Raw genomic sequence first — 144,179 nt, 5'->3', positions numbered from 1 at the left:
CGTAGAAGACTACCTGTTGTTGTAACGTGTAAATAGTGATGGGTAGGAATTACTAACATCTGTCTGTAGTTAGAAAACTTATGATACATGGAACATGAAACTGACTGTTGATTATCAGAAAGTATGATATAGACAGATACTTTAAAAGCCTGAAAATGAAATTCAAAAGTAGAATGATCAAAGTAGACGTACATTCCAATTGTCCTATGTTTGGCTATTCCTCAAAAACTGACAAGAGTTACTAGCGAGAAATATTCCGGAAAAGAAGTAAATAGGCTACTGTTAGGCAGGCCATACTCGTATGTTACTCAGGTTAGGCCATCGTTATTAAAAAAAAATGAGTTACATACACATGAAAGCATAATATCCATTTTACGGGGTGTAAGTGTTTGAAACCATTCCATTATCACGTTAGTACTGTTGCACAGAGCTGAAACATGTTTAGAAATTATATCTTTTTTTTTTTGCCCTGTAAACTGCTGTTATTACTAATACATGATAAGTAAGATTTCAAAGTGATAAGATGTGTAAACTACAGCGAAACTAATGCTCTGACAACCTATTCTCCATGGAGGTATATCTCTATGTAGTTCTGCTTATTTGGTATTTCAATACATGTTCATTTTGCTGACATGCAAAAGATACTATATCATGCCTTGTTTTCTTATTGCACATGTTTACGATGAAGCAAACAACACGTAGCTAAGTTTTTTTTTTTTTTTTTTTTTTTTTTTTTTTTTTTTTTTTTTTTTTTTTTTTGCAAACGTGAACATTAGAAATGTTGTGCATACGAGATGAAAACTGAAAATGTAACGAACAACAAGTAATACCAATAAGCAAAGAAGCATTGCTTTCGGAGTTTCATATGCTGTCGGTACAAATTTAGTGACAATGGATTTAAACGGAATACGAAAGCATGCTTTTCACATCACTTCCTTCTCTTCTTGGTTATTCTAAATATATCAGTAAAAACCAAAACACATTTTCGAGGCCAAATATGTCGAATTACTTGAACAAATGCGCATTCAAGAACAGATAAATGTACGAAATTGCATTCCTGACGCTATACTATTCACGTAAGCACTATAATTTTTAGTATTTAAAACAATTGTTGCTTACGCAAGACAGAAATAATTAACAAGAAGAAATTATAAACAGTAGGATGCTAATGTTTTGGGCTATTGAAGATGTTGACAGGCCCAGCGTAATCTGGCTTGAAAGCAATGTACAGCGTAAGTCTATATTCCCATCTCCCTTGTTTTTTGACCTCCATGGAACTGTCATGACGACAGAAAGTTGAAGTCGATGTCCAGCATCTTAGCTGCCCCACAGCATTACTTTCAGGTGGTTTTATTCAGTCCAGAACAGGAATCACAGAATACATTCACTTTACGCATAGAGTCAAGTAAAATTTCCGAACAGAAGTAGGACAGCTTTGAACGCACTAACAAGATTCTCTGTTCGAAAGTGTTTCTCCATATGCATACAGATATCCTAGAAGAAAATAAATGAATACTGAAGGAATAAAATATAGCTGCTTGCTGTAATATGCTTCATTCGTTGAAACATTAATCATAGGTTTTCTGGATTTCAAATTTTTCGGAACGTTTACTCTTGTACAGCTTTTCTGGTTTCCTCTTATGAGGTTCATTTTAAATCGTTAAATGTTGTTTCTGCTTATTCGGAGATGCATCTTTCCCGTTATTTATCTGTAAATCAAGTTTGGAACAATCGGCTCTAAATTTGTTAAACACGCAAAATGGGTCGGTTCCGAGTTACACAAAACTTACGTCGTAGTTACACACAAAAATAAGTCGGAACTGTCCGCATAACACAGAGTTTAGAGGAGTTCTCTCTGAATATAATAGGTTGTTGTTGTTGTAGTCTTCAGTACTGAGAGGGGTTTGATGCAGCTCTCCATGCTACTCTATCCTGTACAAGCTTCTTCACCTCCCAGTACTTACTACAACCTTCCTTCTGAATCTGCTTAGTTTATTCATCTCTTGGTCTCCCTCTAAAGTTTTACCCTCCACGCTGCCCCCCAATGCTAAATTTGTGATCCCTTAATGCCTCAGAACAATCCTACAAATCGGTCCCTCCTTCTTGTCACGTTGTGCCACAAACTTCTCTTCTCTCCAATTCTATTCAATACCTCCCCATTAGTTATGTGATCTACCAATCCAATCTTCAGCATAATTCTGTAGCATCACATTTCAAAAGCTTCTATTCTCTTCTTGTCCAAACTTTTTATCGTCCACGTTTCACTTCCATACATGGTTACACTCCAAACAAATACTTTCAGAAACGACTTCCTGATACTTAAATCTATACTCGATGTTAACAAATTTCTCTTCTTCTGAAACGCTTTTCTTGCAATTGCCAGTCTACATATCCTCTCTACTTCGACCGTCGTGAGTTATTTTGCTGCCCAAATAGCAAAACTCATTTACTACTTTGAGCGTCTCATTTCCTAATCTAATTTCAGCGGCATCACCCGATTTAATTCGACTACATTCCATTTTCCTCGTTTTGCTTTTGTTGATGTTCATCTTTATATCCTCCTTTTAAGACACTATCCATTCCGTTCAGCTGCTCTTCCTGGTCCTTTGCTGTCTCTGACAGAATTACAATGTCGTCGGCGAACCTGAAAGTTTTTATTTCTTCTCCATGCTCAATATACAGATTGAATAACATCGGGGAGAGGCTACAACCCCGTATCACTCCCTTCCCAACTACTGCTTCCCTTTCATGCCCCTCGACTCTTATAACTGCCATCTGGATTCTGTACAAATTGTAAATAGCCTTTAGCTCCCTGTATTTCACCCCTGCCACCTTTAGAATTTGAAAGAGAGTATTCTAGTCAACTTTGCCAAAGCATTCTCTTAGTCTACAAATGCTAGAAACGTAGGTTTGCCTTTCCTTAATCTTTCTTCTAAAATAAGTCGTAAGGTCAGCATTGTCTCACATGTTCCGACATTTCTATTGAAAACAAACTGATCTTCCCCGAGGTTTTTCCATTGGTCTGTAAAGAATTCGCGTTAGTATTTTGCAGGTGTGACTTATTAAACTGATAGTTCGGTAATTTTCACATCTCTCAACACCTGCTTTCTTTGGGATTGAAATTATTATATTCTTCTAGAAGTCTGAGGGAATTCCACCTGTCTCGTACATCTTGCTCACCAGATGGTAGAGTTTTGTCAGGACTGGCTCTCTCAAGGCCGTCAGTAGTTCTAATGGAATGTTGTCTACTCCCGGGGCCTTGTTTCGACTCAGGTATTTCAGTGATCTGTCAAACTCTTAACGCAGTATCGTATCTCCCATTTCATCTTCATCTACATCCCCTTCCATTTCCATTATATTGTCCTCAAGTACATCGCCCTTGTATAGACCCTCTAAATACTCTTTCCACCTTTCTTCTTTCCCTTCTTTGCTTAGAACTGGGTTTCCGTCTGAGCTCTTGATATTCATACAAGTGGTTCTCTTTTCTCCAAAGGTCTCTTTAATTTTCCTGTAGACAGTATCTATCTTACCCCTAGTGAGATAGGCCTCTACATCCTTACATTTGTCCCCTAGCCATCTCTGCTAAGCCATTTTGCACTTCCTGTCTATGTCATTTTTGAGACATTTACTGCATTTTTATATTTTCTCCTTTCATCAATTAAATTCAATATTTCTTCTGTTACCCTAGGATTTCTGCTAGCCCTCGTCTTTTTACCTACTTGACCCTCTGCTGCCTTTACTTTCGAATATTAAGTTTATTCTGGTAAAAATAGCCGTTTGCTATCATGAATGCAATAATGTGATTTTCGGCCTCCCAGAGATCGTATATGTTGATGCACTCGGCTAAGTTTGTTTAGCGTAGTGTTATATTTTCCTCTGGTGTCCACATATGCTTTCCCCGTAGCAGACAGTGCCTTTTTGAGAGTAATAACACATATGTTGGGAGTACCATTGAATACCAGTGATTCGGGTTGGTGTACCTGAACATCCTGTATTTGTCTGTCTACTAATATGCATCTTATAGCCATAGGAAAAGTCATGACATGAGTTCCATCTGAACTTTTCTTAGGTCTTTTTTGTATCACAGGATTTACACTGTTAATTCTGGTCAAGTGAGTTTTGTGTATCGTTGGAAGCCATTTGAAGAAATTCCGTCATTAGTTTATTCCGTTCTGTAAATGGGACATTCTGGAAACATTACAATCTTCTCCTGTTACGTGACATATTTCTGAAGAATCAGAAACACGCCTCAACACTTTTCTTTTCCTTGTACCTGTGTTCTGCATAGGACTGGAATCTTCCTGTTCGTTCTCCGGCATTTCTGATGCCTTTAGTGGTGAATGTAACGCAATGGTATATTTGTAATTCATATGTACATTATAGGATGGTATAATAAAACGCCTCCTGCTTTGCCCCGGATTCCAAGATATTGAAAAATGTTTCAGAGCTTTTCCAACTAAACATCGCCAACGACATTCATAAACAAATCACTGATTAGTTACATATTAGTGTACTGCAGAGTATGTAACTCAATGCTACACCTTTCATAACACTTCATCAGGATAGACGGACATTCAAAGCTGAATGAGATGTGAGGTGAGAAGATTCCGTAGCACCAAACCTGTTCTCAGCAGCTGTGCACGAAGATCGCAGATTCTTAAGTTGAGAAAACGAAGAATGGCTATATATTAAAGTAAGTTATCAGAACCATCTTCATTTTGCATCTGACGTTATAACCTTAATTTAGAGCAGATAAGAACAAACAATGAATGCCAGAATTTAACAGAGAAAGTTTGAAAGCAAACCTGAAAAACCATTATAACAAAACTATAACGACATACAATTAAAACGACGTAAAAGAAACCATCCAACCATCAATATACAGAATCAGTTGATGACTTTTTGTACTTAGGCAATATGTGGGGAACGACCAGGCGCACAACAAGAAAAATAAACTGGATTGCAAACATGGTTTGGAATACTTTTTGTCATCTAAATACGGGTTTTTTGAGATTATGCTTCCAGTGAGTCTTAATTTTTTTTTTACACTCAGTGTGCATTACCAGTTTAGACTTTTGCTACGGAGACGAGTACTTAAAATGTGAAAACATTTGAAATCCTGAGGGTTCTAGAATGCGCAATTAAGGCGTTCAAGTTGGCAGTTGCTCGGAGAGGTAAGAAAGCAAACAAAATAACTGAGCAAGAGGCAGAAGGGGGCATCAGACGTATGAATGTAATCAAAGTGGGCCGGCCGTTGTGGCCGAGCGGGTTTAGGCGCTAAAGTCTGGAACCGTGCGACCGCTGCGGTCGCAGGTTCGAATCCTGCCTCGGGCATGGATGTGTGTGATGTCCGTAGGTTAGTTAGGTTTAAGTAGTTCTAAGTTATAGGGGACTGATGACCTCAGACGTTAAGTCCCATAGTGCTCAGAGCCATTTTTTTTTAATCAAAGTGAATTGGCGGTGGCTGAGACATGTTCGTAAGAGAATCGGTGGTAGATGGGAGAAGGAATGTCTTCACTGGATCGTAATAGACAAAAAGAGAACGTGACGATGACGTAAAGGAATGTAGGTGGATCCCAGAGAAATTCCAGGAGCTACATGTATGCGTATACTCTAAGATTATAATTCAAGGAAATATTTAAAGGAAGAATTGAACCACGGCGTCACCTCTTTCGGCTTAGTGATTGACCTGCAGCTGTCTTCGACGACAATGGCATTGCAAGTGTTATTTCTAATTCCTGAGAACAGTTACAAGAATCCCGATTAATCGATTATGTTAGTAGGGAACAGAGTGTGTTGTACCGTGGTAAACTTCGTAGACTGTTGTCTCTTGCTAGGCCCTTAATAGAAGTTCAGTGTATTTTCTTAGTCCATTTGTATACGACGGCATTAAATTTTTGTATACTGCAGTTTCTTTCCGAAAATACAAAAATTACTCTCGAAAACGTGAAAACATGTTCTGATGTACAACATGGTCGTGTACCTACGAACAAATGTTGTTGTTGTTGTTGTTGTTGTCTTCAGTCCGAGGATTGATTTGATGCAGTTCTCCATACTACTCTATCCTGTGCAGGCCCCTTCGTCTTCGAATAACTACTGCAAGCTACATCCTTCTGAATCTACTTTCTCTATTTATCTCCTCGTCTCCCTCTACAATATTTACCCCCCACGATTCCCTCTAATACTAAACTGGTATGTCAAAATATGTCCTATCAATCGGTCCTTTCTTCTACTCAGCCTGTGCCACAAATTTCGTTTCTCACCAATTCCAGTCATTGCGTCTTCAATAGTTCCGTGATCTACCCATCTAATTTTCTCCATTCTTCAGTAGCATCACATTTCAAAAGCCTCCAACTTTTTCTTGTATAAACTGTTTATCGTCCATGTTTCACTGCATACAAAAACGTTCAGAAAACACTTCCTAACAATTTAACACTTAAATCTATATTCGATGTCAATAAATTTCTTTTAAATCCATATTCGATGTCAACTTTCTTTTGAATCTATATTCGATGGCAATAAATTTCTCTTTCTCAGAAGCCGGCCGGAGTGGCCGAGCGGTTCCAGGCGCTACAGACGGGAACCACGCGACTGCTACGGTTACAGTTTCGAATCCTACCTCGGGCATGTGTGTGAGTGATGTCCGTAGGCTAGTTAGATTTAAGTAGTTCTAAGTTCTAGAGGACTGATGACCTCAGCAGTAAAGTCCCATAGTGCTCAGAGCTATTTGTACCATTTTAATTTTCCTCAGAAACGAGTTTTTTCCATCGTCAATCTACATTTAATATCCTCTGTTCTTTAGCCATCATCAGTTATTTTGCTGCTCAAATTGCAAAGCTCATCTACTGCTTTCAAAGTCCCGTTTCCTAATCTAATTTCCTCAGCATCACCTGATTTAATTAGACTACATAACATTACTCTTGTTTTGTCGTCGTTGACGTTCACCTTATATCCTCCTATCATGACGCTGTCCATTCTTTCAACTCTTCCCCCAAATCCTCTGACGACTCTGACTGAATTACGTCATCGGCAAACAGCATTCTTTCCCTCGCTGAGCTTTAATCCCTACTCCATATATTTCTATGCTTTCCGTTACTGTTTGCTCAAAGTACACGTTGAATAACATCAGCGATAGGTTACAACCCTGTCTCACTCCCTTCTCAACCAATGCTTCTCTTTAATGCCCCTCGACTCTTATAATAGCCGTCTGGTTTCCTGCAGTCTGGTTTCTGTACAAGTTTTAAATAGTGTGTTGTTTCCTGTGTTTTCCATATTCAGCTGAAATTGCAGTTTAGAAAATCTTACTAGTATTGTAAAAATGTTCAAATATGTGTAAAATCTTACGGCACTTAACTGCTAGGGTCATCAGTCCCTAAGCTTACAGACTACTTAACCTAAATTATCCTAAGGACAAACACACACACCCATGCCCGAGGGAGGACTCGAACCTCCGCCGAGACCAGCCGCACAGTCCATGACTGCAGCGCCACAGACCGCTCGGCTAATCCCGCGCTGCTTCTAGTATTGTATTTCGTAATCTATCTGTTACATTGTTACACTATTACAGACCAATGAGTATCTTTACGCTATGTGACGCACAGTTGTACAACATGTAGGCGGGTCCGGAATTCCACGTCTCAATCAATAAAGCGGAAGCGTAATCAAATTAAGCGGAAGTATTATCAAAAGGCAGTTAGAACTTAAACACATTCGGAATCTGAAGAAACTGGAAAGCAACACAAATTTGCATTTTAAAAACACATTAAATTTTTGAGACATTAAGGAATTTCATTTCATTTGTATCACGTGTTCCACGGTAAGACCTTCATCTGTTCCAACGCACAAGACAGAGCATGACCGAAGAAATATGGCTCTGCTCTCCGTATGTTATACAAACTGTTCTAAAAACTTATAGCAAACTGCTCGCCAGAGAATTCTATATCCGAATAATTTACAAAACATTCCAAGTAGATTTAATATATTATATATTCAATGTGTAAAACACGAAGTATTTACAAAGGCTGCGGAAAACACGTCATGTCCAGCAACAATAAAACCTCTATAAAAATGGCGGCCTCTTGTGCGCATTCCTTCGCTGGATACCAAAACCAAACTGAAGTATCGATCAAAAAACATCGTGTTTTCCTTTATGCACTATGCTCTCGATACAACACTGCCAACTGCTGTGAATGCCTTACTCTCTGACCGAAATCACATTGACAACTGTAACCTCTTACAAAATTGAAACGAACTTATATTAAAGGCGGAAGGTATACTGAAATCACATGTGACTGCTACTTCACTGTGTACCTATGGGTAGGGTGAGAACAGAGTTTATGCATGGCAGCCTGTATCTCGTGTAGAGTGTTCTGGTTGATAGGCAGTTCTATCTATTTGAAAATGGTTTAATCAGTGAATTTCGTGAAGATGCAAAGCTGAAAAAAGCATACAGTGAAAATCAAATAGTCAAAAATGTTTTGATACAAAAATGGTTCAAATGGCTCTGAGCACTATGGGACTTAACATCTGAGGTCAACAGTCCCCTAGAACTTAGAACTACTTAAACCTAACTAACCTAAGGACAGCACACAACACCCAGTCATCACGAGGCAGAGAAAATCCCTGACCCCGCCGGGAATCGAACCCGGGAACCCGGGCGTGGAAAGCGAGAACGCTACCGCACGACCACGAGATGCGGACTGTTTTGATGAAAATAACAATCTTATCACCAGTGAAAATTTGTATCTAAGTACAGTGGAGACCAGTTCTCGTTGGCGTGTTCGTCGTAAATAAATGAAATTGTAAACATTAGTTTCGAAATGAACCTTATCAGAAGTTCTGTACTACTACGTTTAATCGCTTTCAACACACAGTCTTTGACTTATCGTTATTTTAGTGCTTTTTCTGTAATTAATAGAAACGAGTGTACTTGGAACGGGGAATTCCGGACCTTCCTATATGTTGTACAACTGTGCGTCACATAGAGTGAAGATAAACCGAATGTGAAACATGTCCGACGAGCCAAATTACCAAAGCGAACAGTCCATTACAACGCTGACGTGAAGTCGTTAGTAACGTACAAGCCTCTTTTCTTTAAAACCGAAGGCCATCCGTCGTCATCCACGCTATCCATGTTTCCGCCTTCTCGCCCTGTTGTACGCTTGTTACAAATGATTAGCTTAATTGACAATTCTGACTGTGCCCAGAACTCTTAAAAGGAATGGGAGAAAAGGTTTCAGAGAGCAAATAAGTTTCCTGTAACCACGACGTCGTGCTTGCATTCCCATTATTTTGAGAAGGCGATGATTTACAGCTTGCAAAAACTGTTGTAGAATTACAGTTGCACACAGCTGCATTAATCAGCCGGCCGCTGTGGCCGAGCGGTTCTGGAACCGCGCTGCTGCTACGGTCGCAGGTGCGAATCGTGCCTCGGGCATGGATGTGTGTGATGTCCTTAGGTTAGTTAGGTATAGGGGACTGATGACGTCAGATGTTAAGTCCCATGGTGCTTACAGCCATTTGAACCACCTGAGCTGCATTAATCAATTGATTACACGGTCAGCTCTCTTTAAAAGACCATATTCAGGTGTATTGTGGAATCGTCATCGGACGTGGGTCAACTCGTAATCACCATCAACTATCGTGGGACGGACCAACATCTGTAACTGACTATAAGGAGTGTTCAAATGAAAGAGTACGAAACGTCGCGAGTACCAAAACGGTTGAAACATGCCAATTTCGCTCCGGGATAATGTACTCAGACATCTAGGGACGCCAATGTAGAGTCCGGCGTGGTTGTGCGTTTCCCCCTAAAAAATTCATAGCTGCGTCCTCAGCAAGCTTGATGCTCCCCGTCTTTTTCGACGTTCCAGGACCGACCCTCAGCGAATTCCGCGAGGACAAAAACCATTAACACTGACTTATACCGTGAGGCACTCCGTAGCTCGCCAAAGTGTTGCAACGCTCAATATCTGACCGGTTATGGCTCACCACTGCTAACGGGACATCGAGACGCTCGTGTCCGAACCCTCGGGGCTCGGCTCGGTCAGGTACTCGGACGACGCCTGTTGTCCAGACTCCGGTTACGTGGATAATCGAGCATGACCGCTCTTCGCTGACACGTCGCCTTGTCTCCCTGCACTGCACAAGCCAGTTGCCACCTTCCCTACTTCTCACTCGTTCTCTCACTGCCTTTTTTAACACAAAAGTCATGTTTCCAAGAACGCTTACGTGACGCTGTTAACTTCATACAATACTTGGAAAATAATTTGGCATTCAGTACAGGCACAGGAAAAGTGGCTCATTCCAAACAGGAGATTTATTTTGCTTGTCAGTAATAGGAAACTACATACACTTTAAATAAATACTGTCCCTGAAATTTAGGAGAAGACTACTTGTATAAAGAAAACTTAAGAAGAACATTATACAGGGTGTATCAAAAAGAATCATCCTATTTGGCATGACTATATTTCTGAAACTAATGAACATATGCAATGAATTTTGGTTTTTGATGAAAGGGAAACTCAAAATTTTTTTTCAGACCTTTCCATAGGTGTTCAATATGCACAGCATATGTCAATGCGGTATTCAAACCGTTCCCACACTACAATGAGCATGTCTTAAGTTACAGCTTCCACAGCTGCTGTTATGCAATGTCTCAGTTCACCCACTGTTGTTGGTAACGGAGGCACATAAACAGAGTCTTTTATAAACCCCCAACAGGAAATAATCACTCACAGTCAGGTCCAGTAACTTTGGAAGCCAGTAATGTAAGGGTGAAGCATTTGGTCCAGATGTCAGTCACCCATCCTGTTGGTAAATGACGTCGTTCAAATCAATCTCCAACTGTGGGAAAAGAAAGTTCTCAAGCATATCGAAATATGTGCTTCCTTTAAAAATGTTATCGGCAACGTGAAACTGCACAAAACACATTATATTCTGGGGAGTCCCTCTCATGTTGTACAACTTCAGTGGTTGTTCCGTACCCCATATTCGCTCATTATAACGGTTCACCTTCCCATTTAAATGGAATGTTGCCTAAACACTAAGCGTGGAAGAAAACTGTCATCATCTTGCCAAGAACGAAATTACAGAACTCCACACGCTGTTTGTCGCCTTCACGAAGAGCTCGCAGAAGCTGAATTTTGTATGGTTTCATGTGTAAACTTTGACGCAACACGCTCCACACGGACTTCGGGGGCATATTGAGCTGTCGAACTGCACGTCGAATGGATTTCTGCGGACAGCTTGTGAATCTGTGGGGGATGCGTTCGGCGTCTGTGTCAGATATTCGGGAACGGCCTGGCGATTTGACTTTACACAAACAACATGTTTCTCGCAATTGTTCATGCCATAATCTAATGCTGTGTGCTGTAGGAGGATCCACACCATACCTAGTACGAAAGTCACGCTCAACAGTTATTACTGACACGCACTGCGCCAAACGTAGAACACAAAACGCTTTCTGTTGTGCCGACACCACTTTTACTAGAACTGAAGTGGGCGCATACAGCTGCAACCTAACGGGTACCATATAGAACTCGATAGTTTTTTTTTCCACCAGTACGTCGTTCACGGACATATCCCAAATAACACTTTTTTTAAATTGGATGATTCTTTTTGATACACCCTGTATATTCACTGCGGTAACTTCTGTCACTTGTACCTTCAAGAAAATTTGTGCTTACTGTTAACGAGTAGTAGATCACTGACGCAGCCTGGCTTTAATTATTTGTACCTCAAAGTCGTTTTAATTGACCCCGCAAATTTGTTGTCAAAAGAAGGAAAAGTTAACAATTGCTGGTTCTTTTTCGCCTTGTAATTCAGCTCTGGCCTCTTTAAAAGGATTCAGGTAATCCATAATTCTTCCTTGAAGTTCATTATCATAGGTGTGTGAAGCGCAAATAGAATTACACTCCTGGAAATGGAAAAAAGAACACATTGACACCGGTGTGTCAGACCCACCATACTTGCTCCGGACACTGCGAGAGGGCTGTACAAGCAATGATCACACGCACGGCACAGCGGACACACCAGGAACCGCGGTGTTGGCCGTCGAATGGCGCTAGCTGCGCAGCATTTGTGCACCGCCGCCGTCAGTGTCAGCCAGTTTGCCGTCGCATACGGAGCTCCATCGCAATCTTTAACACTGGTAGCATGCCGCGACAGCGTGGACGTGAACCGTATGTGCAGTTGACGGACTTTGAGCGAGGGCGTATAGTGGGCATGCGGGAGGCCGGGTGGACGTACCGCCGAATTGCTCAACACGTGGGGCGTGAGGTCTCCACAGTACATCGATGTTGTCGCCAGTGGTCGGCGGAAGGTGCACGTGCCCGTCGACCTGGGACCGGACCGCAGCGACGCACGGATGCACGCCAAGACCGTAGGATCCTACGCAGTGCCACTTCCCAGCAAATTAGGGACACTGTTGCTCCTGGGGTATCGGCGAGGACCATTCGCAACCGTCTCCATGAAGCTGGGCTACGGTCCCGCACACCGTTAGGCCGTCTTCCGCTCACGCCCCAACATCGTGCAGCCCGCCTCCAGTGGTGTCGCGACAGGCGTGAATGGAGGGACGAATGGAGACGTGTCGTCTTCAGCGATGAGAGTCGCTTCTGCCTTGGTGCCAATGATGGTCGTATGCGTGTTTGGCGCCGTGCAGGTGAGCGCCACAATCAGGACTGCATACGACCGAGGCACACAGGGCCAACACCCGGCATCATGGTGTGGGGAGCGATCTCCTACACTAGCCGTACACCACTGGTGATCGTCGAGTGGACACTGAATAGTGCACGGTACATCCAAACCGTCATCGAACCCATCGTTCTACCATTCCTTGACCTGCAAGGGAACTTGCTGTTCCAACAGGACAATGCACGTCCGCATGTATCCCGTGCCACCCAACGTGCTCTAGAACGTGTAAGTCAACTACCCTGGCCAGCAAGATCTCCGAATCTGTCCCCCATTGAGCATGTTTGGGACTGGATGAAGCGTCGTCTCACGCGGTCTGCACGTCCAGCACGAACGCTGGTCCAACTGAGGCGCCAGGTGGAAATGGCATGGCAAGCCGTTCCACAGGACTACATCCAGCATCTCTACGATCGTCTCCATGGGAGAATAGCAGCCTGCATTACTGCGAAAGGTGGATATACACTGTACTAGTGCCGACATTGTGCATGCTCTGTTGCCTGTGTCTATGTGCCTGTGGTTCTGTCAGTGTGATCATGTGATGTATCTGACCCCAGGAATGTGTCAATAAAGTTTCCCCTTCCTGGGACAATGAATTCACGGTGTTCTTATTTCAATTTCCAGGAGTGTATTTACCGTCACTAAAGCAACATCTTCGTTATCCTTAGTGTGTAAGGACTACAGCACAGAGTAAGAGCTGTTACAGCAGGTACTGATCTATTGTGTGAAAGATAGTTTCAAAGTTAAATAGACATCGTATTTCTTCAGTGATTTTTTGAGTATTTTTTCGGTTACATAATGAATCACACAAATCTATAGGTCATAAATTCAACTAAATACTTAGCGATTACAATCACGAATAACTTAAATGGGAACGATCCATAGATACTGTTGGGAGAAAGTAAACTAAAGACTGAGATTTATTGGCAGAACACTTAAAAAATGTTACAGGTCTACTAAAGAAATTGCTTACACTACGCTAGTCCGTCCTCTTATGGAGTTCTGCTGTGCGCTTTGGGACCCGTATTTTACGACTGGCGGGAGACCTAGAAACTGCCCAGAGAAAGGCAGCTCCTTTTGTACTATCGCAAAATTAGGGGGAGAGTGCTACGGATATGATACGCGAAGAGGGGTGGCAATCATTGAAACACAGGGGTTTTTCGCTGCGGCAGGATCTTCTCATGTTATGTTGGTCAGCAATTTTTCCTCAGAGTGTGAAATTATTTTGCTGGCGCCCACCTACATAGGGAATATAAGAGGAATGAAGCTATCACGGAAAGATTTTTGTATTCGTTTTTGCCGCGCACTGTTCGACACTAGAATGGAAGAGAACTTGCTTGAAGGTGGTCCGATGAACCTCTGCCAAGCACTTAATTGTGAATTGCAGAGTATTCACGTAGATGCAGTCGTAGATTTATTGTTGTCACGATGTGCGGCGCATCATTTAATAAGAATCTGTCTTCATGGAAAGAATGGCTAAGGGCTGTGTTTATACAACTAGCAGTACAAAGAAGCCTTTCGCTATTTTCCATTGCTTTTGTTATATTGTCACCCCAGTCGGAGACAAAAACAAAATTATGGAACACTTCCGACGCAATGTTCCAGTCGACCATACCATCTCCTGCTTCATTCTTAATATTTGCTTTCATCTTTTTAATGTCGAGGAAATTAGTTGTAAACGAAACATTATTCACAAGAGAACAATCTGTGTTTATGTAATGTGCTGTAAGTGTCAAATATTGCATCCGGTTACGCAAATCAGCCGACATAGGAGATATTGCAGCACATGTTGTATCAATAATAGCAGTAATGACGGAAGGCATTTGCTATGTCAAATGGCATCAACCTGTTCTTTGAGATGTCCCCTTAGAGTAAAGTTACCTAGAATCGAAAGATCACGCGGAATCCGCAGCTGTGATACATATTATGTAACTGATGGTGGAAGGGGGAGAACGAAAGGGAAAGAACTGATGGTATCAGCTGCATCGGAACTTTCTGTGGAAAAAGTGGCGATGACAGAAAATGTGACCCGGGTGAAGACTCGAACCTGGGATCTCCAGGTTACTGAGCAGTTGCGTTTACCACTACGCCACCCGGGAACAGTGTCTACAGCAAGTGCACGGACTTCCTCGGCATGCTGCCCAGCCGACTCATATTCACACCTTGCACCACCGACCAGCAGTCCCCGTCTATGATCTCAGTGCTCGCGAATTTTAGATTCCCGCTGGAGGTCTAGTGAAATCTGCATCCGCACTGAAGGTTGATTCTTCATTGCCCATTGAGACGAATGATTATATGAATGTGTGATGTCTGTTCTTTTGGAAATGTCAGCCAAGGAGTATGGTTAGTTAGTCTGAGCACTGGAGATAAACACCGTGTCCGCAGGGTGCAGTGGTTGACGCAACTGCCAAGTAACCTGAAGATCCCTCGTTCTGTTCCCTGTCTCTCATTCTGCATTAAGTATGGATGCAGCTTATATTATCAGTTCTTTTCCTTTCCTTTCTCTCTCTCCACCTGTTCTGAAGTACTACATAGTGCTAATAAACGAAACCCCATCTGAACAGGTCCTGATGGCTCAATGGTACCGACCGGCCGCAGTGTCCTTCTCAGCCTACAGGCATCACTGCATGCGGATATGGAGGGGCATGTGGTCAGCACACCGCTATCCCGGCCGTATGTCAGTTAACGAGAAGGGAGCCGCTACCTCTCAATCAGGTAGCTCCTCAGTTTGCCTCTCAAGGGCTGAGTGCACCCCGCTTGCCAACAGTGCTCGGCAGACAGGATGGTCATCCATCCAAATGCTAGCTAGCCCAGCCCAACGGCGCTTAACTTCGGTGATCTGACAGGAACCGATGTTACTACTGCGGCCAGGCAGTTGTCACATAATGCTTACAGTTGAGGGACATAATACAACGTCTGAAACGCTGAATTCTCCATACTCTGCACCTATAGTACCTTGATATATTTTTGGTACCTTCACGTGAATCAGCGTTAAAAAGTCTTCTATCTTTTGCATGCATTGAAACAGATTTTGCTGTCATGCTATTTTTTATTACTGCTGGTATCCCTGAAGGAGCTGTCTCAGTGTACAACACTACATCCAGTGGACTTCCTGTTTTTGTCTACAACCAACAGAAACTCCTTCCACACTTCGCTTTTTAGACCCTCCCATTTCTTTAACGTCTACGCATTGGTTTCAGTCTTACTACACTGGCCTCTTCACGCTGCATCATTACAGACAGACCCACAACGAACGAGAACCTTCTTTTTTTGTCAAACATTACCTAGGATTCGGTCATGGTTTGTGTGTTCGGCCCCATGAACTGATGCGGGTAGCCTATCCAGTTGGGCTGTGCTCACCCATCTCGCATTGTGTGCTCGCTTCCTCGGTCATGCAGCAGCACTCAATAGCCTAGCCAAGTCCACCAAGAGCAAAGGGCTTCGGCTGGTCACGGAGGGAGTGATTGTGCTCCACGATAACGTATCTGGGTTTATGTATGTTTAAGTGGGAGGAGCTTGAGCGTCCGTCCTGCATCCCAGACATGTCACCCTACAGCTTCCATGTGTTTAGTGGGCTCAAAAACATCTCAGAGGGAAGCGCTTCAACTCGGACGACGAATGGAAGAACGCAGTGGAGAACTGGATTTTGTCACAGCCGTAGGAATTCTGGGAATAAGGAACCCTTCGGCTCGTGAAACAGTGGGATAGTTGTTATCGGGCCTCTGGTAATTACTTTTGAATAAAAAGTTCACCTATTCCCATAGTGCTGTTTCATACCTTTCTTTTGAACACACCTCGTGCAAATGTGGAGCATATATAGCGTCCAGTAATACTGTGGTGAGTTATCGTCGCAGAAAGTAATGCACAGCGTGTGGTGTTAACTGCTTTACTGTTCCAGTATTTCTTCGAATCGTCACCACTTGAAGTCTGACTAAAGACCACGAGGAAAATAGAACCGCTGTCTCAGGATTGTAATTGGCCAATATAGACGCTACGAAATTATAACACAAAAGTTCAAGCAAAAAAATAGGTGTCATCGGAAGAAAGGCTAATTCCTTCCTTTGAAACTTATAGACAAGTAGTATTCGAAGTACCCTGGGTAACAGTTTTACTGTCTGCATCTTATAAACCACTCACAGAGTGAGGATAGAATGAGAAACACGATGCCGCACAGCAAGATAAAATATCTAGATCTTTTCATGCTATCTGACTTCGCATTCAACATGGCGGAAGTGGTTATTGTTTAGTCAGATCGCGACCTCATACCACAGCATTATGCCAAGCGCTGCAGGTAACAAGGAGCGCCCCGTCACCGCTCTAATATCTGCACTCTACAGTAAAGAATGGCAATTACCATTATAAAGCTGTTCGTATCCATCCTTATGAAAGAATAAATGACTCCTTGCAACGCTGCGTGTCATCCAGCAACATTGATCGGAGGATAGAAGCACCCAGACTAGGTAATTACCGACCCACGTGTAGGCTCCTATTTACACCAAAACAGGAATGGTTGCTTCACTTGATAAACCAATGCTTCCGCTCATGAGGCAGGTGACCATTCAGAATCGGCACACAGTGACATCTGAAAGATCTTGATCGAAAATTAATTTTTTCAAGCACTTTGATCATCATCAGATACAGCTGAGCTGTGGTAAAAATAGAGAAATATAATACAAAAATATGCCTCAGGAAAGAATACGTACTGTGAGCAGCAGTTTCCATCAACAGTTACAACAAAGCAAAAAATTGACAGACTTTGAACGTGAATGATAGTTGGAGCTAGAGGAACGAAACATTCCATTTCGAAAATTGTTAGAGCACTCAGTATAGCAAAATACACAGTGCCAAAGGTATGCCGAGAATACCAAATTTCAGGAATTACTTCTCACGACGGACAGATCAGCCACTTAAGAGCGATAGCAGCGGCGTTTGAGTAGAGCTGTCATTGCTAGCAGACAAGGAACACTGTATGAAATAACCGCAGAAATCAATGTGAGACATAGACGAACGTATCCTTTAGGACAGTGCGGTGAAATGTGGCGTTAATGGGCTATGGCAGCAGACGACCGACACGATTGCCTTTGCTAATAACACGACGTCGCCTGCGGTGCTTCTTCTGCGTTCTTGACCATTTACTTGAATCCTTGACAACTGGAAAACAGTAAGCTGGTCAGATGAGTCTCAGTTTCAGCTTGTAATAGCTGATGGGGCAGATCGAGCGTGGCGCAAACTACTCGAGGCCATGGGTCCCGATTGTCAATAAGGCACTGTGCAAGCTGGTAGAGGCTCCATAATAGTGTAGGCTGTGTTTTCATGGAATGGACTGGGTCTTCTGGTTCAACTGAACCGGTCTTTGCTTGTAAATGGTTATGTTCGGTTACCTGGAGACCATTTGCAGCCGTTCAGGGATTTCATGTTCCCAAAGAACGATATCATGTCACTGGGCCACAATTGTTTGCGACTGATTTAAAGAACCTTCTGGACAGTTTGAGTGAATGGTTTGGCCACCCAGATCGCCCGACATGAATCCCATAGACCATCTATGGGATATAATCAAGGGTTCTGTTCGTGCACAAAATCATGCACCAGCAACACTTTCGCAATTGTGGTATGGGTGGCTATAGAGACAGCACGGCTACAGGAGTCTTCCTACGACTTGCTGAGCCCATATCATGTCGAGCTCCTGTAAACTGGGCAAAAGGAGATTCAACATGACATTAGGAGGTATCCCATGACTTTTGTTACGTAAGTGTATATCGATTATACACTCCTGGAAATTGAAATAAGAACACCGTGAATTCATTGTCCCAGGAAGGGGAAACTTTATTGACACATTCCTGGGGTCAGATACATCACATGATCACACTGACAGAACCACAGGCACATAGACACAGGCAACAGAGCATGCACAATGTCGGCACTAGTACAGTGTATATCCACCTTTCGCAGCAATGCAGGCTGCTATTCTCCCATGGAGACGATCGTAGAGATGCTGGATGTAGTCCTGTGGAACGGCTTGCCATGCCATTTCCACCTGGCGCCTCAGTTGGACCAGCGTTCGTGCTGGACGTGCAGACCGCGTGAGACGACGCTTCATCCAGTCCCAAACATGCTCAATGGGGGACAGATCCGGAGATCTTGCTGGCCAGGGTAGTTGACTTACACCTTCTAAAGCACGTTGGGTGGCACGGGATACATGCGGACGTGCATTGTCCTGTTGGAACAGCAAGTTCCCTTGCCGGTCTAGGAATGGTAGAACGATGGGTTCGATGACGGTTTGGATGTACCGTGCACTATTCAGTGTCCCCTCAACGATCACCAGTGGTGTACGGCCAGTGTAGGAGATCGCTCCCCACACCATGATGCCGGGTGTTGGCCCTGTGTGCCTCGGTCGTATGCAGTCCTGATTGTGGCGCTCACCTGCACGGCGCCAAACACGCATACGACCATCATTGGCACCAAGGCAGAAGCGACTCTCATCGCTGAAGACGACACGTCTCCATTCGTCCCTCCATTCACGCCTGTCGCGACACCACTGGAGGCGGGCTGCACGATGTTGGGGCGTGAGCGGAAGACGGCCTAACGGTGTGCGGGACCGTAGCCCAGATTCATGGAGACGGTTGCGAATGGTCCTCGCCGATACCCCAGGAGCAACAGTGTCCCTAATTTGCTGGGAAGTGGCGGTGCGGTCCCCTACGGCACTGCGTAGGATCCTACGGTCTTGGCGTGCATCCGTGCGTCGCTGCGGTCCGGTCCCAGGTCGACGGGCACGTGCACCTTCCGCCGACCACTGGCGACAACATCGATGTCCTGTGGAGACCTCACGCCCCACGTGTTGAGCAATTCGGCGGTACGTCCACCCGGCCTCCCGCATGCCCACTATACGCCCTCGCTCAAAGTCCGTCAACTGCACATACGGTTCACGTCCACGCTGTCGCGGCATGCTACCAGTGTTAAAGACTGCGATGGAGCTCCGTATGCCACGGCAAACTGGCTGACACTGACGGCGGCGGTGCACAAATGCTGCGCAGCTAGCGCCATTCGACGGCCAACACCGCGGTTCCTGGTGTGTCCGCTGTGCCGTGCGTGTGATCATTGCTTGTACGGCCCTCTCGCAGTGTCCGGAGCAAGTATGGTGGGTCTGACACACCGGTGTCAATGTGTTCTTTTTTCCATTTCCAGGAGTGTATAATACAGCCATTGAAAATCCAAAAAGGCGTAAAACTATAAAAATGTGAATTAGTAAATGTGCATACTTGAAGTAAATAAATGTAATATAATAAACAGTTTTCATGCAGGATGTTGACTGTTAAAAGTTACAAACTGAGAGTAATTATAAAATGAAATGTACGTTAAAACAAACAGCAAGATACAAATGCAGAAACATTATAACATAGTTTCATAAATGATTACAATATAAGTAACCTGTTTATTAGCCCAGTGCACATATTTGACTACTAAATCAATTGAAATCTCTAACACTGCATGAAAAATGAAAGCAAAAATAACAAGTCTTGTAATTACGGCAACTTCGGGGTTCTTATCCGACTGGCGAAAGGGAATATTCTCTTGGGAGAACAGCACTAGTCATAAAGGTGTTTTCTACTGAAATCCAACTTTGGACAACAGCTTACCACTCGGGCCCAGCAGGAGTGAGGAGTGAGGTTGGCTTTTGTGCCGTAAAACTTTATTGTGCACCAAGTGAAAGAAACCGTTTTTAGCAGAGATAAAAATCTGGATGACAAGAGAGAACAAAAGGCTGGTGAAGCACAAGGTAGTCGTTAGGTTCGGGCAAAGTAATTGGAAACTTTCTTCAAAAGTTAGTAAGGCTTTCTGTGATTGGCTCAAAGTAATCATCCTGACAGCAGGAGAGAGTTCCCGTACGTGTATATGTGGACGATACCACTGGCTGTAACCTGTAACCTATTACATAGTGGAGGACGTTTTCTGAAAAATTTTGCCTTTACACCAGGTATCGCATCTATTTTCCAGCAGGCATAGCTGATTTCCACATTACACACTATTTCCTCGCAGAAGGAGTTTAAAAAATTGTATTCTGGGGCTTTAAGTCTGAAAATAAAGATACCATGTACTCTACACTTGCACTGAACATATGCAGTTCTTATCAGAAAGAAAATATTCTTTGATCGCAAGCAATACAATCTGGAGAAACCGATAACAATTTCTTTATTAAAAATTGAGAACATTGCCAAATAGGACTTTTGCAACCTTTCCTTGATTCCATTCTTCCAGACAGTGACACAGTCATTAATTCCTAGGCATGTGTATACCATACCTAGCTAGAGTTAGAAATCGCCCACTTTTTGGATCGGAACAATGCACTACCGTTCCTGGTGGTGGAAAACCAGCACGCTCTACCAAGCATGTTAAGACCAACATTTTCTTCAACGTCTTTTGCGTCCGACTTAACACTTGTGCAGTCCTAGAAAGAGAGAAAATATTGTAACTGATAATATGGCAGATGCTCCATACGTTGTTTTCAATAAAGCTTCATCCTCTATAGCTTTGAGGTTGCATACTAGACAACGCCTAGAAAACAAAGACAAAATGTAACAAAAATAACAACAATAAAAGTGAATCAGTATGACCAATGCATAAATACACAGACATATGCGAGTATGGGTAGCATAAAAAATGCAGTTGTTACATATGGGACACATTTTAGTACCTAAAACAACCTGTAATAAAAGTATGGTGAAAATCATAAAAAGTTATGGGAGTGATATAACAAATAACTTACAAAATAAATAAAAGATATGAAATTATTGAAGCATATGCACAAGGGGCAAACAATATGCTATTTTCTATCACGTGTTAGACAAAGAAACTAACTACTTATGCCTAATTACCCCTTATAATTATAAACATCACTGTACTGAATACTGAAAATATATTTTCAAGTACTTACACTATAGAAAATATGCAGCCCAGATTTCTAAAGATCCCTGCTGTATCTTCGCAAAACCTCCGTAACTGATCAGTTTTTGAATGATTCAGAAGAATCTAAAGGTTAACCAGCTAGATTCAGTGTTACCAACTCATAACTGCCATTTTTACCAAAATTTTGTTCAATGCGTTCAATTTAAAGCGTAAAAATATAATATTAGTCGTTTTGTTATAACATGTGAACAATTTCTTTTCAAGTAAAATGTCTGATTTTCTATGGAACGCTCCTGTTGCTTAATTATTTTATTCATTGCTTGTACATTAATGACAAAACTATACGCCATCAGTCTTTCCTGACATTGCATGTACGAGGTGCATTCAAGTTCTAAGGCCTCCGATTTTTTTTCTAATTAACTACTCACCCGAAATCGATGAAACTGGCGTTACTTCTCGACGTAATCGCCCTGAAGACGTACACATTTTTCACAACGCTGACGCCATGATTCAGTGGCAGCGGCGAAGGCTTCTTTAGGAGTCTGTTTTGACCACTGGAAAATCGCTGAGGCAACAGCAGCACGGCTGGTGAATGTGCGGCCACGGAGAGTGTCTTTCATTGTTGGAAAAAGCCAAAAGTCACTAGGAGCTAGGTCAGGTGAGTAGGGAGCATGAGGAATCACTTCAAAGTTGTTATCACGAAGAAACTGTTGCGTAAAGTTAGCTCGATGTGCGGGTGCATTGTCTTGGTGAAACAGCACACGCACAGCCCTTCCTGGACTTTTTTGTTGCAGTGCAGGAAGGAATTTGTTCTTCAAAACATTTTCGTAGGATGCACCTGTTAACGTAGTGCCCTTTGGAACGCAATGGATAAGGATTACGCCCTCGCTGTCCCAGAACATGGACACCATCATTTTTTCAGCACTGCGGTTACCCGAAATTTTTTTGGTGGCGGTGAATCTGTGTGCTCCCATTGAGCTGACTGGCGCTTTGTTTCTGGATTGAAAAATGGCATCCACGTCTCATCTATTGTCACAACCGACGAAATGAAAGTCCCATTCATGCTGTCATTGCGCGTCAACATTGCTTGGCAACATGCCACATGGGCAGCCATGTGGTCATCCGTCAGCATTCGTGGCACCCACCTGGATGACACTTTTCGCATTTTCAGGTCATCATGCAGTATTGTGTCCACAGAACCCACAGAAATGCCAACTCTGGAGGCGATCTGTTCAAAAGTCATTCGGCGATCACCCAAAACAATTCTCTCCACTTTCTCGATCATGTCGTCAGACCGGCTTGTCCGAGCCCGAGGTTGTTTCGGTTTGTTGTCACGCATTGTTCTGCCTTCATTAAACTGTCGCACCGATGAACGCACTTTCGACACATCCATAACTCCATCACCACATGTCTCCTTCAACTGTCGATGAATTTCAATTGGTTTCACACCACGCAAATTCAGAAAACGAATGATTGCATGCTGTCCAAGTAAGGAAAACGTCACCATTTTAAGTATTTAAAACAGTTCTCATTCTCGCCGCTGGCGGTAAAATTCCATCTGCCGTATGGTGCTGCCATCTCTGGGACGTATTGACAATGAATGCGGCCTCATTTTAAAACAATGTGCATGTTTCTATCTCTTTCCAGTCCGGAGAAAAAAAATCGGAGGCCTTAGAACTTGAATGCACCTCGTATTATGTAGAAGCTTGCACTAAGTGCTCTCTAGATTACATCTTCTATCAGCATTTTTTGAATTCCTGCTTCTGTCTCTGCTCTCTTCGCTGACTGTATTGGGTATGATTTCGAATGAAACTATTCACGTTCTCCCTCTGACTTTCGATTTGTGTACACATCCTCGAATTTTATCGACTTTCTTCCAGAATAAGGGCTTACTGTTTTTCAAAATGTACACCAGTTCTCATCGCTGTGTATCAGGCAATCCAGCAAGCTTTGCCACCTTCCGCTCAATTTGATCAAGTGTACAATTCCACTAGATGCGTCAGGATCATCACAGTTATCTTCTTTCCTTCCCATATTATCTCTCCTCCAGTACACTGATTTCTTATCTGTAGAAGCAACAATATCTTCATGTTTATCTAGAAAAGCCCTTGAGACTACAGTTTCATTCTTCTTCGCCAGCCTTGATGAATAGTGTGACTGTAATTTTTGAAAATTATACAATGGGTGAAGTTCAGAACTCAAATATCAATATCGTATATCAGTTTGCAGTAAGTCTCAAGAATTGTCGATAAAATCGACTTCGAAGAGTACCGAGTAAGTAATTTTCTACAAGTTCTGGACATTTTTATAATAGACAGTGTGGCTCAGTTGGAAAAAAAGAAGCGTTGGTGAATGGTAATGAGGAAATCAATAGATTGCTGGTTCAAATCTCACTATGTTCCTTTTTTTTTAGAGTTCGAATATTCACACCATTTAATACAAAATCCATCTAATATATGCTAATTAAAACATATCTAGCCACTATTTTTATGAAAAATACACTTCTTATTTCTGTGTTGAGTGTTTAAATGTGTCAGTTTTTCCAGCCTATTGTTTCTTCGTTTCTAATTACCATTACGGTCTATTGCCTGACGAATTTGTAGCAGTTCTGAAGCGAAAACCATGAAGTGTTTCCTTCAGTTTAGAAATTACCAAAAGTAAGTTTTTATTATAGGTATAACATCTTAATTATCGACGATTTATGAAATTTTGTAAACAAACTTATGGTATACTTTTAGTTTAAACAATCTTTATTAGCAATTCACTGTAAAATAACAATAACTTACAATTTAAATTTGCAATAAAATGGTATTTTGCATGTGGCATGCAATTAGAAACAAGAAAACGTTTATTTTTCATAAAAGTTAGATGCTTGCTAATTAACAAATATATGACGAATTTTATACAAGGGTTGGAACTTTAACAGTGGCTTGTACTTTAACAGTGGCTTGTACAAAATAGACAAGTGTTTCGAAGTTTTACTGACTTTCAAAGTAGTCAACAGTATTGTATATAACCCGTCGCCAGCGATGTGGAAGTCGTAGGATACTCTAAGCAGTGCCACTTGTGTTGACAGTTCGAGCGGCGCGGTCTATTGCCCGACGAATTTGTAGCAGTTCTGAAGCGAATGCCGTGATGTGTTTCCTTCAGTTTAGAAATCGAGTTGAGCTCACGACTCAGGGGAGTGTAGTAGGTGGTATAGCACTTAGCAGCCCCATCAGTCAAACAAATCAGTAACAGCTTGCACTGTACGTGCTCGAGCGTTGTCCTGCAAAATAATGGCCTGGTCCTGCAGAAAGTGTTATCACTTCTGTCCCTATACTGTTCATTTTTGGAACACAACATACGATCAGCTTAGAGACAGACCGGTTGACACTTTCTGCGGGGCCTGACTATCAATTTGAAGGACAATTTCCAAGTAGGTACAGTGCAAATTGTTACTGATTTGTTTGAAGGATGGGGATGCTAAGTGCTATACCACCTACTACACTCCCCTGACTCGTGATTCAACTCAATTTCTGAACTGAAGGAAACACTTCACGGCATTCGCTTCAGAATTGTTACAAATTCGTCGGGCAATAGACCGCGCCCTCCAACTGTATCCTATGACTGCCACATCGCTGGCAACTGGTTATACACAATGCTGGTGACTACTTTAAAGGTCGGTAAAACTTTGAAACACGTATCTATTTTGAACGAGCTGTAAATAAATGGTTGCCACTATTAAAGTTCCAACCCTCATATTAAATTATGTAGGTATTCGAAATGAACGAAAAAATAAAATGAAAAAGATATTACAGGGAGAATCGAACCAGCACTTCATTTTCCAATGCAATCAACTGAGCCATCCTGCCTATCATTCTTTTAGTGAATTAAAGTTTCTGAGAAAACTAGGAAATCTATTTTGTCGAGAAGTTTTGCGAGTTGTATCGAATTGCTTCGGAATACCAATATTTGACTTCTGAACTTCATCTACAATAAATAAAAAATTACAAAAGTTCTATTGTTGGGTAGTCTCCTTCTTAGCGTTCATTCTTCCTGCTGGATGTTCTTCACAGAGATAACTACCTTACATTACAAAAAGCAATGTTAGTGACATTTCCCCAACACTCGTACTTCTGTTACGCTTACAGATAATTTGAACTTTATCTATATTTGTAGTTAGTGGTGAAAAGAAGTTATCAAAACACTAGTTGCTACAGATTTATCTCTGGGCTACTCTTCCTTAATATGAGTTGGGTATTGTTAAATTCAGTATCTGAAATGGAATCACATATTTTACTCACACGATCTCTATAATAATTTGAATACTATATTTTTGCCAAGGGCAAAAATGTCAGTAAACATAAGTGTACCAAACAAATATGCATGACCTTCATATCAAATTATTTCACTTCTGTACTGAACACTAATCTGTGTTTCCTTTACAGTTTCATACAAAATAAAATTTGACTATGTTTACCAATTTTCTAAAATTTAACTGTGAGTTTCCTTCACATGTAAATACAACTTACACAGTTAATCAGAGTCTTATGTTTAAAATGTCATCACAAAATTAGATGACATTTTTGTGCATTTCTTTTCTAATCTTTTCCCATGGAAACTTGATTAACTGTAAACTATAGAATTAGACAGTTCCGTTTATTAAACTAAAAAAACACAAATTCTATATAGAAATTCTTTCCACTCACTTTAATAGATTATTATTGGTTTTGGAACCGAACAGTAGGGCCAGTTCTTTCCACTTGTAAGAAAGGCTATGAACAATCTAAGGAATTACCTTAAGTGAACATTAATTGTTTCTTCCTTTAACATGAAGCACTGGAATACGACTCTGAAATTTATTTCTGTTGCAGACGAATGTCTATGTGGTTCTTATTTTAAGAGAAGAAGCAGGCCATTTCCAAGATCACTAAATTTAGGCTTAGTTCTGAAGATCACACCAAAAACCAGAGCTACAGACAGCTAATATTTGAGAGAAAAGAGGGGTAGGAAGGAAAAATAACTAATCGTTTCTGGGAAAAAAATGGCCCTGCTTATATATCACGAACAGCTGCTCATGAACTACTGTGAAAGCTTGCACCTTTGACCAACACTGTGTACGTATTTCGCAGAACGTGGTAAAACATAACAAACAAAAGAAAGAAAAAAGAAAAATTAACTGATCGCAAGTTTAACACAAAGAAAATTTTTCTTCACGTTGAATTTCATTCAGACTTACTTCTTGAGGTAGGCTTCATGTTTTCAACATGATAATTTTCTTCATTTTTACTCAGTATCACAACCTTTAAGTCAACGGCATTAGGGCATTCCACACTTTTAACAGTAAATGACCATTTTTATTCCATGTTAAACTAAATAATCTCATCGTCCTTCTTGATGAATTTTGTATGTTTTTTGATCAACACTTTTATATTAAGTAAGGCAATACGATCATAACATTCCCTTCCTTGATTTGGCTTTTCTCAAAAATAAATTTCATGGCCAACTGTATCTTCTCTTCTCAAGTCTTGTTCGTGTTTTAAAGATCACTAATGAGTTCACTGAATACACGATGTGACATTGGTTCAACAAAATCCTATTACCTGTAAGTTCTGTTGATGCATGTTGCATTACTGTTTCTCACACCCTTAAAATCCTCTGCCTATTCTTCTAATGACGATTGGTGACGACAGATTTATGGTTTGCTATCAGAATTTATGCTCCCTGAACATATCCTCTTGTTCTTTCAATAGAAATTGAGGACTTTTGGCTTTCAATAGTGTATTTGTCGTGTGTATATTTACTATGTGAAGCATTTACAATATTTTGCAAATTATTTCGATATTCACCTTCCATGGCAGTACACCTTAACCAGTGTGGAGCCCAGATCAGTCACTACCATGTAAAAGAAAGCTCCACCGTTGCGGCAAAAGACAGTGCAGTGGGGCCTGGCCAACTCCTATTTCATCCTTAACCAATGGCTTCATCGGAATGAGGTGTGGAATGGTGGGTCAGCACACCGTTCACCCGACCGTTGTCGGGTTAGCAGACCTTGAGACTGGCAGTATTCGGCAAAGTAGCTCCTCAGTTGGCATCACAAGGCTAAGTTCGTCCTGTTCAAATCCCGCCACCAATTCGTGTCTCCCGCATACACACTTTTGCACACTAATTTGCTGTTCATTCCCTATGGGGCTATAACTTAACCAAATTCGAGTCCAGTTCCACCGCTACCAACCAGAAGAAAGCACCGTCGTTGTGGCTACAGACATTCCAGTGAGGTTTGACGAACTGCCATGTCATCCTTAACCATCGACGTCATCGAGATGAGGTATGGAGGGATGCGGTGTCAGCAAGCCACTCCTCTGGTCGTCGTCAGATCAGCAGACTGGTGTAGCACTATCCGGTCAGGCACCTCCTCAACTGGCATCACGATTCAGAGTGCATCCCTTTCCAGTCTTTCCACCATGGAAAAATCCCTCTCTATCGGTCTCAGATCCCCTGCACTGCAGTCAGCAACACTGGCCACACACCTGTGGAGGCGAACAACTACCATAATCCGCATTAAATGATCTCGTATGTTTTGAAGAGATCTCATTAAATAAAATGGATGTCATTAAAACCTCTTGGGAGGATATCATCTATTGAACTCTAGTGACTGGCCATAGATGTTGTTTCCAGCAAACATTGCATGTCAGCAGAATTTTCCAGATCTTCCTGCTCATGTTGCAAAATATGTAGATGCTTTTCAGTTTTCCGATCTATTCCTCCTATCAATGAGCCAGCGTGGTGTACCTGATTAGTAAGTAATCTTGCATGATAACATAGTAATGACGAGAAATGAAACTGCCTTAAAGGCTGTTACAACCTTTGTTACACTGCTTGTTAGATGGTATCTGAATTTAGTGAGTGCCAATAGTACTACAATCGCTTTTCTCTCAGTACTGGTGCATTTCCAAACCCAGTTTGTGATGCTGTGCTTGCAACTACGCCAGGCCTTACCTGTGGTTCCCTACATCAACTGTTTGATACATCTGCATACCTGAATCATAATCCGAGCCACGAACTGCCATATGGAATTCTCCGTTAAGTCAAGATGGGAGAAAATATAGGATTATGCAACTGTCCTTTAATATTCCTGAAGCCTATCTGATATTCGTTAGTTTATTATCAAGTCATTTATTTTTGAGTGCATTCGACAAATGAGGGTTATTTAATGGCTTGACCTATGATGAATCTTCTGTAGAAGCCACATAAATCAAGAAACCCTGTGAAACCTCTGGTAACTTATTTGTCCATTTCATGCAGTTCAAGCTGTCGCTCGATCAATAATTACATTTCCTCATATCTGATTTTATCTTTTTGTCAGACTTCTCTGTGTTTACTACCATGCTAGCTTTATCGAATCTATTCATTGCTTCTTCCAGCATTTTCTCATATTCCTATCATACTTATATGGCTGTTAGGATGTCATTAAAGGTTGCAGATGAATTTCGTTAGTAATGGTTGACCTAGCAAAGACTCAAATGTTTATGTTAAGTTCAAACAGCAATAAAAATTCTGGATATTTTAAAATCCTAATAACATTATTGTCTAAAATTCTCATGCAGTGGTATGTTGTAACAGTATATATATATGTGTGTGTGTGTGTGTGTGTGTGTGTGTAAGTATACTGTTATATCTATATATACAGTATGTATATATACATATAACATATATAACATATATATACACACACTACTAAATTCATGACTCCGCCAAAACTTTTGCAGTAGTTCCTCCAGACATCCTGGTCTTTCTCAGTAAGTATGTATTAATTACTGGCTGCACATCTACAATGACGCTGTGTTACCATTTCCTCTAACCGCTGAAATAAATGTGTAATTATACTGGTTAGTCGATCACTCAGCAAATTCCATTTCAAATATGCTTCTTGTTTATTTCTTCACTGTCTGACGTTTTGCTTGTGGGATTCGTTAAGGGCATATGAAAATTGTTCATGTTCCCTTTTTTGGTCTTTGCATCATTTCTGGGTCATTTTAACAATTTCATTACATTTCCTTAAAATGATGATGAGGCCTTTAAGTTTATACTGATTTGATTGATCTAAGATGGTTTATTTTCTACAGCTTATATGAAATCATCTACCTTCACTTTATTCTCCCATCAATACTTCTTTTTTTTAAATCTGCCACTACTGACTTGTTCAGCGCCAGTGTTACTATCATAGTTCCGATACTCAATTCTGCTCCCATTCCTACTCTTTCGTTAAATTTAATCCTTCCTCCTTATGCATCTTTTCTCACTTCGAAGCATCCTTTCTGAAAGTCTAAACGAACACGAGCGAGCTGGTGCAGAGGTTAGTAAACTGGATTTGTATTTGGGAGGACTTTAGTTCAAATCTCATGTATCGGGCATTGATATTTACTTTTTCGTGGTCAGCCTAAATCACACAAGGCGAGAAGGTACTGTCAGTTTCCTTCCTGTCGTTCCCCAATCTGAGTTCATTCTCTGTCTTTAATGGCCTCACCGACAGTAGGGAGGTAAATGCTAATATTTCTTCCTTTCCTTCATCATCTGCTCTGTTCCAAACATTACGGACGGTCCTATCTCAACCAACATGACTGGCTTAAACATCATAATTATCTCCTTTAATTTAAACAGCAACAAAATGTCTTCCTTGGGAATCTTGCTTCCAGTCCCCACAACACCAGCAATGAAATCTTCGTTAGTGGGAGAGTGGGTATCTTCTTTTCTTGTTCTAACCATGTATTGTTTAGTTTCTGAGATATTGCACTGACTTGGCTACCCAACAATACGGACGGTCCTATCTCAACTAACATGACTGGCTTAAACATCATAATTATCTCCTTTAATGTAAACAGCAACAAAATGTCTTCCTTGGGAATCTTGCTTCCAGTCCCCACAACACCAGCAATGAAACCTTCGTTAGTGGGAGAGTGGGTATCTTCTTTCCTTGTTCTAACCATGTATTATTTGGTTTCTGAGATATTGCACTGACTTGGCTACCCAACATTACGGACGGTCCTTTCTCAACCAACATGACTGGCTTAAACATCATAATTATCTCCTTTAATTTAAACAGCAACAAAATGTCTTCCTTGGGAATCTTGCTTCCAGTCCCCACAACACCAGCAATGAAACCTTCGTTAGTGGGAGAGTGGGTATCTTCTTTCCTTGTTCTAACCATGTATTGTTTGGTTTCTGAGATATTGCACTGACTTGGCTACCCAACATTACGGACGGTCCTATCTCAACCAACATGACTGGCTTAAACATCATAATTATCTCCTTTAATTTAAACAGCAACAAAATGTCTTCCTTGGGAATCTTGCTTCCAGTCCCCACAACACCAGCAATGAAACCTTCGTTAGTGGGAGAGTGGGTATCTTCTTTCCTTGTTCTAACCATGTATTGTTTAGTTTCTGAGATATTGCACTGACTTGGCTCCCCAAATCTTTAAGAACTTCTAGATTTATATCGAAAATTTTGAGCTCTACCGCTGGCTGCACATGTTCATCACCTTCATCCCACAATAATTCGCCATCCCGTTGTCTGTATTATCTGTCCTACTGGTCTCATTACGTCCGTTCAAGACTGGACATATACAATTCCCTGCTTAGTCACCTCGCCTCGTTCGTGTTCAGTTCCAGCATAGTCATTCACCTGCCCTAGTGATTGCCACAGATTCTGCAATTTTAACTGCATTCTTCTCAGACGACATGCTTCTGCATTCTTCTACCATCACCGTTCCATGTTTGATTCTGGTATCTTCCTTTGTTGTGGGGTTTCCTCTGAATTTATTACATTGATTTCCGGCTGTTCTCGTCAATGAGCTGCTTATCCGTCTTGCCGTAGGTCAAGTGACGTGTATACTTAATATTTAGTAACTGCTAGAAGATTTTCGTGGGTAGATAAAGGTAGTTTCCACATTATAAGCGACACCATAGTCCCCACCTTAATCAGCTTGTGCTGTTATAGATTTCACACTCAGAAGTCAATGAAATTCTTTTAACCTTTTGTCACAAATTCTGCAGAATTTTCAGCTTGGTATAAGGGCGCAGTGGAGTGACATTGGTTTATGCTCCTCTTAAACTGGAACGTACTGAGCTTCAGAGATCAATTGACCTGAAAGCTCTGGATTGTTTTTAATCTTGTTATCTCCAAAGCATGTTTATAGAATTTCCATTGATGTGGTGCAGCGAACAGAACAGCCTTGTCGAGATTTATGAGATGAGAAGGAGATGTTTCAAAGAATTCGTATCTGACTGCCGAGGCGAGTGCAGTATTGCATCCAACGGAGAAAACGGCGCCTAGAACACCTGGAACTGATACGAATGTACAGCAGAATGTGGAATGTAACGTGCTATGGACTAGGTCCTGCGTGAGATTTGAGCCCAATTAGATTTGAATTTAAAAGGGAAGTTTACATTTCAAGTGTATTCGCACTAAGCAGATAATATTTGTTTTATACTAACGATAGTGGAGGCTGGTGTCCACACATTCGTGGTTATTTTGCGAACGCCATGTATACACATGATGATTATGATTAAAGTGCCAGTTCCAAAACACCGTAAAAAAAAGAACCGCTGCTCAGAATGACGTCACATTTGAACGGAATTTTATCGAAGAAGGGGGAACGCCGCTGTAGAAACAAAAATAAGAAAACGAAAATTTTCCCATTAGATGGTGCTGTAATCGAGATGACGTAAAAGGATTTGGCTACAAATATCAGATGATTTGCAGTACGACAGCCGTGGTGTGAGTTGTACATTAGACATCTGTACTGTGCAATTTACACGGCAGCATAAGTTTGGCATCCAACAGGTGTGGCACTGTTCGTTAGGTAATCCCATCCACCACGGCAATGTCCTATCACGTCGGATGGTGAAAATCGGTTCTGAATTGTCTTGAGGCAAAAGACTGCATAAAAAGCAATAATGAATTACGGTTTCAATCATTCTCAGACCAAATACTGCATAAAAAGCTACAATGACATCGGTTTTTAATCGTTCTCAGGCCAAAAACCACCCAAAAAGCAACAAGAAGTTCGTTTAATTTAACTGTAGAGCAACGTTTGTCTAAGTGACAGGTCAGCATGAAGCAACTCCTGAACATGGGTGATTACTATTGATAGCGATACAGGATGTTTCGTAGAACTTTATGCACCGTGCTCACAGGCATGTCCAAAGATTCGGCATTTAGCCGTGCACTTCATGTCTGCACATAAACCGTTCGACTCCTTCTGCAATGCCGTGGGCACATCCTATACTGATGTCGGATCAACTGTTTACCTTCGTCTGCCCCAGTGCACTTCCAAAGAACTTGTCTTTTCGAATTTCGTAATCATGTTCTCCATACCCTTGGTAGACATCGGAACAACGCCTTCTTTCATAGCATGAATTGTACGGAGCTTCTGCAGAGCTACTGGCGTCTTGTCACCATTCTTCAAAGCGAGCTTTACTAGTAGCGCGCGATCCTGCGCTGTGGCCATCTTGTGGAGAGTCTCAGACGCCAAGTGAGGAACAACAGTGCACATCGCGTCTTTAACAGCGCCATCCAATGGTAGAATTTACCCCATATTTTTTTCCGTAACGTTTTCCCCTTCTTCTATAACAGCCCACTGCAGTTTGACGTCGTTCTGAACGGAGGTCCTTTTTTTTAGAGCCTTTCAAAACTGGCACGTTAATTTTTGTCACCCTGTATATGGTGCAGAAAATACGTACACAAATTTGTGGTATTATTACAGTAGATTAAATAAAGCACTTCTGTTATGTGTCACTAGGTGGACTTGCAGGTTTTGATCCTGGAATTTCCGTAAGCGAACGCTAACAGTTGTTTTGATTGTGTCGTATGCAACCTGCAGACACTGGAATTTTATGTATAACAAAGTTATATCTACTGTTAGGAAACCCCTGTAGAAACGGTTGCATTATCATTCATTATGTTATGTTGTGTTTACATGAGAGTTTCTATTAATATTTACAGGTCCTAGATACTGGTTAGTTCTAACCGAGTTAGTTGACGTTCATCTTATTTACGTAGAAGAGCAAAAATGCAACAGTCGAGCAGCAAGGCACCTGAACACAGAACATTCTCCAGGTGGGAGATTACCAAATCATGTCACATTTCCCTTACACGAGACCAATTGGGATATGGTCGACTTCGTAGAGTGCGAACTGTTCAGTGTGAGAAAAGTGTATTGCAGCGAACTGAAGACAACCCCAACACCAGCACATGATACATAGCTAAGGAATTAAATATCTCCAACGGCAATGTAGGGAATGTCATTCGAGGCTTACAGTCATCTCTTCAAGTGTCAAAAGAGACAAGACCTATCAGCTGATGACTTCGAAATGTGTGTTTCGTTTGCTGGTGAGGTTGCATTCAGGAGGAAAGGAATATTCAACAGTCACAATAGCCAACATTGTCGGTTGGAAAATCCTAAGGCCAGTTCGTGTGTTCCATCATCAACTGGGATTTACAATAAATGTATAGGCTGTTACTGTCGACAACCGTCTGGTTGGGAACACACTAGGTGGATGAAACTACCGCATGTTTCTCCATTAATTACTACCGGAACAGTTCGAGGATATCCCGCTAGCAGTCAGGCAACGATTATGTTTACAGTATGATTGGGCCCCACCATAATTTCCCGATGATGTCGGCGTGAACTACTGAATACGAATTAGGAAAAGGTTGGGAGGGGGGGGGGGCATCACCATGGCCACCTCGTTCACTCGACGTCACTGCTGTGGATTTCTTTTTAAGGGGAAGATGAAATATCAGGTGTTGGAGATACCAATAGACAACCCTAAAAAGCTGATTGTCTGTTACGCAGAAGCTGCAGCCATTATTTGTGTCATGCCTGGCTGACGTAACTACATAGACTCCCGTGGCCAGTGTCCTGATGATTAAAATTATCGTGGGTGCTGTAAAGCGTCGTTGTATAAAATACTTTAATTATAAACTCCGAAACAAACGTTTCGGCTGTATTACGACGGCCTTCCTCGAGCAGGATTGGGTTTCATGGAAGAAACGCGGCTCTGTTTATTGCAAACGATAGGTGCCAACACGGCACATTTATGAAATTTTATTCGCCCTAGATTATAATAGGGTAGTCTTGGCGATTGGGGAAGGGACAGGAAAGTAGCCATCTACTTGTGGGCTAGCCAGCTTGTCAGTGATTGGTGACAGTTTGAAAATCAGCGCCTGTCTTCTGGTGGGCGCGTTTTCTTGCTGGTGTGATCTGAAATGCACTAACAGTTCCGCTACAGGCGTTTGTATCGGTTGTCGCGTCCGTACCCGGTGAGGTGTCCGCCTCGCGTTCGCTCGCCGCCCGTTGCCCAGGGACAGCTGGCAGTCAGGACGACGGAAGTCTGTAGCCGTCCTCTCTATTGATTTTGACTAGCTGCTTAATAATTTCAGTCGCCTGTCGAATTTTGCGTTGGCGCGTCCACGACTCTTTCGCCAGCACACAGGCTTCCTGGAACAAGATAAGCTGTTCACAGCCATGAAGGTGTTCCGCTATAGCCGATTTATTATGCTGTGATTAACTGTTCTCCGCACTCACAAAGTAGTTCATATAGTCTGCATCCTTGGTGGAACCTTTCGTGTTGTGGGTCGTGTGGCTGCTGCAGAAAATCGGTTTGAAACCTCGTCGGCGGAGGACGTTGCCTAGCCGTTCATCGACGCTCTTCACATATAGTAAGTGCACTAGCGGGAGCTTCTCGTCCTTGTCCTCTTTTCTTGTTTTGTTGCGGTTTGGCTTGGTCGTCTTTCTTATAATGTTGTTGTCGTAATCGTTGACGCAGAAAGTATGGAGAAGCTACCTTAAATCCTCTTTCGTGTTGTTAATGTCATTTACCACCGGCACGGGCTGTCAGCGCGTGCAGAACTTAACTCTTCTGAGCTGGGTGGTGGTGGATGCAGGATCGACTTGTGTGGGTTGACTTCCAGTACATTTTGTGTCTAACTGTACCGTACGTAGTTCTATACAGTATACCTCCACGTCCGCAGATGGTAAAGCACTGTTGTTTTCGGTTTGGTGACTGAGCTGCATGTTCCTTTGCAGACTGTTTAAATGCCGAAGGAAGCTCTCCCCGTCTGGCCATATAACGAAGGCGTCGTACGCATACCGTAGCCAGCAACGGAGGCGTAACGGCGCAGAGACTAGTGCTGTTTGTTCAAAAGCTTCCATGAAGACATCCGCAGCGACTGGTCAGAGGGGCAGCCTATGGCCACTCCATCTAATTGCCCCGCCCCCCTCCCCCTTCCCTAAGGTGAAGTACGTTGACGATAGGCATAGGCTCACCAAATCACAAATATCAGCTAGCAGAACATAAACTGTATGTGCGATTAGCACAGCATAATAAATCGGTGACAGCGGAACACCACCGTGACTTTGGGCAGCCTATCGTGTTCCAGAAAGCCCCTGTGCTGGCGGAAGAATCGTGGACACGCCAACGCAAATTTTGACAGGTGACTGAAATTATTAAGCAGCCAGACAACATCAGTAGAGAGGATGGCTACAGACTTCCGTCGTCCTCACCGGGCACGGACGCGACAACCGAAACAAACGGCTATAGCGGAGCTGTCAGTGTCTTTCCTCGCACGACAGGAACACCACGTGCCCACCAGAAGCCAAGACTCTCGCCAGTCACTGACAAGTCGACTAGTCCACCAATAGCTCGTCTCCTACCCTCTCCCCGTTCGTCATGACTATCCTGTTGTATTCTAAGAGCAATAAAATTTCACAGCTATAACCTATTGACACCTATCTTCTGCAATAAATAGAGCCACCTTTCCTCCACCAGACCTAGTCTTGCCCTGAGGAAGGCCACTGTAACACGGCCGAAACGTTGGTTTTAGAGTTTATAAATAAAGTATTTTATACAACGAAGCGGTACAACTCTCAGAAGAATTTTAATCATCAGATACCTGGCTGTTTTGGCCGTGTCATACTCCTATTAGCAAGCACATTCCAGTTATGAATTAGCATAAAAGGACAACGTTTTCGACAATCACCTCTAAAGCAAAATTCATCACACCACAGTTTGAACACCATCTCCCAAAATCACCAGTGTCAAAATGATTGTAGACCCCTAACGGAGAAACGAGCGCTGAAGAAACTGGTATGGGCATGCGCTTTCAAATACAAAGATATTTAAACAGGCAGAATACGGAACTGAGGTCGGCAAAACCTATATAAGACAACAAGTGTCTGGCGCAGTTGTTAGGTCGGCTACTGCAGTTTATCAAGATTTAAGTGACTCTAAACGTGGTGTTATAGTCGGTGCGCGAGAGATGAGACACAACATCTCCGAGGTAGCGATGAAGTGGGGATTTTCCCGTAGGACCATTTCACGAGTGTACCGTAAACATCATCAATCCGCTAAAACATCAAATCTCCGACATTGCTGCGGCCGGAAGAAGATCCTGCAAGAACGAGACCAACGACAACTCAGGAGAATCGTTCAACGTGACAGAAGTGTAACTCTTCCGCATATTGCTGCAGATATCAATGCTGGGCCAACAGCAAGTGTCAGTGTGTGAATCATTCAACGAAACATCATCGATACGGGTTTTAGGAGCCGAAGGCCCACTCGTGTACCCTTAACGACTGCACGACACAAAGCTTTAAGCATCGTCTGCACCCGTGAACACCGACATTGGACTGTAAATGACTGGAAACATGTTGTCTGGTCGGACAAGTCTCGTTTCAAATAGTATTGAGCGGATGGACGTGTACGGGTATGGAGATAACCTCATGAAACCATGGACTCTGCATCTCAGCAGCGGACTATTCAAGATGGTGGAGGTTCTGTAATGGTGTGGCGTGTGTGCTGTTAGAGTGATATGGGACCCCTGATACGTCTACACATGACACTGACAGGTAACACGTACGTAAGCATCCTGTCTGCTTACCTGCATCCATTCCTGTACATTGTGCATTCCGACGGACTTGGAAATTCGAACAGGACAATGCGACACTCCACACGCCCAGAATTGCTACAGAGTGGCTCCAGGAACACTCTTCTGAGTTTAAACACTTCCGCTGGCCACCAAACTCCCCAGACATGAACATTATTGAGCATAACTGGGATGTCTTGCAGTGTGCTGTTCAGAAGAGATCTCCAGCCCACCGTACACTTACGGAATCGTCGACAGCTCTGCAGGATTCATGGTGTCAGTTCCTTCCTGCACTACTTCAGACATTAGTCGAGTCCATGCCACGTCGTGTTGCGGCATTTCTGAGTGCTCGCGGGCGCCCGCGCGACCTACACGATATTAGGCATGTGTATCAGTTTCCTTGTCTCTTAGGTGTATATATATAGCATCTGGGATCCAATCCTGCAACTATATATATATATATATATACGTTACGAGATAGTGGTAGCCCTCTACCCGTATTCATGCTAAAAAGGTTCCCGTTTTTACCTGAAGGACGCGCTTTTGCATATATGAGGTTGGGAAGAAATTTCTAGAACATTCCAGAACATTGGACAGTATTCTAGAGCATTTCAGAGCATTCCAGAATGTTCCGGAATATTCCACAATGGCCCGGGTTGTTCTGGAATGTTCGGGAATACTCAGGAACATTCGGGAAGATTCCAGAATATTCGGGAACATCCCAGATTATTGTGTACAAACACTCTAGAATGTTGTGGAACATTGTGGACCAGTGGAAGCCCTTTTGGTATGTTCTGATATTCGCCAATGGTCGGGTTACCCATGGTAGCGGTGCATAAAGCAAGACTCGGCGTGGGTTCGAACGTCAGTTTCATGTCAGTGACCAAAGGAGGAACCGAAAAAGTAGTACAGTGCATGAACAAATAACAGTAAAATGAATATATGAAATGAATAAATAACAGTGAACTGTGAGTGGTCAAAGTGAATATAAATCAAAAATAAAATGTGAAAAGTGTGTGAAGTGTACATAGTGTTTTTGTTAATAAAATGTTGATTTGTTTTACATTTTTGACAATGCCTTACCAGGACTCAAGCAAAATGACGAAAACGAAAAGAACAGCAAAAACATAAATGGACGAAGGGCGCGAAACATGTTCAAGTTCCAAACGAACGAGAATGAGCACTGTGATAAGCAGAGAAACAGAAGAACAGCGAAATGAATGGATTGAAGTATCAAGAATTGCGCTAGAATCTTGTAATAAAAGATTGCTAACTCAAGCCAGCCATGAAAACATCACCCTACGAGAAGAGTGAACGAGAACAAGTAAACAGTACAACCTAAGAAATGAAGCTTTCCACTGCGGCCCGACGAAAGAATATAACTAACAAAAATATGACCGAATCAGAAAAACGGTCAACATTTGCAGATTTTACAAGGCGAAATAATTCAGTAGAGAAACACCAGGATTCTGTCGCATGAATGGAAAAATTCGATTACCACCACAGGAAGCACCTCCGCAAGAATTTTAACAAAAGATCACAAGGAGAACACGAATGTCGATTTAATGCACCTCAGATAGACGAAGTCACCGTCGTAACTGAATAGTGGAAACATAAGCCGTGACATAACTGTACAACGAAGAAGAGAAGAAGAACAACTCTTTGCAGAGATACGCAGTATCCACTAATATTTCTGCAGAGAGAGAACGGATGTCATTTTAATATGGAACAGATCCAGCATGAAACAGGCGTAGAAACAATCACCGTTTATTCCATCAGTTCTTGGTATATACGTATGCGAAAACAGAAGCGGAACGCTTACTTTACATGAGACTGAATTAGAAAGAACTATGCACGGAAAAATATATCCACTTCAGAGACGCAATCATAAATGACGGAAACATGACGACATTGGAACAGTGGTAATCTTAGCGTTAACACACATATGAAGTGCGAGACACATGCACGAATACTCTCAAGATTCCAAGACCTACATACGGACGACCTGACCTCTTCATAACATTCACATGCAACTCGTCGTTGCCAGAAAAACGAGAACAACTAAGTGAACCACCTCAGGACACAACATTAACATCGTTTTACCAACTGTGCCAAACGGATCCATTCGCGAAAACATTACTATATGTCAACATCCCTACATTCTATACTTGGAAAAAGCAAAAAAAAATATAGTAGATCATTCAGGAATCGTGGAGACTGTGGCCCCAGGCCGAGTATACACCGTACAACCGAACAACGCCGCATGTTTCTATCTCCGTATGTTGCTACACGAAATACAGGGATCAACAAGTTTCACAGATCTCAAGAATGTTGACAGCTACCTATGCCAGGCGTATAGAGAAGCATGACAAAGCTTAGAACTACTGGAGAACGGCAACCACTCGGAATTAACGCTGCAAGAAGCCACACTCACAGCCCCAGCTGAACAAATGAGAGACTTCTTCGCCGTGATACTGACATGTAACCCATGGAATCCAAAACAGCAATGGGGCTCCAAAGAGAGTATGAGTGACGACATACTGTAGCGACTTCGACAAGCTCATCCTGAACTGACCAACATATTCAACGACGATATTTTTAAGGAAACACTCGCTCGCCTACAAGATAAATGTTTTTAGTAGGTGAATAGCAATAAACAACCAGACCTTGGTACAACTTGGGATGCAAACATCACTAAAAGATGCTATCAGTGTGATACCCTTCAAAATTACAAAGGAAAAAAGCTAAAATATCAACGAACAACTTCAATACATTGCTCACAACAAGCCACTCCTCAATGACAATCAAAAGGAAATTTACAACTTTATTATGGAACGGACTGACCACAGCACTGGCGGAATTACAGTGAACCGCCAAAGTAACTGCTACAGGCATGCGTAGTCAAATACAGAGATATGTAAACAGGCAGAATACGGCGCCGAGGTCGGCAAGAAATGGTTCAAATGGCTCTAAGCACTATGAAGCTTAACATCTGAGGTCATCAGTCCCCTAGACTTAGAACTACTTAAACCTAACTAACTAACCTAAGGACATCACACACAATCCATGCCCGAGCACGATTCGAACATGCGACCGCAGCAGCAGTGCGGTTCCGGACTGAAGCGCCTAGATCCGCTCGGCCACAACGGCTGGCAGGTCGGCAACACCTATATAAGACAGTGACTGGCGCAGTTGATAGATCGGCTACTGCTGCTACAATGGCAGGTTATCAAGATTTAAGCGACGTTGAACGTGGTGTTATAGACGGTGCACGAGCGATGGGACACAGTATTTTCGAGGTAGCGATGAAATGGGGATTTTAAAGTACGACCATTTCACGAGTGTACCGTGAATATCAGAAGTCCAGTAAAACATCAGATCTCCGTCGTCGCTGCGGCCGGAAAAAGATCCTGCAAGAACGAGACCATCGACGACTCAGGAGAATCGTTCAACGTGACAGAAATGCAACCCTTCCGCAAATTGTTGAAGATTACAACGCTGGGCCATGAGCAAGTGTCAGCGTGCGAATCATTTAACGAAACATCATCGATATAGGCTTTCGGAGCTGAAGGCCAACTCGTGTACCCTGGGATACCTTGCAACGTGCTGTTCAGAAAAGATCTCCAGCCATCGTATTCTTACGGAATTATCTACATCTCTGCAGCATTCATGGTGTCAATTCCTCCCAGCACTACTTCAGACACTAGTCGAGTCCATGCCACGTCGTGTTGCGGCATTTCTGCGTGCTGACGGGATCCTAAACGGCATTGGATAGGTGTGCCCTTTTTATATATATATATATATATATATATATATATATCTTCAGTGTATTTACTTGGCTGCTCCAGGCGGCACCGGGAAAACGTTTGTAATAAATCTGTTTCTGGCAACAGTACGTGGTGGACACCAAGTCTCATTTGCACTGGCATCATCCGGTGCTGTAGCCACATTTATGGAAGGAGGACGAACTGATCATTTCGCACTACAACTAGTGGTGAGTACAGCCTAAGAACAATTCCTGGCACGTAACGCTGGAAGAGCATGTGGACGGGGTGAACTTCTAAAGCAAGGTAAAGTTATCTTCTGAGACGAATTCATTATGGCACATAAAACATCAGTCGGAGCCATGGACAGAACATTACAAGACCTGCGAGGAAACTATGAAGTGATGGGAGGATGTCTAATCATACTCTCAGGAGCTTTTCGACAAACACTTCCAGTTATTCCCAATTCAGCACCAGCAGAAGTGATCAATGCATGCTTAAGAATCATATCTTTGATCAAACACACAAACACTGTGATTAACAAAAAAATATGAGAGTTGAACTATCGAAAGACGAAACAAAAGCATACTTTGCTCAACAACATTTACAAACAGGCGAAGGTACATATCCTACTGACCTGACGATCGGCCTCATTAAACACAACAATGATTTCCACAAAACAGCCACTGCTGAAAACGGTCTCATCGACCAAATTTATCCAAACATTGTTCACAACTATACCAATCCGGATTGGCTCTTTGAAAGGACAATTTTGGCAACTTAAAATAATATTGCCGATGATATTACATTAATATTCAGAAGAAAATTCCCGTACAGAATTTCTGAACTCTTTGCAAGTACCAGAAAGCCATTACACTGTCTTCGACTTGAAACTGAATCTCCGAGCATACTACTCAGGAATCTCAACTCACCAAAACTATGTAATGGTACTAGGATGATCGTCAAATATCTAATTTCCAATCAAATTAGCCTACTGATTAACAGTTAACAAAGCGCAAGGATAAACTTCAAAATATTGCGACAACAACCACGAAGACTCCTGTTTCTCTCAAAGTCAACTATACGTAGCTTGCTGTCGAGTACGAAAGTAAAAATATTTGTATACAAATATCTCAGATAACAAATGAAAGACATTGTTTACAAACAAGTATTGTGAATAGTTAGAATACGTAGTTATTTTTTTGTCCCTTGTACTTTTACAAGTATTGTAAATAGAATATTTTTCAATAAAAATTTTCCAGCTCTTATACTTTAAAGAGTTTCCTTTTATTCCAACTACCAAACGATCTCATATCAACTCCCTGAGCGAAGTAGGGTACCCCAGATAGTAGGTTCTATCTTGGCATCTAATGAGTATGGCCACATAAATACAATCAGGATACAAAACCTGAAAAAAATCCTGACGAAAAGCTTTACTTTTTTCCACTGTCAATGACGTTCATGGACTGGAAAGGAAACAAATCGCTGTAACACCTAATAAGAAGTGTGAACTCATAAACGCTAATTATTGTGTCAGTCTTATCTAACCAGTATGTCAAGAATCTCTTGAGTGACTAAGCTGTCTCTTCCTCATTCTCTGACGGTTTCTTCTTGCCGGAAAACTGACGATTGCTGTCTTTCTTGTCAGTGCGAGGGCCATTTTGCACGACGGGCGCATTAGGCTAAGCGCCGCCGATTTCTCTATCTCTCCAACGCACCAGTTCGTTTTAAGGCCACACATTAGCATTCAGAACTCCAGTCGGTTCACGGCAATGGTTCATGGAGGAGTCGAAGTGGTATGTTTTGCCTACATACATTTGAGTATTTTTCCCCAGTTCGAATGTAATTTCTATGAGTGACTACAAATTCACTTCAATTTAACAGATTTCGCTCTATAAGTGAAGCCTTTTTTTGTTGTTCCACAATTTTATTTGTCGCCTATTTTTTTACATAGCACGATAAGGGATTTAAAAATTTATAAGTTTTTAGTAGAACAAGTACTTCGAATTCCCTGCTCAGTAAAAGTGACGCTCAGTGTTTTACTTGAGGCCTCAATACTACTGGATCCAACAATGCGCTCCGTAGGCAATGGTTATAGTCAGAGACCAGATTATATGCATTTGCATGTTGCATATGCATTTGCATATTTGGCTCCTTTTCACCGATTATTGCATATTTGGACTAAAAACTAGTGACGATGCATATTTGCGCTCTATGTCATATTTAAACTAAATACTAGTGACAATGCACACTTTCGCTCTGTGTTTACAATATTTTAAAAATTTAAAAAGACTGTCTCCAGCTCCATCTAGCTGCGATGCCTCACAGGTTGGCCGTGACCTAGAACTGCTTGCCATCGCTAACCGAGAGGCCACTGCCATTAGAAAAGAGGAACAGGAACAAGCAGACAAGAGTCAATACTTCTGCGTACGCGCCCCTGGTTTATCCCCTCCGCTGTCATACCGTAAGCGTCGGCAACAATTAAATTAAACTACGCAAGCTTTTAGTCACACGTCCATTGTTTCAGTTTAGCATTCTATTTACTTGTATACAGCTGAACGTCTTTACGACGTGTAGTATGTAACGTGTTGTGCGCCATGCCGCACGGAAAAAGAAACCTCGTTTCGTGTATAGCTGACCATCCTGGAACAGTTACATGTGTCAGAATTGTTTTATACTGTCGAGTTTGCGAGAAAAACGTTACGTTCAAAACAAAGCATCAAATAGACCATCATGTCAATAAAAGTCATCATATCGCACGAATGCAGAAGAAAGGACCACGACAACAACTTCTGGCAATAGCAAGTTGCAGTAGCAGGGATTAGTCCAAAGGTAACCAAATAAGTCTGCTTCACATGGATATATACCTCTTCACAAACTTACAAACCCTACCCTCAAAGTTTTCCTACGCAACTATTGTTTGAACCAAAATATACCAGATGAATCAACATTGCGTAAAAATTATATACCGACAGGTTACGTAAATGTTCTGGAAGAAATACGCAATGAACTCAAGGACAGCACTACCTGGACTTCAGTTGACGAAACTACAGACATTTGTGGCCGTTGCATTGCAAACTACAATGTTAGTACTTTAAAAGAAGAGCCTTCCTCTTCCTATTTAGCAGCCTGCAAAGAACTTGAAAAAGTAAATCATTCTGGGATCGCCAGAGTTGTGAATGAGGGTATCAGAAAAATATTTCGAAAATCTTCTGCAGATGAAAGGGTGTTTGTGTTTATTTTAGATCTGCTCCCTATATGACCAAAGCAGAAAAACTCTCTGAGTATTTTATCCCAACTTGAATCATGTGACGTCTTTGCTCATGGAGTACATCGCCTTGCTGAAGAAGTAGTTCCACTTTGTGAATGTAAATAAACCGATTTCATCCATAAAGAAAGTGTTTCTAAAGGCTCCCGCTCGCCTGAAGACCTACAAAGGAAAACTGCGAAATGTGCCTTTACCTCCCGAGCCAGTAGTAACTCGTTTGGGTACGTGGGTCGAAGCTGTGTTGTTTTACAATTAACATTTCGAGGCCATTGGAGAGGTAGTAAACGACTTCGATAGTGCAAAGGCTTTGGCAGTCTGCCAGTGCAAGGAAGCTTTTAATGATTCCGGTATTAAAAAAGACATTGCTGTGATTAGCGCTCATCATTTCCATATACCTAAAAGTACTAACAACCTTGAAACCCAAGGTTTGGCACTGAATGAATCTATTCAGTCAATGAATAAAATTATTCTAGTGAACTCATCATTGCCGGCGGTATTCTCAAGGAAACTTGAAGAAAAGTTTGAAAAAATTTTAAACAATAGCCCAGACTTTGAACCTATGTGCCAAACTGATAATTTTATTAATGGGGCAGGTGAAAATTAACCAAAAACATTAACTGCCGACATAGCACCAAAATTCAAATAGTGGCCAGTTGCCACAGTTGATGTATAACGATCCTTTTCTGCTTATAAAAATGTTTAGAGTGATCGAAGACACAATCTTACTACCCAACATTTGGAACAGTACTTGGTCGTTTATGTTTACGATAGAAGAAAAATGTAAAATAAATCGTAAATAATACTTTGCTCGAATAGTTCTAATTAAAAGTTAATGCTGTTCAAAAAAATCGTGACTTTTGTTGCTTTTTAAATAAAATAATCCGGAGTTTAAATTGCCCCTCAGCGAGCGATACATCTCGCAGTTGATTCTGTACATCGCATCGCATCCGCTTATTACCGACAACAATGGCAAAGAAGGAACAATTCTTGAAACACGGTATGTACCCCCATTTTGCAACTTTTTAGAAAATAATCCCAGAGAGCCCCCCTTCCTAACCTCTACTAGAGAGTACTCAGAAAATATCAGTATTCTAAATGTACCGATTTTTGGCGTGGCAGGCGCTCTTCCTCGTAACTGATAAGCACAGGTTCGACTTTCAGGTGTAATGCACACAGTAACTATCATGTTTCTTTATTATTTGATCTTGCATATTTCGACATTTTTCATGAATTATTAAACGTTCTTCATGCATATTTGCATGCATATTTTAAGGGTTTTCTGATGCCTATAATCCGGTCTCTAGTTATAATACATAAATGCTAGTAGGACTCGCGCTCCGAGAGTTCCGTATAATCTTGATTATGAATGTGAAACAATGGAAAGTCTAGGTACAATTGTCAACAATGTAGGAAAAGATAGAGTGATGCTTACCGTAAAGAAGACACATGAAGTTACAGACAGACACAATTACGAGGCACTTCCTAAAAGTTTTCGGCCACAGCCTTCCTCAGCAAAAGAAAAACACACACCATTCATACACAAAAAGAAGCACACCTCAGGCCCACATGACCGCCAACTCCAGCCTGAGCTGCCGCATAGTTCATCCAAGGAATCGAGAATCTCGACGATTTTTGCTTCTTATCGATATCGATACTGGCAAGATATCTGTCCCGGGATCTTCAAGTCTTCCGAAAATGTTTTAATTCAAGTTTGAATTTTTTAAGTAATTTTTGCATTCACTATCTAATTTTTCATTTATTTTATTGATTCTGGAGTTAGATTAAGAAGGCAACTGCTGATGCGTAGACTTCGTCTCCTCTCGTCCCTGTTTCATTTACTAGCAAGTTTTAACATAAGTCTCCAGAGAAGAAAACAGTAAAGCTGGCCATAGGGTAATGACCGTTACGTAAATACCGAACTGTTTTCCAAATTGGGTCAACTGGTATTGTATAGGACATCGGTACCCCATCGCAAACAGAGGAAGTTTAATCCTGTGTCAGTTATCAGTACTACTTTGATATGAAATATTATACGCACTGAACTTGTCGTTAGCACTGACGGTCAAGGAACGTTTGGGTGTTGAATGAGTAGTTTGTAAAGTAACCGCGATGCTAGCGCCGTCGTGGCGTGGTAGTTGGCAGACCGTATGCCTATCACTGCTAGATGGCAAGTACGTTGTTCTCACAGCGACAAGGGTCTTCAACGTAGCCCAGCCTACAACTAAAAGCCACATGAGAATCACCACAGCGGCTCCAAAGATTTTTGACGGGTCAGGAACGCTACGGAAATTTGTAATCGCTTAAAAATATTTTTAAGCGATATAATTGCGAATTAACAATTTTCGGGTTTCTTTCCTTTACCTACTGTGTGAAATCTTACATTTTGGCAAATTTCCTGATTGTAGGTCAACAGGAAGTATCCTATAGGTTTTAATGAGTGAGTTTGAATCAAAAATGGCTGTATCATTCGATTAGGAGCTTGAATTTTTCGCACCTCCAAGGGTGACATATAATTCACCTTGATTCCTCTACCCGTTCCTTAGAGACAGACAGATGATAACGAAATAATCCTATAAGGGATTCGTTTCTACTGATTGAGTCGCGGAACCACAAAAAAAGATGGGTTGTTTAGCGTTTGAGGTAAGAGCGGCAACAAAGGCATTAGATATAACGGACAATTTTGAAATGGGTATCCCTCCCAGCCTGTGCGTTCACCGAACAAAAGAAATCAGGTTAAACCGAAATCTGAGTCTAAAGCTGCGATCACAGTGCCACAAATATTGCCTACGCCTGACATTGGCCGAGTACGGCCAATATTTTCAAAGCAGTACTTGCGGGATCTCAGCGTAACCAACGTCAACTCAAGAACGTACAGACTTCTGACGAACATCGGCGGAAGTCATATCCGTTTTCTTCCGTCGATGTCCCACCACGCAAATTTCGGATCGTGAGAAAGTTTTAAGTTTTCTACAAGGAAGAAGGAGTTTGTGGCGTCTTGTTATATAATAATAGGAATATGTCTCCGAACCTAAGGTCTGAAATCAATATATATATATATATATATATATATATATATATATATATATATATATATAAAATTAACAGAACGTTATATTACGTTACGCGTGTTGCGTGTTCTGTGGCTGTCCAACCATTTCAGCATCGCGTCTATACTTAAAACACAGTATATCAAGCAGGCTAAATCCGTAACAGAAGTTGTAGGCCTTGTTTATAACTTCAAAAAGTATGTGTTCAAGTGAAGAAGGTGGCACATATCGATTCCGAAACTTAAAAATTACTGTAGTGGATTTTATTTATTGTGACAGGTGGGCATTAGCTGTCTACGAATTATAAGTACTAGTAACAGGTGTTTTTATGCCAGCAGAGCGGCGATTCTGTTGTATGAGGTGGTTATCAAATGTGACTTATGTGGTTCCAATTTTCAGTGCTTTAGCTGTTAAGTCTTAATCTAATTTTCTTTTTGTCTTTCACACGTACGCTGAATGACGGTCATTGAAAGTTAATGGACATATTGTATGCTCTGATTATTTTATTTGAGTTGCGCATAGGGTTTGCAATCTTTCTTTACAGTGCCAACAAGAATCATTTATTGATTTTTCCCCTTAATTCGTTCACCAAACAGACAATTAATAGAGAAATAAGGACAACGTCTTTTCAACTGGCACTGAGGAAAAATCTCAGCACCAAGAAGGAGCTGAAGGACATAAACGGCAGGCGTTTTTCTATATCTGTAAACGTGTGGCGCTAGTAACACTACCGTGAGAATGCAAATCAGGTTTGCTTTGAATAGACACTGTAACGGTCGTGAGCGTTGGTTATCTTTCAGACTGGACATTGTGACTTAACGTTAGATATGACTGCCTTAAAGGCGACCAAGACACCATTATCGGCACCTCACTGGGTTTGAACGAGGTCATATAATAAGGCTATGTCAAGCTGGATGTTCCCTCTGCGATACTGCAGAAATACTTTGCAGGAATGTAGCCACTGTACATGATTGCTAGCAGTGCTTGTCACGAGAATGCACGGTCCCAAGAAGACCGGGCTCCAGACGACCACGTGGCACTACCGAAAGGGAAGTCCATTGTGATAGCCGCATGGCTCTGGCGCATCGTTGTGCATCTGTAGCAGCAATTTGAGCAGCAGATGGCACCACAGTGACACAACGAACTGTCACAAAACGGTTACTTGAAAGCTACGAGCCAGACGCCCTATAGAGCGCATTCCGCTGCCACCAAACCGTCGCCATTAACGACTGGAGTGGTGTCAAGCGAGAGCTCTGTCGCGGTGTCAGTGACTGCGGTGTGTTTGTTAGAAGGAGACCAGTTGAGGGCCTGCATCCAACATGTCTGCGTGTTAGATGCACTGGACCTACACCTGGAGTTGTGGTCTGGGTGACAATTTTGGATGACAGCAGGTGCAATCTCGTGGTTATTCCAAGCACCCAGACTGCAAATTCGTATGTGAACCTGGTGATTTGACACCCTTTGCTGCCATTCATGAACAGCAATCCAGGGGGTGTTTTCCAACAAGATAACGGTCGCCCACATACCGCTGTTGCAACCTAACGTGCTCTACAGAGTGTCGAGATGTTGCCTTGGTCTGTTCGATCACCATATCTGTCGTCGATGGATAACTCCAGCGTCATCCCCAAACGCATTAACGGATCCTGTATTGCCCAAGTGCAACAGGCATGGAACTCCATCCCTCAAACTAACTACCGCCACCTGGACAACACAATGCATCCATGTTTACATGCTTGTATTCAGCGTTCTGGCGGTTACACAGGTCATTAATGTACCAGTATTTCACATTTGCAATGGCTTATCAAGCCCTTACCTTAATCTGTGATGTTGCAATGTCAATCACTTAAATATGTTACCTAGACAAACATATTCCCGAAGCTTCATCATTCTGCATTAATTATATTTTGGTTTTGCGATTTTTTCAGTCAGTGTATTTTCGTGAAACTTGTCTGATTATTCAACTAGCTAAGGAAAGAAACTCCAGCACTCGCCAAGTCCATGGCGAGACAGAGGTGATCTAACTCTAATCTCCTTGCTATCCGCAAAAACTGGCGAAGGATATAGGATGTAGTTGTTGTTGTTGTGGTCTTCGGTCCTGAGACTGGTTTGATGCAGCTCTCCATGCTACTCTATCCTGTGCAAGCTTCTTCATCTCCCAGTACTTACTGCAACCTACATCCTTCTGAATCTGCTTTGTGTATTCATCTCTTGGTCTCCCTCTACGATTATTACCCTCCACGCTGCCCTCCAATGCTAAATTTGTGATCTCTTGATGCCTCAGAACACGTCCTACCAGCCGCTCCCTTCTTCTTGTCAAGTTGTGCCATAAACTCCCCTTCTCCCCAATTCTATTCAATACCTCCTCGTTAGTTACGTGATCTACCCAGCTAATCTTCAGCATTCTTCTGTAGCACCACATTTCGAAAGCTTCTATTTTCTTCTTGTCCAAACTAGTTATCGTCCATGTTTCACCTCCATACATGAGTACACTCCATACAAATACTTTCAGAAACGACTTCCTGACACATAAATCTATACTCGATGTTAACAAATTTCTCATCTTCAGAAACACTTCCCTTGCCATTGCCAGTCAACATTTTATATCCTCCCTACTTCGACCATCATCAGTTATATTGCTCCCCAAATAGCGAAACTCCTTTACTACTTTAAGTGTCTCATTTCCTCATCTAATTCCCTCATCATCACCCGACTTAATTCGACTACATTCCATTATCCTAGTTTTGCTTTTGTTGATGTTCATCTTATATCCTCCTTTCAAGACACTGTCCATTCCGTGCAACTGCTCTTCCAAGTCCTTTGCTGTCTCTGGCAGAATTACAATGTCACCGGCGAACCTCAAAGTTTTTATTTCTTCTCCATGAATTTTAATACCTACTCCGAATTTTTCTTTTGTTTCCTTTACTGCTTGCTCAATATAAAAATTGAATAATATCGGGGAGAGACTACCACCCTGTCTCACTCCCTTCCCAACCACTGCTTCCCATTCATGTCCCTCGACTCTTATAACTGCCATCTGGTTTCTGTACAAATTGTAAATAGTCTTTCGCTCCCAGTATTTTACCCCTGCCACCATTAGAATTTGAAAGAGGGTATTTCAGTCAACATTGTCAAAAGGTTTCTCTAAGTCTACAAATGCAAACGTAGGTTTGCATTTCCTTAAGCTTTCTTCTAAGATAAGTCGTAAGGTTAGTATTGCCTCACGTGTTCCAATATTTCTACGGAATCCAAACTGATCTTCCCCGAGGTCGGCTACTACTAGTTTTTCCATTCGTCTGTAAAGAATTCGCGTTAGTATTTTGCAGCTGTGACTTATTAAACTGATCGTTCGGTAATTTTCACATCTGTCAACACCTGCTTTCTTTAGGATTGGAATTATTATTTTCTTCTTGAAGTCTGAGGGTATTTCGCCTGTCTCATACATCTTGCTCACCAGATGGTAGAGTTTTGCCAGGACTGGCTCTCCCAAGGCCGTCAGTAGCTTTAATGGAATGTTGTCTACTCCCGGGGTCTTGTTTCGACTCAGGTCTTTCAGTGCTCTGTCAAACTCTTCACGCAGTATTGTATCTCCCATTTCGTCTTCATCTACATTCTCTTCCATTTTCAGAATATTGTCCTCAAGTACGTCGCCCTTGTATAGACCCTCTATATACTCCTTCCAACTCTCTGCTTTCCCTTCTTTGCTTAGAACTGGGTTTCCATCTGAGCTCTTGATATTCATACAAGTGGTTCTCTTTTCTCCAAAGGTCTCTTTAATTTTCCTGTTGGCAGTATCTATCTTACCCCTAGTGAGATAAGCCTCTTCATCCTTACATTTGTCCTCTAGCCATCCCTGCTTAGCCATTTTGCACTTCCTGTCGATCTCATTTTTGAGACGTTTGTATTCCTTTTTGCCTGTTTCATTTACTGCATTTTTATATTTTCTCCTTTCATCAATTAAATGCAATATTTCTTCAGTTACCCAAGGATTTCTACTTGCCGTTGTCTTTTTACCTACTTGATCCTCTGCTTCCTTCACTACTTCATCCCTCAGAGCTACCCATTCTTCTTCTATTGTATTTCTTTGCCCCATTTGTGACAATTGTTCTCTTATGCTCTCCCTGCAACTCTGTACAACCTCTGGTTTAATCATTTTTTCCAGGTCCCATCTCCTTAAATTCCCACCTTTCTGCAGTTTCTTCAGTTTTAATCTACAGTTCATAACCAATAGATTGTTGTCAGAGTCCACATCTGCCCCTGGAAATGTCTTACAATTTAATACCTGGTTCCTAAGTCTCTGTCTTACCATTATATAATCTATCTGATACCTTCTAGTATTTGCAGGATTCTTCCATGTGTACAACCTTCTTTTATGATTCTTGAACCAAGTGTTAGCTATGATTAAGTTATGCTCTGTGCAAAATTCTACCAACTGCTTCCTCTTTCATTTCTTTCCCCCAATCCATATTCACCTACTATGTTTCCTTCTCTCTCTTTTCCTACTCTCGAATTCCAGTCACCCATGACTATTAAATTTTCGTCTCCCTTCACTACCTGAATAATTTATTTTATCTCATCATACATTTCATCAATTTCTTCATCATCTGCAGAGCTAGGTGGCTTATAAACTTGTACTACTGTAGTAGGTGTGGGCTTAGTGATTATCTTGGCCACAATAATGCGTTCATTATGCTGTTTGTAGTAGCATACCCGCACTCCTTTTTTTTAATCATTATTAAACCTACTCCTGCATTACCCCTATTCGATTTTGTATTTATAACCCTGTAGTCACCTGACCAAATGTCTTGTTCCTCCTGCCACCGAACTTCACTAATTCCCACTGTATCTAACTTTAACCTATCCATTTCCCGTTTCAAGTTTTCTAACCTACCTGCCCGATTAAGGGTTCTGACATTCCACGCTCCGATCCGCAGAACGCCAGTTTTCTTTCTCCTGATAATGACGTCCTCCTGAGTAGTCCCCGTACGGAGATCCGAATGGGGGACTATTTTACCTCCGAAATATTTTACCCAAGAGGACGCCATCATCATTTAACCATACAGTAAAGCTTCATGCCCTCGGGAAAAATTACGGCTGTAGTTTTCCCTTGATTTCAGCCGTTCGCAGTACCGGCACAGCAAGGCCGTTTTGGTTAGTGTTACAAGGCCAGATCAGTCAATCATTCAGACTGTTGCCCCTGCAACTACTGAAAAGGCTGCTGCCCCTCTTCAGGAACCACACGTTTGCCTGGCCTCTCAACAGATACACCTCCGTTGTGGTTGCACCTACGGTACGGCTATCTGTATCGCTGAGGCACCAAAAGCCCCCCCACCAATGGAAAGGTCCATGGTTCATGGAGGGATATGGGATGTACTGATAGCCAATTGTCGGACGATGTTATCGGGAGACCTTTAGAGGCGTCGTCTTTGCCACTGTGATTACAGATTAAGAAAAGGATCTGATTCCACTCCTCTGAAATCTGGTTGCAGACCATTGCCCACTGCACCATCTTACTCGTAGCGATTTGATTTAGGTCTATTTGATCGGCCTGGACCGGATGTGCTAACTACATTACTGGCCATTAATATTGCTACACCAAGAAGATGACGTGCTACAGACGCGAAATTTAACCGACAGGAAGAAGGTGCTCTGATATGCAAATGATTAGTTTTTCAGAGCATTCACACAAGGCTGGCGCCGGTGGCGACACCTACAACGTGCTGACATGAGGGAAGTTTCCAACCGATTTCTCATACACAAACAGCAGTTGACCGGCTTTGCCTGGTGAAACGTTGTTGTAATGCCTCGTCTAAGGAGGAGAAATGCGTACTATCACGTTTCCGACTTTGATAAAGGTCGGATTGGAGCCTGTCGCGATTGCAGTTTATCGTATCGCGACACTGCTGCTCGCGTTGGTCGAGATGCAATGACTGTTAGCAGAATATGGAATCGGTGGGTTCAGGAGGGTAATACGTAACGCTGTGCTAAATCCCAGCGGCCTCGTATCACTAGCAGTCGAGATGACAGGCATCTTATCCGCATGGCTGTAACGGATCGTGCAGTCACGTCTAGATCCCTGAGTCAACAGATGGGGACATTTGAAAGACAACAACCATCTGCACGAACACTTCGACGACGTTTGCAGCAGCATGGACTATCAGCTCGGAGACCATGGCTGCGGTTACTCTTGACGCTGCATCACCGACAGGAGCGCCTGCGATGGTGTACTCAACGACGAACCTGGCTGCACGAATGGCAAATCGTCATTTTTTCGGATGAATGCAGGTTCTGTTTACAGCATTATGATGGTCGCATCCGTGTTTGGCGACATCGCGGTGAACGCACATTGGAAGCGTGTATTCGTCATCGTCATACTGGCGTATCACCCGGCGTGATGGTATGGGGTGCCATTGGTTACGCGTCTCGGTCACCTCTTGTTCGCATTGACGGCATTTTGAACAGTGGACACTACATTTCAGATGTGTTATACAACCCGAGACTCTACACTTCATTTGATCCTTGTGAAACCCTACATTTCAGCAGGACAATGCACGATCGTATGTTGCAGGTCCTGTACGGGCCTTTCTGGATACTGAAAATGTTCGACTGCTACCCTGGCCAGCATATTCTCCAGTTGCCTCACCAATTGAAAACGTCTGGTCAATGGCGGCCGAGCAACTGGCTCGTCACAATACGCCAGTTACTACTCTTGATGAACTTTGGTATCGTGTTGAAGCTGCATGGGCAGCTGTAGCTGCACACGCCATCCAAGCTCTGCTTGACTCAATGCCCAGGCGTATCAAGACCGTTATTACGACCAGAGGTGGTTGTTCTGTGTATTGATTTCTCAGGATCTATGCACCCAAATTGCGTGAAAATGTAATCACTTGTCAGTTCTAGTATAATATATTTGTCCAATGAATACCCGTTTATCACCTGCATTTCTTCTTGGTGTAGCAATTTTAATGGCCCGTAGTGTATTAGATTAAGGTTCTGTGTATGGCATTTTTGGCTGGGACCCCCTTCCTGGGAATTAGTCCTCCTGGTACAATGGTTCTCATTTGACACGCTTTCGGCAAATTGCCCGTCGAACATGATGTAATGATTATGAGAAAAACACGCAGACGGCCGCGCACAGACACAAACACACAGACACAGTTCCTACTGCACGAAATCTGCGTTCAGGCGGTAATCGAACCCAGGACGCTGTGAGCCAGAGTTAGCAACGCCAACCTCAAGACCACGAGCAGTATTCGTATGTAACAACACTTCCAATTTCAGAATTATACGAGAAAAGAGCTACCATTTTTACTGTAATGACCCTAGAAACGCAAAAACATCCCCCAAATGTTTTAGGAGTAATAAGAATGCGATAGTAGTACCAGGCCAGTGTGGTAGCACCGTCGTATTTATTCCCGAGAACCGATGAGGGGTGGGTGATGCTGTCCGCTGCTGGCGAGGGGAGCACGGTAAGTGCCATTGCCCGATTTCCCAGAAACTTTTCTTCGTGGAAGAGTGCTCAGAATTAGAGAACACGTGTATTGGCTTATCCGAGTTTTTCTGAGAAAACTGCCGTCAAATTTATCGTCGTATTTTATACGCCTTTTAGATCGCAGTCACTTCACCCGAAATGGTGGCACGGTGAATGGGAATGCGGCTTCCTACTTTTGCACACCGTGTGCTCGCGTTCGAAACCCAGTTATTGATTTCGTTTTATTAGTGTTTTCTTTCGTTTACCTACCCTTGTCTGTAGAAGATTACTAAACGAACATTTGTTATCAAATCAGACTATACAAGGCTGTAAAATTAATTATCAAATTATAGCTGGCTTCCACAATAAGTGTCATACTTTAAATACATAATATACGAGTATGTGTGTTGGGTATTTTTCAGGAGTTACAATCTTTTTAAATTCTCGTAACCTTACAACTAATTGTTATAGCGCTTTTCTTGTTTCTCCATTTTTCGCATCACTGTATTGCTTTCTTCTGCCAACGGCTTTACCGCAGTCATAACACCGTTTCCCTTCAGATCGTCAAAGTCAGTTCTTACCATTTTAATGTTCGTTCTTCACTAACATTTGGTGCATTCCCTTGGATGATAATGATCGTAGAAGCATTGGAAACGAAGAAACTCCGAACACCTCGATCATAGCGCGAAGAAATGTCTTTAACATTCCAGAATGAGATTTTCACTCTGCAGCGGAGTGTGCGCTGATATGAAACTTCCTGGCAGATGGTAGAGCACTTGCCCGCGAAAGGCAAAGGTCCCGAGTTCGAGTCTCGGTCGGGCACACAGTTTTAATCTGCCAGGAAGTCTTTAACATTGCTGAAGGTTTTACGCGTATGCAATAATTTAGCGGTAAACCATGCAGAATGAATCATTTTACCGGAAACTAACGTTTGTGACTGATTATGACTCGAGAAATACTACAGGAATTTCACCGAAAACAGTTTCAAAAAATTCACTCGTTTGTTTTTTTCTTTTTTGTTAATTCATTCGCCAAACAGACAATTAGTAGACGAACAAGACAATGCCTTTTCAACATGCACTGGAAAACATTCGTGTAGTAATTTTATACAGACGTGAGTAGATAAATGAAAAACAAAAAACAAGAATAAAAATAATTATCGCGTTTAGAACACGGCTGAATATGTATGAAGTCCCGACGCTGCCTCCTGTCACCAACCAGAAGCTTTATTGGGGTATCGTTTTACAAACTCTGGTCTTGGCAGCCTCATGTAAACGTAGTGATTGACAGCAAGAGCATGAGATGACACGGCACTCCCGTGACATACGGAGTTTTTCAATTGGTCATGCCGACAGGAGCGCTTTCTTTCGATCCCTTCGGCTCATTCATCTAATAGACGGTAGCATCATCGTTCCTCCCAGTGCATTAGCTAATAATCAGTATGTGAGATTTGATTGTATCATAGATAGTCGTGTAACAAGGATAAAAAATTTCTAACTTGTTTCCGTATGACGTTTCCAGTATAGTGTTGTGAGCATTGTGCGGGCTGCTGCAATATCTTCTTTAACGGTCATGGTTTGATTCTGTCCAGTATGTCTGTTACTTGCTGCTTCATGTAACTCCTCTCTTCACCGTGAGGTAAAATGATGAGAAATGTGTCTTGTAAACTCAATAAGAGTACGTGGTTTGACAACTGTCTGTCTCTGGGTCGCAGTGAAAGCTAGTGTCTGCAAATGGTCGACGTACTGGACTAGCAAGTAGGTCGCCAAGTGATACGAAGTGCGTTAACGCGAAGTTTTTGAGGTCCTGAAACACGTTGCTGCGGTAGGCCTATCATTTAGGGCTGAAGATGCCGTAGCAAGACCGGCAGAGGAAACGAGTGTCGGGGGCGACTAGTGTGCACGGTGCAGTACCAGTGGTCTGGCTGCCGGAGAACGCAACAGGGCTCGTGTGGGACGAGGCGACCGAACTGAAACGCCGCGTTTTACATTCCAGCCAACCGCGTGTGGGGAGGAATGCATTAATGACGTGTCGTTATAAGCTAAAGATGGCAATTTGGATGGAAACTACACACTCGTTCACCTTGCGTCCCTCTCTTAGATAAACTGATCTTTATGCGTTTTTGTTATAGCCCCAATGGATAATGTCATATCTAACCAAAATAACGCAGAAAGCAGTATTTAGTAATTCAGCCAATGTAGTTCGCCAACGTTACTCTGGCTAAGGAGAAATCACGTGGCGGATTTCCCAAGGCTCAATGTTATATCTGCTATTGTTCCTCTTATGTGTCAACGATTTTCCGTCTAATATATAACAAGTAGAGTTAGTTCTTATTGCAGATGACACTAGTATTGTAATCAGTCCAAGCATACATAGAGAAACAGTAGAAATTGTAGACAAAGTTCTTAAAATTATCATTGACTGGTTTCCTCCGAATAGTGCCACCGCGAGTTTTAAAAACGGCACAACGTATTCAGTTCTGCGCATCAAAAGTTAGTACACCAATGTTAAGTGTAACACGTGGTGACGAAATAATAAATAGGGCGCAATTTTAAAATTCTTATGTGTGCATGTTGTTGGGAATTTAAATTGGGAAAAAGCACTTTTTGGAACTACTGAAACAATTGAGTTCACCCACATTTGCACTTAGAATCACTGCACAGCTTGGCAGAAACAAATAAGTAAGGTGATGTATTTTGCGTGTTTTCATTTAATAACTTGAGGTGGAATAAGGAGGAGGAATCCGAGAGCACTGGCGTCACACTGACGCAGGCGGCCCACCGGTGGCGGCAGCGTCTGACCGGCTCGCTGTCAAAGGCCACAAACTTTCAATCGGGCTACAGGAGCTACGGTAGATCCTAATTTATCATTCCCTCATTAATCTGGATCTCCGGTTCATCCAGATCGTCTTCTTTCGTACAGATCAGTTAAGTACCCAGAGTTGCAAGAGTATGTTTTCATTCCAGTCTTCTATCTATCTCTTCCTTTCCCTCCTCTCAGTCCATCTCTTTCACCGCTCTATCTGTCCACCTCCTCCAACCCCACTCTTTGTCCATCTCATCCTGCCCTCTCCTCTTCCCTCTCTCTAGGCCCAGCTCCTTCTTCCCCCTGTCTATTCCCTCCTCTTTTCTTTCTATCTCCACCCCTTCCTTTCCGCTGCCACAGACCATTCTCCTCGTCCGCCTCTTTCTGCCCATCTTACCCCCATTCCACCTTTGGTCTCTGTCCAGCTTCTCTTTCCTTTCTCTGCTCCTCTACTCTCTCTCTAGCCATCTTCTCCTTTCCCTTTCTGTGTCCATTTTCTTCTTCCTCCTCTGTGTATTGCCATCTCGTCCTTCCTCTTTTGTGTCTGCATTATCAGCCCCATCCCAACAGGAGGTTGCTAGTTCTTACCCTCAGATAGCAGTAATACGTCTATTAAATTTGGTTGAAATCGACCCTAATGTTTAGGAGGGGCTCTTTACCCGTAGATTTGACGGTGTACGCGAATGTCGTATATTTAAAATATTTCACGAGTCACTGTACATATATCCCAACTGTATGTGTGTCGAATTTTGTTCTGCAGTTTCATTTCCAAGCAGTGCAATCTTTATAACGTCATAACACCTAAACTATGTGCTGTACAATATAATTTTGCATTTACATCCTGCGATATACGTGAATATGTCTAGTGTTGCGAATACACTTAGTATCGAAGAGGTAAAAAAATTGAAACCTCGAGGCTCATGCAGCAGTTTCAGAGCATAAAGAGCGACAGCTTGGTAAGGGAAATAACTTTTTCCGTTTCGTCGTTTTATGGGGAATATCAGGAAGGCAAAGTTTCGTAAAGGATTGCAATTATGTGTAACGTTTGCTCCAAGTCACTACCTGCTCTCACACTTGAATACTGGATCAATAAAATATGTGTATTAGCACGTCGTGGGGCACACCCCTTTGAGAGTAAGTTGTTTCCTACTCCCACACTTACACTTACACGGTAAGTGTAAGTGATATGTGTACCAATTTTGGTTTAGCTCGTCAGCTGGTTTAGGAGAAGTTATGGAACATACTTAAATACACACACTATTACATACGTTTAAAAATACGTACATCCATTTTTGTGGTATGTATGGGTACTATACAGCTCATTGACTCATCTACAAACTTTATAGGCAGCTCAGATATAGGTGTTAATGGAGTAAATGACGCTGCGAAATGAATATCAGGCTGATTGCGGTACGATTTCTGATGACGAAATTATAAGGCTTTTACCATCTGCAGACATCGACGATAGTGAAGCTGGTGTTCAGTCTGAAGACATTATGACACACTTAAGCAACAATCCAGGTTGAAACTATAACGGTTTACTTAAAACGCAAGGCGAAACACCATAGGCCAAACTAATGCTCGGAAATGCATGAGTGTTCGTGCTGCACGTAAACGGCATACGAATCTAGCTCAAAAGGAGCTTCATTGTGTTTTCTCCAATTTTTTGTCAAAATATGAATAAAAATTGTACTGTTTACGTGAAATTAATTATAACATCTGTATCTGTGGAACTTAATCCTGAAATGTGTATGTGTATACGTGTGTGTGTGTGTGTGTGTGTGTGTGTGTGTGTGTGTGTGTGTGTGTTCGTGTGTGCGTTTTTGAAAAAGCTTCTACCACTCTCATATCTAGTGATTTGCAAGCCTCAACAGCCAAGTGATATGCAAAATAATGGCCATGAAAAATTTCCTAACGCTGACTCAAATAAATACCTCTCAACTAGTCACACAATACTCATTTTCATGCATAACACAACAGGATGGTAAGGGCTTGCATAGCTGAAAATAACACTGAGTTCGTAAATGAATAGTTTAGTGGAAGCACCATAATGGCTAACACGTGTTAGCTTCTACTTATAGTCATCTGTTCTGTTATGAGGAAATTTACCCAATCATGATGTATCAACTCACAGCGAATACAGTAAATAATTATTTGAAAAATCATTTAATAGTGCTCCAGTATGTCTTGTACGTTAAACGATAATTATTCCGTGTCGAAGAGATACCACACAAACACGCCAGCAACCGAGAACATAGGAACAAGCATCGTCTTACCATATCGATTTCCAGAAAAACTAACTAGCGTGTAAAGAGTTGCACATAATTCTATAGTTGGCCTCCAACCATGGGTCACTGCCCGTAAATTTAATCATCAGAATGACTTTCAACACAGATTTATGTCTAGCTACGGTCACGACAACAAGATGGTGACACCCTATATATGATTCATGTTAAGTATAGCGTGAAGAGAAGGAATGATCTTTCTTGTAAATCACCACGCAACACACTTCGTTGATCATAAATGTATTACTCCTCTTAAATGTGGACACAGATTTCAATCTCGTGATGACAATCCTACTCTCAATACTCTTTACAAAAACGAAGCCACTAATGTCATCCATACAAAAGAGAACTCGCATTTCTTGCTTCTTTAACATCTAAAAAATGAAGACGTAACAGATGGAAATGATCTTAAAGCGACGCACCAACCAGCCTCCCACTACTTAATAAGTTACAGTCTCTATGAGCCTACGCAGCTGCACATGAATACTCGGAAGTAGATCGACGCGAGGATATACGAATGAACTACCTGATTAACCTTAAACAGCGTATTTTAGCATTGAAAATAAATTAAAATGATCTCATCGGTTATCTTAAACGTCGTACAGCCTGTTCAGATGGCTCTGAGCACTATGGGACTTAACTACTGAGGTTATCAGTCCCCTAGAACTTAGAACTACTTAAACCTAACTAACCTAAGGACATCACACACATCCATGCCCGAGGCAGGATTCGAACCGGCGACCGTAGCGGTCACGCGGTTCCAAACTGACGCGCTTAGAACCGCACAGCCACACCGGCCGGCTACAGCCTGTTCAGAACGATGGCTCTCCATCAGTATATGCGATTTTATCAGAGTAGCATGGCTGCTCAGATACAGCTCTGAAACCGGACTTCAAGGCACTACACAATGAATGTAATGCAACTCCATCGGGCTCTAATAGTTGAGGTCTTTTTAAATTATAAGAGAGACAAATAGACACATATTTGTTTGTTATAGATTGTCCTATGTGACGACTTTTTACTTGCTCTTCATGGGAAATATGCAAACATCAAAAAAAGTTTTGCATCATTTCGGTTCCGAGCGTTCTGGAACCTGTACAGAAAACTGGAATAGAGATCAATGTAAATATCATTTCCGCCCTTGCTATTGCCCAAGAAAACCACACATTGCATGTTGTACTACCATACAGCGAGACCTTCTGAGGTTTCTTTAAAGTCAGTACCACCGTTACACTGTTGTTTATTTACAGTGTTACATTTACTCTTACACAATCATGATTTCGGAGTGCCATTCTGAAGTGTTTTAAGTGTTATAAATTGCCTAATATGGCATACTGTCGTATTAAATTAAACTATTAGACACATTGTCTAAGAGCCGATATGTCTGGCACAGACTACTGCTTTGTTTCATTACTGAGTACATCATCTTGACTTCAGATGTGGTAGTCCAGATCGCTGTACACAGCGGTAACTCTGATACCACGAGCACGTCCTCTAGCGTTGATGCATGCCTGTATCCTGTATCCACAAGTTCATCAACGCACTGTTGGCCCAAATTGTGCCACTCCTCAATGGTGATACGGCGTAGATCCCTCAAAGTGGGACATGCCGTGCATAAATAGCCCTTTTCAATCTATTCCAGGCATGTTCGTTACGGTTCATGTATGCAGAACATTCTGGCCACTCTAGTCGAGCGATGTCATTATCCTGAAGGAAGTCATTACCAAGATGTGCACGATGGAGGCGCGAATTGTCGTCCATGAAGACGAATGCCTCGCCAATAAACTGCCGATATGGTTGCACCATCAGTTGGAGGATGGTATTCACTTATCGTACAGCGTTACGGCGCCTCCAATGACCACCAGCGGCGTACGTCGGCCCCACATAACGCCACCCCAAAACGGCAGGGAACCTCCACCATGCTTCACTCGCTGGACAGTATCTCTAAGGTGTTCAGCCCGACCAGGTTGTCTCCAAACACATCTCCGACGATTGTCTGGTTGAAGGCATAAGCGACACTCATCGGTGAAGAGAACGTGATGCCAATCCTGAGCAGTCCATTCGGAATGTTGTTGGGCCTATCTGTACCGCGCTGCATGGTGCCGTGGTTGCAAAGTTGGACCTCAACAAGGACGTCGGGAGTGAAGTTGATCATCATGCAGCCTATTATGCACAGTTTGAGTCGTAACACGACATCCTGTGGCTCAACAAAAAGCATTATTCAACATGGTGGTGGTACTGTCAGGGTTCCTCCGAGCCATAATCCGTAGGTAGCGGTCATCCACCGCAGTAGTAGCCCTTGGGCAACCTGAGAGAGGCATGTCAACGACAGTTCCTGTCTCTCTGCGTCTCCTCCATGTCCGACCAACATCGCTTTGGTTCACTCCGAGACGCCTGGATACTTCCCTTGTTGAGAGCCCTTCCTGGCACAATGTAACAATCCGGACGCGATCGAACAGTGGTATTGACCGTCTAGGCATGGTTGAACTACAGGTAACACGAGGTGTGTATCTCCCTCCTGGTTGAGTAACTGGAACTGATCGGCTGTCGGACCCCCTCCGTCCAATAGGCGCTGCCCATGCATGGTTGTTTACATCTTTGGGCGTGTTTAGTGACATATATGAACAGTCAAAGGGACTGTGTCAGTGATACAGTATCCACATTCAACATTCGCCTTCAGGAGCTCAAGGAACTAGGGTGATGCAATACTTTTTTTGATGTGTGTAATTTCAGATTTATTATAATTTCAGGCCTGTTCTAAATGTGAAATTATGACATGATTATAACAGACTTGATTCTTGAATGAAACGCAGTGCACATAGTTTTACAATAACTAATAAACAACAAATATGTCAGATCATGCCAACATGAATTATAACATAGACATGAATTATGACTTACAACCTTTAACCTTAAAACAGTTTATGAAATATATTTTTATGAGTTATTGCGCTGCATGAAATTTCAATACTTTTCTTGCAAATAATTTACAAATCCTGTAGCTAGTTTGAGAACTACTTCTAACGTATTGTACAAAAATTATGACAAAATTGTTTGTACATCTTTCTCTCACTGATTACAATACATGAGCATAAACCAATATACCATCTATTAATGCAATGTACTCCTTTTATGTTGCTATAGATGGTTCTGCGGCGTTAGCTGTAAGTATCTTTGACAGAATCATGTAGCTATCTGCAGTTGTCAGGCTGCAGTACTTGTTGTTTGAGTTACTATTATGTGACATGTGACAGTGTACCATTACGATCTGGAATCTGTCCACATGTATTTATGGTTTATGGTGTACGATCACATATGTGTAAGACGTTTCCAATACCCACACAATGTAAAATGTGATGTACTTAAGTTTATGGCACACATTTAAGAAGGTTTACCACACTATAATGTGCCATTTCGATTTGTGTAATGTTGTTACCTATGTAGCGATGTATGAACACAATGTTACTCTCTTCTAAGTTGGTATATTTCAAATTCAAGTACCTGCAAATGACGCAAAGCTGAAATTAGCTAATTGCACAAATTAAATGAAGAACAGTAATATACAGCCTACAATAGGCCGTGTTTTCTTTTGTAAAAAAACACAATCTATTCCACATTGAGTAACTCAATAGCAAAAGGAAGTCTGGTGCTCCCATATATTTTTCTCAAATTCTACTCACTTTTCTCTCTCCTAAATTAACAGTCATTCCTATGTAGGATATCCCTCCGAAGACTCTATCTGTTATTGCGCAATCGACCCTTGTGACAATAACAGGTGGACTCATCAGAAGGATGTCCGCAATAGAAATGAGGTGGTTAATTTTCGCAGACCCTTATGTGAGTCAAGTTGTCACAATCATATACCTTCTTTATCCCTGTGGGTGTGGGGCAAAGTGAGAAAACTGAGCGACCATTCCCTTCACCATGACTCTCAGACTCCATCTCTCGCAATAACCTTTGGAAATCTCCTAGATCATCTTCACACTGGCCCGCAAGAATAATTGGACGCATATATGGAAGAAGTTTCATAAGCCAAAGACATATCAATTCATCTGGGCTGTGGGCGTTGTTCAAGAACAGATTTTTTAACATCATACTCCCAAAGAACATATACGTAGACGGAAATAGATGTCTAAATTCTTCATATGATTCGCCAATGCACACACGCACATTGGAGCCCCCCCTCCCCCCCCCCCCCAAGTAAAGACGCACAAATTGTATCTTACAACGCCAAAGCAAGTTACTGGATGTACTGCTGATCACCTGAAACTTTTTTACACATGAGAAAAATAATTATCAAAACAAGATACTTCATCACGATTGTATCAACCACAGCAATCATCCACCTTAAATGTATGCTTAATATCATCTTTAATATTTCACCATCCCTTCTCTACACTGACCTTCAACTCCTCAGAGCTATTTTCTAGCTCTGGTAATAATATAGAATGTGACATTTGTTCTTGAGTTAGATTAACAACTTCTTGATTGCCCATCAGTAGAAACATTCCTAATTAATCCGTTTTATTCTTTTCGAATTACTCCCTTAAATTTATAAAAACTTTCTTAACTTGTTCATTAACAACCACTTGAAACTGATTTTGACTCCCTTCAACATTAGCAAGTTTACACCCAGCATTACAAATCTTCCCAGCGAAGTCTGCATACAAGTTCTCTCTTAGTTGTGTACTCAGTTCCGTAAATTTCCCTGTAATTTATACAATTATTAGTTCTCATTTCGTTCTAAACCATGGATGTGTTCTTCTAGATTGGTAATATTAGCCTCCAATTTATCAATCAATTCCCTTTCACTAGTTTGTTTTCTATCCCCTAATCTCTCACGAGCCCCTCTTTACTTGTTCTCATTAGGTCATCTCACATATACTTGCAGTTCACTTGTACTAGATTCCAATTTCTCACTGAGTCGTTTCCTGTTACTTCTTAACTTTACACTGTACTCATTACTAGGCCATATGGTCTCAGTTAAAGATGCAACTAATCCTTTAAGAAAACGCTGGTAAAAACTAAATGAAGGAACTGAATTATTATACTGTTATTCAACCTGAACGGAATTGGCTGTAGAAGCAGTAGAAGCACCTCCTGATGCACCACAACTGCCAATGGACTCATGTGGTTGAACCTCATCAGACCGAGCTACAATCTCATTCATCGTAATACTACTCCACTAGCACTCCATCTTCAGGCCACGAGTGGACTACCGGGACCATCCGATAGCCGTGTCATCCTCAGAGGAGGATGCGGATAGGAGGGGCGTGGGGTCAGCACACTGCTCTCCCAGTCGTTATGATGGTATTCTTGACTGAAGCCGCTACTACAAGGTCGAGTAGCTCCTCAATTGGCATCACGAGGGTGCGTGCACCCCGAAAAATGGCAACAGTGCATAGTGGCTGGATGGTCACCCATCCAAGTGCCAGCCACGCCCAACACTGCTTAACTTCGGTGATCTCATGTTAACTGGTGTATCCACTGCGGCAAGGCCATTGCCCATATTAATACTACTAGTCTCCTGAAATTCAACATCTACATCACTGACGACAGCATACACTCCTTGACTTCCATATATAATAACTGACTCACAATTAAATATATTATGATATCTCTGAGTAACAGCCCTGCACAAGAAACCATGATCAGAATATTCCATTACCTCAGCTTTCTTACCTCTCTTGTTTTCATTATTTTTCATTCTGTCACAACAATTAAAACAAACAATAAAATTGTTGACTAGCCTCACAAGATTACACTAAATCACACAAATACAGTATTCACAAGTCAAATAATTGACACCAAGAGAAAAACAATTTGCCACTGTGATGCTGTAATTTCTATTTAAAAGGACAAAATAATGACATGAAACAACAGTAAATCAGTGCTTCTCGTCTCTATCTCATATTTACTGTGGACTTGTCCATCATGCAAAGAAAATAAATACTTTGGTAAACCAATAAACCAACTCATATTGATCTCACAAGTTATCAAGCAGCTAAAAATTTTCACAAGACTAACTCCCCTCGCAAGAAATGATGAAGAATCCACAATACTGGTATGTCTACAAACTCACCACAAACCACATAATTATCCCCACAGTGTAGAATAAATCTCAAACTGTCATTTCACTAAAATCAGTGAGCATCCAAAACAGAAACACAACAAAAATATTTACTACAATAATAGCTGAAATTTGGGTAAAACATTAATTTGAGATTGAACCACTCAAAAATTCTGTGAAAAGTGTTCACCAAAAGAACTGTCCAGTCATCCACAAGAACCTAAATACTTTCAACAATCTTTCATTGTATTGAACCTCACCTAATACCATGTATGATACACAACACTCCAAAGCCCAGATAAATTTTCCAAAATCAGCAAATAAATAATCAGGTGACGTACATTATAACTTGCTCAGCATATTTAGTATGTCGGAATTATGTGGAAATGATTCATCAATCAGATCTGTAACCAAATTCACTTAGCAAGCTAATCGAGTGAGAGGAGGGAAATTAGGTGGGTTGAAGCTTTCAGTTCACTGTTTCAATCAAAAATTTTTATTTTTTAAGAAGAACTACATTCCAAATTGCTCATTAATACCACCAATCTGTGTATTATGCCTAACAATTGCTGGTTATAATGTCCTGTAATAACCGTTTCATCCTGGAATCTAATGAAATACACAACATCCCCAATCATCATCGTTTTCTGCTGGAATCTAATGAATTACACAACTTCCCCAATCAACAAGTGACATGTTTGGTACATAAAGACAAAGATATGACGATTTACCTTCCAGATGACACAGAACGGATAAAAAATATAAGATAAATAATATAACATTAACGTTTCAGAAGAAATCTTAGCAGCACACATTAATGTTTCCCCAGAACACAAAATAGAACGATATGACTGCGAGAAATTCAGAGAAAAAATGTCACTGCCCTTCCACAAAACTCAGATTTTGCCTCCCTATGTATCACAATATGCACACTTTCCTATTTCTCAAATAAAAGATAACAATTTTACTGTGTTTTTGACCTCAAAAGAAAAATTTTGCTCACTACCTAATACCACCAATTAGTGTTAATATCTTATGTTTTACTAACATAAATGATAATCCAAATCAGAAATTAAATAGAAATAAACTGCATTCACAGTAGCATCACTGAACTGTTATCATTATATTGTGAGCTATATGTTTAATTACTGGATTCCACAAGTACAAAAGTGAATATATTGCAAATATATAAAGCTATCTCTGTATGCAAAATGACCTAAACTCACAAGAAAGTGAAATATTCTAAAGGTGGGCTAAGACAGTGATAGACGTCACAATCGGTGAAAGTGTTCAGAAAAGCCGTATACTATCAGAAAATGTCAGGAAATACTTTCTTAGAAATATTTTCCGAAACTGGAAGTTTCCTCATGTCATAAAAGAAAAGTCATTACATGAAATAAACTGTAGCAAATAACTTATCATAAAATTCACAGGAATCAAAAAATCCTGGTATTATCATTCTAAAATGAAAGGTGTGTGTGTTTGTGTGTGTATATCTAATAGCTAGTAGCACCTAATTTCATTATTTTACATAAGCACAACTGTATGATAAGGGCCTGCATATCTGAAAATAGCACAGAGTGTCTAAGTGAATGATTTTTGCAAAAGCACCAAGTTGTACCGACATGTGTCAATTTACCTTTTATAACGATCTGTTGCGCTATGCGGCAGTTTCCCCAGTCATGTACCCAACAGTTCAGAGTGAATTCAGTAACTAACTACCTGAAAAATCACTTAATAAATGTCCAGTACATTACAAACATCCCCCAGGCTGTGGCTAAGCCATGTCTCCGCAATATCCTTTCTTTCAGGAGTGCTAGTTCTGCAAGGTTGCAGGAAAGCTTCTGTAAAGTTTGGAAGGTAGGAGACGACGTACTGGCAGAAGTAAAGCTGTGAGGACGGGGCGTGAGTCGTGCTTGGGTAGCTCAGTTGGTAGAGCACTTGCCCGCGAAAGGCAAAGGTCCCGAGTTCAAGTCTCGGTCCGGCACACAGTTTTAATCTGCCAGGAAGTTTCGTCCAGTACATTGTTCTTACCTTGTTCATTTCCTGATAATGTAACTAGCATGCAATAAGTTTGTACTTAATTTAGTAGTTAGCCTCCAATAATGGCTCACTATGTGTAAAGTTAATCATCAGAATGACTCTCACTTCAGTCTTCTCTTCGTCTAAGAACATGAAAACAAGATGGCGGTGCTCTGTTTGAGGCACATTAATCAAAACATTAATAAAAGGAATGACCTTTCTAGTAAAACACTATGCAACACAGGTCAATAAATGTATTGTTTCTCATAAGCTTCGACACGAATTACCATCATCTGATGAGAATCCATTTCACAAACCAAGCCTCTATCGTGGAAAAATAATCCAGTATGATTCATAGAAAACAGAACTTGCATCTTTAATACCGAAGAATTGTGCATATAACAGAAAGTATGTGAATAGCTGAAGTATAACTGCGTGAGGACTAGTGCAAACGGACGGTCTGACTAACCTAGAACGATAGAACGTATATTACCACTGAATACAAATTGGACTAAACTTACCGATCATTTTGGATGTTGTACACACTGTTCGAAACGATAGCTCTCCATCAGCATGTGCCACTGTATATTGACACTGATTAAGTCAATATTTCAGAGATAGTTGTAAATAAATACTACGTTTCCAGAAAAGGGCAAAAAATTATGATTAAATGAAAGAGTCAGCATACTGGCTCCTTTCGACATGAGACTCTCTCTTTTTTTCTTGATAGGTAGATTATTGGTATCTTCGATAACCGGTCATTTGTCACATTTGTCATAACCTACAGTTTTTATTTTCTAAAGCTCCCTCAAGTAACGTGGTAGAATTTCCTTCATACTATCTCTTAATCTTCTCAGTGTTTTGCATAGGATCCTTTCTCCGCCGATTTAGTGAAGATCCTGCTCATTTCTTATTAGTCCACCAAATTTTCAACACCCTTCTATAAAACCATATCTAAAACGCTTCGATTCCCATCTTTCACAGTCCGTGATTCACTTCCAAACAATGCTGTGCTCTAAATGTACATTGACAAGATAAGGCTCATGTTGAAACTAATAGATTTCTTTTGTTCAGGAATGCCCTCTTGATCTACGTTATTCTTCTTCTTACGCCGTGCTTGCTTCGTCCTCCTTTCGTTATTTTCAGCATAGGACTCCTTCACTCTGTCTACTTCATGGTCCCCTGTTTTGATGTTAAATTTATCGCTAATCTCATTTCTGGTACTCCTCATTATTTTCGTCTTTCTTCAGTTTACTCCCGGTCCATAATGTTTGCCCACTAGACTCCCCACTCAGAAGGTCCTGCAATTCTTCCTCACTTTCATTGAAGATAGCAGTGTCATCAGAAACTTTTATTGTTGACATTCTTTCAGCCTTAATTTTAATCACACTTCTGTACCTTCATTTCCATTATTGCATCTCGGTATATGGATTTCATAGTAGAGTCTGAATCCTGCAACTCTATCTTACACTCTCTTAATTTGTTCGTGGTCTTGGTCTTCCGTTCTTATTTTTCCCTTTTTGTTCTTGGACATATTATATACTGACAGACCTTTCCTGTGGCTTACACTGTATTCCTACATTCATGAGAATTCTTTTTTACAGTGTTAAAGTCGTTTTAAATCGACAGAATCTTATGTCCATGTCTTGATTTTTCTTAACTCTTGTCTCCAATATCCAGCAGTAGGTCAGAACTACTTCCCTATGCGTTTGTCTCTCCTGCAGTCAGACTAATCGTCTTTTAACAGTCGATATTTTTTCCGTTCTGAATATTTACAACATTTCAAATTTTCATAAAAGGCCGTTTAATAATTCGATGGTTTCATATATGCATATGTTTTATTCCAGCTATTTTTTATGTTGCAGATGACTGTCAAGAACAAAGAAGATGGAACGGAGAGATTAAATACTGTGAATCATCATGAAGTGACATTTGAAGGCATTCTCGAGAAAATTGGGAGCCGCGGCAAGTTCCAAATTCGGCTGAATCTTATTTATGTTGGCCTTTCTGTTCTTGTATGCTCTGTTCCGAGTCAGATGTTTGTAATTTCAATGATGGTGCCTGACCATTGGTGCCACGTTCCTGGGAGAACATCAGCTAATGTCAGTATCGAAGAATGGAAGAGCATAACAATTCCCAGGTAGACAATATCTGTAGTGCGTTTTTCTTCTTTCCAAGTTGCTCAGTGATTATTGAATATATAAACTATGGCATTACATTTAGCGCTGATATTTCAAAATCTTACTTTGATCTTTTGTATTAACCTTAAAATTTCTCATCTACTGATGCAAAACCAAAACGTACAGTCTCCACTCGCAGTTAGAGCGACCTGTGATAAAATATGTTATTACTGAGCTACATTGCAATCACTGAGTGTTTCCAGGTGATCACAGTCTGTATGTTTATAGGGAGAATGGCACCTACAGCAAATGCCTTATGTTTACAAGTCTGAACCATACTAATGAAACAATACCGTGCCAGTACGGTTGGGACTATGATGAGACATGGTTTTCGCTGACTCTGCCATCTCAAGAAAACTGGGTTTGTGGGAAGAAAATGGTAGTTAGTCACACTATGGCAACTGTTCAAGGTCTTTCCGTCATCGTGGGCCTTGCCCTCTGTTACGTAGGAGACAGGTAAGTAGGTTTTACCTTACGTATGTTATTTTTGTTGGCTACATAACTTCCTTCTTTTTGCTACTAGCATTTCAGACTGAATGAACAATAGAAACCCATCACTACTCAGTTGACAAAGAAAGCAAACTGATGGTTCAAAGGCCATTCCATTGTGAAGTCAATTAGTTACGGAGTACCGTCGAGAAATTGACAAAAATAAGAGAGAGACGAAAAAAATGGCTTTACGAAAATAAGCAGATGATTTTATTTTGCTAACTTTGAACTTAAACGAGTTAGGAGACAGTTCTGTAGTTTCTCCTATTTCCCCTTTTCTTGAGAGTGAAAGCATCAGTAGCTGTGCGAATGAGCTGACTCGATGTTCATGACTCATCACTGTTCCGTCCGTAAAGTGAAATTCTTGTAAATTCATTTTTTAAAGTGTTTCGTTTATTGGGATGGTCCTGGTTTGATGGGACGGCACAGACCCATTCAAATGCCACTATCTGTCAACGTCAACATTTGAGATAAGGAACGAAGCTGTTACTTCTGTAATAACTCCTTTCAGAATTCAGTGATACTCCCTTATTTAATTGGCAATAGATGCATAAACCAAAACCTTATTCTTTGTTTAAAAGTATAATCATTTGTCTATCATGGCCTCAAATCATTTCTAATTTCTTACTTCAAAATTTGTTATTTAGTAACTCGGAATCTACCTATACATCCTCTAATGAAGCAGTATTCAGTATGTTAGAATTTTAGTATTTACATCTTAGATTTTTCAATTCTTTTCACTTTTCGCTTGTGGGGCCCATTCTTACATATTTATATAGTGTGCGATTCGTTGCAGGAGAAGATGTCTTGAATAGTTGAGATGTGTTATTGCACTCGCGCAGACTCCCGCAACATACCAATTAGTCGAAAATGCCTAACTGTAATTCAAATACTGTTCTATAAAATATGTGGTATCCGCGGAAGTAATGACTTCCAGCCGGAAAGTTGTTAAGAAAACTATGAAATTAATTTTGGTAAAATCTGCCAAGTTTTAGGTGTATCGTCACACCTCTGAGAACAATTTATTTACTAAAGAATCCGAGCACCAGGAATTTTGCTCCAACGGCTTGTCTTAAAAGGACCGAAAATATTACCTTCCTCCCGAAGCGATTACATTATAGCAGCTGTTACAGATGCTTCATAACATTGGCCTATTGTCCACCGTATGCAATAAATGAACAGTCCCCAAAATGTAATTCTCGAGGGAGCAACATCCCTTCGTCGATCTAAAACACAAGAAATTAGCGTCCATCTTTACATTTCCTGTGCTAAAAACCGTTGCCTTTTAGAAAGCAAAAAACTGACGTTTCTAAGCTCTCGTGTGGTACTCGACTTCGTGTCGTAGCTGGACACTAAGTTTGCTGGCTGTAAGGTGCTGAATTATAGAACTCTAAGACATTCCTTCGGACCACTTCATTAAGATAGTCAGTCCGTTTGAATAAACCTACTTTCCCGTTTAAATCTTTGTCATGGCGAATAGAAGGCAGCACACACGCCTACAACCTTCGGAGAAGTTTCGGTGACGCCAAAACATTGTTCTGTTCTTTCTGAGGAGACTTCACATGCTTCTGCCATCAGTTTTTGTGCTCAACCGAAGCTAATGTTTCGTCTCTCTTTTCCGTCATGATCAAGTTTGTCAAAAAACCTTAAGGCAATAGATATTACATGTTTTATTTGTTCCCTAACGTCCATTTAGTACGGGCGTCCACAAAAAGACGCGGACGAGCACCTATGGTATGCACAAATGTAGTTTTACTGTATCACTCTTATCTTCAAAACACAATGAATTCATGGAACACAGCGAAACAAAATACTCGGAAGCAGCGAACTGTGGCGCGTGACCAGTCGGTACTTTACATGGCAACAATACAAGGCCAGGAGTGAAGCAGGTATCGGGGTGACACGTGCGAACTTGAGTTGCCTGGTTTCGTTATGCCAGCTACAGTAGTATAGTTATTACGTTAACGCTTACATTGTATAGAGAAAACGATTTTTGTGGTACACAAAAGATTCACACAAAATCGAAAACACACTGTAAACAAAGAGAAGTAACCGACGAACCACAAATGAGTTGTACGAATGGGACGGAAATTGGTAGACGTGATGTACATCTTTCCCACCGCTGTCCTAGGCATTTTCAGATACGTCCTTGATCTGGAATCTCATCCACTGGAGCAGAATTGTCTTCAGTGATGAGTACCGCTTCGAACCGAGCCTCGATGACCAATGACGACGTGTCTTGAGACGGCCCAGACAGTCGTGGGACTTCAACATGACTGTCACCCACCATACAGCCTGACAACCAGAAGTTATGGTCTGGGCTGCCATTTCTTTCCATAGCAGGACCACTTTGGTTGTTATCCACAACACCCTTAGAGCACAGCGGTACGTCGACGATATGCTACTCCCCGTCGTTCTGTTGCCCTTCATGGTAAGCCAACCTTGGCTTACCTTTCAAGAAGATAATGCCTACCCGCACGCGGGAAGAGGCTCTACAGCTTGTCGTCGTGCTCGCCAAATCCTGCCTTGATCACCAAGGTCGCCGGATCTCCCCCAGTTTAGAACGTTTGCTGCATCATTTGCAGGGCCCTTCAAACATCTCAGGATTTTGACGATCTAACACTCCAATTGGACATAATTTTGCACTATATCCCTCAGGAGGACGTCCAACCATTCTGTGAATCAACGTAAACTGAACAAATACTTGCATTATGGCGGGAGGTGGCTCAATGTATTATACGGTTGCTTAATTCGTGAAGCTCTATCTCTTGAATAAATCACCATTTTTTTCTGAAACTGTTATCCGTTGTTTGCCTGTACACGTACGTCAGTTATCCGTTGTTTGCCTGTACACGTAACTCAGATCTATCGACTTTCGTCCCATTTGGATATTTCGATAATCCACTTGTGGTGCGCTATTTACTTTTTTTTTTTTTAAGAGGGTGTATGTCCTCAAAGAAATACTCTAGAACAATGTTTTAATTTCTCTTTACGTCACATTTGTTTTTTCTTAGTACCTCAGGCTGCTTCTGACAGTCGCTACGCAATCATATAAGTGTAAAATTCTGTTTCCAGGTTTGGCCGTCGCATTCAGTATTTTGTATCTCTTATCTTGATAGCGTCTTGCCGCAGTCTTAGCGTGCCAGCGACAGCAATATATTCCTTATTTATTGTGCTGTCCGTGATTGGGACTGCAGCAGACAGCTCGACAACAGAAGCAACCGTCTCTATTGGTGAGATGCCATGAATAAGTGTAAATACTCCTGTATGTTAACGTTTCACTGGTAGTTCTAAGATTTCGATCTAGAAAACATTAGAAGATTCTTGAATAACCTCCTCTCATTTATTTATTCTGTGCTAACATTAAACTTCAGGAAAATATCATTGTGGATACAAAAATCTTTGGTGTAGTTTATAGAATCTACTGTCAGAATGTTTGAACTATGTAAATACAGTTTTCATCAAGCTATATTCATCAGGAATTATGTGTGTTTTTCTCTTTTTTCTGCAGATCATAGACTCATACTTAATTGAGACTCTGATTTATAATCACTCTCTTACATCCTTTCTAAAGCTTATCGTGTCACGATAGAGGTGTCTATGTAAAGAAAGAGAAAAGCGTAAGGTTTAGCGTCCCGTTGACACCGAGGTCATCAGAGATGAAGCACAAACTTCAACTCGTACTACGAAAACCTACGACCAAAATTTTTGTCTCATAGCAGTACGGCTAAAACAGTATAAAATCGACAGATTCGATTACCCTAAACGAAAAATTGCTAATTTAAAAAAAAATTTGCGTCACATATGGTGACGAATGTTCCAAAATGTCAACAAATATTACTGAAATTTATCATAGCAATATGTCTGATTTTGAGAATGCAGTTGAATGATAGATTTAAGATTCGAGAAACACGTTTTTCAGACGCCTGTGGGGTGGCGGAAAACTGGGGAACAATAAACAATAAAATCATAGGAAACAGTCTGGAAGTCTGTTTTATTAGCAAATTTTAGTCAATTAAAGCGCCAGAATCATTGTTCAGAAGGAAATACGAGCATTTTCCATTTCGAGATCGTTATGAAAACTTTAAAAAATCTTGCCAGACGATAAAATACGTTGCCCAGATGCATAAAAAAATTTATATTACACAAGTTTACTGCAGTACCTTATTAATCAGACAACTTTTCGATATTCGAAAATTCTTACAAGGTCGTATTGAGGCGTATGTTGCAAGCCGATGAATAAGATGTAACCTTCAAATTCCTATATTAACAACTAGCTTACTAGAAACCATCATATTGAACGATGTTTTAAATGAATTGAAAAAAAAAAGAAAATGGGATGAGGTTCAAAAACTACATTTTATTTAAGTATAAAAACTTGAACGTTTTTAATCATTGTTGGACTCATCAACATTATCGTCGTAATCAAAATCTATTTTCAGTTCACAGCCAATTTCTGCAATGTCTTCTATTGGAAAACAAATTTAATTAATCAGTGTCACTCATATCTACTGTATATAAAAGTATTAAAGTGAAATTCATATTAACTACATTTTTTGTGGTTTTTGATACTTCGTTTAAAATAACGTCGCTCATTTCTGGTATTTGGCTACCTGAGAAACACGAAAAATCGTTACATCCCTCGTCGTCATACAATCAGAAATCTATGCAGTCAAGACCTGTCATATTTTTCGTATGAGCGTTGCTCCATATTTGCGAAATATGTCTTGTTTTCAATAAATGCTATTCCACTTCTGTTTTACGTGCGGTAGACTGCAGACATCAAAATGAGATAAATCCAGATTTAGATCTTTAGAAGAATGTTTACTTTTCATTTTTCATGTTTATGTAAGAACGTTGAATTTAACCGAATCGACATTATTAATTGTTTTTCGCTGTGTAATTTGTACGTGAGCTCTTTTAAGACGTTCAATACATTTCCAGAGTCAGAAGCAAATCTACCTGCATCTATGACACCCTTTTGATAGTATATAGAATTTGTCTGCGGCCACTATTTCGCCTTGCGATAGAACACGGGATATTAATCCCAGCCTGCAATACAATGAAAAGCAGGTAAAAATATTGCTAGAGGAACCGATTGTTTCAAGCAAACGCGAAACTTCAATGCAACGGAAGGAATTAACAACGCTAATATTCATCCAAATCTTTTAGGGACATTTTACAATTTCCATGTTACCAAACATTACAATTAAAAAGTCAGTGTTGAATATTGAACAGATACTCGACCTTGTTAACTAATTTGACAAACATGGTAAACAATTTTAGTATCTGCCATCTTGTGTTCTTGACAAATTAGATCTTCATTAACTGCTTGATTAACAGTACCTTGATCAACCCAATATTCACAGCACATGTGGTGATTGTTATGGATAGTTTTGTTCGCGATAATTTGCGCCAATTCCTGTTGTGACCAACTGTTAACCAAAAAGCCTGCAACAGCTTTTTTAAATTTAATATTTTTCAATTCTTTTGCGAAATCCGAAGGTTAAATTTGTTGCGTTCGTGAGATGTGTATCGAGGGCCAAGGGCGTATCAAGTAAAAAGCGGTTCAAGACCACGGGGGTAACAAGCGCTGGAATGTTCTTTCCGTTTTTGGAAGTATATGTGTCACCAAAAATGCCTAAAAGCAGTTTTCGGTAATCATTATAGCAATTCAAAATTCTTGAAAAAAAAAGTAACCATGTGGCTATGGTCCAGTCCGGTAAACTTTATTGGTGATTTAGAAAATGCTCTCAAGCCAGATGCAACGCGTAATGTGTCCGAATACAAAAATTTTCGTAATGGAACGATAGAATCTGTCAACAATTTTAATAGCTGACTTGCTGTAGTAATACCACCCATAAATTTTGTTTCACGTAGCAGAAATGGACCGCTGTGCAGCTGTGACGCTTTTGACCTTTACTGTCCACCCAGTTGGGTTCAGGATCATCTACGCTAACGATTTTTCTCAATAAAACGGTGAGACTTGGTGTTGGTCCTGGGCTCTCGTACTATCGGTAAAGATGCGGAAGGAAATTTACCATGTCTTTTTCAAAGTAACTCCCTCGGTGCTTGCTTTGAACAATGTTAGCAACACGACCGGAATATCAGGATGACCTGATGGAGATCTGTACCATCACCCTCGCAAACGTGAAAGTGCAGCGCTATGTCTTTCGTTTTACAAATTCAAGCCAAGACAAAAAAAGAAAAGTATCACGAATGTGACGGAAATCCGTAGATGTGATGTACATGTGCAGCAATAAATTGATTACAGTTTCAGAAGAATTGGGTGATTTATTCAAGTGCAAGAACTTCGCAAACTGAGCAAGACATTAAGGCGTCGATCCAACCCCGACCCTTGTGAAACCGGTTATTGGCTTGGCACTCATTGACAGAGTTGCTGGATGTGATCCTGAAAGGATATCCTGCCAAATGATGTCCAACTGACGAGTTAGATAGACAAAATCCCCACCGGGTTCGTGGGTCCTGCACATAATGCTCTGAACGATCTCAATTAGGAAGAGATCCGGCGATCATTCTGACCAAGACAAGGTTTGGCAAGCACGAAGACATGTAGTAGAAACTTCGTCAAGTGCGGGAGGGTATTAATTTGCTGAAATTTAATCCCAGGGCAGCTTGCCATAAAGGACAACAAAAGTGGGGTGCAAAATGTCGACATACCGCTGTACTGCAAGGGTGCCGCAGATGAGAACCAAAAGGGTCCCGCTATGAAATAAAATGGCAAACAGGCCATCACTCATGACTGTCAGGACGCTCGCGGGTGACAGTTACGCTGGTGTCCGACTGCTGTCTGGGGCGTCTCAGACACGTTTACGGCTTAGAATCTCACTGGCTCGAGTAGTATTGTCCCCAGTGATGAGTCCCACTTCGAACTGAGCACCGATGACGAGACACCCCGGACAGTGGTGGAACATCAACGTAACTATCACCCACAATGTGAATCAACAACCAGAAATGATGGCCTGGGGTGCCATTTCTTTTCGTAGCAGCAGCTATCAGCAACGTGATAGCACAGTGGTACTACAACGATATGCTACTCCCTGTTTTGCTGCCCTTCATGACAAGCCAACATAGGCTTACATTTCAAGAAGATAATGCGCCCCGGTACACGCGGGAGTTTCTACTGCTTGTCTTCGTGCTTGCCAAACCATGCTTTGGCCAGTAAAGTCACCGGATCTCTCTCCAATTAAGAACGTTGGGAGCATTACGCGCAGGGCCTTCCAATCACTTGGGGATATTGACGGCCTAGTGCACCTATTGGACAGCATTTAGCACGCTATCCCTCAGGAGGACATCCAACAAGTCTATCAATTAATGCCAGACCGAATAATAGCTCGCATAGCGTCCAGAGGTGGACCAAAGAGTCAAGGACTTGCTAAGTTTGTGAATCTCTTTCTTTCCAATAAACCATCCAATTTTTTCTGATTTTTTTTGAGGCTATCGTCAACAACTTGGACATACAATAATTTGTTAATATACTGCCATAGCAATAATAAGGCAATTGGGCATAACCTCAGAAGAGCACACACTTTGTCGCCCTGATGCTCTATAGACGTTTTACAAACGGTACCAGGTAACCACGTGGCCCTCCAAGGCAGGCGAAAGTCATACCAGTGATGTGCTGGTCAGTTGTGCGGCATCAGTGGGGACGTGACAGATTGTCGAAAGGAAATTATCGTGTGGACCTGCCGAAGACCAAAACATGATTGAAGTTGCTTGACTTGGTGTGTCGACGCTAACCGGCAAACACGTGTATAAGGAGTGGTGTACCACTTGCAGCCATGTAAGACGGCGTATGAAAGGTGGTCGAAAAAAGATACTGGTCGACAGCTATCGGAGATGAGAGTCACGCTCAATGACGATCTATTTGAGCCCAGAAGGAATTTTGATATCTGTTTCAGACTTGAAATCCGGGGCTTACATTTCAACAGATAATCCCCGCCGGCACACGGCGAGAGTTTCTACTGCTTATCTTCGTGCTTTGCTTGCCAAATCGTACCCTGTCCAGGCGCTAATTCGCAATGAACTCGTGGTCACTCCGCCTCGCGGCCAAAGGATGGCCCCAAAGACGTTGGCGTCGAAGCCCGCTCACGAGGTTTGAAGTCCATATATGCAGCCTTGCGCGGCACACAATGTTATACAGTTCGGTGTCGGAACACTGTCTAACCAGTGGAGACAGAATGACGTACGACGAGACGCAATTCTCTTTCCTGCTCCTCGCTGGTTGCACCATGACTCATAGGAATGGGATAAATGGAGACGATGATTATTCTTTGAGTCAAATATGGACCCTTGTTTCATCAGTCATTAAAAATCAACTGTCTTCAACTCTCCCAGCAGAATGTATTGACCGGCACACCCGGTTGTGATTTATCGTACCTTTCAGGTTCCACCCCTGGGGTGGCAGGGGGAAAGCCGTGGTGGATTTTGGCGCAGGTGTTGTTAGTTTCCCACGGCATATACACCGACGGATAAGAATCAGAAGGCCAAGAAATAATTATTGTGGAGTAATATAATTTTGAGACTATATTTACTAGGTAACATATTTAAGTGGTTAAAGTTGCAAGTTCACAGGTTAACGTAAATGCGAGAAAAGCCATAGGTAATGTGTAACCGCCAGAATGTTGAATGCAAGAATGCAAATGTGCATGCATTGTGTCGTAAGGAGTCGGATGAGAGTCTGCGGGATAGACTCCCAAGTCTGTGGCACATGGTTGGTCAACATATGGACAGTTTATGCTGTTTGTGGATGTCACTGGAGTTGTTGTGCAATGATATCTCATACGTGCTCGACTGGAGACAGATCTGGTGATCTAGAAGGCTAAGGCAACTAGTCGACATTCTGCAGAGCATGTTGAGTTACAACATCGGTATATGGACGAACGTTATCCTGTTGGAAAACACCCAGTGCCATGCTATTCATGAATGTCGGATCACCAGACCAATGTACAAATTTACAGACAGGGTTCGAGAGGTAACCAAGAGAGTGCTCCTGCTGTTGCACAAAACTGGAGACCAGACCATAACTTCAGATGTAGGTCCAGTGTGTCTTGGACGCAGGCAGGTTTGTTTCAGGTGCTCCCCCGGCCTCATTCTAACCAATACATCGCCATTACTGACACCGAAGCGGGAGCGGTTTTCATCAGAAAACACAACAGACCCCCACCCTGTTCTCCATTGAGCTCTCACTTGACACCACTAAAGTCGCAAATGGTGGTGGTTTGGGGTCATTGGAATGCACGCTGCTCGGAGCTGTACTTAACCGATTTGCAGCAGTTCAGTGCTGCTCAAATTCCTGCTGCAGTAAGATGCGCCAGATCCATACGTCGAACAAGAAAGTCTTCCCTGTCGGTAATGCCACTTGGCTGTCCGAAACATGGGCGTCTTGCGACAGTACCTTCCAGTGATCACCACTGCCAGCAATCATTACGACGGCTACATTCTACAGTATCGCGGAACGAACATCCAGTTTCTCGTAGCCGTGCTGCACAACCTCGTTCAAACTGTTGATAAGGGCATTTTCGTCGTATAATGGCGTCTTAAAGGCATTCTTGAATAACACAAATTCCCTATATCCAGTCTCAAAGTTAATTAACGCTCACGACCGTGATAGTGCATATTTAAGGCAAACCTGGTTTGCATTCTCGTAGTGGTGCTACTGACACGATTCTGGAACTATATCTGGATATGTCATCTTTCGGATGTAGAAACACACCTGGCAACTTCCCTTTATCACCCACAACTCCTTTTGGTGGTAGATTTTTTTCCGTGCATAAGGGCTGCTGTTTACAGCAGGAATCAGTTTCAGCGAGATTCAGCAAACAATGTTCTCACCTGGAGACGGCAGCCAGATGATATGCTAAAATACCGTGGAAAGATGATCGTATGACCCAGCTGCTGATCCGGCAAGAATATTGTGAGGAGAGCTGGTATTTCAACGTAATGAGAACATTAGAATTACCTGCGTGATAACAGTTTTTCAGAAACGCATAAAACCATGAACAGTTTCTTGAATAAATAACTGCAATGATAATTACTACAATAAGTTTAAATGCACTGGAGAGAAGAATTACTCTTAAAACTTGATAACAATTGTATAAACACTTCTGTTACAGCAATGTACGAAAGCCATTTAGCATGTTGGACATTTTCTTGAGCGGTTAATTAGAATGTAAATGTTTATATTGTAACACAGTATATAAATCAGTGACTCAAGTCAAACCTTTTCAGGACTGGAACTGTCGGACGTCATGTTCCGCTCGACAGTGAACTTCATGTTCTCCTTAATGCACAGTGTGGGCTCAATACTGAGCCCTCTCACCGCATGGGCAGCTGGCGACTGGAGAACGTTTACGCTTGTGTCATCACTGCCGTGTTTTCTTCTGGTCTCCTGTCAGAGGTAAATCCTTAACAAAGCACAGGATGGGTAGATTACCACGTTCTAGAGTCTCTTATTTTCTGGATCTAAAGCTCATTGTTTCCATTACCTGTTTTGTTAATGCTTTCTTTGAAAACCTAAATATCTAATTGTTAACACTACTACGATTAAAAATACAAAATCGATTATTTTCTTATATTACTTATTGCCGTTATTGCGAGAAACTGCTTGCATTGTACTTCGCCGTGAAATGTATGCCTCAGATTGTCTTTGACGTCCTTTTGCTTTTGCATAGAAGGCTCTTGTTTTGACAGTATTAATACGTATGCGCCATAAGCTAGATCGTAAGGTGCTGTTTTTGAATTGGAGGTTTCTGGTATGCGAAGCACAGGGTGACACGTTAGACAAGCGCGGCTAAACGCGCACTGCTTTGACAGGTGGCGCTGCACTAGCGAGTCCAGGGATAGGGAAGAAGACCTCGCAAGAATTTAGCGACAGTAACTATCTGGAAACTGGGAGTGTATCGCGCCAATAAAACGCCTGGCTGCACTGACGTTTCGAACCGGAAATTGACGTCACATGACCATACCTAACTGCCTTCAGAAAATACCTAACTGCCCGTGTTCTGCCATTCGACATTCCGAAAGTAGCTGCTAACACGTCTGTATCGCTTGCCTACTTCCATACCGTTTGCATATTCTCATTTCGCTTTCTTTTTTTGTTATGATTTGTTGTTTTATATTTTCTGTTGGAATTTACTTATTTTATTTATGGTATTACAGAGAGCAGGTCCAATATGATGTAGTTTGCAGCAGTTATTCGGAGGTAAAGAGACTCGCACGTAATAGAGTAGTGTGGAGAGCTGCATCAGCCCAATCTTCGGACTGAAGATAACAATAACAACAACAGCAGCAACATAGTTATGGTGATGATTATCAACATTTAATTAGTCTGCTATTCGTTGTCAATTCCGCTGGTTAAAAAAAAAACGATAGTTTCCATAATGTAGATACACGTCAAAGGTAGAAAACGTAAACTCTTAAACAGACGCTTACTGGAGTCTCTTGGATTATATCCTTTAAGATTATAATGGCCTGTTTAGAGTTCGATACCTCGATCTGCAAGAACGGAATCCTTATAGAGTTGCTTTGTTGTCCTTTTTTCTGTCTTTCCTACAGTTGAGAGCCCTTATTCTCAAGAACAGATAGACTTACCGAGTTCAAATTTATATCACGTACTGAGATGCACTGTCCTTGTCGGTGTAAGGCTTTTAAACTTCTGAGTCAGTGCAATAAAAGGATAAGGCCATTTCTGTCACATGTTTTGATATTCGAAATTCACTTATCAGAACCCTTAAGGTACTTCTGATTGATCTGGAATCACGAAATTCGGCAAGAAGAAACATTTCACAGCACAAGCAAAGGAAAAAATCCGAAAATAGTTAATTTGTCATTATAAAACACAAAAAGTACTAGTCTACCCTTTTTTACCCGTTTGTTTGTCCCTCCGTCTGTCATGACCCCATTTCCTCTTGAAATGATTGGTGTACCAAGATCAAATTTATGTCACATATTAAGGCCAATGGTCCTCCTGGCGATAGGAGAATCTCCATCTATGCCACATATTTCGATACTCGGAAACACGCTCATCAAAACTTATAGAATACTTCACGTTGACCTACAACCATGAAGTTTGCGAAAAATGCACAGTTCACACCGAAAGTTGGTATATCAAGTTCGAATTCGTATCCCATACTAAGCCTTTTGGTTCCATGGTGGTGTAAGCCATTTAAGCTAAGTCAATTCAATCAAAAGATTCGGCCATTTATGTCACGTATTTTGAAACTCGCAAACCCACTCATAAAAACATATGCGCACTTCCCGTTGACCTGGAATCATCAAATTAGGCAAGAAGCAAGGTTTCATAGTACAAGCAGAAAAAATCTTAGAATTGTTAAATTGTAATTATATCACACAAAAAAATAGTTTTGCCATTGGAATATACATTGCATTCATCGTCCTTCAGAAGCATAATAGATGAAAATTATTGCATGCAAACATAAAATGTAGTCATGTTTTAGTAAATAAATAATAACATTTCAATAACTCTTCTATATCCATCTTTATGTAATAAAATTGCAGCCAAATAGCCATATACAGTTACTTTGCTTAACATTTTACATTTTCATTTTACATTTTTGCATATTCAGTTATCGATTTCACTCTTTTACTGCATGTGATATCGTCCACAGGCTTGGATACGCAGTTCACATACAAATGTTGTGGCTGGGTCGTGATAAGTTTTGTTTTGGCAGATTAGAGGATGAAAGCCGTGAATAGAAAGTCTAGTTACGACATGTCGCTGTTCGAAGTTTGATGCTGTCCATGTGCGGTTCGTCATTGCTTCGGTGCCATAGAACTCTGGCCATATTTTTTCTCGTTTGTCCTACATGATCTTCAGTTGCTTTCTGGAAGCCCTGCTGTGTGGCATCATATATCGAACTCTGATGTCTTCAATTAGGAATGTCTCTCTCGCTAGCAGGTACACTAGTCTAGATCTTGTTGTCTTTAAGAGACCTTGTGTTCTTTTTAGATAAATCGATTTTACCTTATCTAGTGTTTCTAGATTTTTTTCTGTCGGGTGGTCCCGTATAACCTCCATCCCATAGGCCAGGATTGGCAATATTTTTGTGTTGAATAATTCCATGGCTGTTTCTAGATTGAGTAGGCGGATGTTTTTGATGTCCTGTATTGCTATTATTGCTTGGGCTGCACGTTCTGTTGTATGTTTTGTGAAGCACTTGGCTGTTGGTTGCAATTCGCTCTTAGGTATTTAAAGTCTGATGAGATTTTTATTTTTTGTCCTCTGATGCTGATTTCCGCATTCTTGGGAGTTTTTGCTCCTTTTCTGAAAATTACAATTTCTGTCTTTGTTATGTTTATGTGTAGTTTGTGTTCACTGCACCATTTGTCTATTTTCTCAATGATTCTCTGCAGCTTCCGTATAACTGTTGAACCTACGGCTATGTCGTCAGCGTATGCATATACATATACATCTTCTTCATTTTCTCCAATTCAGAGTACTCCTTCAGTGGCAAGGACGTACAGCAGAGGGCTCATTGGGTCACCCTGTAACATGGCTCTGAGCACTATGGGACTTAACGTCTGTGGTCATCAGTCCCCTAGAACTTAGAACTACTTCAACCTAACTAACCTAAGGACATCACACACATCCACGCCCGAGGCAGGATTCGAACCTGCGACCGTAGCGGTCACGCGGTTCCAGACTGAAGCGCCTAGAACCGCACGGACACACCGGCCGACCACCCTGTAAGACTCCGTACGATTGCAGAACGGGGTTCGAAAAAGAGAGGTTGTCTGATATTGTGATTAAGTTGTATTCGAGGATTGACTTGATTATTTTTGCCCATACGCTATCTTCTCCCATTGTGCTTTCCAGTTTTCGGACTATGAGATCTCTTTGTATTAGGTCAAATGCTTTGGTGAAGTCTATGATCACTGAGTAGAACATTTTTTTCTTTTGTAGCAATTCGTCGATGTTGTTTAGAAGAAGCCTGACTGCCGTAAGCGTTGATCTTCCAGATCTGAAACCCATTTGTCGATGTTGTTTAGAAGAAGCCTGACTGCCGTAAGCGTTGATCTTCCAGATCTGAAACCCATTTGTCGTTCTGGGAGATGACTGTCCACAGAGGCTTGGATTTTTTGTGTTATTATCTTTGAAAACATCTTGACTTGAGTATTTTCCAGGGCTATGCCTCTGTACTTGTTTGGGTCCGTTGGGTCTCCTCTACCTTTGTAGAGAACTTTTATTGTCGAGTGTCTCCATTGTGTCGGAATTCTTCCAAGTTCCAGGCATTTGTTAAATAGTTTGGTCCATACGTGTTGGAGGGCCTCTTTTGCATCTTTTATATGTTCATTATATATATTATCGGGTCCTGCTGCTTTCTTGTTCTTCAGTGCTTTTATTACTTCTTTCACGTCTTCTTCATTTATAGTCTCCCATATATTGTCTTTCTCCTTAGTTTTATGTTGTTTCCCTTTCTTTGGGGGTGTTTTGACTCCTCGTTTGTTCAGTATCTTCCGGAAGGGGTCCTCCCATTCCTTCTTGTCTATATTTGGTGTATGGGCCATTTTTCTTGGTCTTGCTGCTATGTATGGGTCTTTCTCTGCTTCATCCGCTTATCTTTTTGCTTCTCTTTGTATGTATTCTTTTTTCTTCTCTTCTATTAGTTTTTTGTTGATTCTCCTCTCTTCTGCGTACAGTTTGTATGTTTCATCGTAGTGCTGGTTTCTTAATCTGTGGAGCGTTCTTAGAACAGTGTTCCTTTTGCTATAGCATTTAGCATCGAACCTTCTTTTTGCCGTCTATATCAATCTGTATAGCTGAAGTCGCCTGCTCACTTCCTTATGTATGTCCGGGCTAGTCTGAGAAACTACTGAAGAGTTTTTGGCGTGGTTCAAAAATGGCTCAAATGGCTCTGAGCACTATGGGACTTAACATCTGAGGTCATCAGTCCCCTAGAATTTAGAACTACTTAAACCTAACTAACCTAAGGACATTACACACATCCATGCCCGAGGCAGGATTCGAACCTGCGACAGTAGCGGTCGCGCGGTTCCAGATTGAAGGGCCTAGAGCCGCTCGGCCACAGCGGCCGGATTTGACATGGACGTGTAACTACTACGCTCGGGCGCACGTTAACTCTTTAAAGCCTGTACTATGGTAAGTTGACGGGCTTCACCTTATAAGCAAGGATTTTAGTAAATATGTTGACCGCGTGTACCTGAATGGAGGCAAAATCAGACTTACGCCCACTCAGTAATAACAATGATACGTCAAGCAAGTCTGAAGTGCAACTACACTTCAGGACAGACAAGAAACATACACAGCAGATGCTACCGATTGTTAATAATACGGTCACCAGCCTAATTAGGCATTAACTGAGTTTTTTCCCTGTACTAGTGGAAGTACGTTCAAGCACAACAATACGTAGTAACACGGCATTATAAGGTAAATTTAGAACCAGAAAATCTACTGAACTAAGAATCTCACTTTCTGTACTAGTATGGACACACCATAAATACACAACAATACACTATAATGCTTACTACAAACTTCGTATTGTATATTGATCTGATTGAAATCGGGCATAGGTTACCCTAGAAATAGCACTTTCGAAACACACATACAATGTCAATTTTAGCAAAGGTAAAACATATAAATTTAGGTTTTATCTCGACTTTAACTTAGCTGGTCAAATCAGTTCAGTACACTTCAGAATTCAAGTGAACAGAAAAGAAATAAAATGGGGGGGGGGGAGGACCCTGAAACTGTTATGATCACTGTAGTGAAAGTTTGATAATTGAAAGCATTAAGCATTCAAGATTTCCAATATATGCGTTACTACTCTTTTTGCCTTATTTCCTGCTCAATTAACTACCATTATTTTTGTCTCAAATTAATTAAGCTTCATTACTAAACCAATTTCAACATTACCTTCCAACTTTGTCAGACCTATGTTATTTACCTATGTATTCATTACCAACGAAGTTCTTTAAGCATCATTCTAACATAGATGGGTCTGCAGGTAATTATTATTAACATAAACTTTAAATCTTCATCACGGGACACTCGGATTGCACAACATGTGGAAAGGACCCTGTCTAGGTTAATTGTGAGGATAATTAATTGATAGGACAGTTCTGGTAAAATTTAAGTTGTTATTGAACAGTATGTAGCAAAAGTAACACTGGTCCACACGAATACAGTACTAGAAGTTTCAACCTGTTCGTATCGATGCGGCGGTCGGCAGGCGGCGAGATAACGAGGCACAAATTACACATGCAATTACAGCAATGGCTCATGAAGTATCGGCACTTTACTTCTTCATAGCGTCGCAATGCTTTTCCATTTAGTGCCTATGGAATATAGCCAGGCTGTATAGGCGTCGGAAACGGCGCATCCGAGGCTCAACGAAATCACGTTTTCCAGGAGAGCCTCCTCGGTCCAGGACGTGTTTCTAAGACGAAGCCCGACTCCGACTACTACTGCTGAGCCCGTTATGCCGCACCGCGCCCGTGTGCATTTTCCCGCGCTCGCCTGCCGAATTCAGAAGAAAAAATTTATTATAAGTACAATAGTATAGCGTTGTTGTTGTTACAGACTTGGAATTCCTTTGACCGATATCTTACAAGTATATATCTCGAAAATAGGCAAAAATTGTTGAGATTCTCGATTCCCAGGATAGATGAACGATGTACATAAACCTATACTGAACCCTATGGGCGCGAGTCCTGGTCGCTCTTGTCCAGTTTCCTTGTATTATGAAAACTCGCTTAGTTGCTGCCAAATTACCTCAGAATATGACCACATATTAAAGACGGGACAGAAATGAGGCATAATAGGTCGTCTTAACTTTTATTCCATATGACATCCAAGTTTTAAATGAAACTGAAACTGATGGTATTCACATTTTCCATCTTATACTCAGTGAGGAGTCAATAAGGATGCTCAGTCATACATCTACTCATACATGTAGATCTCAAATTGGTGGGCACACACTCAGCAGATATTAATTAAGTTATTAAAAGCGGTTTCATGATTCACAAATTAGTAGCCTCACAAATGAAAAGCAGTGATCACATGCTACACTATCTTCTATTAAAGGTTTTCTCTTTGTATTACTCCTTATGGAGACTATACTGTACACTGACAGTATTCCTACGGCAAAAGAAAACAACCGAAGATATCCAAGAAGTTCTGAATACATGACTGTATTATACAGGCAACTTTTCTCAGTCACTTGCAACAATAACTGTATTAACATCGTATGCTAAAAAAGATGCCTTATTCCAAAAGCAAACAGGAGTTGGGAGAGCCATTATCACAAAGACGCGGTGTATACAGACATGACACTACATATGATAGTTATCTGGATTTCACTTTTAGACGAAGTAAATCCTGCTGCTGTTGTTGTGGTCTTCAGTCCAGAGACTGGTTTGATGCAGCTCTCCATGCTACCCTATCCTGTGCAAGCTTCTTCATCTCCCAGTACCTACAGCAACCTACAGCCTTCTGAATCTGTTTAGTGTATTCATCTCTTAGTCTCTCTCTACGATTTTTACCCTCCACGCTGCCCTCCAATACTAAATTGGTGATCCCTTGATGCCTCAGAATATGTCCTACCAACCGATCCCTTCTTCTATTCAAGTTGTGCCACAAATTTCTCTTCTCCTAAATTCTATTCAATACCTCCTAATTAGATATGTGATCTACCCATCTAATCTTCAGCATTCTTCTATAGCACCACATTTCCAAAGCTTCAATTCTCTTCTTGTCTAAACTATTTATCGTCCCCGTTTCACTCCCATACATGGCTACACTCCATACAAATACTTTCAAAACAGACTTCCTGACACTTAAATCTATACTCTATGTTAACAAATTTCTCTTCTTCAGAAACGCTTTTTTTTGCCATTGCCAGTCTACATTTTATATCCTCTCTACTTCGACCATCATCAGTTATTTTGCTCCCAAAATAGCAAAACTCATTTACTTCTTCAAGCGTCTCATTTCCTAATCTAATACCCTCAGCATCACCTGATTTAATTCGACTACATTCCATTATCCTCATTTTGCTTTTGTTGATGTTCATCTTATATCCCCCTTTCAAGACACTGTCCATTCCGTTCAGCTGCTCTTCCAGGTCCTTTGCTGTCTCTGACAGAAATACACTGTCATCGGCGAACCTCAAAATTTTTATTCCTTCTCCCTGGATTTTAAATCCTACTCCGAATTTTTCTTTAGTTTCCTTTACTGCTTGCTCAATATACAGATCAATAACATCGGGTATAGGCTACAACCCTGTCTCACTCCCTTCACAACCATTGCTTCCCTTTTATGCCTCTCGTCTCGTATAACTGCCATGTGGTTTCTGTACCAATTGTAAATAGCCTTTCGCTCCCTGTATTTTGCCCCTGCCACCTTCAGAATTTGAAAGAGAGTATTCCAGTGAACATTGCCAAAAGTTATCTCTAAGTCTACAAATGCTAGAAACGCAGGTATGCCTTTCCTTAATCTATTTTCTAAGATAGGTCGTAGTGTCAGTACTGCCTCAACATTTCTACGGAATCCAAACTGATCTTCCTCGAGGTCGACTTCTACCAGTTTTTCCATTCGTCTGTAAAGAATTCATGTTAGTATTTTGCAGCCATGGCTTATTTAACTCATGGTTCGGTAATTTTCACATCTGTCAACACCTGCTTTCTTTGGGATTGGCATTATTATATTCTTCTTGAAGTCTGAGGGTATTTCGCCTGTCTACATCTACATCTACATCCATACTCCGCAAGCCACCTGACGGTGTGTGGCGGAGGGTACCTTCAGTACCTCTATCGGTTCTCCCTTCTATTCAAGTCTCGTATTGTTCGTGGAAAGAAGGATTGTCGGTATGCCTCTGTGTGGGCTCTAATCTCTCTGATTTTATCCTCATGGTCTCTTCGCGAGATATACGTAGGAGGGAGCAATATACTGCTTGACTCTTCGGTGAAGGTATGTTCTCGAAACTTTGACAAAAGCCCGTACCGAGCTACTGAGCGTCTCTCCTGCAGAGTCTTCCACTGGAGTTTATCTATTATCTCCGCAACGCTTTCGCGATTACTAAATGATCCTGTAACGAAGCGCGCTGCTCTCCGTTGGATCTTCTCTATGTCTTGTATCAACCCTATCTGGTACGGATCCCACACTGCTGAGCAGTATTCAAGCAGTGGGCGAACAAGCGTACTGTAACCTACTTCCTTTGTTTTCGGATTGCATTTCCTTAGGATTCTTCCAATGAATCTCAGTCTGGCATCTGCTTTACCGACAATCAACATTATATGATCATTCCATTTTAAATCACTCCTAATGCGTACTCCCAGATAATTTATGGTATTAACTGCTTCCAGTTGCTGACCTGCTATTTTGTAGCTAAATGATAAAGGATCTATCTTTCTGTGTATTCGCAGCACATTACACTTGTCTACATTGAGATTCAGTTGCCATTCCCTGCACCATGCGTCAATTCGCTGCAGATCCTCCTGCATTTCAGTACAATTTTCCATTGTTACAACCTCTCGATACACCACAGCATCATCTGCAAAAAGCCTCAGTGAACTTCCGATGTCATCCACCAGGTCATTTATGTATATTGTGAATAGCAACGGTCCTATGACACTCCCCTGCGGCACACCTGAAATTACTCTTACTTCGGAAGAGATCTCTCCATTGAGAATAACATGCTGCGTCCTGTTATCTAGGAACTCCTTATACATCTTGCTCACCAGGTGGTAGAGTTTTGTCAGGGCAGGCTATCAGTAGTTCTAATGGAATTTTGTCTACTCCCAGGGCCTTGTTTCGACTTAGGTCTTTCAGTGCTCTGTCAAACTCTTCACGCAGTATCATATTCCATTTCATCTTCATCTACATCCTCTTCCATTCCTATAGTTTTGTCCTCAAGAACATCGCCCTTCTATAGACACTCTATATACCCCTTCCACATTTCTGCTTTCCTGTCTTTGCTTAGAACTGAGTTTCCATTTGAGCTCTTGATATTCATGCAAGGGGTTCTCTTTTCTTCAAAGGTCTCTTTAATGTTCCTGTAGGCAGTATCTATCTTACCCCTAGTGATATAGGCCTTTAATCCTTACATTTGTCCTCTAGCCATCCCTGCTTAGCCATTTTGCACTTCCTGTCGATCTCATTTTTGAGACGTTTGTATTCCTTTTTGCCTGCACCATTTACTGCATTTTTGTATTTTCTCCTTTCATCAATTAAATTCAGTATCTCTGGTCGCATAGTAAAAGTATTATTACTCCCCTTCTCCTTAGGGCTCATCTACGGAATCGTTTCTAGATGAAAGATTAATTTGCATTTGGTAGTATGATTTAGATTCTGAGTTTCAGAGAAGGACAGTGTGTGATTCTGTTCATACATTTCCTTTGTTTCATTACAATGTTTCCACATTGTCTTCAGAATTAGAACATGCTCAACAAAGTCGGTGGCAAATCCTATAAGGCTACTTTTACAAAACATCTAAAGATCAAGAAACACTGTAATCTTCCTCCAGCCTCGCTTAATGTGGAAATTTTGCATGTAGATGACAAGGACTAGTTGAATTAAGTCGGGTGATGCTGAGGGAATTGGATTAGGAAATGAGACACTTAAGGTAGTAAAGGAGTTTTGCTGTTTGGGTTAGCAAAATAGCTGATGATGGTCGAAGTAGAGAGGATATAAAATGTAGACTGGCAATGGCAAGTAAAGCGTTTCTGAAGAAGAGAAATTTGTTAACATCGAGTATTGATTTAAGTATCAGGAAGTCGTTTCTGAAAGTACTTGTATGGAGTGTGGCCATCTATGGAAGTGAAACATGGACGATAAATAGTTTAGACAAGAAGAAAATAGAAGCTTTCGAAATGTGGTGCTACAGAAGAATGCTGAAGATTAGGTGGGTAGATCACATAACTAATGAGGAGGTATTGAATAAAACTGGGGAGAAGAGGAGTTTGTGGCACAACCTGACTAGAAGAAGGGATCGGTTGGTAGGGCATATTCTGAGGCATCAAGGGATCACCAATTTGGTATTGGATGACAGCGTATAGGGTAAAAGTCGTAGAGGGAGACCAAGAGATGAACACACTAAGCAGATTCAGAAGGATGTAGGCTGCAGTAGGTACTGGGAGATGAAGAAGCTTGCACAGGATAGAGTAGCATGGAGAGCTGCATCAAACCAGACTCAGGACTGAAGACCACAACAACAACAACAACAACCAATGACAAGGACTACAAGATGAAACCTTTTAGACGAATTTGAAATGTATAGACCTTCCAATTTGAATTCAAAAGATTTATAGAATCACCTACTGGCAGGACAATATAGACACTGTTGTCATTGCATAGGATCTCTTACAAAATGTCGTTGGTTACTTTAGTTTGACAGATGCGTGTGTAGTGAAATGCACTGTTCATGAGTGTCAGCTACTCTAACTATTAGTTTGTGAATTTTTAGATATAGCGTTTGTAAATGCGTACCATAACCGGTTGTCTTTGGAAAGCGTGTGGAGTGGTGTGGACAGGTTCTGCAGTTGTGGACATGTGAGGATAAGAATCGAAACAGGTTCCTTCAATTCTCAGAATGCTGAAGGTTAGTAAAGTATGTCGCAGCAGGAGCGTGTACAGTGTCCTTGGACAGTGTTCTAAGAAGTCTCATAGGTTATGTATTGTTCCCATAAAAACCTTTATAGTGCCTGGTTATCTGGACTGTGAGGTGACCCTCCTTCTATTGAAGCACAACCCAATTAAACGTACAGACTGTAAAAACGTCTTTAATTGTCGTTAAATCACATGCACTTACTTAGAAATAGCAAGGTTAGTCTAGTCCAGCGAGAAATGTCTGAAAAGGATGGTCGTACGGTAAAAGTTTTATTACTCACCTTCTCCTTAGGGCTCATCGACGAAATCGTGGCTAGGTGAAAGATTAATTTGCGTTTGGTAGCATGATTTAGATTCTGAGTTTCAGAGAAGGACAATGTGTGGCTAAAATGCATTCATCTGTTCATATATTTCCTTCGTTTCATTACAATGTTTCCACATCGCCTTCAGAATTAGGACGTCTTCATTATAGTCAGTTACAATAGCTCCACAAATAGAAAGGTACGTTATCTTTTCAGGAAAAGCGCTTATGTTAGTAAACCAACACATCAATGCGCAATTACGCTCGCAATTTTCTCATCACATAGAACAATTTCAATAAATTTTCCGGTGTAAAATCATAAAATTACAACTGTTCAACATGGCAGAATTCGCCAACAACTAAATCTCACTCCCACTGACATACAACTTTCAACAACAAACCAATAAGAACATAGATCATACGTAAATCTCAAGCAAAATCTTTTAGACAAGAAATAATTGTTTATCATTTTGCAACTTATTTTGAAAGTTTATAACTAACGATTTCGCTGTCAATGACTTGTAATTGAAATACATACATTATACGAAAACTAATCAGTTCTTCGAAAAATAATAAAACCATTATTTCTGATTAATGTCTGAACACATATTATTGACAAAATTGTGTAAAACTATTTATCAATATTGTTAAAACTATTCGAATTCCAGGATTACAAATTGAACTTTATATGATTTTGTCGTGATTTTATCTCAAGAATCAAGTACTCGAGTACCTGACGAAAGAAGGTCCACTGACCAGTTCTATTACAGCTTGAAGAATGAACGCGGATGGCCAGTGCAAATTAAGTTAAATTTGTGTGTCGAACCGTTACTAAAATCGTTGAGCAATACTTGTGGTATCAAGAGGGGAATTTATTTGGGCCAAATGAAAAGAACTGCATGATAGACAATATTTTAGGTGCAAATCTGGGTGAGGTAACAACTACGTTTCGTAAGTCTGTGCTAATAATACTGGTGGAAATGCTGCAATTAATGTGGATACGTTATCGGGATAGTATTGTTGAAATAGTAGAGATGGTGCTTGTGAAGAAAGGTAAATGAAATAACAAGATGATCATCTATGTAAAATAAAGCATTTTTTCGAGACCAACGATCCAAGCTCTCAGCTCCCTATAGCGAGAAAGGCGCTAATAGGGGCACTCGGCGACCTATTCTCCTGTGTCCAATAAAGGTTCAGTTTGTCGCAAGGTCTTCTACGGACCTTTCAAATTATACAGAAGCTCTGTCATAATGTAGTGGAACTAGCGTCACTGGAAGAAACTGTACAGCTTAGAACGATATAGGACTAGAATACAGCAGTACTTTTCTGATTTTTTCGGCTGAACATGACGAGCCGGGGATCCTTTTAAACATGACATCTCATTCTACGTGCGGGGTAAATTTAAGTATAGTATTAACTATTTTACACATTTTAATCAACTTCTAATATTACATTTTATCCTTGAAAGAAATCATTGGAAAGGATGAGCTTGTTTCTTGATCATCATTTCTGCAAACCTCGGCATAGTATTGGACATCACGACGCATATCTACTTCTCTTCAGTCATACGTGATCTATACTTCGCGTTGATGACTACCATTGCTACAAAACCTACGTCACCTAAGTAGTGCTTTGTTATCTACTTGCCCCTGCTTCTGCTTCACTACACTCGAAATCTCAAGCAGTGTCGAGGAAACGATCTTCGATTTCAATGGGGACTCTGAAAAAATATTAATAAAACGCTTTTATCCTTCAATGGTAAGTTATGAACGAAGATCTGTACTAAAATAATCTGTGATCCAGTTGTGTTTATCAAATTCTTTTGAAAAGTACTTTAGACAGTAATCACATAGTTAAAAGTTTAATGATCCACAAACACTGGCTTCGGTTTTTCACTCAGTCCATTGCCTTTTAAAACTGCATGATGAAAAGAGAAAACGCAAGGTTCATCCTTATCATCCAACTTTTTCTTCACAATAGTAATTTCTTCCTGAATGCTGAAATTTTGTCTGGTAATTGCAGAGTGTTGTTCTCATTACCTTTGAAGGACATAGTTAGTGAACTGAATTATTCAGAAGTGTGACAACGATATGCCTGTTTCAAAACAAAATCGGCGTCTACGGTCTTCTTGGAACTAAAGTGATTCTTTTGAACCAGTTGAACGTAAAGTACATATGAGGGTTCATAAATGTTTTTCAGAACATTTACCACGGAAAATTGAGCAAGAGTTACCGTAATAAATTAGAGGACTGTGCTCAGCCCTCGTATCAACGCACATTTGTAGAAATTATCTCTATTTAACTGGACGAATTTTAATGAAGTTTACTACTTCGATCACTGACTGAAGTACTTCATGAAGGATAGGGCTCATGTTTTTTGATGCCAGTGCTTCTCGGCGAATAAAACAGTAAGTCCGAATAGCATGAGGGGCAGAGCTTGTAGTCCAGCGTAAGCGCCAGTCATACCATGACCACCACCTGCACCCACGCCTTCAAAATTTACACAGTTACTTTTGATTTCTCTCTTAAAAGTGTATCCAATATCCTTGACATGGCTTTATTGTAGATTCTTAGAACATATTCTGAGCACAATCGTAATGAGGTGTTTTGAACACAATGATCTCCTCAATGCTAACCAGCATGGATTCCGAAAACATCGATCATGTGAAATCCACCTCGCAGTTTGCTCACACAACATACTGAAATCTCTGGATGGAGGCAGTCAGATAGATGCAGTAGTTTCCGCTTCCTGGAAAGCATTTGACTCGATACTGCACCTACTCTTATTGTCAATGTACGATCATATGGGGTACCAAGCGAAATTTGTGACAGGATTGAGGACTTTTTGGTAGGGAGGACGCAGCATCTTATCAAGGATGGAAAAATAGTTCAAATGGCTCTAAGCATTATGGGACTTAACATCCGAGGTCATCAGTCACCTAGACTTAGAACTACTTAAATCAAACTAACCTAAGGACATCACACACATCCATGACCGAGGCAGGATACGAACCTGCGACCGTGGCGGTCGCGCGGTTCCAGACTGAAGCACCTAGAACCGCTAGGGCACACCGGCCGGCAGACTTTGGTTTCTTGATAGAGTACTGCGGAAGTGCCGTCAGAGGAGACAGCTTACAAATCACTCATGCGACCGGTTTAAGTTTGTGAGACCCGTACCAAGTAGGAATAAAAGGGGATACTGAACGTAGACAGAGAAGGGCAAAACGAATGGTCACAGGTTAGTTTGATCCATGGGAGAGTGACACGGGGATACTGAAGGAAATGCACTGGAAGGCTCTTGAAGATAGACATAAACTATCCCGAGAAAGTCTGTTAATAAATTTTAAATAACCTTGTTTAAATGACGACTCTAGGAGTATACTACAACCCCCTACGTATCGCTCACATATGGATCGTGATGAAAAGATTAGAACAATTACTGCACTCACGGATGAATTCAAATAATCATTCTTTCCGCGCTCCATACATGAATGCAACAGGAGGAAACGCTAATAATGCCCTCTGCCATGCGCTTCACATAACTGGCAGTGTATAGATGTAGATGTAGATGAAGTGTTTCGAATAGCTCTGTTGCTTTTGTTCCAAAAGCAATATTCCTGAAGAAAAAAAAATTCTCATGACATTTCTTGCTTTGTCTAACCTGCTCGTTTGGTTATCTGTAGCTTCATCCTACTGAGTTACGAAATCACCATGACCTTTGATTTTTTCCGCCAACTGATCATTAATGTCGTTAGCCTTACCGAGTATTCGACGACTAGTAATGTCGTCTGGAAAGAAACAGTTTTCAGTTGCATGACAGCTGAGCTCAGCTATCTTAGTAAATAATTGCGCACATTGGCTGCTAAAATAAGGTCTTCCGCTGTGGTCTGAGGTTTCTTGCTCTTGATTCACTGCAGGCAACTGTGATAGATGAAAGAAGAGCTTTTGTAGGAATTAAAGCATGTTTAGTGAAAGTTTTTCTTTGTTTTGTCATTTATTTAACTTCTTCATTTCCGACAGCAGTACACGATAAAACCGTAGTTCAAATAACTGTCTCGTCATACTTCCTGTTTTTCCATTTAACATGTCGGGAGACGCTAGAGTTACCTTAAGCTTACTTGGAAGCGAGATCAGAATGTGTCTTCCATAAAACTCGATGCGAACATCAAACTCGATAGCAGTTGGCGAATGGTGAAGTTTGGAGACGGTGTACTGGATTTCGTCGTCAGTACTTCGTTGTAGTCGTAATGTAGCTAGCAAGGGTTGCGACAATGTGCCGTTTGAAGGAAACGATATGTTGAAAATTTATCACAAACACGTCACTCCTGGAACGATTCGTTAAAATTAACCGCCAGTTAAGGAGATAACGGGAGTAAAAACCGTCAGGAGCCTTCACAATTGCAGGATACATTTGATATATCACGTATTGCAGTTACATTTAAAAATTCGTCCATGGCTACTGTCAAATATAAATCATAGAAGACAAAAAAAATATTTAAAATGATCTACATTCGACGAATCCAATCTTCAGACTAATTACTACTGAATAAAAATAAATGAATCATGTGGTACGGATCGGTTGCCATCTGCCAGCTGTCATATTAAAAGCAATTACTTGACGGACCGCTAGATATAATTTCTAGCTGACACGTTTCTCCTTTACTCAGAAAGCAAATAAACTAAATTGTTACTTTTGTGAAACAATGGCATTTTACTGGCTTTAGACACTATCAACACAAGTATATGGCCGCGACAATGATAACCATCTATCAAAATTTTCCGGTTGTTGGATGGGGCAACGTTATTTTTTTCTTCTAACCTGAAATACATGCTATTCGTTTTATTACATTTCGATGCTGATTTACTAGATACTGGTCAACTGCAAACGCCATTCTACCTCGTCAAATCGGAGTCAAAATTCGAGAATTCCGAGATAATCGCCATCTTCTTCGTTATTCGTTGGCTTTTTGCCTGGAACGAAGTCTGTCTCCTTTATAGTGGCCTTCAAGCTTGTCATTAGACGGGTGACGTCGCTTGGAATTATAACTTGTATTGGTAGAATGACGTCATCTGCTTGACGGGATTCTCATATATATTCATTTTCTATGAGGAATTCTAGTCTTTTACCTGGGAACAACGATGTACTCCTTCGAATTATGGACGGGGGTTATGTATATGTCCAATGATCATCATATTATGAATGGTAGATAAAGCGATGTCGCGGTACCTATCGGGCAGTGGATAGGAGCTTGTGGGGTACCTTGTTCTGAAGGTGAGGGCGTCGAGGTACATGAACTATGTGGCGCTTGTGCTGTTGTTGACTACCGCTCTGACCGTAACTGTCGGTTGTAATTAAACAGCGAAGTGCAGCACCCTCTCACTACCGTAATAGCTGTAGGAACGCTAGGACGGGGTACAAGTCTTTTACAGATACCCTGTATGATCAAAAATATCTGGACACCTGGCTGTAAATGACTTACAAGTTCGTGGCGCCCTCTATCGGTATTGCTGGAATTAAATATTGTGTTGACCCACCTTAGCGTTGATGACAGCTTCCACTCTCGCAGACATACGTTCAATCAGGTTTCTTGGGGAACGGCAGCCCATTCTTCATGGAGTGCTGCACTGAGGAGAGGTATCGATGTTGGTCGGTGAGGCCTGGCACGAAGTCGGCGTTCCAAAACATCTCAAAAGTGTTCTATAGGATTCAGATCAGGACTCCGTGCAGGCCAGTCCATTAGAGGTATGTTATTGTCGTGTAACCACTCCGCCGCAAGCCATGCATTATGAAACGGTGCTCGATCGTGTTGAAAGATGCAATCGCCATCCCCTAATTGCTCTTCAACAGCGGGAAGCAAGAAGGTGCTTAAAACATCAGTGTAGGCCAGTGCTGTATTAGTGCCACGCAAAACAACGAAGGGTGCAAGCCCCCTCCATGAAAAACACGACCACACTGTAACAACACCGCCACCGAAATTTACTTTAGGCACTACACACTCCGGTAAATGACGTTAACAGGGCATTCGCCATACCCATACCCTCTACCATCGGATCGCCACATTGTGTTCCGTGATTCCTCACTCCACACGTTTTTACACTGTTCAATCGTCCAATGTTTACGCTCCTTACATCAAACAAGGCGTCGTTTGGCATTTATCGGCGTGATGTGTGGCTTATGAGCAGCCGCTAGACCATGAAATCCAAGATTTCTCCCTTCCCGCCTAACTGTCATAATACTTGCAGTGGATACTGATGCAGTTCGCAATTCCTGTGAGATGGTATGGACAGATGTTTGCCTATTACACATTTTGACGCTCTTCAACTAAATGGGTCAAATGACTCTGAGCACTATGCGACTTAACTTCTGAGATCATCAGTCGCCTAGAACTTAGAACTAATTAAACCTAACTAACCTAAGGACATCACACACATCCATGCCCGAGGCAGGATTCGAACCTGCGACCGTAGCGGTCGCTCGGCTCCAGACTGTAGCGCCTAGAACCGCACGGCCGCTCAGGCCGGCCCTCTTCAACTGTCGGCGGTCTTTGTTAGTCAACATACGAGGTCAGCCTGTACGCTTTTGTGCTGTACGTGTCCCTTCACGTTTCCACCTCTGTCCATCTGATCTTCAGTATTCTTCTGTAACAACCCACTACAAATGCTCCTATTCTCATGAATTAAATTATATTACGCGCCTCAAATGTCACAGCTTTCTGCCGGAGTCTCCACGCTGGCTGCTAAATAAAGGACACACGAAGAAGGCGTTCCGCGTCGTCAGCAGGATCGCCGAAACCAACGAGAAGCCCATTCCTGACGACACGCTCGCTATGCTCAACACAATCACGAAGCGGACCTAGGGATGTTTAGGATTAAGGAAATCTCGTGTACAGACGTATGACACAAGTGACACCCAATCAACTGACCGTAAATTCTGCGGAGGGCCCTATTCTGTTCTATCACGATGTTTAATGACTACTGAGGTCGCTGATATGCAGTACCTGGCAGTAGGTGGCAGCACAATGCACCTAATATGAAAAACATATGTTTTTGTGGGTGTCCGTATACTTTTGATCACATAGTGTGTACACTGAAAGGAGTCTACTGGGTTGCACTCCTATGTGGCACCCGAATATGATAATAATATTAATGTAAACGAAAATGGACTATGATTTCATAAACGATGTGTGTCTCTGATAGGTTTTATAAAGCGGATCGCTGACTGCGCATGGCGGCAGAGCAAAAAATACTGCTTCTGGTTTGAGATAGTAGTGTAAGAGTAAGAGAGTGTTAGGCGCACAGTCGTAGGTAGCTGTCTGTTAGCGAAAGACGATGGAGGAGGCAGTTTTTGTAATGTACTCCGTGAAGCCACCAAGAGTAAAATTAATATAAGAACTACGATAACATGTAAGCAGAAGTCATCTCACAAGCAAAGTAAAGATGTTAAATAATTATGATTTTCATTTTGCCAGCACGTTAGTATAGATGAGTTGGCTGATAATTGTCAATTGTTGAGTAACCCCAGAATGTACGTAAACTGATCTGATAAAAAGGCTAGTTAGATATTTCACTCTTTTAATGTTTCTAAGACTTGTTAGCAGAGCTATATGTAATTTCAAGATCTGCATTTATGCTGGTTTAATGATGTTAAATAATACTTGCTACATAAATCTCATTGCTCGTAAATCAGTTAATAAATATAATATATTACTGTAACCAATCTAACTTCAATTTTCAAATGTTTCTGCAAAGACAACCTTAACTTGCAACATAATTTTTCTAAAAAAAAAAATCTGTGTTATTATTTCACCATAACAGTACCACCTCCCTGTCCAGGTCATATGTTTTTCAGACAAACAAGTTGGATTTTTCCATTTATAAGCCAAAAGAACATCATGTGCATTTCAAACTATTATGGCCAGCATTGCGCACTGCTGAGTCTGTTGGTAGCATTTCGTTTTTTCCCTTTTTTTGTGAGAGACCAGAGTATATCGTGTTCCACCGTTGCTGCTTTAGAGGTAAGACAATTTAATTTATTGTTATGTGCACAGGGACCAGAGTTATCAGTTTTGAACAGGGCCAGGGGATTCAGTGCCTAAGGGTCTGAATGACTTTTGGAATGACTGTATTTGTTTATTGGTATTGGGAGTTGCTTTGCCCAATCAGTTCGTATAAAGTTTGCTAACAATAGCACAGAGTAAGCACACCACTTGCAGTTACAACACGCTACACGATAATTAGAATTACGTGTCCAGTTTTGTATTCCATACAGATCAGAATAATATTACTAAGTATCCAATTTTATTTAATTAAAGAACGTTACAATTTCAGTCTGAAGACTTGTTTGATGCAACACTCCACGCTAGTCTGTTCTGTGCAACTCTGTTAATGTCTGCATTACTAATGCGACTTAGAGCCACGAGAATTGTCTTACTGCAGTAAAACGTTCGTCTCCTTCTAGTGTTTTTACCCCCAACACTTCCCTCAATTACCAAATCAACTTTTTCTTAATAACTCAGTACTTGTCCTCTCAACCCACCCCTTATTTTAGTCAAATTGTGCCCTGAAGGTCCTTTCTCCCCATTTCGATTCAGTAGTTGTTCATTAGTTACTCGATCTGTCCATCTGATCTTCAGTATTCTTCTGTAACAACCCACTACAAATGCTCCTATTCTCATGAATTAAATTATATTACGCGCCTCAAATGTCACAGCTTTCTGCCGGAGTCTCCACGCTGGCTGCTAAATAAAGGACACACGAAGAAGGCGTTCCGCGTCGTCAGCAGGATCGCCGAAACCAACGAGAAGCCCATTCCTGACGACACGCTCGCTATGCTCAACACAATCACGAAGCGGCGGTCGCCCAAGATGGGAGTGCTGAGCCTTGTCACCAACAGGAGCCTGTTCAGGAACACTCTCATACTGATCTTCGGCAGGTGGGTGGAGTGAATCATCTTATCATCAAAAAAGGCCAACTTGGTTTACTACAGTCGATAGATCAACTTGTTTCAAGTACGCTCAGTCATTTCACAGCCTGAATAATTTCCGTATGGAGAAATTATTCCGTCTTCAACGAACAGTTTACATACGTACATGATTCGGAGATGTTTCACCATCTTCAGTGGTCCACTTTATTTTCTGAGAACAACACATAAAATAAACTTAATTTCTGTTCACTTTTGAACTTATGTTTGGCATATTCATAATATTATTAACAAAATATATACCTTCTGAAGTGCTAGTAATTCGATAGCTGTTTATTCTGGCAAATTCTGGCAAGAGTGCCACTTACATGTAAATTGCAGAGGATCACTGCTGTCAGCTGCAGCGGGAAATTAAGCGGAATCAGCGGCGACGAGCGAAAATTTTCGGTCCGTGTAGCTTCGACAACGCTGTGTCCCGAATGGCACAGAGGTTACCGCACGTGCCTAGTAAGTTGAAGATCCCGGGTTCGAATTCCGGTCCGCTGATTCCGCTAAATGTCCCGCTGCAGCTGACAGCAGTAGTGATCCTCCTTCAATAAACGTATAATGTTTCACAGTTGCGGGTTCTGCTGCATTCACATAAAACGTACTTACTGTTACTTCATTTGTCTTCTGTGACAAGTATAACAAGCCCCATCGTTATATCACTCTTGAATCTGTCAATCCACCTATACCAGGGCATGCTGAAAGGTAATGCCTTCGAATTTTTGTGTGGAAAATCTTTTTTTTTAAATAAAACAAACGTCATCAACATTCTACATCCTTACTCTTCATTTCTGCATCTTTGCATCCCGCTGGTGTTACAGGACTCCAAAATATTGTGTGTAGCTTTTTAATTATGTCGTGCGCGACAACAGAGTGTTGTAATCGAGTTTTGATTTCGAAGAGTTCGTCCACACATGGAGCACCATCTCCTTCAGCAGTACAACGCCAGACCACATGCAACTTTATGTTTGTTAATTGGGAATTACGTGAATTAATTGTACTTTACATTTTATTTATTGAATTTGTGCTCCCTGTCACTTAATACAAGTAAATTTGGAAAAAGCTCAAACAAGGCAGCCTGGAAAGAAACTGAAATTGTGTCCTAATACGAGACAGTCAGATAAAACATTTAACACCGATCAAACTAAAAACAGGTGCACCTAAAATAATAATATTGTGTTCCTTACTGCCCATCCAACATTTAATGTCTATGTTGTGCAAAAGAGCCGGCCGGAGTGGCCGTGCGGTTCTAGGAGCTACAGTCTGGAACCGAGCGACCACAACGGTCGCAGGTTCGAATCCTGCCTCCGGCATGGATTTGTGTGATGTCCTTAGGTTAGTTAGGTTTAATTAGTTCTAAGTTCTAGGTGACTGACGACCTCAGAAGTTAAGTCGCATAGTGCTCAGAGCCATTTGAACCATTTTCCAAAAGAACTGCAGTAAGGGAAAACAAAAGCTCTCTTTCAAGCTGACATTCTTCGGGAGTTCAAGTACAGCATTCCATGGACTGTGCTCATTTCTCTATGGTAGCCTTCAAAGAAAAGAACCACTCCAGAAGGTGCGTTCATTGGATTCTTCTTCAGATTGCATATCTGAAGCTCTGTCCTCACTTTTTTCTTTTCAAGAATAAAACTTTCGCTTCTGTCTCCTTCGATCTCGCAACAGAACAGCTTTCATCTCTCTCTCTCTCTCTCTCTCTTTTATTTATTATTTTTTTTACTACCATTTGAAATGTTCTCCGTGTGTAGATGAGGTTAGCTACACAACAGATTCAGAAAGTAATGATTATTCTAGAACAGGTGACTCTTTATGATTTTGAGAGCTGGCTAGATACCATTTAGTTCTCTGCATCTTCCATATCAGACTATATATATATATATATGACTATTACGTGAGAAGAGTCCATTATTCGAGGGATCGTTTGTAGCATTTTCCATTGTTACTGCTCTGAAGTAGGCCACTCCAGATAATCTCTTAATGATCTGGGTTACTTGCTCACCAGATATCTGTTTCTTGAGGATAATGCGTTTTAAACGGTGCAATGTATTCCACACAAGAGGCTATACCTTATGCGTGGATTGTCGTAATAAACAGACGATATGGGCACAGTTTTATATTGCTTTGGCTTCACACAAATACGATACGACGGCCATGAAGAGCTAGCAGAACAAGATCACCAAACAGATAGCTTCACAAATTTCAAAAAATTGTCAAACTTTGACGGAGTAATGTTCCGTCATTTCAAAAATGGTTAAAATGGTTATAAGCACTATGGGACTTAACACCTAAGGTCATCAGTCCCCTAGACTTAGAACTACTTAAACCTAAGGACATCACACACATCCATGCCCGAGGCAGGGTTCGAACCTGCGACCGTAGCAGCAGCGCAGTTCCGGACTGAAGCGCCCAGAACAGCTTGGCCACATCGGACGGCTACCGTCATTTCAACTAAATGAATGGTAGTTTGGTTTTAGCATCACGCATTTTGTTTATGAAGTATCTTCAGTGGCCTGTAATATATATATCTTTTCATGACTTAATTACAATTATTTAATACGGTACTTTGCTCACGTTACACTCTTGTTTTTCAGATTAGAAACAACTACCGCAGTACACGTTTCACGAGGTTATATTACCTTTTCGTCTTACTTTACTAATCCAATATTGTTAGTTCATGTGTGTCGTCCTGGAGTTATGTTTACTATGTGTCCATACTCCAAACGTCCGGTTCCCGGCGTTTTATCGCCTACATTTATTACAACACTTCACTCGCACTTTTCACTGTAAATTGAATTTGTATGCGTTTAGAGTTTGTAGCGTTTTCAACTATCACTGTATGTCCATATTTCGTCTTTTGTTTGCATGTACATGCATGCCCACGTGCGGTTTTATATGTGTTCATTTGTTGTATCTCTTTTTACTCTTTGTATGTGTGTGTGTGTGCGTGTGTGTGTGTGTGTGTGTGTGTGTGTGTGTGTGTGTGCCGACCGAAGTGGCCGAGCGGTTAAAGGCGCTACAGTCTGGAACCGCACGACCGCTTCGGTCGCAGGTTCGAATCCTGCCTCGGGCATGGATGTGTGTGATGTCCTTAGGTTAGTTAGGTTTAAGTAGTTCTAAGTTCTAGGGGACTTATGACCACAGCAGTTGAGTCCCATAGTGCTCAGAGCCATTTGAACTATTTGTGTGTGTGTGTGTGTGTGTGTGTGTGTGTGTGTAAGAGAGACAGAGAGAGAGAGAGAGAGAGAGAAAGAAACAAAAAAAGAGAGGGAGACAGAAAGTGTGAGAGAAGGGATTAGTTAATTATTTAGTCTGGTTATGATTTATTTATCTGCCCATTATTGTTTTCGTGCCTAACATGATCAGTGAGTTATTGATTATGTTAATTTCCTCATTAACTACATTCTGTTTCATTGCAAGGACTCTTTGTATAGGAATACTTTCCCGTAATATCATGAATTCTTTGTTGCAATTGTTCACCTTAATTATTTCCAAGTCTTGTTCTATGCTGGATGGTTCATGTCCATGTTTCATCAGGCGTTCAGCGAAGGTAGAATATCTATTTTCATACTTCCAGCATGTTGTATGTTCTGAACAACTAGTTGTAAATTTCTGCCTGTCATTCCCCGATACATTGATTTAGGTTCTTGAGATTGGTATATACCTGCTCCTTGGTATTTATCTAGTTTTTCCGTAGTTGTTTGTAGACGTGACGGAAGTGGTTTTCTTGTTCTGTAAGCAATGTGTAATCCTTCTTTTCTCTTGTATATTTGCTGCTCTGTGTGTTGATTTGTGTTTGTATATTAAAGTGTTCAAGTGGTTCTAATGGCTCTGAGCACTATGGGACTTAACTGATGTGGTCAACAGTCCCCTAGAACTTAGAACTACTTAAACCTAACTAACCTAAGTACATCACACACATCCATGCCCGAGACAGGATTCGAACCTGCGACCGTAGCGGTCGCGCGGTTCCAGACTGTAGCGCCTAGAACCGCTCGGCCATACCGACCAGCTATCAAATTATACCATTTCTTTCCGTTATTCATGTTATGTTACTGTTTTGTGTTTCTATGTATGCTGTGATTTCTTTATTGTTTGTGGGGTTCTGTCAGTATCATGTCCTCTACTTGTTTCCATTTTTCTTTAGTTCTGTTTTGATTTTATGTCTGAGACTTTGTACTATATGGTTGTTATCACCTTTGTTTGTGGCTATGAGTTGTGCTGTCTGTAATTCTTTTTCATAATTTTCTTTGCTGGGTGGAACACTATTTAGTCAGTGTAACATATGTCATAGGGTCACTGATTTTTGATTTTGTGATTGTTTGGACGTGGCATGTATAATAATTTGTGTCAGTGGCTAATGGGTTCCTGGAGCTGTCCAATATGTCTTTATTTCTGTCTCACTTTACCGTTATGTCAAAGACATGTATTTTCTTTCGTATTTCTTTTTCAATGGTTAATTCAATTTTTTTATGTATGTTGTTTTCGTCTTTACGCAGTTTATCTGTTATATCTGATGGTTCATCTACCATAGAGACTACATCATCCACATACTTGTACCAGCAGACAATTTTGTTTCCTTTATTTATGATGATTGCATCATAGACTGTGCTTTCTATGTGGTTGAAGAATATGTTTGGCAATGTTTCTGATATTGGGGATCCGATTGGAAGGCTTTTTTGTGAGTAAAATTCCTTTTCAGTCTCGAAGTGATTTTGAGATGTGATTACTTTAAGGGTTTTCGTTATTTTTCTAATATTATCTGCAGGTAGTATGTTGCTTGTCAGTAGATTTTCAGTCGGTTTTACTGTAAAGGTGTACATGTTTTCTATGTTGAGTGACGCTCTTTGTGGAATTTGTAAGTCTCTTATATGTGTAATGAGTTTATTAGTGTTTTTCACTGTCCTGCGATTCTACATTCCATAGCGTTGTGTCATGATTACGTTCATGTGTTTCACCACATGGCATGACGGTGCATTCATGAAATTTATAACATGCCTCGCTGGAATAAGTGGACGGAGGTCTTTGGGTTGTCTTCCAAGTAGTGCTCTCGGGTTCTCCTGTGCGATATACTGTTTTTGCTTGTTTAGCAGTCTATGGCTGATGTCTTTGAGGTAGTTTTTTATGTTTGTCTGGAAACATGCTATAGCTTCAGATTTCAGTTTTGTAATGTTGTTAGAGGAGATTAAATCGTTCTGTTTATTGTTCTTTATTCATCAGCACTGCGCTGTTTCCTTTGAAGATAAAATCTTTGGTTTTTTACATATATTGTTCTTTATTGATGAGTACTGAGCTGATTCTCATATCAGCTGTTGTAATTATGATGCTATTAGAGTGCAGTTTTTCTTTTAATTCCCTAGTCGTGTTCTTTTCTTTTTGAAGTTTCCTATTTTGCTCTTTCTTTGATCTGGTGATTATACTAATTTCCTCCTTCACTAGTTCTCATGTTAGTCCAACACTTATTGTGCTGTGTTCTTGTTTCTCTTCCTCTACAAGCTTGCATTTTGATTCTACAATCAGATTTTCTATGTAGTGGCTGTTTATCTTCGTACCGAGATGGCATTAGAGCCCTTTTTTCTCGTAGTTGTGTTTCTTTTGCTATTAATTCTCTGTCTGCGAGGTTTATTAGTTTTAGGTGGATTTGTGGTGATTGGTGTTTGTACTTTCTTGTAAAAAAAAAGAAACCGAAAAATACAAGCACGCAACCAATGAACAAGTATCTATCCACACATACACAACACAAATAAAAGACGAAAGATAGACACACAGCGACAATTGGCAACTCTAAACACTTTAACCACACACATTTAACATACAATGAAACTTTCAAGTGATGTGTTGCGATAAATGTGGGCGACAAAACGCCGTTAACCGGTCACCTGGTGTGTGGACACCAAGTAAACACATTTCGGGCCTGACACACATCAACTAACAACATTATATATTTAACACGAAACGATAATTTAACCTCAGGAAATTTGTGCTGAAAAAGTTTTTTCTGACCTGAATAACAAGAGAGCTACTTGAGAAAACGTAACACGTTTGTAATTACTGCGTAAAAACACATGTATTACAGGCCACTGAAGAAGCGAAAAGCATATGGCAAAAAACTACCTTTCATTCAGCTGCAAAGACGGAATATACCTGCATGAATTTTGAAGCAACTAAGGAACGGCGGAAATCGGAAAATAATGACAAATAATCAAACGACATATTAATAACATGAGTCTGCAGCCAGCCACTAGGTGACAAGGTGAAATTACCCTAATAAGAGATAGCGTGCTACCGCATATTAGGAAAGAACCATCTCACGCCAGAAACCTCGCACACTAGTTACGCTTCTCGGTTTGAAGGACTATTAAGTATAGCGAATGAAAGAGTACTTTCCGAAGTTTATAATCGTATGAATATTGTTGCAACAGCTACTCGACTTCAGATATTAAAGCCTTACAAGCACACTAAAAGACTTGAAAATTAAGGCTTGTAAAACCACGATTTTTCGACAATATCCAACTTCCTAATAGTCTTACCGTCACTGCTTTACGCCTCAAGTGATATGAGATCTGAGTTCCGATACCTCCCAGTAGAGTGGTGGATTCATGTGTGGATACGCATTCCGATATCGAAAAAATCTAACATGAAATACATATTTTAGGAGCGGAAACCACTTATTTTCACTCATCGTTCGAACTCGAATGTTTCTGGTGGCTCATCTGTCACCCTATTTCCACAGGTGTGTATGCATCCTGACCACGAGCTGCATTCGGTTTAACGTCGGGAACCTGGGCGGTAATCCGTTCCTGGCCTTCATAGCTCAAGGTGTCGTCGACGCCCCGGCGCATTTCGCAGCGCATTTCCTGGGCAACAAGTTTGGTCGGAGGTTCACAGAGGCGTTGTCGCTGTTGACAGCAACCTTCGTTTCTATTGTTATTATTGTTGCAATAACAGGTAAGCGTAATATTGTTCTAATTGCTGATCTCTAATGTATTTGAGTGCGGTATTGGATGTTAACAACAGTAGGATAGTTCTGTGCGCAGCTCTAGCAGATATCAACGGTTCGGAAATAATGACCTATCGTAGTGTGACAATCGACTGACCGTCTTTGGGTGTGTGGAGCTGAACTTTACCTGCATATTTGAAATAGTTCTGGCAGCTTACACATTACGTGGCGGAAGATATTTCGGCCTGCCGTTTGTCACTTCTTTTACTGTTCCACATTATATCAAAGCAGCGGAAAATTGGGTAAGAAGGCTCAAATGCGGTAACCTTGACACCAAAGACCGTAGAAAAATAAGGTTGGGCAGTAAGTTTTCTGTAATGCTATTGGCTCGCTAAGGAACAGCGTCTACCTCGGGAACCGCGATACGTGTGGCCGTTCATTTGTGCGACATACTTGTGGTACATTTTAGTTTCTACTGAATTAATGAAATGTAAATTGATATTCTGCTATTGCTGGAATCTTACCTCAAGATCGAATAACGTAAACACCTCTTAAACAGATACTCCTGACTTTTTTAAAAAATTCAAGTATCTATCGTATTAATCTATGGGAAAAAAGAGCAAAGTATAGTCTGTTCTTGCAAATGGTGCTGCCATAAATAGTGGTACAAAGAAATTTTAAGTATGAGTATCAAAAATTTAGGAAATAAATTCAGGGTTTTTCCTCAAAAAAGCTTTTTATTTTCAAAATTAAGTCATAAGGGTCGGCTACTTTTTAGTTAAACAAGTTTTAAGACAGTATACAAAATTTCAGCTATCTTTAATAGTTCAAATGGTTCAAATGTCTCTGAGCACTATGGGACTTAACTTCTGAGGTCATCAGTTCCCTAGAACTTAGAACTACTTAAACCTAACTAATCTAAGGACGTCTCACACATCCATGCCCGAGGCAAGATGCGAACCTGCGACCGTAGCACCAGCACGGTTCAGGACTGAAGCGCCTAGAGCCGCTTGGCCACAGCTCTTTAACAGTTTTTAGCGAAAATTTACCAGAACATGAAATAATTTAACTTTCGGGAAATTCAAGTTTAAGTTAAAACTTGCTTTTTCTATTAAACTTGCATGGCACTAATGCATCCCAGGTTTTTATTCATCTTGTTTCCTGTGTTGTTTTCCTATCTTCTCTTTTCACACTATCTCTCCTTCTTATTTTTACTTCTTCGGTGGCTTCCAACACTGAGTTTTTCTGCTTCAGAGAGTCTCCGTCGGTCAGTGGCTATTAGAGCTCTATGCATATCTAGTCCACCGGACCCCCCCATAAGTTCCATAACAGTAAGCCTTGACGCTGTACCGTTATTAAAACATAGAACAGCTTCTACCGCATCTGTTTTCAATGTTTTTAGTCCTACTAGAAAAGTTTTGGTATTCTTTCCCATATACGATTATTGAAACTTTCATTTGGATTTTGAGTCCTATCATGTGAATATTTCTCTAATAACCTGTTTTCACTAAGATCACTATATACAGGTTTTACAACTTCTACTATAGCAAATGGCAAAGAATGTTTATGGTTGTAGGTCTCACCTTGAGTAGCAGCCCTCTTGTAGCCAGGTGGGCAGATTGCATGACATACGTTGTCATCTGTGGAGGATTTATGAAAGAAGGTAGCCCTTACTGCCTTTTTAATTCCCTCAGTGTCATTTTCAAGTGGAATAAGAAAGTCATGCACACAATAAGAAACTATCACACACACACACACAATTACTTCGCTGTAAACAAAATATTCGCGCCAAAATAACAGCAAACAACGACTAAACTCTCTGTATAAACAAAAGATAAGCAACTGTAAAGCTTTCGCAAGTTTGCCAACTTAGTGGACTAAAAAGTCATAAAAACGGAACAGATGAGAACAAAAATTTATTTTTAACACAGCTGTTGTGTGTCATGAGAACGTCGTGCTGCTTGCAGCCACTTTTGAATTCCTCTAATTTTGGTACTTTCTGTGGTCAGTTTCGCTGGAAGTAAACTTTTTCTCGTTCAGAAAATTACAGAGGATTTTTTAGGACAAAAATTTTAAAAATCGATTTTTTGACAGCTATTCTCGTACGAGTCCCCATGAGATTGTGTTCAAGCAGAACGTCTATATTGACCGACAGGTTAGTCGTGTTTACGAGTTTACAATTTCATCCGATCTAGAGGAACCAATGAAAACATGTTGTTGTTGTTGTTGTGGTCTTCAGTCCTGAGACTGGTTTGATGCAGCTCTCCATGCTACTCTATCCTGTGCAAGCTTCTTCGTCTCCCAGTACCTACTGCAACCTACATCCTTCTGAATCTGCTTAGTGTATTCATCTCTTGGTCTCCCCCTACGATTTTTACCCTCCACGCTGCCCTCCAATACTAAATTGGTGATCCCTTGATGCCTCAGAACATGTCCTACCAACCGATCCCTTCTTGTGGTCAAGTTGTGCCACAAACTTCTCTTCTCCTCAATCCTATTCAATACTTCCTCATTAGTTATGTGATCTACCCATCTAATCTTCAGCATTCTTCTGTAGCACCACATTTCGAAAGCTTCTATTCTCTTCTTGTCCAAACTATTTACCGCCCATGTTTCACTTCCATACATGGCTACACTCCATACAAATACTTTCAGAAATGACTTCCTGACACTTAAATCTATACTCGATGTTAACAAATTTCTCTTCTTCAGAAACGCTTTCCTTGCCATTGCCAGTCTACATTTTATATCCTCTCTACTTCGACCATCATCAGTTACTTTGCTCCCCAAATAGCAAAACTCCTTTACTACTTTAAGTGTCTCATTTCCTAATCTAATGCCCTCAACATCTCCCGACTTAATTCGACTACATTCCATTATACTCGTTTTGTTTTTGTTGATGTTCATTTTATATCCTCCCTTCAAGTCACCACCATTCCGTTCAACTGCTCTTCCAAGTCCTTTGCTGTCTCTGACAGTATTACAATGTCATCGGCGAACCTCAAAGTTTTTATTTCTTCTCCATGGATTTTAATACCTACCCCGAATTTTTCTTTTGTTTCCTTTACTGCTTGCTCAATATACAGATTGAATAACATCGGGGAGAGGCTACAACCCTGTCTTACTCCCTTCCCAACCACTGCTTCCCTTTCATGTCCCTCGACTCTTATAACTGCCATCTGGTTTCTGTACAAATTGTAAATAGCCTTTCGCTCCCTGTATTTTACCCCTGCCACCTTTAGAATTTGAAAGAGAGTATTCCAGTCAACATTGTCAAAAGCTTTCTCTAAGTCTACAAATGCTAGAAACGTAGGTTTGCCTTTCCTTAATCTTTCTTCTAATATAAGTCGTAAGGTCAGTATTGCCTCAAGTGTTCCAGTATTTCTACGGAATCCAAACTGATCTTCCCCGAGGTCGGCTTCTACTAGTTTTTCCATTCGTCTGTAAAGAATTCGTGTTAGTATTTTGCAGCTGTGGCTTATTAAACTGATTGTTCGGTAATTTTCACATCTGTCAACACCTGCTTTCTTTGGGATTGGAATTATTATATACACACGTCATTTGTTTCCTTACCACATATGGATAGCGTTGATTCGCAGTCAGTAAGAATTTTTAAAAAGTGTTTTGTTAGTAGTGTGTTTTGTGTGAGAGAGAGTATTGGAGTTCTCCGTGGTTCGATTGCAGCTGATCCTGGACTGTGGAATTCCAGTGCTTCCAGACTCCCCTTGACGTCGCGGGCAGATAAATACTGACAAGATGATTCTAAGACGTATTTAGAGTGAGAGCCATTGCGATACAGGATTACTGCAATCAGAGAAATTTGCAGAGTAGAGCACTGACTAACCGAAGACACCATATCACTATAGGGCTGGTGTGTGAAAGGCATTGATTTAAATTTCAGGCTGTAATGATATAATAAATAGGGACTAGGGCTGTCCCTTTCGGATACTAAAAAGTAATTGTCTTCCACTTGGCGGAAGCATATAACCCATAACTGTTCATTTTTTCTGCCGGCTGCACCCTTTGCGGTATGGGGCAGCAGCGACGGTTTCTCTCGCGGACATTATTTGTCTCTCGTGGGATATGAAGGAGCTTCTTATTCTATAGTAAGGATGAATTCAGTGTTTGGCATGACCCTTCAGTTGTGCATTATTGCGGAGAGATCGTGCTACAACTTGAAATAATAAAGCATCAATTGCTCTTCAGCTGATCTTCGAAACGTGAACCTTCCGTTGTGCATTGTTGCGGACAGATCGTGCTACAACTTGAAAGAATAAAGCATCAATTGCTCTTCAGCTGATCTTCGAAACGTTATCAGTTTTTCATGTTACGCTTATATAGAACGTGGGTCGGTATTACAAATTGATTCTCAAAGCTGCTACAGCAATTTTATTAATTATTACCACAGACGTGCGTTTGTCCCATGCGTGAAGTAATACGTAAACTGAATACTGTAGGCAAAATTCGGAGCTTTGCTGCACTTAGTGAAATACGTGTAAGGTCCTGAAATACAAGACAAAAGTAAACGTTACAGGACAGATCCCTTTATGCCAGTATAAGGACCTCCTTATTCCAAACCTTACCAATCCACCTAATTTTCAACATTCGTCTGTAGCACCATGTCTTAAATGCTTCGAATATCTTCTGTTCAAGTGTTCCCACGCGCCATGTTTCACTAGCATACAATGCTGTGCTCCAAACGTACATTGTCACAAATTTCTTCCTCTAATTAAGGCCTCCGTTTGATACTAGTAGGCTACTCTTGGCCAGGAATGCCCTTTTTGCCAGTAATAGTCTGCTTTTGATGTCCTCCTTGCTCCGTCGGTATTGGGATTTTACAACTTACGTAGCAGCATTCCTTAACTTTTTCTGCTTCGTGACCATCAGTCCTCATTCCTGCTGCGTTTGACTACTTTCATTTTCCTTTGGTTTACTCTCAACCCATTTCTGTACTAAGTAGACAGTTCATCCCGTTCTGCAGATCTTGTAATTCTTCTTCATAATTTCACTGATGATAGCAATGTAATGAGCGAATCTTCCCACTGAAATCATTGACATTCTTTCACCTTGAATTTTAATTTTATTTCCATCATTGTTTCTTCGATGTACAGATTCAACAGGAGGGGCGGAAGACTACCCCTGTCTTACGTCTTTTTAAATCCGAGCTCTCCGTTCTTGGTCTTCCACTCTTATTATTCCCTCTTGGCTGTTGTATATGGTGTACGTTACCCATCTCCCCCTATAGCTTACCACTATTTTTCTCAGAATTTCAAACATCTTGCAGTGTTTGACACTCTAGAGCGCTCTTTCCAAGTCGACAAATCGTATGAACGCGTCTGGAGTTTTCTTTAGTCTTGCTTACATTATCAACCGCAACGTCAGAATTGCTTCTCTGGTGCCTTTACCTTTCCTAAAGCAAAATTGGCCGTCAGGTGACACATACTCAAGTATTCTTTTTCATTCTTCTGAGTAGTATTCTTGTCAGTAACTTGGATTATTGAACTGTAAAGCTGATTGTGTGATAATTCTCGCATTCAGCAGCTCTTGCATTCTTCGGAAATGCATGGATGACATTTTTCCCAAAACTAGATGCTTTATCACCAGAGTCATACGTTCTACACACCTACGTGATTAGTTGTTTTGTTGCCATTTCCCCCAGTAATTTTAGAAATTTTGATAGAATGTTATCTACCCATTCTGCCTTATTTGATCTTAAGTCTTCCAACGCTCTTTTAAATTCTCATTCTAATAATGGATCCCCTATCTCATCCCTGTCGACTCTTGCTTCTTCTTCTATCACATCAGACAACTCATCTCCCTCATAGAGCTCTCTCCTTAGCATTTAATAGTGGGATTCCCAATACACTTTTAATGTTACCACCCTTGCTTTTAACGTCACAGAAGGTTGTTTTGCCTTTTTTATATTCTGAGTCAGTCCTTTCGACAACCGTTTCTTTTCCTATGTCTTCACATGTTTCATGCAGCCATTTCGTCTTAGCTTCCTTGCAATTCCTGTTTATTTCATTCCTAAACGACTTGCATTACTGCGTTCAAGAATTTCCCTGGACATTTTTATGCTTCCTTCTTTCATCAATCAACTGGAGGATTTCTTCTGTTACTCATGGTTTCTGCGCGTTTACCATCTTTGTACCTAAGTTATCTTTCGAATTTCTGTGTTTGCCATTTTTAGAGAGGTCCATTCCCCTTCAACTGAAATGCCTACTAAGCTATTCGGTATCGCAGTATCTATAGCCTTGGAGAAAATCAAGCATGTATCTTCAATCCTTAGTTCTTCCGTACCCACTTCTTTGCACATTTATTCTTCTTGACTTGTCTTTTAAATTTCAGTAGGCTCTTCACTGAATTGTAACCTGAGTCTGTGCCTGCTGTTGGGTACGCCTAACAATCCAGTATCTGCCTGTCCATGACGTAATGTAACTGAAATCTTTCCGTATCTCCCGGCCTTTTCCAAGTACACCTCCTCCTTTTGTGATTCATGAATTTCATTAGTCACATTTTAAATAAGTGTTCAATCTATGTCACGTTTAAAATACCGGAGGAGTAGTAGTGGGCACTTAGTGAACTAGTTACGTGCTCTGCCAATTTTACAATAATTATTATGACTAATTAGCCTATTAAAGATTCTCAGTCGATGGATAAGTCAGTCAGTGGCAGAGTGCTTCTAGTTTTAATATTTTGGTTACACCCTCCTTTTCAAAGCGACGAGGGCATGCCCAGCAAGTTTTGCAACTATATCAGATGCCATTTAATTTGTAATTGTGGGATGATGCAAAACATTTTGCGTGCGAGCGCCGTAGAGACTGAAAAAAGGTTCTCTTGGCAATAGCCATGGAGACTTAAAAAGGCTTTAATGGCAAGAATTCTCGCTGTCTGTGATATTTACGAACAAGATGGGAATTTATTAATTTCTTTTGATGCTATCCTACGGCCTCTACTAATTCTTTAAATGACGTCATCTCCTGTGTTTTATGTAATTTTGTTTATTGTGCTTCTGTGCCTTTATCAAACACTAACAAGATTCGATGTCATATTATGGCATAGAATCAATTTCAAGTTGCCACCATACTCGTAGGATTGTGTCACCCTTGAAAGGAATAGTCAGCAACTGTTATCAGTGATATGAGTAACATTATGCGTAAACTTTCGTTATTTACGCACAGGTTGAAATACAACTGTAGCTGCAACAAGCCAGCCAGCGTGGGGCGGACTTAACAACGCGGAAAATGACATCATTTAAAGAACTTAATTTTCCTATCTGATACAAAGTAACATTTTATTAGAAACGTCGCTGAGAAACACGGCGGTGCCCGGGTGTTCATTTATAGCTGTGCCCGAGACATTGTATGGGCGGAATTTGTTTTTGACATTCACAATACCTTTGTCGGGTGTGCTTCGATAACGAGAAAGACACGTAGAACTGACCGGGCGAGAAGTAGCAAACACTGAGGTCCACGACAGCAATACGCTGAATCTGGCCTTATGCTTTGTGTCTGGTCATGGCATTATATAAGCTCACCGGGAACTAGACACGTTTAAAGCGAGACGGTAAAACTTCCCTCGCCCGTGCCACTTCTCGTCAACAATTCCACTTTTACGATGTTAACGTTGGGGAGAAGTATCTTCAAGCGTCGTTTCATTACACAGTTTCGGTGAGTTAAATTCCATCACTGAAGTAAACTTCCGAAAGTGCATGTGTCACTGAGCTAAAAAAGAAAAAAAGAAAAACTGACAGAGCCATCTATTGCTTTTTTGATGTACTTGTAGCGTCATCTGTTGGTGCTTTGATGTACTACAACTTGGTGATCGTGTCACTGAGGTAAACATATGGACTACTAAGCTGAGCAGACGATTTTAGGTTAAGTTTTAAATTACAATGTCTCTTCCTTTCGATACGATTTTGATGAAATACAGCTTAAATGTGATCCCAAGCTACGTTCAAATTGTCGATGAAAACCGTATGAAATTCTTCTAGCAGTTTAATGTTAGCGTGTTCAAACAGATAGAAAATACGGTTTACGATAAAACTATAAATAACGATATCTTTTTTTTTTTCGTTCCAAAACCCAGGCGATCATTGTAGGCAAAACCACTCCTTCCTTCCGCCTCCTTGATTTCTACATCACCATCTATGGCCGTCCTATCACCCTCACTCCCACCCTTAAGTACCTTGGCGTCACCCTCGACCGTCGCCTCTCCTGGACTCCCCACCTCCGGACAATCCAAGCCAAGGCGCGCTCCCGACTCAGTCTCCTCAAGCTCCTCTCCGGCCGTACGTGGGGTCTGGACCCCTCCACCATCCTCCACACCTATAAATCCCTCGTCCGCCCTATCCTTTGTTATGCCCATCCGGCTTGGATCTCCGCCTCCCCTACCTTTTATAAATCCCTCCGAATCCTCGAACGCCATGCTCTCCGCCTTGCCTATCGCATCCGTCTCCCCTCCCCCACGCGGATCCTGTATGATCTCATCACCTTTCCTCACCTCCTCCTTTTCCTTGAAAGGATACGGATCCTGTACACCTCCCGTAAACTTGGTCCTCCTCACCCTCTCGTCTCTCCGATCCTTTCCCACCCCCGCCCGCTGCCGCGCCTATATTCGCACGTCCCACCCAGTCTCCATCTCTCCACCCTCCTTACCCTCTCCCAAGGTGGCTTCCGCCAGCTCCCCCTCCCTGATGCTGTCCTCGTCCCCTCCATCTACCCTCCTATCAACTTTGACCCTGCCCCCCCCCCATTTCCGGTGTCCTTTCCTTTCGGCACCCTCCCTCCCTTCTCTTCTCTTCCCTTCTTTTTCCTTTTCCCCCATCCCCTCCCTCCACCCCTCTTCCCCGGCGCTTCCCCTCCCCCTTCCTCCCTCCCCCCTATCTCCCCTGCCCGTGGCATCTCTGCTCTCCCCTCTCGCTCTCCCACTCCCCTTCCTCCTCCTCCTCTCTTGGCAGGTCCCCGGACTCGCACACGCATAGTGAACATTCGCGCGCCGGAGATCATCGCCATCAGTATCTCGTGTGTGTGCTTCGTTTTGTGTTTCGTGCAGTTACGACTCCACTGTTCACATGTGCCGTCGCCGTTCTCCGTGTTTTGTGCGCCGTGTCCACAAGTGTTAGTGTTTTTATCGTCCAACGTGAACGGCTTCATGTTTATTGTGTTTTTTTTTTGTATCTCCATTTTTTTGCCCGCCGTTTTTTGTATTGTCTGTATCACCTCTATGTCATGTTATTGTTTCCACTTAAGGCTGAAGAGCAGCGTAATGTGCTGCTGCCAGCCTGCCTGTGTGGGTGATTAAAATTACAATAAAGGGAAAAAAATTTTTTTTCGTTATATAATTTTTATGTAAGAAAGTCTATATTTTGGCCCAAGGTGTACTCAAGTTACCTGTGAATATGCCATGAAAATTCGTCTTGTAGTTTTGGAGAATAGCCTGTTCAAACAGACTAATACGATGGTTTTAAGATTTTATTATTAGTAATAGATAATAGGTATGGATGTCATGACTGCATACAATCTCTGAGACGCCACTTTGAACAATTTGTGGAGATGTGCATATAAATAAAATTATTACATAAGATATATATTTGCATTATTATCTTAGTCTCAAGACGAACGGTAAATTTGAGACTTTCCCACTTTGCTTGTAGCTCTCCTCAGTCGTTTCTCGGTCCGTTTCCGTATCTCGAATTGATACATTTCCGAAACAATGTAGTCTGTGGTCATCATCAAATCAATCAGTGGAATGACTACAAGCTTGTATTAAGTATTACGATCTTAAGCGCATGGCAATCAACAGTTGCCTCCGGTTCCCGATATCCTTCTTCCGAACAAGTCACTTCCACACTATACTTATTGGTTGCACAAATCCATCCCCGTCGTCGAACTGCTACTTTGCATATCTGCTGTACGTTGTGGATTAAACTACTTTTACCGAATTTTGGCGTAAACTGATGGGCTGAGAACAATAAGGGCATAAAGCACATCATCGTCGGTTCTGAGGCTGCACCATTTATTCGCTTCCTCCAGGACTGTCCATAAATTCCCGTAGGAGGGGGTAAAGGTCTCTTCTGAAAAGAACGATGTAAGGCAGCCGAGATATGCTCAATAATGTTAATGTCTGGAGAGTTTGGTGGCCAGCGGAAGTGTTTGAAATTAGAAGAGTGTTCCTGGAGCCATTCTGTAGCAATTCTGGACGTGTGGGGCGTCGCATTGTTGTACTGGAATTGCCCAAGTCTGTCGGAATGCACAATGGACATGAATGGATGCAGGTGATAGACAGGATTCTTATGCACATGTCACTTGTCGTTTCTAGACATACCAGGGGTCCCTTATCACTCAAACTGCACACACCCACATCAGTAAAGAGCCACCAGCTTGAACAGTCCCCTGCTGACATGCGGGTTCCATGGATTCATGAGGTTGGCTCCTTCCCCTTACACGACCATCAGCTCAATACTATTTGAAACGAGACCCGTCCGACCAGGCAACATGTTTCCAGTCATCAACAGTCCAATATCGGTGTTCATGGGCCCAGGCGATGCTTAAAGCCTTGTGTCGTGCAGTCATCAAGGGTACGCGAGTGGACCTTCGGCTCCGAAAGCCCGTATCGATGATGTTTGGTTGAATGATTCGCACGGTGACACTTGTTGATGGCCCAGCACCGAAATCTGCAGCAATTTACGGAAGAGTTGCACTTCTATCACACTGAACGATTCTTTTCAGTCGTCGTTGGTCCCGTCCTTGCAAGATCTTTTTCCGGCCGCAGCAGTGTTGGAGATTTGTTGTTTTACCGGATTCCTCATATTCATGGTACACTCGTGAAATAATCGTACGGGAAAATCCCCACTTCATCGCTACCTCGTAGATGCTGTGTCCCATCACTCGCGCGCCGGCTATAGCACCACGTGCAAAGTAAGTTAAGTCTTGATAACCTCCCATTGTAGCAGCAGTAACCGATCTAACAACTGCGCCAGACGCTTGGTGCCTTATGTAGGCGTTGCCGACCGTAGCGCCGTATTCTGCCTGTTTACATATCTCTGTATTTGAGGATGCATGTCTATACCAGTTTCTTTGGCGCATCAGTGTATTTTCAGTCGTTCATCCTCAACGAGGAAGTGTGTCACTGGGATGGGAGACGTAGACTGGAGTAAGTGCCATACCTGTCGGGTTACAGACTTGCTGCCTTAAAAGAGCGGTGCAAATGAGAATGAGGTGGAAGATCTTACCATATCGCTTGTTTCACTGAGAAGGAAGAAGATCCCCTGCATCGGTATACAAATATGTTATCTGACAAAAAGTAGCGCGGAAATCTATTAGGTGACGTTAATATGCTGTATGTGCATACTTCGCCTTCATAACAGTTTGAACCCTGAATGGGATGTATTCGAAGAAGCGTGTCAGGGTCTGTGGAGGAACGGCAGCCAATTTTTCCTCAAGAGTTGAAACCAGAAACGCTGGGATCTGAAGCGAAGTCGTTCCAATTCATCCCAGAGATTTTCCATTGGGTTCAGGTCGGGAGTCTTGGCAGGCCAGTCCCTTTCAGAAACGTTATTGTTCGCAAACTATTGCCTACTTTGCGACAAGGTGCAAAGCGAAACTGATACAAACAATCATCGTCTCTGGTCCTCTGTTGTAGGAAGAATACAACGTTATAAATGTGTTCATATACGTCTGTATTTAACGAGCTCTTAAGCTTCATAAGATGATCACGCCCTAACAACGGAAAACACCGTCATGCCTTCACTGTTGTCACCACACCTGATGGCACGTTCTCCGTGAATTCGGCCAATCCTAACCCTTCCATCGAATTGTCATAATCTATAGTGCGATTCATAATTCCAAATCAGTTGTTTCCAGTTATCCACTGTTCAATGGTGTGACCCTTTGCACCACCTTAAGCGTTGCTTAGCAGTGACTACAGAGTTGTATGGTTTGTGAGGAGCGGCTGTACCGCTGTACAACGTTCTCTTTAATTCACAGCGCCCAGTCATTATGCTAGCTGCACTCCTGGTAGGACTTTGGAACTTATGAATGATCCAATCTGCTGGTTTCACGCGTTATTTCACAACCATCCTCCGTAAAAGACTCTTCGGGTTTGCTGCCGGATCCTAAAATCAATTTGACTCGATATTTCGGCGATCCAACTGGTCGCCATCTTCATGGAGAATGCTGCTTCTGCTTCCCACTGAGAACTGAAGCCAGGCTGCAAATCGACGCCCTATAGAGGCCACCGAGTACCGAACGGTGTTCTATATAGGACGTCGATTTGCAGCCTGGCGTCAGTTCTCAGCAGGACTCATCAGCAGAAGCAGCATTCTCCATGAAGATGGCGACCAGTTGGATCGGCGAAATATCGAGTTAAGTTGATTTTAGGATCCGGCAGCAAACCCGAAGAGACTTTCAAAACTTATTACGCCGGGGAATGCCTACGAAGTCACATCCTCCGTAAAGCTCGTCGGTCACTGTCCTTCAGTAAATGAGGTCTGTCTGCTCTTCGTTTAGCTGTGGCTGGTAGTTCGCGTTTCCACTTCAGTCACACTAGCAACAGACGGCGTGGTCTGTTGAAATGTCTCGGATTGATAAGTTATTCGGCTGACATGCTATGATTAGTTCAATTTCTAAATTACTGAGCCTCCTGACAGATCCATTCGGGTGTGACTTATACTTCTCTGGCAACACAAAACTCCCGGCTTCTACCGGCGGATCCGCATCTCGTGACACCTCGTGCTCTATACATAGTTACGTCCGGATATTTCTGATCAGGTAGTGTAATTCTTATTGCAGTTACTGCGTCTTCCACTATAGCAATCATTACCAACCGCTGTCAAGAGAAAAGTAATTAACACAAAACTTATAAAGGATTTCAGTACACAATAAATTGAGTCTAAAGGTAATATTTTTGAGACTCGTGGACACTCCTCGATACTAGGAGAAGTTGAATTTCGTCTAATGGCTAAGAAACTAAAAAACTCGAGCTTTAATTTCCATTTAGCGCGATTTATTCAGCGGGTTCATTGTGCGAATTCTCAAATGTTTTATTCTCTCTCCTTGGACTCAGTTTCGCACAAGTATCTAAAAGCAATCTTGCTCTAAGAATGTCATATTCAGTGATGTACGGTATCTCCCAGCATAACTGCCTTTGTAAACTTGTTCCCACGTTTACATTTTATTTTAATGCTCTAAAATAATTACTTGCTTCGTATTTTAAAATATTTGCTAAACTTTTGCTAAAATGAAATATTTCTATTTGTTTTTATTTTAGTCTCCGGACAGACGTGGGTTGTTGCTTGTGGAGTGACGCTCCTCAAGTTCTTCTGCGTAATGTCTCTCTTTACCAACGTTCTGCAGAGTATGGAGATCCATCCAACGTGTATTAGGCAGATTGGTTCAGCTGTGGAGTGGGCATTTGTTGCAGCTGTAATAGGAATTGCTCCATACATCGTACACTTGGTAAGTAATTCAACCTCATCTTTACTGCCGCCTGACAGGAAATCACTGTTTACATTTGTCCAGTCTTGTTTATTTTTACTCGACTCTTTAGATCAAGTAATGATGATGAACACTGAACGAAACAATGATTCTTGCTTTCTATCAGGACAAATGTACGAAAGTGGTTTGACAAGTCTGGCAAAAAAGTAATAAAAAATGTTTGTTTCGGAAACAATTCACCTTACTTCTCGCCATAGTTTACTTCGTGGGATGTACACTTGGTCCAGTGATCCTGCAGTTTTTTCATCCGATCGGAAAAGTAGCTCGTCAAGCTCTGCAAAATATTCGCCGGCTGAGACTATCATTTCCTCATTTGACGAAAATTCCTTTCCAGCAAGTCAAAGTTTCAAATTAGGGAACGAGAAGAAGCCACTTGAGGCTAAGCCTGGTGAACACGACGAACGAGAAATCAGTTCAAAGCACAATCCACGCAATTTATCCATTGTTGTTGCTGATGTGTGGTATGGTGCGTTATCTTGGTGACAGAGCACTTTTCAACGTGCCAGCCTAGGTCTTTTTCAGCCAACGCAAGTTTCAAACTATCGAACAGTGAAGTATAATAAAGTCCACTTATGATTCTGCTTTTGTGCAAGTATCATATGAGGATTACTTCTAGGGAATAAGAAACCAGTGGCTACCACGTAGCCAGCTGAAGAAATGGTTTTTGCTTTCTTCGGTGTACTATGTCCATTATTTTGACAACCGTTTGGGCTCTAGTGTGTAATGATGGATCCAGATTTCATCAACAGTCACAAATCGGCGCAAAAAGTCTTTCGGATTGTGATTAAACGTCCCCAGACATTGTGTTGAAATGTTGTGCCGGATGCGCTTTCGGTCGACGGTGAGCAATCAGAGCATGCACCTTGCACACAGTTCCCTCATAACTGTTTCTCCTCTCAGGATTTTATGCACTCGCTCAGTAGAGATGCCTACAGTCTCAGCAATGTCACAAATTTTTATTCGGAGGTCTTGCATTTCCATATCATGGATTTTGTCAATGGTTTCCTTTTGGTGACTTCAACTGGACTGCAATGGCCTTCAGTGACAGTATACAGTCCACGAGAACTGGAGCCAAATCTGTGTGGCAGTCCAACCCTTCAAATGAATATGTTCAGTGACAGAACTAAACTCGATTTTTTGCATTTTCAATCGCAGTCGACACACTCACCAATTTAGACGACTATCAAAAATGATCTTTACGCTGTGCATTGTTGAAATTATGTACGTGATGCATGGAATAATCAAGCTTACCAACCACAAAGGCGCAATATCAAGGTTCCATTCTTCCATGGAACTTTACCAGACTTATCTGATCACTCCACAGACAGGTGAACTGGTGCTAGGCGACAGGTAACACGAAATGTATTCCATGTGTCTAGGGGACAGCAGTGGACTCCAGGTGCCTCTACGGCGTACTGGGAGCGCTCCTCGCGTCGGCGGCCGTTATCACCTCGTTTCTGCCCGAATCGCTCAACGAGAAGCTGCCAGAGACACTGGAGGACGCAACCAACTACGGATCATCTCAGAAGTACTGGAGTCTACCGTCGTCTACGAAGAGCTGAAACCCTCTAATCGGGTTTCTTATGTCGTGCCGATATCAACACCGTATCATTCCATTTACCAACTTGTATTCAACTCCATTAAATTATTTTCATTTTTAACCTTTGTGTTGATTAACTTTAATAACTTTAATACCGAATACCAGACTACCGTCAGACAGTCAGTTCAGTATTCCTCGTCCTTGTTGTGGCACCTTGAAAGTAAATCAGACCACACAGAGGCTGACCAAAAAATTTTACTCACGCTTTTTAAGTTGCCGAACGCATTTCCCTCTAGAATAAGGAAAAAGTGAATAATTTAAACAGAAAAGAACAGTTCCTGTATGAATATACATGAAAGTATTCACACAGACGACCATCATCGTACAAATAGATCTAATAACTCAGAGAAGTACAATCATGAATTATACTATGCCATTATTTTGGAATTTGAAGGTATTACTTTCCAGCTGTTTGTTCCTGAAATTTGCCGAATTTCTGGAGTAAACATCTATATCTACAGCTACGTGACTATTCTGCAATTCAGTGCGCCTGATAGAGGGCCCTTCGAACCACCAAAATGTTTGCCTACCGATCAACTCTCTAACAGCACGTGCCAAAATTAACACGTAAATCCTTCTGTAGGATATTTGATTTCTCTTATTTTTTTTATGATTGGTACTTCACATCAGGAGGAGAAAGTTGGTGACTGAAATTTCGTGAAAATATCTCGCCGAATCGAGGACGCGTTTCCCTTATTAATTGATATCCCTTTTCGCTTATCATATCCGCGACACTCCCTCTCCTATTTCACGATAATATAAAATGTGCTGCCCTTGTTTGAATTTTTTAGATGGCCTCCGTCAATCCCATGTTGTAAGAATCCCTTACCTCACAGCAATAGTTAAGTAGAGGACGAACAAGTGTACCGTAGGCAGTCTCTTTAGTAGGCCTGTGGCATCTTATTAAATGTTTTGCCAATAAAACGTAATTTTTCGTTTGTCTTCCCACAGTATAAACTATGTGATCGTCCCAGCTTAAGGTGTTCATAATTGTGATTCCTAGGAATTTAGTCGAATTATTATTATTATTGTGGTCTTCAGTCCTGAGACTGGTTTGATGCAGCTCTCCATGCTACTCTATCCTGTGCAAGCTTCTTCATCTCCCAGTACCTACTGCAACCTACATCCTTCTGAATCTGCTTAGTGTATTGATCTCTTGGTCTCCCTCTACGATTTTTACCCTCCACGCTGCCCTCCAATGCTAAAATTGTGATCCCTCGATGCCTCAGAACATGTCCTACCAACCGATCCCTTCTTCTAGTCAAGTTGTGCCACAAACTTCTCTTCTCCCCAATCCTATTCAATACCTCCTCATTAGTTACGTGATCTACCCACCTTATCTTCAGCATTCTTCTGTAGCACCACATTTCGAAAGCTTCTATTCTCTTCTTGTCCAAACTAGTTATCGTCCATGTCTCACTTCCATACATGGCTACACTCCATACAAATACTTTCAGAAATGACTTCCTGACACCTAAATCTATATTCGATGTTAACAAATTTCTCTTCTTGAGAAACGCTTTCCTTGCCATTGCCAGTCTACATTTTATATCCTCTCTACTTCGACCATCATCGGTTATTTTACTCCCTAAATAGCAAAACTCCTTTACTACTTTAAGTGTCTCATTTCCTAATCTAATTCCCTCAGCATCACCTGACTTAATTTGACTACATTCCATTATCCTCGTTTTGCTTTTGTTGATGTTCATCTTATATCCTCCTTTCAAGACACTGTCCATTCCGTTCAACTGCTCTTCCAAGTCCTTTGCTGTCTCTGACAGAATTACAATGTCATCGGCGAACCTCAAAGTTTTTACTTCTTCTCCATGAATTTTAATACCTACTCCGAATTTTTCTTTTGTTTCCTTTACTGCTTGCTCAATATACTGATTGAATAACATCGGGGAGAGGCTACAACCCTGTCTCACTCCTTTCCCAACCACTGCTTCCCTTTCATGCCCCTCGACTCTTATAACTGCCATCTGGTTTCTGTACAAATTGTAAATAGCCTTTCGCTCCCTGTATTTTGCCCCTGCCACCTTCAGAATTTGAAAGAGAGTATTCCAGTCAACATTGTCAAAAGCTTTCTCTAAGTCTACAAATGCTAGAAACGTAGGTTTGCCTTTTCTTAATCTTTCTTCCAAGATAAGTCGTAAGGTCAGTATTGCCTCACGTGTTCCAACATTTCTACGGAATCCAAACTGATCTTCCCCGAGGTCGGCTTCTACCAGTTTTTCCATTCGTCTGTAAAGAATTCGCGTTAGTATTTTGCAGCTGTGACTTATGAAACTGATTGTTCGGTAATTTTCACATCTGTCAACACCTGCTTTCTTTGGGATTGGAATTATTATATTCTTCTTGAAGTCTGAGGGTATTTCGCCTGTCTCATACATCGTGCTCACCAGATGGTAGAGTTTTGTCATGACTGGCTCTCCCGAGGCCATCAGTAGTTCTAATGGAATGTTGTCTACTCCCGGGGCCTTGTTTTGACTCAGGTCTTTCAGTGCTCTGTCAAACTCTTCACGCAGTATCTTATCTCCCATTTCATCTTCATCTACATCCTCTTCCATTTCCATAATATTGTCCTCAAGTACATCGCCCTTGTATAAACCCTCTATATACTCCTTCCACCTTTCTGCTTTCCCTTCTTTGCTTAGAACTGGGTTGCCATCTGAGCTCTTGATATTCATACAAGTGGTTCTCTTCTCTCCAAAGGTCTCTTTAATTTTCCTGTAAGCAGTATCTATCTTACCCCTAGTGAGACAAGCCTCTACATCCTTACATTTGTCCTCTAGCCATCCCTGCTTAGCCATTTTGCACTTCCTGTCGATTTCATTTTTGAGACGTTTGTATTCCTTTTCGCCTGCTTCATTTACTGCATTTTTATATTTTCTCCTTTCATCAATTAAATTCAATATTTCTTCTGTTACCCAAGGATTTCTATTAGCCCGCGTCTTTTTACCTACTTGATCCTCTGCTGCCTTCACTACTTCATCCCTCAGAGTTACCCATTCTTCTTCTACTGTATTTCTTTCCCCCGTTCCTGTCAATTGTTCCCTAATGCTCTCCCTGAAACTCTCTACAACCTCTGGTTCTTTCAGTTTATCCAGGTCCCATCTCCTTAAATTCCCACCTTTTTGCAGTTTCTTCAGTTTCAATCTGCAGTTCATAACCAATAGATTGTGGTCAGAATCTACATCTGCCCCAGGAAATGTCTTACAATTTAAAACCTGGTTCCTAAATCTCTGTCTTACCATTATATAATCTATCTGAAACCTGTCAGTATCTCCAGGCTTCTTCCATGTATACAGCCTCCTTTCATGATTCTTGAACCAAGTGTTAGCTATGATTAAGTTATGCTCTGTGCAAAATTCTACAAGGCGGCTTCCTCTTTCATTCCTTCCCCCCAATCCATATTCACCTACTATGTTTCCTTCTCTCCCTTTTCCTACTGACGAATTCCAGTCACCCATGACTATTAAATTTTCGTCTCCCTTCACTACCTGAATAATTTCTTTTATCTCGTCATACATTTCATCTATTTCTTCATCATCTGCAGAGCTAGTTGGCATATAAACTTGTACTACTGTAGTAGGCATGGGCTTTGTGTCTATCTTGGCAACAATAATGCGTTCACTATGCTGTTTGTAGTAGCTTACCCGCACTCCTATTTTTTTATTCATTATTAAACCTACTCCTGCATTGCCCCTATTTGATTTTGTATTTATAACCCTGTAATCACCTGACCAAAAGTCTTGTTCCTCCTGCCACCGAACTTCACTAATTCCCACTATATCTAACTTTAACCTATCCATCTCCCTTTTTAAATTTTCTAACCTACCTGCCCGATTAAGGGATCTGACATTCCACGCTCCGATCCGTAGAACGCCAGTTTTCTTTCTCCTGATAACGACGTCCTCCTGAGTAGTCCCCGCCCGGAGATCCGAATGGGGGTTAGTCGAATTAAGAGCCTTTAAATTTGTGTGATTTATCACGAAATCGAAATTTAAAGGATATATTTTTTGTGCTCATGTCGCTGACCCCACACTTTTTCTTATTGAGAGGTAATTGCCACTTTTCCCACGATTCAGATATCATGTCTAAGTCGTTTTGCAATTCGTTTTCATCTTCCCATCACTTTGCTACACGATAAATGACAACATCGTGTGCAAACAATCTAAGAAGGCTGGTCAGATTATCTCCTAAATCGTGTAAATAGAACAGGAACGGCAGAGGGCCGGTATCACTTCTGTTTTACTCGATGACTTTCCAGCAATTGCTTTCTGAGAGAAAATCCCGGAACTAGTCGCACAATTGGGACTATACTCCATGTGCATCCAATTTGATTAGAAATCTCTCGTGAGAAATCCTCCTGGAAATCTAGAAATACAGAATCCATCTGAGATCCCCTGTAGATAGCACTCATTTCTTCGTGCAAATAGAACTACTTGTGTTCCACAAGTACTTCTTAATGTTTGAACACAGTATGTGCTCTAAAATACTACTGCTAATCGACGTTAGTGGTGTGGGTCTGAAATTCAGCGGATTACCTATCGTGAGTGTTGATGTGACCTGTGCTACTTTCCAGTTTTTGGTTCGGATCTTTAGCTGAGGTAAATTTTGAGATGTATGAGAACTTACAGGGTGACACACAAAAAACTGAACTTTTGAAATGCGTAAAGGCAGCCAGCACTGTGGAGCAGGATCATGAGCTGTGAATAACCTCGCCATTTACTAATCACTGGTCGGACGAAGGGTCAACAACGTGTTTTTGGCAGAAAAAATTAAGTGAAATGTTTATCATTTCAAAAGTAATCGCCATAGCCGTTAATTTATTTATCCCAGTGTGATACAAGAATTTTTATGCCTTCATGAAAAAATGATTGCGGTTGCAGCGGAACCGTGATTACGCCACATTTTCGTCAGAAGCAAATGGACGGCTACGAATGTCTTTTTTCAGGGCTGTAAAGATATGGAAATCGCATGCGGACAGTCCAACATGTCGCTGAGGTTGTTTCGACCACACTGCAGAATTTTTTTCTGGGATGTCCTCACTCATCCTAGATACAGTCGCAATCTCTCCGCATACAATTTACATATTTTTGAAGCCCTGAAGAAAGGCATTCGTGGCCGTCCGTTTGGTTCAGAGGAGAAAATGGACGCCTGGGCACAATCATAGTTCCGTAGCAACCGTTAAAATTTTCCATGAAGGCATTGACCGTCTTGTCCCACCGTGCGATAAATGTTAGTTAGACCAATTACTTTTGAAATAATAAGCAGTTCACTTACTTGTTTGCAATGTCTCGTTTTTATTTGACTGCCTCCTATAGTTTGGAAAGTGCACAGAGGGAATACCGGCGTTTTTCACGATAGGGTGGGATTAAGACTTTTGAAGAGTGTGGCTCTGATTTAGAGAAGGAACATACAGAACGATCGAGTGGTACTCGTACTCCACAGAATATTTAATCTGTTCGCTTTTCAGGCTTACGGAGCCCACGGCGTTCAGTTCTTAGGCTAATGGCTTCAGTCAGTGCGTGCCGATAGGGCGTTCGTTGAATCCTCCATTTTCATTTAAAATGTCGTCCAGACAAGTTCCGGATCGTGCAACAACTGGAGAGGAACTATTACCAGCTGCGTTTAGAATTCTGTCAGTAAATAATGTCAACCAAAAATGCGGACAAGGAATTCCTGGGACAAGGCATGGATGTTAGTGGAGGTCCACTCTCATCTCACGTGTTACCTGAATAAGACGAAGTACCAACCCTAATTAAGTTTATAAATGACCTTCACACGCTAGTCTGCAGTTTCGTTATATGGGATCGTCGGGCCAAAACGTTTCGACAATGAAGAGTAGAACAAAATGACTGTCACTTGGGTTTGGATTGGTGGGATCTTGCAATCTCTTGAAGCACCTACATTGAACAATATTTCACAACACCACGAAGCCTGGCTTCAACAGTACGGTGCGACATCGCTCACTGCAAGGCAGTCAGTGGCATCTGTGAGAGAGTTGTTCAGTAACCTTGACATGACAAGATTCGGTAACGTTTCCTGGCCCCGAAGATCACCAGCTTCGTCCGCCTGTGATTTTTTTTCTTTTGGGGCTGCCTTAAGAATCGTGTCTACACGACTCGGCCTACAACACTGGATCAACTGAAACAAATAATTCAAGACGAAACCCGTGGTATCACAGATGAAATGTTTCAGCACTCGTGATGAACTTTAAGAGTTGAGTGGAGGAACGCATAAGTACAACAGGACGCCTCTAAAGGACGTAATTTTCGGACACTGGTAATTTTGGTTACTGTCTCTTAGAAGGCAAGATGCAGTTGTTAAATTTCTGTCAGTAATTTTTGTTGTGTCTTTTTTTTATTTTTATCGCAAACTTCAAAAAGTTTCCATTTTTCTATGTCACTCTGTATTAAAGCAAAACTATCTGTGTGGGGACAGATGAATTTGCAGTGTATGGAGTACAGCCACTCTGCGTAATCCACCTCTTGCGCAAAAATTACATCAAAATAGGCCCTTGCCTCACATAGGTAGTCGTTATGTCTCCACCTACCTAAATGTTAAACTGTTGACCAAATACTTAGTGACTGCATAGTCAGACATCGGAAAAAATTCAGATATATTACGCCAATGACACTTATCAAAAATTAATGTCTTGACTCGTTCAGCCGTTGTACTCAACACCACACGCCTAGTAAGCTGTTCTGGTGTCCTGTAGTAACAAGCTACTTCTGGGGCATTCGGCAGATATAATAGCGTCGATTAATATGACACTGAGCAATTCAGGCAATTTTGTTTTGAAACGCTGCTTACATCTGTTAGAGTCATAATGACAAAATTCACCCCCTATGTGATTAAACTTCTAACCCAATTTATGGTTCATGGTTCATGATGTACAATCTCAAGTACGGAGTGCCTATCTAGCGGCTTTCAGGGACAACAAAGATTTCATTTTCAAACATTTAAAATGCTGTCATGATCTGCTCAGTAAGAGGTATAGCCGTAAGTTAAAGATTTAGCACTGAGAAGAACTGTCTACACGTCTTGAGACAGCCTTAACTCAGGGTGCGCAAATACACAGATTATATTCATATTCTACTAGAGAAAGAGACCAGTTACTTGCTGTTCACACATACTCGTAATTTCAGATTTTTACAAAAATTTTACTCGCTGACATTCCCACACGAAATGATGAAGAGAGAAGCGTTTACTGCGTAGAAAACTTTCTCTCTTCATGCAGGGATATGTTGCATCAGACGGGACGCTTTCATTCATTACTTCTTTACTACTTACTCTATTCACAAAATATTTTTCAGACGTTAACGGAACATACCACTAAATACACCAGCAAAATTACATCATTTTACAACATATAGTTCAACAGATGCGTCAAAAATTGGATTTTGCTTAAATCGGAGTGCAAATAATCTTGAGTATACGAATCGTGTGTTTGATGATGAGAGTACTTAGCGACTTCCAACAAACTTTAAACATTGTTTCAGATCTTTCCTAAATTTCTTCTCGCTTACGCACTTAACACCAGATTTAACACATTTATTCATTTGTGAAGTCTGAAGTTGTTGTCTGCAGGGCTTTTACTGGTTTGATTATAATCATCTTCAAACAGTTAGTCGTGGTATTCAATTTTCCAAGGGACGCACGTCACAATCCGACAAACGTTTAATTGAAATTCGTGTGTTAAGGTCAGCTTACTGCGTAGATTCTTGTGGTATGTTTTTTTTTTCAGTTCACGAGCGAAGTGCTGTTTGCAGACATCTTGAACAAAGTTGCTTCATACTTACCTCTGACATTAACAATCGAGCGCAATAGGCTTTTTGATAAGTTCCCTTTTAAAGCAACAACACGTCCAAAACGTGCGTCTTTCCGTGCGCACGTATTGCCTGCTCCCAGGATGATAAATTTCGCCGCCGCCGCACGATTATCATCAGTCGCGTCTTGCAGCAGTGACAGCAGCAGCTACCGCCACCTGATGATGGCGAGCAGTTGCAAAGATGAAATATTGTGCGAGTTACACAATACGATGAGGCGGCAAACCCGAGACCGTATTTGCAGCAGATCCGTCGGGAAAGCATGAAAAGTCACATCTGGTGCCTCTTCGTGGAGGAGATGGCCAACGACATGCGCGAGTCTGACAAGTTACTTAATAAGAGAGGTAAACTGCTGTGCACTGTGGCGTTTTTATTGAGATGTCATGACAAGTAAACTGTTCCAACGTTTGCTTGATTTACACACCATATTGAATCTGCAGCCGCTTTTAGAATGACGGCGGGCGAGTGCAGCCCTAGTGAGAGACAGGGCACGTTATACAGGACGGGAACTGCACGTGGTGTCCACAAAATTACTATCTCTGCATCTGAAGATCTCTTCGAAATTCTCAGCGTTATCCTGGGATTGTGTAGACAGCGCCACCTGGGCGACAGTTGACTGGTCCAAACAACAAACCAAGGTTCGCCAAATGTCAAAGTATTCTCGTCTCGAAGCCCAACCGCAAGAAGGGAATGCACCACGTCAACGCACCGTCTTTAATCTCACGGACAGAATCCTGAACGACGCAGCTGTTGCAGTGCTCGAGAGAGGTTTGAACTATGCACCAACACCACATACAGCTCCAATCCGAGATAACATAGCTGGCATAGAACAGGCAATTTTGTAGCTTCCCAGTGTCGCTGCAGAAGAGATTAGGAGGGACACCTGCCGAATTTTAACACGAGCCCCACCAAGAAAGTTCAAAATCAGCTCAGCAGAAAGGAAGGTTCTGCGCTTCTGAGTTGAATACAACAGCAAGATGGAGGCCCTGCTCGACGATCCTGTCTATCGCAAGCTAAGAGAGGATCGGACTGGCAAAGTCCAGAGAAAACCATTACGTCTTCTCAAGAAGACGAAAGTGACTAAGAGCCTACGCCAATAGGCTGCAGTTCCTCCAAGACAGTAGGGCCTGCCAAAGATACATAAGGACGCGACTCCTCTTCGCCCAATAGTGAGCAACATTGGATCTCCTACCTATTTTCTGGCCAAACATCTTACTACACTTTTGGGACCTCTCATAGGCAAGTGTGATCACCATATCCGGAATTCGGAGGAGTTCGTAGGACGCCTGAAGACACTTAAGCTACAAGCATCGGATATTTTAGTTAGTTTTGATGTTGTATCTTTATTTACGAAAGTATCTCTGTAGGACTCGTTAGAGCTTATGAGCAGCCAGTTTGAGAAAGACATTGTGGCGTTATTTAAACATGTGCTTACCTCAACTTATTTCTTATTCAGTGATCAGTATTTTGAACAGGTGGAGGTTGTCTACATCTACATCTACATCTACATCCATACTCCGCAAGCCACCTGACGGTGTGTGGCGGAGGGTACCTTGAGTACCTCTATCGGTTCTCCCTTCTATTCCAGTCTCGTATTGTTCGTGGAAAGAAGGATTGTCGGTATGCCTCTGTGTGGGCTCTAATCTCTCTGATTTTATCCTCATGGTCTCTTCGCGAAATATACGTAGGAGGGAGCAATATACTGCTTGACTCTTCGGTGAAGGTATGTTCTCGAAACTTTGACAAAAGCCCGTACCGAGCTACTGAACGTCTCTCTTGCAGAGTCTTCCACTGGAGTTTATCTATCATCTCCGTAACGCTTTCGCGATTACTAAATGATCCTGTAACGAAGCGCGCTGCTCTCCGTTGTCGCCATGGTAAGTCCTCTGTCTCCCAAGGTGGCCAATTATTTTATTGAAGACTTTGAGGAAAAAGCGCAGCAGTTGGCAAGTCTCAAACCTTCCTGCTTCTCGTGTATGTAGACGACACTTCTGTGGTGAGACCCCACCGAACAGAGACATTACCTGTGTTTCTCTGCCATCTGAACTCGCTTCATCCCAATTTACAATTCACAATGGAAGTGGAAAAGGATGGTGTTTTACCATTCCTGGACGTCATAGAAGAAAAGCTGGAACATAGTGTGCATCGCAAATCAACTCATAGGGAGCTACGCGCAGATCACAAGTTGTCATCATCCTGAGCAACGCGCTAGTCTCTTGCGCTTCTTGGTATATAGAGCACATGTAGTCCCAGATGCCGACAGTCTACCTGGAGAGCTACAACACCTAAGAACGGTATTCCAACAGAATGGCAATCCCGATAGGCAAGTACACCATGCACTCCGTTCTAAGCATATTCGAAGCAGGGACGTAAATGAAGATGTGGAGACACACACTTCAACGTCGTTCTTGCTCTATTTTGGCGACATGTCTTCAAGAATAAAAAGAATCCTCAAAAGATACGACGTCATGTACGTTTTCCGGCCACCAGCAAAATTGAGGAAATTATTGTGCTCGGTCAAATACGACCTTGGCCTTAGGAAATGTGGCGTGTATAAACTCTCATGCCAATGTGAAAAATCTTATATTGGGAGACTTGCCGAACGCTGCAAGAACGTTGCGTCGAACACCATCGTCATACGCGCCTGGGGCAACCTGATAAATGTTCAATAGCGGAGCATTGCCTGGACACGGGACATCATATGTGGCACAAAAAGACTGAAATTTTATCCCCAGCGTCATATTTCTGGGACTGTGTTGTTAAAGAGGTCATACATATCCGTACAGCGGACAATATTATCAACAGTGATGCAGGTTTTCAACTAAGCGCCGCCTGGAATCCAGCACTGGCTGCCATTAAATCACAACAGGGAAAACAAGAGCTTCCAACTCATCACGCGACGCAACGAACTACTAAGATTTAATTCAGCCCTTAACCACTGGAGCGTCCGGCAGCAGAGTCCTTGCCCCTAGCACACGCTAGGACGGCCTTTCTGCGGCTCGCAGCAGGGGCACTTGGAGCGCCGCTTTCCTCCAACTAAGAGCTTCTTTCTGCGCACTCCTATTGCCTGCTCCAGGTATGATAAATTTCGACGCCGCCGCCGCGCGATGATCGTTATTCACGCTTTGCAGCAGTGACAGCAGCAGCTACTACCACCCGATGATATCGTGCAGCTGCACCGAAGAAATATTGTACCAGTTACACAATACGATACGAAGGCAAACCCGAGAAACGTATTTGCAACAGATCCGTCGGAAAAGCATTGAAAATCACATATTCGTTACAGTTAGGACAAAGAAATTTTACGATGACTGCCATAGATGATAGATAGTAGTAAACTCGTATGTTGGAAAATATAGGAGTATTTAGAACTGTCATTGAGAAAACGTTCATAAATTATTAATCATCCTTTCTAAATCACAACTCACTTAGCTGAAAGGAAGAATATGTGCAGAAGACTATTTAGTAGAATACCGACTATTAAAACTGAAATAAATAACAAGCAAATGAAGGGTACTACATACTCACAAAAAATGAGTAGAAAATGTAAAAAAATGATGCAGTGAAGACATAATTCTACACTTTATAAATAAATGTGGAAGAAACCTAACAATCACAATAGTAGAAGCCTCCGAATAAGAAAAAGGAACTTCCTCCAATATAGGTTTCTTGAAATTACTGCAACCAGTCCCCTTTTGTTCTGTTCTTCAATTTTTATTATTCCTTTACCTGTTTCGAATCTCCTAGCGATTGATCATCAGATGGTACATACACTAAAGCGCCAAAGAAACTGGTAAAGGCATGCGTATTCAAATACAGAGATATGCAAACAGGCAGAATACGGCGCTTCAGTCGGCAACGCCTATATAAGACAACAAGTGTCTGACGCAGTTGTTAGATCGGTTACTGCTGCTACAATGACAGGATATCAAGATTTAACTGTTCTTGAAAGTGACGTTATAGACGGAGCACAAACGAAGGGACACAGAATCTTCGAGATAAGCAATGAGGTGGGGATTTTCCCGTACGAGTATTTCACGAGTGTACCATGAATATCAGGAATCCGGTAAAACATCAAATCTCCAACACTGCTGTGGCCGGAAAAAAATCTTGCAAGGACGGGACGAACGACGACTGAAGAGAATCGTTCAGCGTCAAAGAAGTGCAACCTTTCCGTAAATTGCTGCAAATTTCAGTGCTGGGCCCTTCGAGATATTAGGCAGCTGTACAAATTTTCTTCGGTTCTTCAGTGTGTATTAATTGTTTGCAGCAGTGTGGGAGTCGTGTATATGTGGTAAAATATATAAACGAAACATGTAAACACTGAGTGTTGCGGGAATTATTCACATTATGAAATAGGTTTTCTTGATTTGCTTACAGTGATTAGTATCCCTTGGCGTTGTACGTGGTGTTAGAGCTGCAGCTTTTTTGGATCGAAGTCAGCTGATGGGTGTCCCTGCTTAAAGGAACTACCTTTAACAAAGGAATCATCTTCAAGACATAGTGCCTAGTGATTAAGTTTTTAAAACGTCTAACACGCAATTCAACAAAACCAGAATTTTTAATTTCACAGATTGGGCACATAATTAGTGAAATTCTAACATTTCAGATTTCTAGGTGTTCAGATGGATAGCGAACTGTTGTGGAAAGCCCACGTTCAGAATCTTGTTCAAAGATTTATTGCTGCTACTTTTGCGATTAGAACGGCATCTGAAGTAAGTGACGGATCAGCACGGAAAGTAGTCTGATTTCATGATTTTCATTCGCTTATGACGTATGGTATTATATTTTGAAGTAACTCTACCCATGCTGAGAGGATATGTTTGGCTCAGAAACGGGTCGTTCTCGCAGTAAGCGGTTTAATTTCACGAACCTCTTGTACACCACTGTTCATTTGTCTGGGTATTCTGACACTGGGCTCTCAATATATGTATTCTTTAATCTCTTTTCTTGTCAACAGTATCAGCTTATTCTCAAGAATTAGGAGCTTTCACTCAGTCAATACTAGGCAAAAATCCAATCTGCATGTGGATCGCACTTCCCTGACTCTTATGCAGAAAGACGTGCAGTACAACTGCTGCATCCGTTTTCAGTAAGTTACCGCAATAATTCAAAAACCTTAGCAGTAAACCAATCACTTTCAAATATAAATTGTAGAAGTTCCTCATGGATCACTCCTATTCTGTCGAGGATTTCCTTGAAAAATTGGGCTGATTCCTATGTTATATTGTTGATTGCGTTTACCTAAACCTATGGCTTGTCGTTTTCTCGGATTCATACACTTTCTATTTTGTCTGTTATTACTTTTCTGTTGTAGTTTCGTGTACTGACACGATCCTTGACCTTGGAGAGTTGCTCCTCAATTTGGTCCTAAGGAACTAGATTGTAAAATAAAAATAAATGCAAATAAAAAGTAATGGATCTTTTAGCCTATTTGTGCACACTATGTTAAATTTATTTATTTTTACCGTCAGACGCCATGGCCTGTAATAATTCGTCTACTTGTGTTTCACTACAGTGTTGCGGTATGGAAATTCCCCCATAATGAACAGATTTAAGGGACTTATGATGTATTTACACCTGTCGATTGCGCCTCATGAAGAACAATGTATTGAGTTCTGTATCACAGCAAGCAATGAACTCTGTTAAATCTAATCTGGTACTCGGTAAGCTCAGAGTTTCGCCACCAAATGTCAGTACAGAATTATATCAAATGCCTTCAGAAAATGACAGAACATTTCGGTTACCTGCGCCCTGTTTTCTACGGTGCTCTGAATCACAAGGACAAACAGCGTGATCAGAGTTCCGCAATATCTTCCGAGAGTAATACAAAAAGATCATAATGACTGAGTATAAAACGAGTTCCATAATCCTAAATTAGATTAACGTCAACGATACAGGCCTTTCATCACGCGCATTTGTCTGATAACCTTTCTTGGAGAGGGGAATTACCTAGGCTTCTTTGGTACCCTTCGTAGATCTAGATACAGCTGCTGTAATGGATCAAATTCTTTCGTTTAATATATGTGAAACCTTACAAACATCTCATCAGGTCCTGGTGGCTTTCCACTGTCGAGCTATTTTAGCTGACTTTTCAATTTTGCTATCACCATGTATCTGCCGTATCTGCGTTTGTACGATAATTGAACTTAACACACGTTAAATTTCGTTCCAGATTCATTAATTTATTGAGCGTCATATTTGGACAAATCATTTCTGGTTACAGCCTTTGAAACAGATACGGACCATCATCAGATCGAAAGGTGAGCTGCTGTGAATGGCAGCTTGTGAATAGGTACCATCACAACTTTAGTAAATGTTCAAATGAAATCTTATGGGACTTAACTACTAAGGTCATCAGTCCCTAAGCTTACACACTACTTAACCTAAATTCTCCTAAAGACAAACACACACACCCATGCCCGGGGGAGGACTCGAACCTCCACCGGGACCAGCCGCGCAGACCATGACTGCAGCGCCTAGACCGCTCGGCTAATCCCGTGCGGCATAACTTTAGTAGTACATGTCATATACTTCATAATACCCATCGGTACCGACTTCTGCAGCAGCTACCCTTCAGATGGATTGTAACTAATAATGCGCAAAACATTTCTCGTTCAGATGGTATGCTCATTTACACAAATCAAGATGACGAAAATCGCATGACATTATGTTAGTAACGAGTTATGTACATAGTTTTATTTCTTATTAGTAACTTTTATTTATATGTTTGACTACTTTTGTGGTATATAATTAAAGCAGGATCTTCACTTGTTCTTCTTTACGTATAAACTTACATTTTCTGTTTAAATGGTATTCCAAGCCTAGTGGAGAGCCATACTTATTTATTTAGCTCTCAGTGTCGCTTCCATAGTTTCGTCATTTTTGATGGAATACATTAAATGTAACATTGGCATTTGATTCCTTACTTACGCCATCGGAAATATCATTTCGTCTGTAGTCCTTACTTATCCAACTATTGACCAGTAATCGATTGTTGATCTGTAATCGCTGTCTGACTATTGTTTTACAATCAGTTGTTGATCTGTATGGCCTGCCTGTCAAAGTGCATTTTGTGAAGACTGTGTTCGTGAGTTTTATGTTGTGAAACACACTTTATAAGTAGTTTTATATGTTAGTTTTCCCCGTTGTGTAATCGGATTTGGTACAGAGATGCTGTCAATCCTTACATTTAAATCACCTATTAAGTTGACTTGATCATGTTTAGGGTGCATAGTGAGCACCTTTCGTAGCTCGAAGTAGGAGATTATTGAAGGAAATTAAACTTTTATCCATTATGGATGAGGAACGCAGTGACTGTGACGAATAAAGGTTTCTTGAAATTGCTGCAACCAGTCGCCTTTCCTTTTGTTCTTCAATTTTTTATTGTTCCATTACTGGTTTCGAACCATCTGGCAATTCATCATCAGATGATACATATATTAATTGTCTGCAGCAGTGTTGGAGTCATGTAGCTGTGGCGAAATGTGTAAATGAAACATGTTAAGCAGTGAATTTGGCAAGAATTATTCGCATTAAGAGATAGATTTTATATCTTTACTTAGAGTGATTAGTATCCATTGGTACACTGTCTCCTATATCCTCTGCCAACCTCTCCTTCCCACAGCTATTGCCTATTGAGATGCAGGCCATGCCTAGTGAAACCCAGTGTATTGGTATTGCTAGTACCACTGCAATGTGAGCCATGCCCTCCGCCAACCTCTCCTTCCCACAGCTATTGCCTATTGAGATGCAGGCCATGCCTAGTGAAACCCAGTGTATTGGTATTGCTAGTACCACTGCAATGTGAGCCATGCCCTCCGCCAACCTCTCCTTCCCACAGCTATTGCCTATTGAGATGCAGGCCATGCCTAGTGAAACCCAGTGTATTGGTATTGCTAGTACCACTGCAATGTGAGCCATGCCCTCCGCCACCAGTGCCTTCTCAGGCCCCATGTTAATAGACTCAACAGCAGTATTAAGATGATGCTGATCATGACGCTGAAACGGTTGCATGAAGTGCACATCTGCGACATCAATTGGAGTAGCTATCTTTTCCAGATTACCACCTACACCATACTCCCCAACCCTATCAAGACTGTTCTCAGCTCCACCCACAATCACTGTTTGATAATCTTTCGTAAAATTCCTACATAACTCCCTTACGTTAAAAGTCACTTGAGCCAAACCTGGACTAGGTTACACAAAGCTGATGACTTGTGCAGTGGCAACTTCAGCCACCGAATGCATCAGGATGACCAAATGTAGCGGGAAGAGGTAGAAGACACCATATTAAGACTTGTCCAAGCTTTCCAAATGATTTATTGTTTTCACTCACAGTTCCTTCATACACCTTGGTCTGCATCACAGGCCCTACAATGTTGAGGAAGCACCCCAGCAGCCAGTGCAATGCAATGCTGTGTCGAGCCGGCCTTGGCCAGTCGCGGATTTCCGATGGCGTCAGGATGCGCCGACTGCCGACTCAGCTCCCCCCGTCCTCATTGCCTCCATACCACTCCAAGGAGCAGCCAAGCGGCCCACTGATAACGGCAAGATAGTCTGCGCCGTGTTCCCACGCCAGAGTGACTTAAGGCACAGAGACAATAAGCGGCCGCAATCCGCAGCCGAATCTGCGACCCTCGCCACGGATATCACCGGTGTGTGTTGGAGCCCGGAAGACTGCCCGTGGTAGTGAGCCAAAGAGGGGCCTGCCGCTGGCTCGCTGCCTTCGGACCCTGCATCGGCTTCAGAGTGTCGAACCAATGACCCGCCGTGGACTGGAACGCTGGCGCCCTATCTGTTACTGTGTGTAGGTGGTGGTGTGACACACCCCGTCGTCCAGGAGAGCTGCCACACTTGAATGAATATTGTTAGAAAACGACAACTATTTATACGTGGCTGTGCACCTCTGTTTTGCCATACATGCCACTCTGCGTTACGTGCTCATAACACGTTAGGTTGGCCTATGGGCCCCTTCTGCCTATGTTTTGTGACATGCAAAACTTCTACGTATACTCTTTCAGCAATTTGATGGCCCTGTGGCCTCTATTCTACTTCGCAACTGTTGGTATGTGTAACTCACAGCAGTCAGGCCCACACCTGTCTGTAACTTGTGCTCAGAATATTGCATAAACTAACTCTCCCTATCATAAAAGATGGTACCACTACATTATTTCCCTTTCTGGAAAGACCCGGTCCCCAGGTCAACCCTTAACTAGCTCTTAACTTGTTTGGGTCGTCACCTATGCCATATTTCCTTACTACTAGAAAACTGAAATGTGATCTAGTGCCCCTTAAAACCATGGCATGAGACGAAACGTATACATTCCTTACTGAACGACCACTGCTCGTCCAACCCCTTACCTACTCGTCTCACACCCTCGGCATCCAATCCACAGGGACCTGGACTAACCTTGGATCCCTCTTGGAATTAGCTCTCAGCCTGATCAGAAAGAAAACAACACATAACAAAGTTAAGACTGTGATGACACTTGGCACAGAGGTGCTCAAAATGATCGTCATTTGCCGTTGCCTTTCCTTATACTGAGCGACATGTTGCACAAGCTGTTCAGCTGATACGCGCCCCTCTTGCTCTAAAATGAACTGGTTAACGGATCTAAACAGAACTGGCACCAGAGTCTGATTTAACAAGGTCAGATTCTGCCTTGGCAAAAACTCTAAAGTGGCTTCTAGCCACTACAGCTGTGGCTGCGTAGCATTCAGTTGCGTGACTCCTGAAATGGACGCTGACAGGTGGAAGGTTGGGCCTATTATGTTAAATTTAGTTCCATTGATTAAAATTCCACTCCCCTCGAGCTCTACACGTTTCGCTTCTGCAAATAGTCCCCATTCAAAACAGCTTACTACAACTACGAAATTCTCTTAGGTGGAGAAAATGGAAATGGCTCTGAGCACTATGGGACTTAACATCTGAGGTCATCAGTCCCCTAGAACTTAGAAATACTTCAACCGAACTAACATAGGGACATCACGTACATCCATGCCCGCGGCAGGATTCGAGCCTGCGACCGTAGCAGTCGCACGGTTTCCGGACTGAAGCGCCTAGAACCTCTCAGCCACCACGGCCGGCGTAGGTGGAGAAGATCCAATGCATTCCAACACATTGCAAGCTCAATTTTGGCTCCACGATGTCCCTTGGACAGTCTACTCCTTTCCCCTGGCTAACAATAACTGCACCATGAACGTGTCCGGATTGGTACTTACCACCCTGGCAGGTCATTCCGTTACTTTCCCACTATGGCAACTTCATGATTCCAACCGATCCATCTCGGCGTACCGGTTTCTAGTTGTCGAGATCAGCAATAACTCTTTAGTTTTCACTTCCACAAACTTGCTCAACGCTTCCCTTCTCAGTGACCTGAGGACAGGGATCACCATCACCCTTCCTCCTCTTCAAAATGACTGCTGTCCACAGCAGGCTATATTCCAAAATATGTCCAACATATGAAAATACAATGACTAATTACTCAAAGCAAACCCAATGGTTCATGACACAAAAACAAAACAAAAAAATCTACAACACTCTACTACTTTTTGGATCGCAAAGCATACGCTACTTCATGCTGTACTCTATCTTCCTGGTTTTCTCTGTGCGTAGCACTTCTCTTCACTCTCTCTTTCTTCCTCTTTCCTTCCTATGACATGCCTGGAATCACATCCGGACAACCCTTAAATGGCAGTAACCACCCAATGTGTACTATCGTTGGTCTAGTTGGCAGCTGAAGCTTAAAATTAATGGGGATTGTGGCTTCAACAGCTTGGTATAGCCGTTAATACCTCGTGAGGAACTTCTTCGTTTTCCCTTTTTGCATATAGGGGTGGACTGCTTTACCCACTGCCCCACTCTGTATTGTGGTAAACTTCCTTTCCGCTTTACTGCGTCTTCCTGCCTTTCCAGAGCCTTTGTATTCGCCTTTTGTACTCGTTTCCAAATATCCCGAATTGTCCTTGCGAATTGAGGTACAGATTCAAGGTCCTTACTTTCTGTAGCCTCACCAAATCAAACGGATACGGCATTTTTCACCCGTTCACTACCTCGTAAGGAGACAAACCGGTGTTTGTATGGACTTTTGCATTGTACGCGCATACAATATGCTTCAGATACTCATCCCACCAATGATGATGATAATCCACATAAAAACTCAGCATCTTCCCAATTGTTCTGTGTACCCATTCCGTCCTTCCATTGGCCTGTGGATGCAATGCGCTCGTCCCGAACTTGTTTACATTCAACAATTTACACAGGTCCTTCATTAAATCCGATATGTAGTTGGTACCTTAGTCAGTAATTATTGTCTCTGTTACACCAAACTTCAAAATCCAGTTGTTTACTAACGATTGCATGACAATTTCTGCCTGTTGATTTGGCATACCCACCATCTCCACTTACCTCGAAAAATGGTCTATTGTTGTCAGATCGAATCTGTTCCCCAATGGTGTTCGCCTAAAAGGTCCTAAGACACCAATCCCCACCATAGAAAATGGACATGTCGCTTCTGGTAATTGTAGCTGTATCTGTTTCCATCTTGTTGCACAAATCTGCTCTCTGCACACATGGTATACAATTCTTGACATACTGATCCACATCTACTTTCCTACCTCTCCACCAATACCTCTCGCCCACTCTCCTATTCGTCACTCTACACCCTCCATGACCAGATAACATGTGATCATGTGCTTCCTTTAAAACCTCAACCCTCAACTGGCACTACTACCCTTGGCTGTAACTTCGCTTCTCTGCACAGTAGACCATCGTACATATTAAATTGTCACTGTGTCCTACACACTTTACAATCGTTGTCTGCGTCCTGTAATTCTTGCCATACTGCTAGGTCATAACCTATGACTTCAACTTTTGCACCTTCCTACTTAGTGCATCCGCATTACTGTGCTTCTTCCCAGGGTTGTGCACCACCTCGTAGTCGAATTCACTGAGCCTCACAGCCCATCTAGCGAGTCTAGTGGATGGATCCTTCAACCCAAACATGCACTTCAATGCAGCATGATCTGTCACTACCCGAAATCTTCTCCCATATAAATAACTTTTAGAATATGTGATTCGATAGAATACGCTAAGCATCTCCCTCTCAGTTGCTGAGTAATTCCTCTCTGCTGCATTCAACTGCCTAGACGCATAGGCTATAGGATGTTCTTTCCCATCAATTTCTTGACTGAGAACACACCCTAATGCTTCATTCGATGCATCACGTTGTAGTATAAACTGTTCGTCAAACGTTTTCTGACACTCTTATGTCCACTCAAATTTTACACCCTTCCGTAACAATCGTGTCAACGACTGTGTTAAATCTGCAAAACCCTTCAGAAACTTTCGACAGAAATTGCAAATTCCGATAAATGACTGCACCTCCTTAACTGTTTTCGGTTCCCGAAAATCCCTTACAGCCTGTACCAAACTCGGATCTGTTCGCACTCCATCCTCACTGATAATATGACCCTAATATATTACTTCTTCTAATGCAAAATAACACTTCTCCAGGCTCAAAGTCAAATGAGCTGC

The 144,179-nt window shown here is 41.5% G+C and overlaps 1 protein-coding gene across 1 annotated transcript; it reads left to right on the top strand.

The window, feature by feature from the left end:
• The first annotated feature begins 42,945 nt into the window (after positions 1 to 42,945).
• Positions 42,946 to 123,864, top strand: LOC126176733 (solute carrier family 22 member 7-like). Its single transcript, XM_049923902.1, has 9 exons — positions 42,946 to 43,060; positions 70,095 to 70,369; positions 70,638 to 70,865; positions 73,974 to 74,131; positions 81,150 to 81,318; positions 101,516 to 101,737; positions 108,501 to 108,715; positions 121,977 to 122,164; positions 123,583 to 123,864. The coding sequence occupies exons 1-9, from the start codon at positions 43,037 to 43,039 to the stop codon at positions 123,763 to 123,765; spliced, it is 1,662 nt and encodes a 553-aa protein (XP_049779859.1). The 5' UTR covers positions 42,946 to 43,036; the 3' UTR covers positions 123,766 to 123,864.
• The last annotated feature ends 20,315 nt before the right edge of the window (positions 123,865 to 144,179 follow it).

The sequence above is a fragment of the Schistocerca cancellata genome, chromosome 3 (genome assembly GCF_023864275.1).
Source record: "Schistocerca cancellata isolate TAMUIC-IGC-003103 chromosome 3, iqSchCanc2.1, whole genome shotgun sequence".
In the NCBI taxonomy this organism is placed as follows: domain Eukaryota; kingdom Metazoa; phylum Arthropoda; class Insecta; order Orthoptera; family Acrididae; genus Schistocerca; species Schistocerca cancellata.
This window is presented reverse-complemented; position numbering and strand designations above follow the sequence as displayed.

What these genes read in the sequence shown, in the direction of transcription:
- LOC126176733 (XM_049923902.1), top strand. Translation starts at nt 43,037, where the DNA reads ATGGTTCATGGAGGAGTCGAAGTG. An exon ending in CTTCTGGTCTCCTGTCAGAG is followed by an intron (nt 81,319 to 101,515) that starts GTAAATCCTTAA and finishes CAAATGTCACAG; the next exon opens with CTTTCTGCCGGAGTCTCCAC. An exon ending in CTCCATACATCGTACACTTG is followed by an intron (nt 122,165 to 123,582) that starts GTAAGTAATTCA and finishes CCATGTGTCTAG; the next exon opens with GGGACAGCAGTGGACTCCAG.